General features: G+C 39.7%; 2 protein-coding genes and 1 pseudogene across 12 annotated transcripts in view; 2 read left to right on the top strand and 1 right to left on the bottom strand.

Annotated features, from left to right (window-relative positions):
- Positions 1–27,946, top strand: part of rhea (Talin_middle and talin-RS domain-containing protein rhea) — a 639,718-nt gene extending 611,772 nt beyond the window's left edge. For all 10 annotated transcript variants that reach the window (XM_071689886.1, XM_071689881.1, XM_071689879.1 and 7 more), the window contains 3 exons: positions 3,927–4,054; positions 20,403–21,049; positions 26,466–27,946. In XM_071689886.1, coding sequence (XP_071545987.1) covers positions 3,927–4,054; positions 20,403–21,049; positions 26,466–26,919 — 1,229 coding nt within the window. In that variant the 3' untranslated portion in view covers positions 26,920–27,946. The remainder of the gene's footprint in view (positions 1–3,926; positions 4,055–20,402; positions 21,050–26,465) is intronic.
- A 7,502-nt stretch (positions 27,947–35,448) lies between these two features.
- On the bottom strand, positions 35,449–125,916 carry Tbce (Tubulin-binding cofactor E). 2 transcript variants are annotated; one of them, XM_071689875.1, is made up of 13 exons: positions 125,777–125,916; positions 123,654–123,865; positions 121,957–122,065; positions 117,285–117,364; positions 112,601–112,786; positions 102,630–102,777; positions 95,635–95,765; positions 81,259–81,388; positions 79,170–79,289; positions 72,703–72,871; positions 66,291–66,517; positions 61,608–61,732; positions 35,449–36,957 (listed from the first exon to the last, which is right to left on the bottom strand). In XM_071689875.1, the coding sequence occupies exons 2-12, from the start codon at positions 123,830–123,832 to the stop codon at positions 61,637–61,639; spliced, it is 1,575 nt and encodes a 524-aa protein (XP_071545976.1). In that variant the 5' UTR covers positions 123,833–123,865; positions 125,777–125,916; the 3' UTR covers positions 35,449–36,957; positions 61,608–61,636. The 2 variants fall into 2 exon arrangements, with proteins under 2 accessions (XP_071545976.1, XP_071545975.1); XM_071689874.1 differs by lacking the exon at positions 35,449–36,957 and adding an exon at positions 50,782–53,512.
- Positions 125,917–132,620: 6,704 nt separating this feature from the next.
- On the top strand, positions 132,621–133,408 carry LOC139763631 (nudC domain-containing protein 2 pseudogene; annotated as a pseudogene).
- The last annotated feature ends 10,771 nt before the right edge of the window (positions 133,409–144,179 follow it).

Raw genomic sequence — 144,179 nt, 5'->3', positions numbered from 1 at the left:
GGTAGTGATGAAGTGAGAAGGAGGTGGAGTGAGTATTTTGAAGGCTTGATGAATGTGTTTGATGATAGAGTGGTAGATGTCGGATGTTTGGGTCAGGGTGGTGTGCGAAGTGAGAGGGTTAGGGAGAATGGTTTGGTTAAGAGAGAAGAGGTAGCGAAAGATTTGCGGAAGATGAAACCCAGCAGGTTTGGATGTCATTGCAGTAGGATTTATTAAAAAAAGAGGATGACTGTTTTGTTGATTGGTTGGCAAGAATATTCAATGTATGTATGGATCATGATGAAGTGCCTAAGGATTGGTGGGATGCATGCATAGTGCCATTGTACAAAGGCAAAGGGAATGGAGGTGAGTGTTCAAACTACAGAGGCATAAGTTTGTTGAGTATTCCTGGGAAATTATATGGGAGGGTATTGATTGAGAGGGTGAAGGCATGTACAGAGCATCAGATTGGGGAAGAGCAGTGTGGTTTCAGAAGTGGTAGAGGATGTGTGGATCAGATGTTTGCTTTGAAGAATGTGTGTGAGAAATACTTAGAAAAGTAGATGGATTTTGTATGTAGTATTTATGGATTTGGAGAAGGCATATGGTAGGGTTGATAGAGATATTTTGTGAAAGGTCTTAATAGTATATAATATATTTATACACATGTATACATATTATTTTTTTTATGTTAGCTGAGATGGCACAGGCAGCTGAGACCCTGATCAAGGCCGTCCCGTTAATGCTATGTATATATATATTTACTTATTTATATTTTTTATACTTGATTGCTGTTTTCCACCTCAGTGAGATAGTGCTAGGAAACAAATGAAGAATGACCTGTCCACACACACACACACTGATGATACAGCACTAGTGGCTGATTCGGATGAGCAACTGCAGATGTTGGTGACTGAGTTTGGTGAAGTGCGTGAAAGAAGAAAGCTGAGAGTAAATGTGAATGAGAGTAAGGTTATTAGGTTCAGTATGGTTGAGAGACAATTCATTTGGGAGGTAAGTTTGAGTGTAGAAAAACTGGAGGAAGTGAAGTGTTTTAGATATCTGGGAGTGGATTTAGCAGCAGATGGAACCATGGAAGAGGAAGCGAGTGACAGGGTGGGGGAGGGGGAGAAGGTTCTGGGAGCGTTGAAGAATGTGTGGAAGGTGAGAACATTATCTTGGAGAGCAGAAATGGGTATGTTTGAAGGAATAGTGGTTCCAACAATGTTATGTGGTGGCGAGACGTGGGCTATAGATAGTGTTGTGTGGAGGAGGGTGGATGTTTTGAAAATGAGATGTTTGAGGACAATATGTGGTGTGAGGTGGTTTGATCAAGTAAGTAATGAAAGGGTAAGAGAGATGTGTGGTAATAAAAAGAGTGTGGTTGAGAGAGCAGAAGAGGGTGTATTGAAATGGTTTGGTCACATGGAGAGAATGAATGAGTAAAAACTGATGAAGAGGATATATGTGTCAGAGGTGGAGGGAACGAGAAGTGGGAAACCAGATTGGAGGTGGAAGGATGGAGTGAAAAAGCTTTTGAGCGATTGGAGTCATACAGGAGGGTCAAAGGCATGCAAGGAATAGAGTGAATTGAAACGATGTGGTATACTGGGGTCGAGGTGCTGTCAGTGGATTGAACCAGGGTATGTGAAGCATCTGGGATAAGCCATTGAAAGTTTTGTGGGGCCTAGATGTGGAAAGGGATCTGTGGTTTTCGTGCATTACACATGACAGCTAGAGGCTGAGTGTGAACGAATGTGGCCTTTGTTGTCCTTTCTTAGCGCTACCTCGCGAGCGCGTGGGGGAGGGGGTGCCATTTCATGTGTAGCGGGGTGGCAACGGGAATGGATGAAGATAGCAAGTATGAATATGTACATGTGTATATATGTATATGTATGTATACATTGAAATTTTTAGATATATATATGTGTGTGTGGGCTTGTATGTATATATATATATATATTTATTTATTGTTTATCATACATAATTGCAGTTTCCTACATCAGTGAGATAGCGCCAGGAAACAGATGGAGAATGGCCCATCCACTCATATACACATATATATATATATATACATAACAGCCCATATACGCACATATATGTACATATGAATATCTTCGTATACATACATATACATACACATACGCAGACATATTCATATTTACACATGTACATATTCATACTTGCTTGCCTTCATCCATTCCTGGCATCACCCTGCCCCACAGGAAACAGCATCGTCATCCCTTGTGTCAACGAGGTAGCACCAGGAAAAAAGACAGAAAAGACCACTTGCGTTCACGCTCATTCTATAGCTGTCATGTGTAATGCACCGAAACCACAGTTCCCTATCCACATCCAGGCCCCACTAACCTTTCCATGGTTTACCCTGATGCTTCACGTGCCCTGATTCAGTCCATTGGCAGCACGTTGGCCCCGGTATACCACATCGTTCCATTTCACTGTATTCCTTGCATGCCTTTCATCCTCTTTTATGTTCAGGCCCCAATCATTCAAAATCTTTTTCACTCCATCCCTCCACCTCCAGTTTGGTCTCCCATTTCTCCTTGCTCCTTCAAACTCTGACACTTATATCCTCTTTGTCAGCCTTTCCTCACTCCTTCTCTCCATATGTCCAAATTATCACCCTCTTCTGCTCTCTCAACCACACTCTTTGTGTTTCCTCACATCTCTTTTACCCTTTCATTGCTCAATCGATCAAACCACCTCACACCATACATTGTCCTCAAACATATTTTCAACACATCCACCCTCCATATAATATTGTTGGAACTTCTGTTCCTTCAAACATAACCATTTTTGCTCTCCCAGATAACATTCTCTCCTTCCATACATTCTTCATCGCTCCCAGAACTGTCATCTCCTTCCCCAACCTATGATTCATTTCCACTTCCCTGGTTTCATTCACTGATAAGTCCACTTCCAGATATCTAAAACACTTCACTTCTTCCAATTTTTCTTTATTCAAACACATCCCAACTAACTTGTCACTAAACCCTGCTGAACCTAATAACCTAGCTCTTATTCACATTTACTCTCAACTTTCTCCTTCCTCACACTTCCAAACTCAGTCATGAGAAAATGAAACATGATAAGTTCCCAAGTACACTTTCGTGTAATGATCACATTGTCAGGAGAGATACAAGAATGAGATAAGAAGACGTAGAACAGTCAGTTGATATATAAGGAAAATGAATTAATGGGTGATGCAAACTCAGTTGATGCTGCAGCATGCAAGCTAATGGGACTTTATTCATGTCGAACAGAGGCAAAAGTATTCCTTTGAAGAGCAATAGATTTTTTTAATCTACATGAGGTTTTGTATGCTCATTTCACCTTGCCTTTTCAATTTCAGTTCATTAACAATAGCAAAGAAAAAGTGTATAATGAAGCTAAATGTCTCTTGAGAGTGTTGGTGAAAAAAAATGTCTTTAACCAATTCTTATCTCATTCTTGTATCTCCCATGATGATGTGATCATTACATGAAAGTGCACTTGGGCATTTATCATGTTTCACTTTCCTCATGATTATCAGCATATGCTGGATCATGCACACCAGATGCTCCCTTGCTAAGGCAGGAAATGGCAAACAGGTATGAAAGAAAGAATATATTTTTCATATCTGTTCATCACTCATTTTTATAGTGGTCTTAGTGAAGAAAATCTCCTATGACTGTAACAAACATTGATAACAAAAATTGAAATGATCAGGGATCTGCACGAATGTTTTCAACTTATTTTCACCCTGTTAGTTATTTTCACTTCTTTCTGCTCTGTGTTTAGTATATATGTATTTTGAATTGATAAAACCCTGAAATATAGAAATGGATTCCAAGTTTCACTGTAATATTCTCAGTTGATTTTAAAATCTGATAATGTGTAAGTATGAAATCTTAACTGCAGTGTACTTTTTGTTTTACATATCTTAGGTCATGATTGGGAAGACCCTGATGACCCAACAGTTATTGCTGAGAATGAATTGATGGGTGCTGCAAACTCAATAGATGCTGCAGCACGCAAGCTAATGGCACTTCGTCCACGTCGAACAGAGACAAAGGTAATCCTTTTAAGAGTGATTTGTTTTATGAGCTATATCTGATTTTGTATGCTCCTTTCACCTTGCCTATCCAATTTCAGTTCATCAACAATGGTGAAGAAAAAGTGTATCATGAAGCCAAATGTCCCTTAAGAGTGTTTATGAAAAAAATCTTCAAGCTATTCTTTAACTGGGTCTGTGTTGATGATCTTGGGTAATTTTCTTACTTCCCTTCCATTCTTCTGTACTGTCTTACTAAAGAAACCCATGTATTTATGATTTTGCCCTTTTTTTTCTTTATAAATCTTGTGACATTACAATCACCAAGCGATACACTTATATGCTGCATTTCATTGCCTTGTCACCAGAAGTTTTCATACACTTTCTAATTATGACACTTGTGGTGGAAAGATAGTTGTTTCGTGGTTGTCAGCTCATTTCGGTGTGTATATGTTTTGTTTTGAGTAGTTTTGGGACTTCAAGGATGTGTGAGTATAGGTTTTGTGAAGTATAAGGCAGAGGTCTTTTTTTATTCCTGTTTCGCATTGGTGGGTCATTATGGATTACTGTTGCGAAGAACCAGGTGCTGAGCATGTTGAGATGAGTTGGTGTTGGAAGTATTTTGTTGCATTTTACAGAAGTTGAGTGTTTATGGTTGCTAGGCAGCCATTGATTGTTCTAAGCATGTTGTTTAGTGTGGTTTGCAGTCTTGTTATATTTGCATTTGATAGGCTGGTGACCAGGAAAGTGAAGTGTAGTTTAAGAAGGAGCAGGTGAAATGCTTGTAAAGGATATCAAGTAATTGTTTTTCTTGTCCAGATGTGGAACCAGTAAGTGTTCTGAGGGTATTTAGTTTGTCTATGGACTTGTGGTCATGTTTGTTGTATGGGGAGTGAAGTGCATGTGCATATCATATTTGATGCTGAGTATGATTAGAGTTTAGTTGAGTGCAATTTCATAACACATTGACCCCTTTCATATTGGATTTTCTGGTCTTTTATGTGGACTGAGGACTACAATATTGCATTTCATTCTGAGAGAATACATTTTTAATCAAAGAAAGAAAAAATAGGAAGAGAGAGAAAGTATCTTCTTAGAAAATAATAAAACATTAATAAAGATTGAAATGGTCAAGAATCTGCACGAATGTTTTCAACATATTTTCACCCTGTTAGTGCAGGTTGCATTCATGTCTGTCAAAGGTGAAGGGAGTGATGGTCAGTTCCTTTAGTGATGCAGACATTCTGTTTTAGGTTAGCCGGTGATCTAGTTGAGTGATGTAATGTTGCAAGTTTGTTGTTACTTGGATAGTGTTTGGATGCTGTTATGTGATTGCGAGTTTATCTTTGTGTGAGAGAAATTTCTTGCTATGTTCAAAGAGTCTTGTTGGAAGAGATTATAGAGAGTTGGAAAAAGTATGCATCTCAGGGCTCTCTGTTGTAAATTTCAAGGGTTATCTAGGTGAAGCCCTTGTGATTGACTCAGGTTTGGTGTCCAGCTATGAAGCTGGCTGACCATTTTTTGGCCCTTGTAATAGATGATTGTATGAAGGATTTTTTTGCCTAGAATTATGTCAACAACAGTGTTAAAGTTCCATGTATACTCATTTGCATACTTCCTGTCCCAGGAGTCCTTTCTATCTCTGTAAGGCTCCTTCAGCACACATCCTCTATTTGGGACAATTTGTTGTAAAGGGTTGTGATGCGTGTGTTCTATGTACAGAGAGTGGAGGACAGTTGAGTCGTAAGTGCTCAATGTCTTTATTGTGATAGTTGCATTATGGGCATGAAGGGCCTTGGGTTATGTTCAAACTGTTATGTGTAGCATTGTAAAGATGTAACTTGCATTTGTCTTGGGAGTGCAGTTTCTGATTATGTATGGTGTGTTGGGGTTAAAGAATAAGTTGGGAGATCTGTTGCTCATTGTTTATTGGGTTATTTTGGTGTTTATATGTTTTTTCTCATTGTTTTATTTGTTAAGGGTTGAGGGAATCTGCATTTACAGGTTACCAAAGTATAGAGGCAGGGGTAAACTTTTTAGGGGGTTTGTGTTTAGTCGTAGAGTGGTTAGATGGGAGGGGTCTAGTAGTCAAGTTTCTAATGAGTGCCACCCATGCTGAGGCAGGCCTGTATTAGGAGGATCTATGTGTCATTGTGTAGGTGTTGAGTGTTTGTGGTGGTTACCAAGCCAGTGATTGTTTTGAGTGCACTGTTTTCTGTGGTTTGCAGCTTTTTGATATTTGCTTTTGAGAGGGTGAAAGACCAGGCTTGTGAGGTATAATTCAAAGTGCTAGTGTTAGTGTTCTGAGGATATTTAGTTTGTGTGTTGCTGTGATGTTAATGTTATTGATGTGAGAAGTGAATCTTGTGTGACATGTATGATGCGTAGAATGGTTGGTGTTTTGCTCAGTAGGAGAGAGTGTCCATTCAAGGTGACTGAAGCATGTGAGCTATATTCATGTCTATGTGGGGTTAAAATAGCATTTGAAGACTTATGTGGAGATGCAGACATTCTTGTTTGGGTGAGCCAATTTTCCATTTGTGTAATATCGTACTGTATGTTTGGTGTTACTTGTATCGTGGTGTTAGGGTGTGATTTGATTACAAGGTAATTCATATGAAAGACCCTTCATGGTGAGATTTGCCTGAGGTAATGGCAGGTTGTGTTGGAAGAGATTGAAGAGAGTTGGAGAAAGAACTGCTGCTTGGGGAACTCCATTTTAGGGTTTAAGTGTTTTGAAGGTGAAGCCATTGTGAATGACTCTGCCATGGTGGCTGGCTGCAAAATTGGCCAGCCTCTCCCTGCCATTGATGTGGAGGATGATGTCATGTATTGTTTGAATAAGGATGTATTAGAGATGGGATAGTGTTGAATGCTTTACTGATGTCATGTATTGTTTGAATATGGATGTGTTAGAGATGGGATAGTGTTGAATGCTTTGCTGCATCAGTTGCCTGTTGCCATTGGTACTGTGCAGGAGGGGTTGTGGTTAATTGAATCCTTCTAGGATATATGTGTATGTGTGAACTCATCATCTGGTGTGGTGGTAGAGTATTTGGGCCTGAAGCCATGCTTTGTGGGTGATTCTGTTGTGGTTCAGTTTTTCACAGTTTCGATACATAGGAAAGAAGTGATATATGGCAATAGGAGGAGGGGGAATTGGAAGGGGGGGGGGAGGTTTAGTATTATAATGGCAAGTCTCCAGATATTAGGGATGTTGTTGTGTAACCAGTCATAGTTGAAGATATACCTTCCCCCATACTAAGACCCTTATATTTACCTCCCTTACTCCTGCATTCACAAATACGGTGTCATTACATACCTCGATGCAGACCAACTTTACTCTTCCTTCCTACTTGCACGTCTTACTCTCTTGGTAAAAATTTGTTACTACGTTTAGGAACACTGCTTTTCATAGATATTATAGAATAATAATAATATTGATAATATTAACAGTAAGAAGGAGGATGATACAAAACCCTAAACAGCCCACCTTGGAAATTTGTGAGTCCTTAGGACCTGAGTTGATCAGAAAATTTAGAAAATATTTTAGTCTTATTAGTTGATATGAAATATCAAGAACACTAAAAGAAAAAAGAACAACCTGTTAAATTATTTATAGTTATTGCTGTAAAGATATTTAAATTTGGTGTGCTGTCAAGCTCAGCATATAACTTGTTTGATGACTCATGGTGACTCCTACATCTTCGCCTCTTCTATGCCACCACCATTGGATTACTGATACATTAAGAAAATTTCCCATTGGTAATAGATGAACATCCAGCAAATCATTGTAACAATAATTAGTGTTCCCAAAGGCTATTGGTAATTTGCCACACATGGATGTAGGGTAGTGCCAGAGCTGTACTTTTCTCCTTCATACTATATAGGTAAATGAGACACTGGGAATCTTTCTCTATTTTTTTTTTTTCCTCTTTTGTAACATAATGCATCTCTGCTTACCAGTAAAGCATATCTATCATTTTGAATGTGTGGAAATGCATCCCATATAAATACAGCAAGGATCCCCACAGGGTAAGACATTGTGCTTATATGGGTAACTATAACTCTTAGATTTTTTTCCCAGTGATAATAATAGTTGCTTAAAACATTAGGAACCTCTCTATATTAGATTTTTTTCCAGTGCTAATAACAGTTGCTGGAGACATTAGGAACCTCAACATATCAGTAAAGCTTACCTTCAGCTTTGAATAGAGCAGAAAGAGGCAATCCATACAAGTACAGATAGGGTGTCCATACCATGAAATGTACAAGGCTGGGGTCTTTTAGGGAATAATGATAAGGATGGAGTGAAAGAGGCTCTAAGTTATTGGGACTTGAACATGCAGAATGGTTAGAGTTTTACATGGGATAGAGAGAATTGGAACAATATGTATGCAGGGGCTGATGTTCTGTCAGTGGGCTGAACGAGGGTACATGAAGTGAAGTGAAGTCTCTGGGATTTGGCTGTGGATAGTCGCTTTGCTTTTGATATATTTAACATGACAGCTAGAGTGGATGTAATCAAATGAGCCCATTCTTCATTTCTTCCCGGTGAACAATTATAAAAATTATATTGATAATAATAATTATGATACTGATAATATACAGATTATGTTTATCAGACTTTCATGAAAGTGTGAAGTCACCTTTGCTCCAGAGGAGTTCATTATGTTCCTCCTGTTATGCAAGGTGCAGCATCAAAGCTGCAGTAGCTTCATAAAAGGGATCCTAGGAGTGTATTTTAATAATACTCATGATAATGATAATAATAATAATAATAATAATGATAATAATTAGCGAGGTAGCACTATGATAGAGTTGCTAGAGATGCTCTGTGGAAGGTATTAAGAATATATGGTGTCGGAGGCAAGTTGTTAGAAGCAGTGAAAAGTTTTTATCGAGGATGTAAGGCATGTGTACGTGTAGGAAGAGAGGAAAGTGATTGGTTCTCAGTGAATGTAGGTTTGCGGCAGGGGTGTGTGATGTCTCCATGGTTGTTTAATTTGTTTATGGATGGGGTTGTTAGGGAGGTAAATGCAAGAGTTTTGGAAAGAGGGGCAAGTATGAAGTCTGTTGGGGATGAGAGAGCTTGGGAAGTGAGTCAGTTGTTGTTCGCTGATGATACAGCGCTGGTGGCTGATTCATGTGAGAAACTGCAGAAGCTGGTGACTGAGTTTGGTAAAGTGTGTGAAAGAAGAAAGTTAAGAGTAAATGTGAATAAGAGCAAGGTTATTAGGTACTGTAGGGTTGAGGGTCAAGTCAATTGGGAGGTAAGTTTGAATGGAGCAAAACTGGAGGAAGTAAGGTGTTTTAGATATCTGGGAGTGGATCTGGCAGTGGATGGAACCATGGAAGCGGAAGTGGATCATAGGGTGGGGGAGGGGGCGAAAATCCTGGGAGCCTTGAAGAATGTGTGGAAGTCGAGAACATTATCTCGGAAAGCAAAAATGGGTATGTTTATAAGGAATAGTGGTTCCAACAATATTGTATGGTTGCGAGGCGTGGGCTATGGATAGAGTAGTGCGCAGGAGGATGGATGTGCTGGAAATGAGATGTTTGAGGACAATGTGTGGTGTGAGGTGGTTTGATCGAGTAAGTAACGTAAGGGTGAGAGATGTGTGGAAATAAAAAGAGCGTGGTTGAGAGAGCAGAAGAGGGTGTTTTGAAATGGTTTGGGCACATGGAGAGAATGAGTGAGGAAAGATTGACCAAGAGGATATATGTGTCAGAGGTGGAGGGAACGAGGAGAAGTGGGAGACCAAATTGGAGGTGGAAAGATGGAGTGAAAAAGATTTTGTGTGATCGGAGCCTGAACATGCAGGAGGGTGAAAGGAGGGCAAGGAATAGAGTGAATTGGATCGATGTGGTATACCGCGGTTGACGTGCTGTCAGTGGATTGAATCAGGGCATGTGAAGCGTCTGGGGTAAACCATGGAAAGCTGTGTAGGTATGTATATTTGCGTGTGTGGACGTATGTATATACATGTGTATGGTGGTGGATTGGGCCATTTCTTTCGTCTGTTTCCTTGCGCTACCTCACAAACGCGGGAGACAGCGGCAAAAAAAAAAAAAATAATAATAATAATAATAATAATAATAATAGTAATAATAATAATGAAAGCTTTGTGGAAGATGAAATCTAGCAAGGCAGTGGGTTTGGATGTTAGTGCAGTGGAATTTATTAAGAAGGGGGTTACTGTGTTGTTGATTGGTTGGTAAGGATATTCAGTGCATGTATGGATCGTGGTGAGGTGGCTGAGGATTGGTGAAATGCGTGCATAGTGCCATTGTACAAAGGCAAAGGGGATAAAAGTGAGTGCTCAAACTACAGAGGTGTAAGTTTATATGAGAGGGTATTGACTGAGAAGCTGAAGGCATGTACAGAGCATCAGACTGGGGAAGAGCAGTGTGGTTTCAGAAGTGGTAGAGGATGTGTGGATCAGGTGATTTCTTTTAAGAATGTTTAGGAGAAATACTTAGAGAAACAGATGTATTTGTATGTAGCATTTATGGATATGGAGAAGGCATATGATAGGGTTAATAGAGATGCTCTGTAGAAGGTCTTAAAAGTATATGGTGTTGGAGGTAAGCTGCTTGAAGCAGTGAAAGTTTTTATCAAGGATGTAAGGCATGTGTGCAAGTAGGAGGAGAGGAGAGTGATTGGTTCCCAATGAAGGTCAGTCTGAAGCAGAGATGTGTGATGTCCCCATGGTTATTTGATTTGTTGATAGATGGGGCAGTTAGGGAGGTAAATGGAAGAGTTTTAGGTAGAGGTGCAAGTATGCAGTCTGTTAGGGATGAGAGGGCCTTTGAAATGAGTCAGTTGTTTTTTGCTGATGATACAGCTCTGTTGGCTGATTCTAGGAAGAAACTGCAGAAGTTGGTGGATGAGTTTGGAAAAGTGTGCTAAGTCCACTCCCAGATATCTAAAACACTTCACTTCCTCCAGTCTTTCTCCATTCAAATTTACCTCCCAGTTAACTTGTCCCTCAACCTTACTGAACCTGATAAACTTGCTCGTATTCAGATTTACTCACAACTTTCTCCTTTCACACACTTCACCAAACTCAGTCACCAAACTCTGCAGTTTCTCACCCGAATCAGCCACCAGCGCTTTATCATCAGTGAACAACAACCAACTCACTTCCCAGGCCCTCTCATCCACAACAGACTGCATACTTGCCCCTCTCTCCAAAACTCTTGAATGCATTCACCTCACTAACCACCCCATGCATAAACAAATTGAACAACCACTGGGACATCATGCACCCCTGCTGCAAACCGACATTCACTGGGATCCAATCACTCTCCTCTCTTCCTACTCGTACACATGCCTTATATCCTTGGTAAACACTTTTCACTGCTTCTAGCAACTTACCTCCCACACCATATACTCTTAAAACCTTCCACAAAGCATCTCTATCAACCCTATCATATGCTTTTTGCAGATCCATAAATGCTACATATAAATCCATCTGTTTTTCCAAGTATATTTCATGTATATTTTTTGATGCAAACACCTGATCCACACATCCTCAACCATTTCTTAGTATTATACTTGATCGCTGTTTCCCGCATCAGTGAAGTAGCACCAGGAAACAGATGAAGAATGACCCATCCACTCATACACATACATATTTGCATAAATGCACATACACACACATATACATACTTATACATTTCAACATATTCAGATGTACATACAAACATATATACACAGACATATACATATGTACATATTCACACTTTCTTGCCTTCATCACAGGAAACAGTATTGCCACCCCCGCATCAGTGAGGTAGCACCAGGAAGGCAGACAAAAAAAGGCCACATTTGTTCACACTCATTCTAGCTGTCATGTGTAATGCACTGAAACCTTAGTTCCCTATCCACATCCAGGCCCCACGACCTTTCCATGGTTTATCTCAGAAGTTTCACATGCCCTGGTAGTCCATTGACAGGTTGTTGACCCCGATGTACCACATCATTTCAATTCACTCTATTCCTTGCATGCCTCTCACCCTCCTGCATGTTCAGGCCCCGATTGCTCAAAATCTTTTTCACTCCATACATCTACCTCCAATTTGGTCTTTCGCTTCTTGTTCCGTCTACCTTTGACACATATATCCTCTTTGTCAGCCTTTCTTCACTCATTCTCTCCATATGTCCAAACTGTTTCAACAAGCCCTCTTCTGCTCACTCACCCACACTCTTTTTATTACCACACATCTCTTTCACCTTTTCATTACTTACCCGATCAAACACCTCACACCACATATTGTCCTCCAACATTTCATTTTCAACACATCCACCCTTCTCCATACAACCCTATCTATAGCCCATGCTTAGAAACCATATAATATTGTTAGACCTACTGTTCCTTCAAACATACCTATTTTTGCTCCGAGATAATGTTCTCTCTTTCTACACATTCTTCATTGCTCCCAGATCCTTCGCCCCCTTCCCCGCCCTATGACTCACTTACATATCCATGGTTCCATCCGCTATCTAAAACACTTCACTTCCACTCATTTTTCTCCATTCAAATTTACATCCCATTTGACTTGTCCATACATGTTCACATTTCCCACATTAGCATGTTAGCAAGAGGATCAGATGAAGAAATGACCTCATTCACACAAATTCGTACTTTAGTTGTTATATATGATGAACTGAAACAAGAGTCCCTTTTCCCCAACCAGGTCCTACAGACCTTTCTGTGGTTCCACAAAAGCTTCATAGGCCCTGGTTTAACCCACTGATAGCATGTCATCCCCTTTATACCACATTTCTCAAGCACCCTTTCTATGCTTTATGGGGGCACCTGCAGCTTTGAGGCTGCACTTTGCGTGACAGATTGATGGATATCTTTGGGATGAGAAGACCTTCAACTGGATTGTACCTCTTTCCATCCTTTGATGATACAGCCTTGCCAAAGGTGTACCATATATACATTAGTCACTTATGCAATGTTAGGAGACACACATAATGTGTTATGCATGCATGCATCTATGTGTATTGGGTTTTTATATTCATATTATCTATAATGAAATTTTATGTGCAAAATAAGGTTTTCTGAATGTTGTCCACTTAAACTATTTGAAAACAGTGTGTGATTCAGTGATCTTTACTGTAGAAATGTTTGTCTTTGTTTACAAAACTAAAAATCATTCTTGGTCTATGTTTCATAATTACTTCTTTTTTTAATTCAGTCATAGTCATGAACAGGATCAGTCAAGAAATGTTTCATCTCTGAGAAGAGACACCTGGGTCATCAGCTTTGAGTTTCTAATGGTGACGACAAATTTATTCAAAGAGCAAGACTGTCATTGCTGCTGTGAGATATGTTTGATATTCTTGGTTGTTGATTGACTTCGACTAAGAATCAAACATATTATCATAGCACAGTGAAACAACAACACTGGAAGAATTTTTTGTAGCCTGAAGGAAGAACTCTAAGGGAAGAAAGAAGTGAAGAAAGTTTCATAATATTGACTTTTTTCATTTGAAATTATTACATGAGGGTTCTTGCATAAATATGGTGTATATGTACTGTATAGGTTGATACCAGCCTACTTCATAAGGAAGTTTTATACTAAGATTGAAACAGCATAGGGAAGTCAGAAAACAGTTCAAGAAAAGTCCATTTCATTTACACTATGTTTTTTGTCTTTCTCAGATCCTGTCTTCCAGTCAAAGCATATTCCCCTTTAGATCAGATCTCAATTTCCTTTTCAGTACATGATAAGAATTTCCATTTTTGGAATCATCTTATGTCTAAAGCTACTTTTCACCCTTACACATCTTAATGTGAGTATTGCCTTTTCATCTTTGCTTTACCATGTGGATATATGATTTTCTTTCTGTTTCATTTACAGTTTACTATCTCTATTTTGATTTTCTGAAAATCAGACTTCCTTCATTTTCTTATGCATATCACAGTGCCTCACCTTTCTGTACTAGCCGAGAATCCACAATTCCAAAATCTTCGTGTGTACTTTCTCTCTATAGTCTGTTAACTCATTCCCCCCCCCTAGAATCTACTTTGTTCACGTGAAAAGGCTTGCCCATAAAGGGTAAAACTAGTCATCTTCAGTTTCAGTTTACTATTATGGATTCCTGTGGTTTAGTGGTTAGTGTTCCTGTGACGCATTCATGGGCCACCTGTGGTCAAGCGCATCAGTTTGAATCCTGGTTGTGGCAGTCGGTTCACAGTCACCCCAGCTGTTCATACACCCCTAGGTGTACATATATATATCTTTTTTTCTTTTATACTATTTGCCATTTCCTGCATTAGTGAGGTAGCTTTAAGAACAGAGGACTGGGCCTTTGAGGGAATATCCTCACCTGACCCCCTTCTCTGTTCCTTCTTTTGGAAAATAAAAAAAAAAAAAGAGAGGGGAGGAATTCCAGCCCCCCCCCCCCCCCCCCGCTCCCTCCCCTTTTAGTCGCCTTCTATGACACACAGGGAATACGTGGGAAGTATTCTTTCTCCCGTGTCCCTAGGGATAACACATATATATATATTTTATTTATTTATTATACTTTCTCGCTGTCTCCTGCATTTAGCGAGGTAGCAAAAGGAAACATACACATCCACACACGCACATACACATACCTATACATCTCACGTATACATATATATACACACACACAGATATATACATATATACACATGTACATAGTTCATTCTGTCAGCATTTATTCATTCCCATCGCCACCCCACCACACATGAAATGACAGCCCCCTCCCCCCGCATGTGTGCAAGGTCACACTAGGAAAAGACAACAAAGGCCACATTCGTTCACACTCAGTCTCTAGCTGTCATGTATAATGCACCAAAACCACAGCTCGCTTGCACATCTAGGCCCCACAAAACTTTCCATGGTCTACCCCAGACGCTTCACATGCCCTGGTTCAATCCATTGGCAGCACGTCGACCCCGGTATACCACATCGTTCCAATTCACTCTATTCCTTGCATGCCTTTCACCCTCCTGCATGTTCAGGCCCCGATCAATCAAAATCTTTTTCACTCCATCTTTCCACCTCCAATTTGGTCTCCCACTTCTCCTTGTTCCCTCCACCTCTGAGACATATATCCTCTTTGTTAATTTTTCCTCACTCTTTCTCTCCATGTGACCAAACCATTTCAAACACCCTCTTCTGCTCTCTCAACCACACTCTTTTTATTACCACACATCTCTCCTACCCTTTCAATGCTTACTCAATCAAACCACCTCACACCACGTATTGTCCTCAAACATCTCATTTCCAGCACATCCACCCTCCTCGCACTAATCTATCTATAGCCCACGCCTACCAACCATATAACATTGTTCGAACCACTATTCCTCCAAACATACCCATTTTTGCTTTCTAAGATAACGTTCTCAACTTCCACACATTTTTCAACGCACCCAGAACTTTCGCCCCCTCCCCACCCTGTGATTTACTTCCACTTCCATGGTTCCATCCGCTGCCAAATCCACTCCTAGATATCTAAAACACTTCACTTCCTCCAGTTTTTCTCCAATCAAACTTACCTCCCAAGACTTGTCCCTCAACCCTACTGTACCTAATAACCTTGCTCTTATTCACATTTACTCTCAGCTTTCTTCTTTCACTCACTTTACCAAACTCAGTCACCAGCTTCTGCAGTTTCTCACCCGAATCAGCCACCAGCGCTGTATCATCAGCGAACAACAACTGACACTTCCCAAGCTCTCTCATCCACAACAGACTGCATACTTGCTCCTCTCTCCAAAACTCTTGCATTCACCTCCCAGAGGATAGGGGAGAAGGAATACTTCCCACATATTCCCAGCGTATCGTAGAAGGCAACTAAAAGGGGAGGGAGCGGGGGGGCTGGAAATCCTCCCCTTCCGTTATTTATTTTCCAAAAGAAGGAACAGAGAAGGGGGCTAAGTGAGGATTTCCTTCAAAGGCTCAGTCGTCTGTTCTTAACTTTACATTGCTAACGTGGGAAATGGCAAATAGCATGAAAAAAAATTATTTTCATTATACTTAATTGTCATCTGTGGCCGCCCAGTAAACCAGTCTGGTGGCCGTGGTATTTTCAAGTTCCCTCACGTAATTTTGTCCAGACTAAAGGAGGTGCCGAACCATCAGTTGCCGGAAATTCGGTGGTGTACCTTTATATGTATATATATATATATATATATATATATATATATATATATATATATATATATATATTTTTTTGCTTTGTCGCTGGCTCCCGCGTTTGCGAGGTAGCGCAAGGAAACAGACGAAAGAAATGGCCCAACCCACCCCCATACACATGTATATACATACGTCCACACACGCAAATATACATACCTACACAGCTTTCCATGGTTTACCCCAGACGCTTCACATGCCCCGATTCAATCTACTGACAGCACGTCAACCCCAGTATACCACATCGCTCCAATTCACTCTATTCCTTGCCCTCCTTTCACCCTCCTGCATGTTCAGGCCCCGATCACACAAAATCTTTTTCACTCCATCTTTCCACCTCCAATTTGGTCTCCCTCTTCTCCTCGTTCCCTCCACCTCCGACACATATATCCTCTTGGTCAATCTTTCCTCACTCATTCTCTCCATGTGCCCAAACCATTTCAAAACACCCTCTTCTGCTCTCTCAACCACTCTCTTTTTATTTCCACACATCTCTCTTACCCTTACGTTACTTACTCGATCAAACCACCTCACACCACACATTGTCCTCAAACATCTCATTTCCAGCACATCCATCCTCCTGTGCACAACTCTATCCATAGCCCACGCCTCGCAACCATACAACATTGTTGGAACCACTATTCCTTCAAACATACCCATTTTTGCTTTCCGAGATAATGTTCTCGACTTCCACACATTCTTCAAGGCTCCCAGAATTTTCGCCCCCTCCCCCACCCTATGATCCACTTCCGCTTCCATGGTTCCATCCGCTGCCAGATCCACTCCCAGATATCTAAAACACTTCACTTCCTCCAGTTTTTCTCCATTCAAACTCACCTCCCAATTGACTTGACCCTCAACCCTACTGTACCTAATAACCTTGCTCTTATTCACATTTACTCTCAACTTTCTTCTTTCACACACTTTACCAAACTCAGTCACCAGCTTCTGCAGTTTCTCACATGAATCAGCCACCAGCGCTGTATCATCAGCGAACAACAACTGACTCACTTCCCAAGCTCTCTCATCCCCAACAGACTTCATACTTGCCCCTCTTTCCAAAACTCTTGCATTCACCTCCCTAACAACCCCATCCATAAACAAATTAAACAACCACGGAGACATCACACAGCCCTGCTGCAAACCTACATTCACTGAGAACCAATCACTTTCCTCTCTTCCTACACGTACACATGCCTTACATCCTCGATAAAAACTTTTCACTGCTTCTAACAACTTTCCTCCCACACCATATATTCTTAATACCTTCTACAGAGCATCTCTATCAACTCTATCATATGCCTTCTCCAGATCCATAAATGCTACATACAAATCCATTTGCTTTTCTAAGTATTTCTCACATACATTCTTCAAAGCAAACACCTGATCCACACATCCTCTACCACTTCTGAAACCACACTGCTCTTCCCCAATCTGATGCTCTGTACATGCCTTCACCCTCTCAATCAATACCCTCCCATATAATTTACCAGGAATACTCAACAAACTTATACCTCTGTAATATGAGCACTCACTCTTATCCCCTTTGCCTTTGTACAATGGCACTATGTACGCATTCCGCCAATCCTCAGGCACCTCACCGTGAGTCATACATACATTAAATAACCTTACCAACCAATCAACAATACAGTCACCCCCTTTTTTAATAAATTCCACTGCAATACCATCCAAACCTGCTGCCTTGCCGGCTTTCATCTTCCGCAAAGCTTTTACTACCTCTTTGTTTACCAAATCATTTTCCCTAACCCTCTCACTTTGCACACCACCTCGACCAAAACACCCTATATCTGCCACTCTATCATCAAACACATTCAACAAACCTTCAAAATACTCACTCCATCTCCTTCTCACATCACCACTACTTGTTATCACCTCCCCATTTGCGCCCTTCACTGAAGTTCCCATTTGCTCCCTTGTCTTACGCACTTTATTTACCTCCTTCCAGAACATCTTTTTATTCTCCCTAAAATTTAATGATACTCTCTCACCCCAACTCTCATTTGCCCCTTTTTTCACCTCTTGCACCTTTCTCTTGACCTCCTGTCTCTTTCTTTTATACGTCTCCCACTCAACTGCATTTTTTCCCTGCAAAAATCGTCCAAATGCCTCTCTCTTCTCTTTCACTAATACTCTTACTTCTTCATCCCACCACTCACTACCCTTTCTAATCAACCCACCTCCCACTCTTCTCATGCCACAAGCATCTTTTGTGCAATCCATCACTGATTCCCTAAATACATCCCATACATCCCTTGATTAGAGTCTCAGCTGCCCATGCTATTTCAGCTAACATAAAAAAAATTACTTATTGCAATAGTTTTGATTGTATGTGTATTTTTTCCATACTTGTTCACCAGTTCCTCTATAGGAAGGTAGCATCAGGAATGCATGAAAAATGGCTCTGTTTGCTCACATCCACTCTCTAGCACTGAAACCAGAGCCTGTTATCCAAAGCTAAGCCTTACAGACTATTGTGGCTTCCCCAAACCACTTCATGGACAAAGTAATGCCCACTCTGTACAAATTTGCTCTGACCCTTGCACACTCCTCACCTTCCTGCATGTTCAGGTCCCAGTATCACAAAGCATTTTTCACTCTGTCCTCTCATCTCCTTTCTGGTTTTCCCTTCCTTCTTGCTTCCTTCACTTCTGACACATATAACCACTTCAGCACACCTAGCACACTCAGCTTCCTTACACAATAGGCCGCCCTCTTCATGCCACACATTGTCTTCAAGCATTTCACTTGCAACTCATCCACCCTCTTCTGTTCTTTTCTGTTTAGGGTCCTTGACTCAAACCCTTACAACACTGGTGGCAAGACTGCTATAGCATCAAACATACCATATTTCTCCCTCACAGTGACCTCACTTTCCACATACCCCTCAGTAGATCCAGGGCTTTTACTGTCTCATCCAACCTATGATTATACATCATTGGTTATATAATAAAGTTAGTTTTTCTTCTTTTTCAGTGCGTTACCTCACAGCTTGTTCCTTCCATTTACTTTCTTTATTCAGATCATTTCATCTTGTATGGTTTACTATTGTACCAAATTGTTGTAAAGAGTTTGTGCTTTAAACTTCACAAACTTTTATGTGAAGCATCTTTGAATTATATATAAAAAGGTCTGTTTTGAAATTAGGAAAGAAAAGGTAATATTCAACAGATATTGTTAAAATCTGTAAGTAAAAATAGACATATGTTACTCTTAGTTCCCCTTTAACTAGACAGTACCATTGGTAATGTGTTCACATTCACCAAGACTTTATCCATGTAGCCTTGTCTGGTGAAAGGAGATTAACTTGTACTATTAGGCGTTTTAACAACATTAGAAGCTTGGTAGTCTCACTTGGTTCATCAAAGTACTTGAAGCAACTAGTTACACACTGTATTACTGTTAAAAGCCTTTGTTTAGTAGAGCAAACCAAACATCAGCAGAGGTTTTGTGAGTGAGCCAAAATGCTGTAGGTATTTGTTGGACCTAAGTTGAATAGAATTGAAAGATATGGATTAACATATAAGCCAGTGAATAGTAGCTGATTTTTTTTATACTGCTTTATTTTGACTTGTTGGGTAAAAGGCTTGAGATTCAGTGGATATCTTATTAGTTTAAGAACTGCCTTTGTTCGTGTATTGACTGATAGATTTATTTATAGCAATCTTAGTTGGTAATAAAAGCATTTGAACCCCAAATGGTGTGCATCTCTTAGGATTCACTGTTCCTTGAGATCCCTTTTAGAATTAATTCCCTTTCAGTTATGCTTCCCCTTTGTCCCTCACATTATGCAAAAGAATATTGTAATGTTACAATTATTCCTTTTAGAGTAATTGTAATTTTAAAACCAATAAATGAAATTTTTAGCATATAATGTTATTGGTTTGTCAGGCATGGATATTACAGAATATCATGTTTAAGTTTTCTTGGTTGGTTATGTAAGGAATGACTTTTTTTTCAAAAATATTACGCAAAAGATATAATGACAGATGTCTTTGCATTCAAGCTAGATATTTGTAATTCTGCTGCTTATAAGATATTGCCCTTTTATATTATTTATATATTTTCTTTTCAGCATGTATTCACTTTAACCATTCTTTAATCTTTGTCATCCACATGCTCTCATGTACAATGCATCATCTAATTTTTGTCAACCTTGGTATTGCAGGAAGTTGATGAATCAATGAACTTCGATGAGATCATCTTAGAAGCCTGTAAGTCTATTGCTGCTGCAACTGGAGCATTAGTGAAGGCTGCATCTACAGCACAGAGGGAACTTGTTGATTCTGGACGTGTAAGAAGACGGCCAACTGCTGCCTCAGATGATGGCCAGTGGTCTGAAGGTCTTGTGTCTGCTGCTCGTCTTGTGGCAGCAGCAACTCATTCTCTTTGTGAGGCTGCAAATGCCTTGGTTCAAGGGCAAGCCAGTGAGGAAAAGTTAATCTCAGCCGCTAAACAGGTTGCTGGCTCAACTGCACAGCTGCTTGTAGCATGCAAGGTTAAGGCTGATCCTGATTCAAATGCAACAAAACGCTTGCAGGCAGCTGGCAATGCCGTGAAGCGTGCCACTGATAATTTGGTACGGGCTGCCCAGCAAGCTATCGAAAATGATGATGAGGTCACTGTGGTTGTACCAAGCCGTAAAGTCCCGAACATGTCACAAATCATTGATGCCCGTGCAAGATTTTATGAACTGCAAAGACAAGCGGATCTAGCTCGGGAAACACTGAAAATACTTCAAATTAGTCAATATAAGGATGGCAATGAGTCAGGGCTCTCAGATACAGATCTTTCTGGCTATGACTCCTCCTCTAAGTAAGTAATTTTTTCTAAGAAATTCTATTTTGAATTAGGAAACAAAGTGTGATAGTGTTATGGTGGTTAGTATTCCTGAAAGTGACACTTTCATGGGTGGCTCAGGGTCAAGCACATAGGTTCGAATCCTGGTTGCGGCAGGCAGTTCACAATCAACCCAGCTGCATCTGGGGTATGTTATGTCCCCATTGTTGTATAATTTGTTTATAGATGGGGTGGTTAGGGAGGTAAATGCAAGAGCTTTGGAGAGAGGGGTGAGTATGCTGTCTGTTAGGGATAAGAGGACCCGGGAAGTGAGTCAGTTTTTTGTTTGCTGATGATACGGCACTGGTGGCTGATTCAAGTGAGAAACTGCAGAGGTTGGTGACTGAGTTTGGAAAAGTGTGTGAAAGGAGAAAGTTGAGTAAATGTGAATAAGAGCAAGGTTATTAGGTTCAGCAGAGTTGAGGGATAAGTTAGCTAGGATTTAAGTTTGAATGGAGAAAAATTGGAGGACGTGAAGTGTTTTAGATATCTTGGAGTGGACTTGGCAGCGAAATGAACCATAGAAGCTGAAGTGAATCATAGAGGGAGGGAGGTGGCAAAGGTTTTGGGAGTGATGAAGAATGTGTGGAAAGAGAGAACTTTATCATGGAGAACAAAAATGGGTTTGTTTGAAGGAGTAGTAGTTCCAACAGTGTATGTTTGCATGGCATGGACTATAGATAAGCTTGTACAGAAGAGGGTGGATGTGCTGGAAATGTAATATTTGAGGACAACATGTGGTGTGAGATGGTTTGATCAAGTAAGTAATGAAAGGGTGAGAGAGATGTGTGGTAATGAAAAGTGTGTGGTTGAGAGAGCAGAAGAGGGTGTGTTGAAATGTTTGGACATATGGAATGAATGAGTGAGGAAAGGTTGACAAAGAGGATATATATGTGTCACAGGTGGAGGGAACAGAGAGAAGCAGGAGATGAAATTGAAGGTGGAAGGATGGAGTGAAAAAGACTTTGAGCAATAAGAGCCTGAACATGCAGGAGAGTGAGAGGTGTGCAAGGAATAGAGTGAATTGGAATGATGTGGGATACCAAGGTCAACATGTTGTCGATGAACTGAGCCAGGGTGTGTGAAACGTCTGGAGTAGACCATGGAATGGGCTGTGGGGCCCTATGTGTTATAGAAGGCAACTAAAGGGGGTGGGAGTGGGGGACTAGAAACCTTCCCCTTCTTGTATCTAAATTTCTAAAAGAGGAAACAGAAGATGAGAAGAAAGGAGAGATGGGTTGTGTGCTTTAGGAAAGAAACCAGGATGTTCTGGCTCTGAGTGAAACAAAGCTCAAGGGTAAAGGGGAAAAATGGTTGGGAAATGGCATAGGAGTAAAGTTGGGGATTGGTGAGAGGACAAGAGCTAAGAAAGGAATAGCAGTACTCCTAAAGCAGGAGTTGTAGGAATGTGTGACAGTGTAAGTTCTAGATTGATGTAGGTAAAAATTGAAAGTGGATAGCAAGAGATGGGTGGATTTTGGTGCTTATGGGCCTGGCCATGAGAAGATCACGAGGCAAACATTTTGGAAGCAGCTAAGTGAGTGTGTCATGCTAGTCTTGATGTACAGGACTGGGTATTACTGATCTGTGATTTATGCGAAGGTAAGTAAAGTGGAAGAGCTTGTGGAGTTGTGCTGAAAAAAGACTGGTGATTGGGAATCCTGGTTTAAAAAGTGATGTACACAAGTGTCTGTATGTGAGTTGGAGAGACGGTCAACAAGCATTATTAGATTACATGTTTATTTATAGGTATGTACAAAAGAGACTTTTGTAAGTAAATGTGCTGAGAGGGGCAACTGGTGGGATGTCTGTTCGCTATCTTGTTGAGGTAAGGGTAAAGATTTGTAGATTTTTTTTTTTCAAAAAAAGGAAAAACTGTCAGGGAGAAGAGAGTGATGAGAGTATGTGAGCTGGGAAAGGAGACTTTTGTAAAGAAATACCAGCCAAGTGGCAAAAGGTGACAGTAAATGAAGTGAGGGGGAGTGGGTTAGAATGGGAGGTATTCAGGAAAGCAGCGATGGCATGTGGCATGCGAGAGGTGGGAGGTGAGCAAATCAGAGAAGGTAGTGAGTGGTGAGATGAAGTAAAGTAGTTAGTTAAAGAGAAAAGAGAGTTGTTTGGGCATTACTTACTTGGAAGGAGTGGAAATGATTGGGAGATGTATTAGAATAAAACAGCAGAAGGTCAAGAGGAAGGAAGGGGTTGAAAAAGAGGGCAAATGAGAGTTGGAGTGAGATAGAATCACTTAACTGTAGGGTGAATAAAAAGATGTTTTGGAAGGAGGTAAATAATGTGTGGAAGACGAGAACAAATGGGAACATTCGTGAAGGGGGCAAAAAGGGAAGTGATAACAGGTAGTGATGAAGTGAGGAGGAGATGGAGTGAGTATTTTGAAGGATTGTTCAATGTGTTTGATGATAGAGTGGCAGATGAAGGGTGTTTTGGTTAGGGTGGTATGCTAAATGAGAGTCATGGAGAGTGGTTTGAAGAGGAAATAACTATGTAAAGCCTTGCATATGATGAAATGCGGCAAGATGGTGGAAGTAGATGGTATTGCAGTTGAATTTATTTAGAAAGGGGATGACTGTTGTTGATTGGTTGGTAAGGATATTCAGTGTATGTATGGATCATGGTGAAGTGCCTGATATTTGGTGGAATGCATGTATAGTGCCATTGTATAAAGACAAAGGGGAGAGAGGTAAGTGTTCAAACTACAGAGGTATAGGTTTGTCGAGTATTCCTGGTAACTTTTATGGGAGGGTATGGATGAGAGGGTGAAGGTATGTACTGAGCATCAGATTGGGGAGAAGCATTGTGGTTTAAGGAGTGGTAGAGGATGTGTGGATCAGGTGTTTGCTGTAAAGAATGAGAAATTCTTAGAAAAATAGATGGATTTGTATGTGGCATGTATGGATCTGGAGAGGCATATGACAGGGTTGATAGAGATGCTTTGTGGAAGGTCTTAAGAGTATACGGTGTGGGAGTTAAGCTGCTGGAGCCAGTGAGAGGTTTTATCAAGGATTTAAGGCATGTGTGTGAGTAGGAAGAGAGGAAAGTGATTGGTTCCCAGTGAAGGTTGGTCTGCAGCAGGGGTGTTTGATGTCATCATGGTTGTTTAATTTGTTTATGGATGGGGTGGTTAGGGAGGAAAATGCAAGGGTCTTGGAGATAGGGGCAAGTATCCGGTCTGTTGGGGATGAAAGGGCCTGAGAAATAAGGCAGTTGTTGTTTGTTGATGATACAACACTGGTGGCTGATTTACATGAGAAACTGTAGAACCTGGTGACCGAGTTTGGAAATGTGCGGGAAAGGAGAAAGTTGAGAGCGAGTGTGAATAAAAGCAAGGTCATTAGTTTCAGCAGGGTTGAGGGACAAGTTAGTTTGGATGTAAGTTTGAATGGAGAAAAATAAGAACTGAAGTGTTTTAGATATCTGGGAATGGACATGGCAGCAAATGGAACCATGAAACCAAAAGTGAGTCATAAGTGGTGCAGAAGAATATGTGCAAAGAGAGAACATTATCTGGGAGGGCAAAAATGGGAATGTTTGAAGGAATAGTAATCCCACAATATTATAAGGTTGTGAGGAATGGACTTATAGATAGGGTAGTGCGGAGGAGGATGGATGTTTTGAAAATGAAATGTTTGAGGACAATATGTGGTGTGAGGTGGTTTGATTAAGTAATGAAAGGGTAAGAGAGTTGTGTGGTAATAAAAAGAGTGTGGTTGAAAGAGCAGAAGAGGGTTTGGGCATATGGAGAGAATGAGAGAGGAAAGGTTGACAAAAAGGATATATGTGTCAGAAGTGGAGGGAACAAGGAAAACAGGGAGACCAAATTGTAGATGAAAGGATGGAGTGAAAGAGATTTTGAACTCTTGGGGCCTGAACATGCTGGAGGGTGAAAGATGTCCATGGAATATAGGGAACTGGAGCGACATGGTTTACAGCTGGTGACATGCTGTCCGTGAAGAGAACCAGGGTATAAGAAGCAATTGGGTGAACCATGGAAAGGTCAGTTGGGCCGGGTTGTGTATAAGGGGCTGTGGTTTCAATGCATTATACGTGACAGCTAGAGAAAGACTGTGAGTGAATGAGACCTCTTCTTTCATTATTCCTGGCATTACCTTGCTAACACCAGAAAAAGCAAACTTATGAAAGAAAGAAAGAAGTAAGGTTTGTTTGTGTGTCTGTGTAGATGGAGAGGAGGTTGAGTTATTCTAGAAGATAGTGAGTTTCCGTCAGAGGTGTGTGATGTCACCATGGCTCTTTCTTTTGTTTTTGGATGGGATAGTGAAAAAAATGAGGTGAATGCTAGAGTCTTGGAGAGAGGAACTATTCAACAGTCGGTTGGGTTGAAGGGCCCCGGGGAGGTGAGTGTCATTTGCCAATGACATGGAATTATTAATAGATTCAAGTGAGCAATTGCAAAAGTTGGTGTCTGAGTTAGGGAAGGTGTGTGAATGGAGAAAGTTAAGAGTAAGTATGAATTAAAGCAACATTATTAGGTTTACCAGTAGTGACAGGTTAGATGGAGTATTAGTTGGAAAGGAGAAAAGCTGGAGGAGTTGGGCTGTTTTCGATGTCTGGGAGTGAATATGACAGTGAAGGTAACTATGGAAGCTCAAGTGAGGCATGGGTAAGATCCTAGGTGCACTGAGTAGTGTGAAAAAAGAGGCTCATGTCAAATAGGGAAAAGATGAGTATGTTTGATGGTAAAATAGTTCTGATAGTGTTGTATGGATGTGAGGTGTGGGCTCTAGATAAATATGTATGGAAGAGGGTGGATGTGTTAGAAATGAAATGTTGTAAGACAATACAGTATGTGGTGTGAGGAGTGTTGATTGAATAAGAAATAATAGGACAAGAGAGGCGAGGCAGTATGAGAGAGTTAAAGGTGTGCTGAAATGGTTTAGACATGTGGAGAGGATGAGTAAGGACTAAGAGGGTATACATGTTAAAAGAGTAGGGAATAAGGAAATGGGAAAACCAAGATGGAGTTGGAAGGATGGAGCAAAAGATGCTTTGTGTGTCTGGGGCCTGAACATGCAAGTGGGTGTGAGGTCTAAGAAGGGAGAGAGTGAATTGAAGCTCTGTGGTATACAGGGGCCATATGCTACCAAGGGGCTGAACAAGGGCATATGAAGCAGTCAGTGGAAGCCATGGACAACTCTGTGGGGGATGGTTTTGGGTAGGGGCTCTAGTTTCCGTGCATTATACTTGACAGCTAGGGAGTGGATGTGTGCAAATGAGACCCTTCCTCTTATGTTCTTAATGCTACCTCACTGATGTGGGAAACAGCAAACATGTATGCATTGATGTACTTAAGAAATGAAGTCTGCATTTTTATATTGAGCAAAATATGACTGAATATTGATACAAACCCTTTTTACAGGTATGACTCTTCATATGAAACTTCAGGAGTAATCACTTCAACCCGTGCTATTAAGGTCAACTACAAGAGTGAACCATCAAACGTTCAGTCACACATGACAACATTCAATGCCAGCCCTCTTCGTTCCCATCTTACCACTCAGACTTCCAGTTTAGTCAAACAGTCACCAAATTATGCAAATGGTGGACCAACATCAAGCGACACTTCCTTCAATCAGTCTAGAATAAGTGATGGAGGTGCTGAGTTTGATGATGGGCCAACTTTCAAGGAAGCACTGCGAGCATTCCAGAAGGATGAAAACTATTCTGTTACATCCTCACCCAACACCACCTTCAATAGATCTAGTAGATCAGTCACAGAATCTAAACAGATTATCACAAACTCAACACAACAAATTGAACGCACAATGCACATGACCAGCTCCAACAAAAGCTACCATGTAGAAGAGAGTTGAGATGTGAAATGCATTTATAATTTAAGGTGTTATTTAGTCCTAGCCAAATAGTTAAAATAATTATATAATCACTGTTGTCTCAGAAGAATCTATTTTGTGTAGACATTTATCTCGCATAATTCATTTATATATCAGCTTGTATACTGGTGCCGTAATATAAGAGTTCTATGTCAGGCTTTATGTCGCTTTCACCCAAGAGCTTTTGTGCCTGCATTTAAGTTAGTAAGCAAATTAGAAATGGTCTTGGGACTCAAGGTGCCTTGAAATGTCCATCCATAAACACTCAGTCCAGGGATTAATGAAGGAAATTGAGATTTTGCCTTAATAATGGGAAATTATCCCAAATAGCCAACAGGTTTTATTAAATATTTCATACCATTTGTCTGGGCCATAATACTTTCAATCAGATATCACTAAAAACAATGTTAAAATCCATCTTTTATGGTTGAATTAAGATATACATTATTCTATAAATTCGTATTTTTTTTTTAGAAATTGGAATGTTTTTTATAAATCGTACTATTCAGGCCATATTGTTTTTAAGTTTTTTTCCATTTATGTAAATGAGTAACAATTCATATGCTTGCATTTTTATTTGATTAACTTCTGGTGCTGTTATGATTTTCTATAATAGTCATATTAAACATATCATGATGTACAGTTGTAATGTATGCCATTTTAATGTAGCTTAGTACAAAGAAGGGTAAATTGGAGAAAGTGAGAATTGCATTGTTTTACATAATCCACTTAGGAATCCATTACTTATGTGTTCCTGATAAGAATTACATAAAATGATAAAAAGGATATTTTTTACCTGAAATAGTGAATAATCATATATTTTAATGATATTTAACGTGCACTTTTTATTGAATTTTTACAATTCATTCTCCCTTTCTCTCTGCACTGCCCACACCTTGCGAGCCCACTCCAGTAAATCCGTCGCAAATGAAACAGTGCCTAGGGTCACAAGACCCTCATGTCTTACCATCTGATATGTAACATATATTAAAAGTGTGTTGGAAAAATCTTTTTGGTTCTGAGTTTTCCTATTAGAAAGGCATTAGTAAAGGTTTCCATTTAATTAATTACATAAGTCATGGTTTGAGAAGAAGTTTTTGGTGTAATCATGAGGAATGAATACTAAAAGGGGAAGATGTTTCATTTACAGATGTTAGTTACAACTATGTAAGTACCATAAAAGTTACAGGCTTCCATGGTCAAATATGAAGGTCTCTATATATAAAGTGAATTGGAACAATGTGATATACCAGGGTTGACGTGCTGTCAATGGATTGAACCAGGGGATGTGAAGCATCTGGGGTAAACCATGGAAAGTTTTGTGGGGCCTGGATGTCGAAAGGGAGCTATGGTTTCGGTGCATTATACATGACAGGTAGAGACCGAGTGTGAACGAATGTGGCCTTTGTTGTCTTTTCCTAGTGCTACCTCCTACACGCGCGGGGGTTGTCATTTCATGTGTGGCGGGGTGGCGACGGGAATGAATAGGGGCAGACAGTATGAATTATATACATGTGTGTGTATATATATATATTTTTTTTTTTTTTTTCATACTATTCGCCATTTCCCGCGATAGCGAGGTAGCGTTAAGAACAGAAGACTGGGCCTTTGAGGGAATATCCTCACCTGGCCCTCTTCTCTGTTCCTTCTTTTGGAAAATTAAAAAAAAAACGAGAGGGGAGGATTTCCAGCCCCCCGCTCCCTTCCCTTTCAGTCGCCTTCTACGGCACGCAGGGAATACGTGGGAAGTATTCTTTCTCCCCTATCCCCAGGGAAAGTATATATATATATATATATATTTTTTTTTTTTTTTTTTTTTTTATACTTTGTCGCTGTCTCCCGCGTTTGCGAGGTAGCGCAAGGAAACAGACGAAAGAAATGGCCCAACCCCCCCCCCATACACATGTACATACACACGTCCACACACGCAAATATACATACCTACACAGCTTTCCATGGTTTACCCCAGACGCTTCACATGCCTTGCTTCAATCCACTGACAGCACGTCAAGCCCTGTATACCACATGACTCCAATTCACTCTATTTCTTGCCCTCCTTTCACCCTCCTGCATGTTCAGGCCCCGATCACACAAAATCTTTTTCACTCCATCTTTCCACCTCCAATTTGGTCTCCCTCTTCTCCTCGTTCCCTCCACCTCCGACACATATATCCTCTTGGTCAATCTCTCCTCACTCATTCTCTCCATGTGCCCAAACCATTTCAAAACACCCTCTTCTGCTCTCTCAACCACGCTCTTTTTATTTCCACACATCTCTCTTACCCTTACGTTACTTACTCGATCAAACCACCTCACACCACACATTGTCCTCAAACATCTCATTTCCAGCACATCCATCCTCCTGCGCACATCTCTATCCATAGCCCACGCCTCGCAACCATACAGCATTGTTGGAACCACTATTCCCTCAAACATACCCATTTTTGCTTTCCGAGATAATGTTCTCGACTTCCACACATTTTTCAAGGCTCCCAAAATTTTCGCCCCCTCCCCCACCCTATGATCCACTTCCGCTTCCATGGTTCCATCCGCTGACAGATCCACTCCCAGATATCTAAAACACTTCACTTCCTCCAGTTTTTCTCCATTCAAACTCACCTCCCAATTGACTTGACCCTCACCCCTACTGTACCTAATAACCTTGCTCTTATTCACATTTACTCTCAACTTTCTTCTTCCACACACTTTACCAAACTCAGTCACCAGCTTCTGCAGTTTCTCACATGAATCAGCCACCAGCGCTGTATCATCAGCGAACAACAATTGACTCACTTCCCAAGCTCTCTCATCCCCAACAGACTTCATACTTGCCCCTCTTTCCAGGACTCTAGCATTTACCTCCCTTACAACCCCATCCATAAACAAATTAAACAACCATGGAGACATCACACACCCCTGCCGCAAACCTACATTCACTGAGAACCAATCACTTTCCTCTCTTCCTACACGTACACATGCCTTACATCCTCGATAAAAACTTTTCACTGCTTCTAACAACTTGCCTCCCACACCATATATTCTTAATACCTTCCACAGAGCATCTCTATCAACTCTATCATATGCCTTCTCCAGATCCATAAATGCTACATACAAATCCATTTGCTTTTCTAAGTATTTCTCACATACATTCTTCAAAGCAAACACCTGATCCACACATCCTCTACCACTTCTGAAACCGCACTGCTCTTCCCCAATCTGATGCTCTGTACATGCCTTCACCCTCTCAATCAATACCCTCCCATATAATTTACCAGGAATACTCAACAAACTTATACCTCTGTAATTTGAGCACTCACTCTTATCCCCTTTGCCTTTGTACAATGGCACTATGCACGCATTCCGCCAATCCTCAGGCACCTCACCATGAGTCATACATACATTAAATAACCTTACCAACCAGTCAACAATACAGTCACCCCCTTTCTTAATAAATTCCACTGCAATACCATCCAAACCTGCTGCCTTGCCGGCTTTCATCTTCCGCAAAGCTTTTACTACCTCTTCTCTGTTTACCAAATCATTTTCCCTAACCCTCTCACTTTGCACACCACCTCGACCAAAACACCCTATATCTGCCACTCTGTCATCAGACACATTCAACAAACCTTCAAAATACTCATTCCATCTCCTTCTCACATCACCGCTACTTGTTATCACCTCCCCATTTACGCCCTTCACTGAAGTTCCCATTTGCTCCCTTGTCTTACGCACCCTATTTACCTCCTTCCAGAACATCTTTTTATTCTCCCTAAAATTTACTGATAGTCTCTCACCCCAACTCTCATTTGCCCTTTTTTTCACCTCTTGCACCTTTCTCTTGACCTCCTGTCTCTTTCTTTTATACTTCTCCCACTCAATTGCATTTTTTCCCTGCAAAAATCGTCCAAATGCCTCTCTCTTCTCTTTCACTAATACTCTTACTTCTTCATCCCACCACTCACTACCCTTTCTAAACAGCCCACCTCCCACTCTTCTCATGCCACAAGCATCTTTTGCGCAATCCATCACTGATTCCCTAAATACATCCCATTCCTCCCCGACTCCCCTTACTTCCATTGTTCTCACCTTTTTCCATTCTGTACACAGTCTCTCCTGGTACTTCCCCACACAGGTCTCCTTCCCAAGCTCACTTACTCTCACCACCTTCTTCACCCCAACATTCACTCCTCTTTTCTGAAAACCCATACTAATCTTCACCTTAGCCTCCACAAGATAATGATCAGACATCCCTCTAGTTGCACCTCTCAGCACATTAACATCCAAAAGTCTCTCTTTCGCACGCCTGTCAATTAACACGTAATCCAATAACGCTCTCTGGCCATCTCTCCTACTTACATAAGTATACTTATGTATATCTCGCTTTTTAAACCAGGTATTCCCAATCATCAGTCCTTTTTCAGCACATAAATCTACAAGCTCTTCACCATTTCCATTTACAACACTGAACACCCCATGCATACCAATTATTCCCTCAACTGCCACATTACTCACCTTTGCATTCAAATCACCCATCACTATAACCCGGTCTCGTGCATCAAAACCGCTAACACACTCATTTAGCTGCTCCCAAAACACTTGCCTCTCATGATCTTTCTTCTCATGCCCAGGTGCATATGCACCAATAATCACCCACCTCTCTCCATCAACTTTCAATTTTACCCATATTAATCGAGAATTTACTTTCTTACATTCTATCACATACTCCCACAACTCCTGTTTCAGGAGTATTGCTACTCCTTCCCTTGCTCTTGTCCTCTCACTAACCCCTGACTTCACTCCCCAGACATTTCCAAACCACTCTTCCCCTTTACCCTTGAGCTTCGTTTCACTCAGAGCCAAAACATCCAGGTTCCTTTCCTCAAACATACTACCTATCTCTCCTTTTTTCACATCTTGGTTACATCCACACACATTTAGGCACCCCACTCTGAGCCTTCGAGGAGGATGATCACTCCCCGCGTGACTCCTTCTTCTGTTTCCCATTTTAGAAAGTTAATACAAGGAGGGGAGGATTTCCGGCCCCCCGCTCCCGTCCCCTCTAGTCGCTTTCTACGACACGCGAGGAATACGTGGGAAGTATTCTTTCACCCCTATCCCCATATATATATATATATATACGTTGAGATGTATAGGTATGTATATGTGCGTGGGTGGACGTGTATTTATATACATGTGTATGTGAATGGGTTGGGCCATTCTTTTGTCTATTTCCTTGCACTACCTCGCTGATGCGGGAGACAGTGACAAAGTATAATAAATAATAAATAAAATATATATATTATTTTTATTATTACACTTTGTCGCTGTCTCCCACGTTAGCGAGGTAGTGCAAGGAAACAGATGAAAGAATTGCACAACCCACCCGCATACAAATGTGCAAGCAGGAAAGGAGGGGGCATGGTTCATGTTATAGGGAGGTCTACGTCAAGGTTAGATGATGTCACTATGTCTCTTTATGGACAGGGTGAAGAGGATTAGGATTCCAAGGGTCTTAGGACAAGGGGTAGGTCTACAGTATCTTGGGGTTTGGGGCATGGAAGGTGAATGAGTAGCTGTTTACAAATGCCACAGGTTCTGGTGGCAGACTTACAAGAGAAACTTCAGAAGCTGTTGAGAGAGTCTGGGAAAGTGTGTGAATGGAAAAAGTTGAGAGTAGATGTGAACAAAAGTTAGGTAGTGAGGTGTAAGAAGATGAGACAGGATGGTTGGAGTATAAATTTGATTGGGGAGAACCTGCAGGAAGTGGAGTTGAGTGTAGGTTTGACTAGGGAAGAATGTGGAAGAAGTGGAGTGCTCTAAATATCTAGTGCTGGACATGTCTGTGGAATGAACCACAGGGGCTAAAATAAGTCAGAAAGGGGGGGGGGGGGGGAAGGTCCAGAGTGTATTACAGAGTATATGGAAGGAGAGGCCAATGTCTTTCATGGTAAAGAAAAATATGTCTAACTGTGTTGTACAGATATGCATTTTAGGCCTTGAATGGGGAAGAGAGGGGGATGTTCTGGAAATTAAGTGCTTAACAATGTGTGGTGTGAGATGGGCTTAATAACATAAGGAAAGGCAATGACAGGAAAAATTGTGGTAGTGCAGTATGATTGAGAGAAGAAACCAGGTTGTACTGAAATAGTGAGGATGAGTGATAAAAGAAAGACCAGTGAAGAGGATCTGCATTAGAAGTGACAGGAGGAAGGCGAGACCAAGGATGAGGAGGAAGATGGAGTGAAGTAGGCTTTGGGATATTGGTGGCCTGAGCATTCAACAGGGTGAGAGGCACGCATGAAATAGAATGAACCAGAATGGCTATGTGCAGTCAGTGGGCTGAACCAGGGTACATGAAGCAGTCAAAGCAAACCATGGAATATCATCTGGTACTTGGCTAGTTTTAACAGTAGGTAAGAAGGTTAGACAGGAGCATTGAGTAGATACATTAAGTAATAGTATGTAAAGCATTACGTAAAAGCAGTGGGTTGAAACATTAATTAGCTCTAAAGTTCCCCTCAGCCAATGGTCTGTTAAGGGTGAGGCACTAATAAAGGCTAAGAAGTGGCAATAGAGTTCACTGGTTACGGAAACACTTGCCACGGCCACACCTTTGAGAAACACCCCAAAGGGAATGCGTGTCAGACAGAGATAGATAGACAGACTTGACTGTTGCTGTTTGGCTCTGATTTCAGTACATACACAGGACAGCTAGAGAACGGATGTTTCATGATGCTGCCTAGCTAATGTATGGAAAACAATTAGGTAAATAGAAAAATGAGAAGGAAGTATGCAATCAGATTAATATTCGCAGAGGATCAGATCAAAAGGCAAATGGCACTCTCAGCTGTATGGAGAATACCTTTGCATGTAGAGTTTGCCTATGTCTGAGAGTAATTATTTGTTTTTTTAGTTAAAATCAGTTTGAATTTATTCACCTAAAAACTGCGAAATACTTAGAAATACTGAGAAATACTTAGAAAAACAAATGGATTTGTATGTAGCATTTATGGATCTGGAGAAGGCATATGATAGAGTTGACAGAGATGCTCTGTGGAAGGTATTAAGAATATATGGTGTGGGAGGCAAGTTGTTAGAAGCAGTGAAAAGTTTTTATCAAGGATGTACGGCATGTGTACGTGTAGGAAGAGAGGAAAGTGATTGGTTCTCAGTGAATGTAGGATTGCGGCAGGGGTGTGTGATGTCTCCATGGTTGTTTAATTTGTTTATGGATGGGGTTGTTAGGGAGGTGAATGCAAGAGTTTTGGAAAGAGGGGCAAGTATGCAGTCTGTTGTGGATGAGAGAGCTTGGGAAGTGAGTCATTTGTTGTTTGCTGATGATACAGCGCTGGTGGCTGATTCATGTGAGAAACTGCAGAAGCTGGTGACTGAGTTTGGTAAAGTGTGTGAAAGAAGAAAGTTGAGAGTAAATGTGAATAATAGCAAGGAATATTAGGTACAGTAGGGTTGAGGGTCAAGTGAACTGGGAGGTAAGTTTGAATGGAGAAAAACTGGAGGAAGTGAAGTGTTTTGGATATCTGGGAGTGGATTTGGCAGCGGATGGAACCATGGAAGCAGAAGTGAATCATAGGGTGGGGGAGGGGGCAAAAATTCTGGGAGCCTTGAAGAATGTGTGGAAGTCGAAAACATTATTTCCGAAAGCAAAAATGGGTGTGTTTGAAGGAATAGTGGTTCCAACAATGTTGTATGGTTGCGAGGTGTGGGCTATGGATAGAGTTGTGCACAGGAGGGTGGATGTGCTGGAAATGAGATGTTTGAGGACAATATGTGGTGTGAGGTGGTTTGATCAAGTAAGTAATGTAAGGGTAAGAGAGATGTGTGGTAATAAAAAGAGTGTGGTTGAGAGAGCAGAAGAGGGTGTTTTGAAATGTTTTGGTCACATGGAGAGAATGAGTGAGGAAAGACTGACCTAGAGGATATATGTGTCAGAGGTGGAGGGAACGAGAAGTGGGAGACCAAATTGGAGGTGGAGGGATGGAGTGAAAAAGATTTTGAGTGATCAGGGCCTGAACATGCAGGAGGGTAAAAGGCGTGCAAGGAATAGAGTGAACTGGAACGATGTAGTATACCAGGGTCGACGTGCTGTCAATGGATTGAACCAGGGCATGTGAAGCGTCTGGGGTAAACCATGGAAAGTTCTGTGGGGCCTGGATGTGGAAAGGGAGCTGTGGTTTCGGTGCATTATTACATGACAGCTAGAGACTGAGTGTGAACGAATGAGGCCTTTGTTGTCTTTTCCTAGCGCTACCTCGCTCACATGAGGGAGAAGGGAGTTGTTATTCCATGTGTGGCAAGGTGGCGATGGGAATGAATAAAGGCAGACTATGAATTATGTACATGTGTATATATGTATATGTCTGTGTGTGTATATATATGTATACATTGAGTTGTATAGGTATGTATATTTGCGTGTGTGGACGTGTATGTACATACATGTGTATGTGGGTGGGTTGGGCCATTCTTTCGTCTGTTTCCTTGTGCTACCTCGCTAACAAAGCAAAATAATAAAAAATAAATAAAAAACTGCAAACATAGTTAATGGTAGTGTGCTGTGTTTACCCATCTTTTACTGTTTAATGTGTGAAGCACCATGGAAATTGGCCTCATATGGGACCCTACACCTAAAACAATATCAAGCCACACACCACCCTTCGGCTTTTTTAGTTTTTGTTAGTTTAAACATGTTTTGAAGTAACTCCTACATTTTTAGAGAAAATATACTGCAAATATAAAATAACTGTGTAAACATTAATATTGGGTTAAATACACAGATCATTCAAAATTACAAACTGGGAATACAATACAGGTATTAGAAACATAAAGTCTGGAGCTGTGGTGGAGGAAAGCCTTGGATTCTACAACCTTTCAATCATAAAATTCCTTTTATATTGATCACAAAACATTCTTAAATAATGATACCAAAGACAATCAACATTTACTTAAAATCCAATGATATACATTTTCTACAACAATGCTGCTTAGTTTTGTAATGAATTTAATGATTTAAATATTTGTGATTTGTGGAAAAGAAGTACAAGATCACTAAATAATTAACCTGGACTGGCTTTCTTCAAGCAGTACTCTGGCACAATGGAAATCCTCAAACAATATTACCAGAAAGCCCCTTTAATGTTCTGTGAAAATCTACTCAATATTTAACAAATACATGGCTCCAGCCCATCCAAGTGTTAAACAAAAAGACACTTGGTTCATGACAAACTTTTTGGCAACCATTGCTAGCACCCAGGGTTTGAAACAGGCAATTTTCAAGTGAATCTCTTACATGTAGAATTAAACTAGAATGGGAGATCTTTGTTCGTCCTTGGCGACCTATGCTCTGTGTATGAACACAACAGAAGCACACTAGTGATATTTGGAGGTAAATTAATTATGAATTTAAATAAATTAATGTGATCTGTAATTTTTTTTTAAATCATGTTTTGTAGTGGTAAATGAATTAAGAAATCAAGTAACCTATGGCACTGTAAGTTTCACAGCGCTAGTATACAACGTAAAAAACATCAATGTGCAAGAATTACATAAACGATTACAATTTGAGTCAAATACAATAGGAGAGTATCTAAGTATATGTATGTGCATTCCTGCCCTTCAAAAATTATGGGGGAAATCTTTTGACATTCTCCACAAGGGAGAGAAAGCATGAAACTATATTTGAGGTATACCTTTTTATCAGCCTGAACCTCTAGACACTCACCTCATAATGAGTTCTTTCATTTCAATCAGTAATGAGCACAGTATGTTTGCAGTTATGGTTGTAGGAAAACGATCTCAAATGTAAAAAATTTCTGGCCCTGCACAAAGTGTGGGTCAGCTGGTAACCTAACTAAAAGGTCCTCCTAGTATCATCAACAAATCTATGTTGAGGTCACTGTGATCCTATATAAAACTTGGGCCTCACTATTAATCCTGAGAACAGCAGTTTCATGAGTAATATCTTGAAGGTATATGAAGGCTGAGTTGCCATTACGTATGAGCATTCTGTTGGCATAAAATGAGCATATTTAAGTTTTGAAATTATGTGGGAACAAGTGTAGCTTATACTTTCTGGATCATTTCAATTTCTGTGACATCAAGCAATATTATTACATACAACACCAATGTCAAAAACAATGGAAATTATGTAAAACTTTCTCATCTGGTCATTACGATGAATGATTTTAAAAATGTTACACACAGTTACACGACACAACAGTATCATCACAAAGATTAAAACCAAAGAAACCAAAGTAATATAAAGTTGGAAAAGCAAATACTTCCATCCACCATAAGTTTGCATTTCATGTCACATTAAACTATAAATGATTTCAAGTTGTACCAGTACTCAACAAAAAAGCTCAACTTCACATTTATGGTTCCAAGCGATACTCAGCAACCTTTCAAATGCAATTCCTCTTTTCCTAAATTTTTTATCATCAAATCAAAAACACAGAGTTACAGTGTGCACCATATTCAATAACTTAATTCTACACCCACTTAAAAATAATCAATCCTTGAATAACTGAATACATAGAGGGAGAAACACCTGTAAATTTGAGGTTTGTTACTTATTTCCTAAACTATATATCGATGACTTTTAACTCCATTCTCATTTACATGGTGGATCAGGTGTATGACAATACTGCCATGCACCTTCTGGAGTCACTATAAGGACAAGAACTTTCTAGGGTCACCATACAAACATAAAGTCACCATAAAGGCATTCTCCCGCAAAGGTAAGTACATTCTGAAATCACCATAAAGAAAAGCATCTCCAGGGATCACCATATAGGCAGGACTCTTCTGGGGTTACCATGTAGGCATGCATCTTTTGGAGTCATCATACAAAGAAGTACCTTCTAAAGTTACCCTACATGCAAGGACCTTGGGGGTCACCCAAACAATCAACCACATTATGGGAGTCACAAAAAGGCAAGCACGTTCTTGGGTCACCATACAGGCAAGCTCTTAGAGTCATCATATAGGCAAGCACCCTCGGAGGTCACCATACAGGCAAACACAGCCAAGCATCTTCTGAAATCACAATTCAGCAAAACACCTTTTGAGGCCATCATTCATGCAAACACTTGTTTTCATTTGGGGTCATCAAACAAGAAAGCACATCCTTGGGTTACCACACGAGCAAGCATATTCTCGAGAAATAATACAGGCAAGAAAGTGTCTCTTGGGGTCATCATACAGAAAAGCATCTTCTTTGGTCACTAAAGTGGTATGGACCTTCTAAGGCCACTACCCTTAATCCTGTACACAGTCATGCTATCCTGCTATCAAAATCATTTTAAAGTAGATTACTAAGATAATTATCTGAAATAAAAGTAAATTTTTCCTGCTATCTACTTACATGAAGTTTATAATCCACTTCTTCATTATTCACTCCTTTAGAAAAGTCACAAAGGATTCATATAAGTTTTTGAGGAGTGCAAGAAATATGAAATTTTTCCCTAAGTGTTTCAAAGCTGTCCAGGCACAGTACTGTTACATTCATCATAACAATAATTTCCCATATCTATATATGTAAATATTTTCTTTTAACATGAAATCCAGTAACGTCTAAATTCTGAAACTCTGCTTTCTGCACTCTCACCATTAAAGTTCAGCTATTCTGTATTTCATTATTACAGAGTCAAGCTAATTTCTGGGTGATACCTGCTCCTGTCTTGCATGATGAACGCTGACAAAGGCCCAATTAAATCATTCATTGAAGTAATAAGTAAACTGTATTGAAAGTATTTCACGCGTGTCCTCTGGCTGTAGTGCACACAAACTTGTGAAATAATATACGACTTCAAAAGTATTTTCTAAAATTACATAAAGATTACAGTATATATTTCTGTAGCAAGATGACACAAAATATTTCTAAGTATCATACCAGATTACACTTGATTAACTTTTTTTGTAAGTTATCTTCCACTGTTAATATATACAAAGTGCACAATCAATGAAGTAAAATATATGTATATTATTCATTATTTGATAAAAATTTCAAAACAAATCACAACAAACAAAACACCTTAAACAACAATTCCAAGGTTTCAATACGAACACCATCCAATATACCATTTCTCACAAATAAGGTGACCCAAGAGAAGACATTTTGTCTTTCTAATCATATCCATCCCATCGTCAACTATTCTCATTCATGAGTTGAACTTCACCATTCTTTTCTTAAAAGTTTATCTAACTTCATTTCATATCATCCAATTATCATAATATCTAAAAGATGAAAAAAAAATATTCAAACACCATGCACTTCAACAGTTATGCGAGTGTTACAGATCCACATTCCATGCTCATGTATCACATTAGCCAGAGCAAAGCGTCCACATGAATCAATTGGCGCTACATTTTCTATCTTAATTTTCCTATCAGCACTGGCAAAACTTTAACAAATATCCATTATCATACCTTCTTGTAAATGTATGCACTCACATATCAAATAAGTAATCAAACATATACTTACAATCATTGTTAAATATAACCTTCAGACCCTTTTAATGGATCTCCTGCAGCTTTAAGGCTGAACTATATTCAAAAGCAAGGAAAAATCTGACTCCCTTGGACCAAGCAATTCCTCAACAAGACTGTACTTCCTTTCATCAACTGATAGTGATAAAGCCTCAGCTCAGGTGACTTTTCACTGAGAGTGACCTCAAGCAGTTGGAGTCTGATATATACAGGGTGTAGCATTTACCTGACATTTTTTATTTATTTACATTTTCAAGAAATATCTGTATAATTTTAGTTACCTATCTTCATGTGTTACAGGTGAGGCCCTTGTAATTTATATTATGGAACATAACCGTGACAACCTAGACAAAAACTGTAGAACTCTTAATTAGACTCTGCTATTGTACCTCAGCAAGCATTCAGGAGGTAATTTCTATGAAGATAACACCATTCTCTCTTTTGTCAGAGAATCTTATGATGATGGTGGTGTTCAACCATCTAAGCATATGAGATGTTGTAAGGTGAAGACATTGAGACAACTGTTCTCACAGCTTCAGCAATTACCTGAAGTCCAACAAAAGTGGAGTTAGCCTAAAATGTCTCAGATGTACATACACTCTAAAAAAGATCTTTGTCTATGGCTATACAGAATCCCAGTTGTTTGGAAGCTTGACACCAAGAGCTGTAATGCAGCACTGGTTCGATGCAAGTAAAGCATCAATCTAATGGAATCATTTAACAGATGCCCTTTTTTAAATAGCAGTCCTGTATTGTGTATACTGCAATGCTGTCATGCAATCTGTTATACCTGTCAGATATTAATGCCACACCCAGTTTACCTTGATACTAATTCTTAATTCGGAATTTGGCATATTTCAGCAACTATCTGTTATTGCTTGCACCAGAATGCCCAACATAATTTTTTGGGCAATGGGAGAAAATATAACGGATTGCGATCAAAATCCATCATACCACACAGTGACCAGATCTTGCACATTAATACATTGGTTGTGGTGTGAATTAACAAATTCTGTGAGATTCAGAAAAAAATACAAGGTGATCCAAATTTGTCAACCTATTCATGACACCATGCAGCATCATACTCCTGTGGTATCATGATGAGAACGTCACCTACCCCACCTGCCTAACATGAGCTGCAGGAGCATCAAAATCATTAGCTGTTGCATGTAATTCGCTGTGTACACATCTCTCATTGTGTGTGTCATACAAAGCAGGTAAAACTTATTCAACATCATCCTGTTCAATGTTCTCTTTTTCTTAGTATCATTAATCAAACAGAAAATCCAAAATGCAATTACAGCATCTAAATATAAACAAATGCTAAAATGTTTATAGCATTTATAGCATGGATTATCAATGCCAATAAAAATGTTTGCACTATCATATATAGCCTTTGGAAAAAAGTAGTTATGAGAATAATAAGAACAATAAAGATAATGAAAGAATAATAATAATTCTTTCGTTTCATACATATTCACCATTTCCTGCGTTAGCGAGGTAGCGTTAAGAACAGAGGACTGAGCCCCATTCTCTGTTCCTTCTTTTGGAAAATCAAAAACTGGAGGGGAGGATTTTCAGCCCTCACTCCCTCCCCTTTTAGTCACCTTTTACAGCCACAGGGAATACATGGGAAGCTTTCTTTCTCCCCTATCCCAAGAATGAATAATAATAATTATAAAAATAAGAAGAAGAAGAAGAAGAATAAGGATAATGAAAGCACTAGTGCTGAGTCAAGATGGCTGGAACATATACAGCTACACATCATTCATCTAAACATTGTTAATCACTCTTAATGCTTTTTTCTTTAAATAATATGTTTGTCCACAGTTAAATTTCAAGGTAGCCCAAACAACACCTCCACATGGAAACTGTTTTCAATCATCTATACTTTTTACATTTTACAGAAAAAAATTCCATAACTTCAGAAATATTTCATTAATAAACAGAGCCATTATGTGCTCTTACTTACCTCTACTACCTCTTGTTTATGCTTTGCACTATTATGTATAGAAAGGTTTTCTACATATCAATTTCATGTTAACGTGCTCAGTAAGACTACAGTTAACATTCCTAAGGCCATCATATCAAATGCTTTGGTACCCGCCACCCCGTCCCCAACTACTGACAACTCCTGTAACTAAGAACACATTTCAGCAGGGAATAGAAGATATAGCAGTGATCATATCTGTTTATTACATCACTTTATCAAGATTTTTTTTTATGGTAAAAACCTAGTGCAAGACTTGAATAAAATTAATGTTAAGTCTTTTGTCACCTACCCAAATGATATCAAAATTTTTAAGGTAGTGGCCTTACTGATGTCAACTGAAGTGTTGCTAAGAAAACTATTACATAAAAAATAAATTATGCAATATCTCCTTTCTATATGAAACTAAGCAAAATATCAGCAAGAAGTGCTGCAGGCAGGTAACAATACTTACGGCCAAACTTAAATGGAATTGTACTCCCTGTAAAGACAGAGCCCACAGCTAGACAATGAGTTACCATAGCTGCCAAAGACCAATTGCACATACTAACTAATAAAGTTAATAAATTATTATTACAATATAGTTCCTTATTATCAATAGTTTTTGACCCAAATGTACATGTTATGCAGTGGATAGTGACTGAGGAAGACAAAGTTGTTCAGTTGCGCTCAGCCTAAGGTGGGCATACCAGGTTAACTATGGTTTATATATGTTAAGAACAGCTAAGTTAAACACTGTGTATGTATAAATGGTACAGTACATAGTTTAAAATATTACATTTGTGTTTCTGGTGGTGCATTTAAGAAGCGTAAATAAAATTAGTTAGTCTTGAAAGGGGTTCCTGCAGAACCAAGAGCATAACCCCTATTTTTGCGTGAAGTTTAACTTTAATTAACTTCATTTTATCTAAAGTTTCAGTCTTCAGGATCAGAACCAGGATGTTAATCAAGTATATGTACCCGTGTATAAAATACATCATGTACATACCTGTACAGCAGCATTATGTAAATTACATTAGTAGATTTAGGGATTGTAGATTTTAGCAGTTATGAGACCTAAGAAATTTGAAATTGATAAGTGCAGTGACATTTGGTTCTCGGTCTGGTCTGAGCCAGGTCATCCTCACACCTTAAGTCATCACCTCAGTAGTCATATGTTTCCTTCATGAATTGTAAAAGCACTTTGTGAAGTTTGTGATGATTACAAATTCTTCATGAATTAAGAAACATAAATCATCGGAAAAATCTAGAATTCTGAAGAATATTCACTATGTTCAGGAAATCAGATTTTTCAGTACTTCAGTTACAGTAGCCCTCTAGTATAATGAACTAGTGTGGTTATCAGCAAATACAGGTTGAGTATCCCTTATCCGAAATGCCTGAGTCCAGAAGTGTTTTGGATTTTGGAATAATTGCATATACATAATGAGATATCTTGGGGATGGGACCCAAGTCTAAACACAAAATCAATTTAAGTTTCATATACACCTTATACACAGAGCCTGAAGGAAATTCATGCAATATCTTTAATAATTTTGCAAATGAAACAAAGTTTGAGTAACAGTGAATCATCAGAAAGCTAAGGTGCCACAACCTCAGCTGCAGATGTGGACAATCTGTGGTTGTTTGGCATCACCTTCATTCCCGACTCTGAATTCATATGCTACTGATAAGCAATCATTTTCTTACACTTATTCATACAAAAGTACATAACAGTAAAAAAAAAAATAGGAAATACCATTAATACAATGAAAAAAATGCTTAGTCGCCACTCAAAAAGTTTCAGATTTTGAGAGCAATTGGGATTCTGGATTTTTTGATTAGGGATGTTCAACCTGTATATGTATATATCATTTATTCATTTACTATACTTTGTCGCTGTCTCCCGTGTAAGTGAGGTAGCGCAAGGAAACAGACAAAAGAACGGCCCAACCCACAGAAATACACATGTATATACATAGACACCCACACATGCACATATACATACCTATACATTTCAACGTATACATATACATACATACACAGACATAAACATACATACACATGCACATAATTCATACATGTTGCCTTTATTCATTCCTGTCGCCACCCCGCCATACATGAAGTAGCATCCCCAATCCCCCTGCGAGGTAGCACTAGGAAAGGACAACATAGGCCACATTTGTTAACACTCAGTCTCAAGCTGTCATGTGTAGGGCACCAAAACCACAGCTCCCTTTCCACATCCAGGCCCCACAAAACTTTCCATGGTTTACCACAAACGCTTCACATTCCCTAGTGGGGATAGGGAAGAAAGAATACTTCCCGCGCATTCCTCACGTGTCGAAGAAGGCGACTAAAGGGGATGGGAGCAGGGGGTGGAAACCCTCCCCTCCTTGTATTATAACTTTCTAAAAGGGGAAACAGAAGAAGGAGTCATGCAGGGAGTGCCTCCTCGAAGGCTCAGACTGGGGTGTCTAAATGTGTGTGGATGCAACCAAGGTGAGAAAAAAGGAGAGATAGGTTGTATGTTTGAGGAAAGGAACCTGGATGTTTTGGCTCTGAGTGAAACAAAGCTCAAGGGTAAAGGGGAAGAGTGGTTTGGGAATGTCTTGGCAGTAAAGTCAGGGGTTAGTGAGAGGAAAAGAGCAAGGGAAGGAGTAGCACTACTCCTGAAACAGGAGTGGTGGGAGTATGTGATAGAGTGTAAGAAAGTAAACACTAGACTGATATGGGTAAAACTGAAAGTGGATGGAGAGATGGGTGATTATGCACCTGGGCATGAGAAAAAAGATCATGAAAGGCAAGTGTTTTGGGAGCAGCTGAGTGAGTGTGTTGGTAGTTTTGATACACGAGGCCGGGTTATAGTGATGGGTGATTTGAATGCAAAGGTGAGTAATGTGGCAGTTGAGGGAATAACTGGTGTACATCGGATGTTCAGCATTGTAAATGGGAATAGTGAAGAGCTTGTAGATTTATGTGCAGAAAAAGGACTGGTGATTGGGAATACCTGGTTTAAAAAGAGAGATATACATAAGTATACGTATGTAAGTAGGAGAGATGGCCAGAGAACGTTGTTGGATTACGTGTTAATTGATAGGCGCGCAAAAGAGAGACTCCTGGATGTTAATGTGCTGAGAGGTGCAACTGGAGGGATGGCTGATCATTATCTTGTGGAGGCAAAGGTGAAGATTTGTAGAGGTTTTCAGAAAAGAAGAGAGAATGTTGAGATGAAAAGACTGGTGAGAGTGAGTGAGCTTGGGAAGGAGACTTGTGTGAGGAAGTACTAGGAGAGACTGAGTACAGAATGGAAAAAGGTGAGAACAAAGGACATAAGGGGAGTGGGGGAGGAATGGGATGTATTTAGGGAAGCAGTGATGGCTTGCGCAAAAGATGCTTGTGGCATGAGAAGCGTGGGAGGTGGGCAGATTAGAAAGGGTAGTGAGTGGTGGGATGAAGAAGTAAGAGTATTAGTGAAAGAGAAGAGAGAGGCATTTGGACAATTTTTGCGGGGGAAAAACTGCACATGAGTGGGAGACGTATAAAAGAAAGAGGCAGGAGGTCAAGAGAAAGGTGCAAGAGGTGAAAAAGAGGGCAAATGAGAGTTGGGGTGAGAGAGTATCATTAAATTTTATGGAGAATAAAAAGATTTTTTTTATTACATGACATTATTACATGACAGCTAGAGACTGAGTGTGAACGAATGTGGCCTTTATTGTCTTTTCCTAGCGCTACCTCGTGCACACGAGGGGGGAGGGGGTTGTTATGTGTGGCGGGGTGGCGATGGGAATAAATAAAGGCAGACTATGAATTATGTGCATGTGTATATATGTATATGTCTGTGTGTGTATATATATGTATATGTTGAGATGTATAGGTATGTATGTGTGCGTGTATGGACGTGTATGTGTATTCATGTGTATGTGGATGGGTTGGGCCATTCTTTCATCTGTTTCTGTGCGCTACCTTGCTAACACGGGAAACAGCGACAAAGCAAAATAAGATAAAATAATAAAAAAGAAAGATGTTTTGGAAGGAGGTAAATAAAGTACGTAAGACAAAGGAACAAATGGGAACTTCAGTGAAGGGGGTTAATGGGGAGGTGATAACAAGTAGTGGTGATGTGAGAAGGAGATGGTTTGTTGAATGTGTTTGAAAATAGTGTGGCAGATATAGGGTGTTTTGGTTGAGGTGGTGTGCAAAGTGAGAGGGTTAGGGAAAATGCTTTGGTAAACAGAGAAGAGGCAGTAAATGCTTTGCAGAAGATGAAAGCCGGCAAGGCAGCGGGTTTGGATAGTATTGCAGTGGAATTTATTAAAAAATGGGGTGACTGTATTATAGACTGGTTGGTAAGGTTATTTAATGTATGTATGACTCATGGTGAGGTGCCTGAGGATTGGCAGAATGCTTGCACAGTGCCATTGTACAGAGGCAAAGGGGATAAAAGTGAGTGCTCAAATTACAGAGGTATAACTTTGTTTAGTATTCCTGGGAAATTATATGGGAGGGTATTGATTGAGAGGGTGAAGGCATGCACAGAGCATCAGACTGGCGAAGAGCAGTGTGGTTTCAGAAGTGGTAGAAGGTTTGTGGATCAGGTGTTTGCTTTGAAGAATGTATGTGAGAAATACTTAGAAAAGCAAATGGATTTGTATGTGGCATTTATGGATCTGGAGAAGGCATATGATAGAGTTGATAGAGATCCTCTGTGGAAGGTATTAAGAATATATGGTGTGGGAGGAAAGTTGTTAGAAGCAGTGAAAAGTTTTTATCGAGGATGCAAGGCATGTGTACCTGTAGGAAGAGAGGAAAGTGATTGGTTATCAGCGTATGTAGGTTTGCGGCAGGGGTGTGTGATGTCTCCATGGTTGTTTAATTTGTTTATGGATGGGGTTGTTAGGGAGGTGAATGCAAGAGTTTTGGGAAGAGGGGCATGTATGCAGTCAGTTGTGAATGAAAGAACTTGGGAAGTGAGTCAGTTGTTGTTTGCTGATGATACAGCGCTGGTGTCTGATTCATGTGAGAAACTGCAGAAGCTGGTGACTGAGTTTGGTAAAGGGTGTGAAAGAAGAAAGCTGAGAGTAAATGTGAATAAGAGCAAGGTTATTAGGTACAGTAGGGTTGAGGGACAAGTCAACTGGGAGGTAAGTTTGAATGGAGAAAAACTGTAGGAAGTGGTGTTTTAGATATCTGGGAGTGGATTTGGCAGCGGATGGAATCATGGAAGCGGAAGTGAATAATAGGGTGGGGGAGGGGGCGAAAGTTCTCGGAGCGTTGAAGAATGTGTGGAAGTCGAGAACATTATCTCGGAAAGCAAAAATGGGTATGTTTGAAGGAATAGTGGTTCCAACAATGTTATATGGTTGTGAAGCATGGGCTATGGATAGAGTTGAGTGGAGGAGGGTGGATGTGCTGGAAATGAGATGTTTGAGGACAATATGTGGTGTGAGGGGGTTTGATTGAGTAAGTAATAATAGGGTAACAGAGAAGTGTGGTAATAAAAAGAGTGTGGTCGAGAGAGCAGAAGAGGGTGTTTTGAAATGGTTTGGTCACATGAAGAGAATGAAAAAGGAAAGATTGACCAAGAGGATATGTGTCAAAGGTGGGGGTAACGAGAAGTGGGAGACCAAATTGGACATGGAAAGATGGAGTGAAAATGATTTTGAGTGATCGGGGCCTGAACATGCAGGAGGGTGAAAGGCGTAAAACGAATAGAGTGAAATGTCGACCCAGGTATATCACATCGTTCCAATTCACTCTATTCCTTGCATGCCTTTCACACTCCTGCATGTTCAGGCCCCAATCACTCAAAATCTTTTTAGCTCCATCTTTCCACCTCCAATTTGGTCTCCCACTTCTCCTCGTTCCCTCCACCTCTGACACATATCCTCTTGGTCAATCTTTCCTCACTCATTCTCTCCATGTGACCAAACCTTTTCAAAACACCCTCTTCTGCTCTCTCAACCACACTCTTTTTATTACCACATGTCTCTCTTACCCTTTCATTACTTACTCGATCAAACCACCTCATACCACATATTGTCCTCAAACATCTCATTTCCAGCACATCCACCCTCCTCCACACAACTCTATCTACAGCCCATGCCTCGCAACCATATAACTTTGTTGGAACCACCATTCCTTCAAAATACCCATTTTTGCTTTCTGAGATAACGTTCTCGCCTTCCACACATCTTTCAATGCTTCCAGAACTTTCACCCCCTCTCCCACCCTATGTATATATATATATATATATATATATATATATATATATATATATATATATATAGGAGGACATAGGGGAGAAAGAATACTTCCCACGTATTCCCTGCGTGTCGTAGAAGGCGACTAAAAGGGGAGGGAGCGTGGGGCTGGAAATCCTCCCCTCTCTTTTTTTTTTTTTGATTTTACAAAAGAAGGAACAGAGAAGGGGGCCAGGTGAGGATATTCCCTCAAAGGCCCAGTCCTCTGTTCTTAATGCTACCTCGCTAATGCGGGAAATGGCAAATAGTTTGAAAGAAAAAGAAAGATATATATATATATATATATATATATATATATATATATATATATATTTTTTTTTTAATACCTTGTCGCTGTCTCCCGCGTTTGCGAGGTAGCGCAAGGAAACAGACGAAAGAAATGGCCCAACCCCCCCCCCCCATACACATGTACATACACACGTCCACACACGCAAATATACATACCTACACAGCTTTCCATAGTTTACCCCAGACGCTTCACATGCCTTGATTCACTCCACTGACAGCACGTCAACCCCTGTATACCACATCACTCCAATTCACTCTATTCCTTGCCCTCCTTTCACCCTCCTGCATGTTCAGGCCCCGATCACACAAAATCTTTTTCACTCCATCTTTCCACCTCCAATTTGGTCTCCCTCTTCTCCTCGTTCCCTCCACCTCCGACACATATATCCTCTTGGTCAATCTTTCCTCACTCATTCTCTCCATGTGCCCAAACCATTTCAAAACACCCTCTTCTGCTCTCTCAACCACGCTCTTTTTATTTCCACACATCTCTCTTACCCTTACGTTACTTACTCGATCAAACCACCTCACACCACACATTGTCCTCAAACATCTCATTTCCAGCACATCCATCCTCCTGCGCACAACTCTATCCATAGCCCACGCCTCGCAACCATACAACATTGTTGGAACCACTATTCCTTCAAACATACCCATTTTTGCTTTCCGAGATAATGTTCTCGACTTCCACACATTTTTCAAGGCTCCCAAAATTTTCGCCCCCTCCCCCACCCTATGATCCACTTCCGCTTCCATGGTTCCATCCGCTGACAGATCCACTCCCAGATATCTAAAACACTTCACTTCCTCCAGTTTTTCTCCATTCAAACTCACCTCCCAATTGACTTGACCCTCAACCCTACTGTACCTAATAACCTTGCTCTTATTCACATTTACTCTTAACTTTCTTCTTCCACACACTTTACCAAACTCAGTCACCAGCTTCTGCAGTTTCTCACATGAATCAGCCACCAGCGCTGTATCATCAGCGAACAACAACTGACTCACTTCCCAAGCTCTCTCATCCCCAACAGACTTCATACTTGCCCCTCTTTCCAGGACTCTTGCATTTACCTCCCTAACAACCCCATCCATAAACAAATTAAACAACCATGGAGACATCACACACCCCTGCCGCAAACCTACATTCACTGAGAACCAATCACTTTCCTCTCTTCCTACACGTACACATGCCTTACATCCTCGATAAAAACTTTTCACTGCTTCTAACAACTTGCCTCCCACACCATATATTCTTAATACCTTCCACAGAGCATCTCTATCAACTCTATCATATGCCTTCTCCAGATCCATAAATGCTACATACAAATCCATTTGCTTTTCTAAGTATTTCTCACATACATTCTTCAAAGCAAACACCTGATCCACACATCCTCTACCACTTCTGAAACCGCACTGCTCTTCCCCAATCTGATGCTCTGTACATGCCTTCACCCTCTCAATCAATACCCTCCCATATAATTTACCAGGAATACTCAACAAACTTATACCTCTGTAATTTGAGCACTCACTCTTATCCCCTTTGCCTTTGTACAATGGCACTATGCACGCATGCCGCCAATCCTCAGGCACCTCACCATGAGTCATACATACATTAAATAACCTTACCAACCAGTCAACAATACAGTCACCCCCTTTTTTAATAAATTCCACTGCAATACCATCCAAACCTGCTGCCTTGCCGGCTTTCATCTTCCGCAAAGCTTTTACTACCTCTTCTCTGTTTACCAAATCATTTTCCCTAACCCTCTATATATATATATATATATTCCCTGGGGATAGGGGAGAAAGAATACTTCCCACGTATTCCCTGCGTGTCGTAGAAGGCGACTAAAAGGGAAGGGAGCGGGGGGCTGGAAATCCTCCCCTCTCATTTTTTTTTTTTTTTTTTTTTCCCAAAAGAAGGAACAGAGAAGAGGGCCAGGTGAGGATATTCCCTCAAAGGCCCAGTCCTCTGTTCTTAACGCTACCTCGCTATCGCGGGAAATAGCAAATAGTATGAAAAAAAAAAAAAAAATATATATATATATATATATATATATATATATATATATATATATATATATATATATATATATATATATATATATATATATATCCTCTTTATTCATTTATTCCCTGGGGATAGGGGAGAAAGAATACTTTCCACATATTCCCTGCGTGTCATAGAAGGCGACTGAAAGGGGAGGGAGCAGGGGGCTGGATATCCTCCCCTCTAATTTTCAATTTTCCAAAAGAAGGTACAGAGAAGGGGGCCAAGTGAGGATTTCCCTCAAAGGATTAGTCCTCTGTTCTTAACGCTACCTTGCTAATGTAGGAAATGGTGAATAGTGTGAAAAAAAAAATATATCATATATATTCACCATTTCCTGCATCAGCGAGGTAGAGTTAAGAAAATAGGACTGAACCTTAAGATGGAATATCTTCATTTGGCCCCCTACTCTGTTCCTTTTTTGAAAAGTAAAAAACGGGAGTGGAGGATTTCTAGCCACCCATTCCCTCCCCTTTTAGTCGCTTGGATGTGGATTAGAGAACTATAGTTTCAATCCATTACACATGACAGCTAGAGACTGAGTATGAACGAATGGGGCCTTTTTGTCTGTATTCCTGGCACTACCTCAATGAAGCAGGGGATAGCGATGCTGTTTTCGTATGGGGCAAGGTAGCGACAGGAAAGGACGAAGGCAAGCAAATATGAATATGTACAGGTGTCTGCATGTAATGTCTGTGTATGTGTATGTATATGTATGTATATGATGATATGCATATGTATGTATATGTGTGAAAGAATGGTATATGGTGTGGGAGGTAAGTTCCTAGAAGCGATGAAAAGTTTTTATCGAGGACATAAGGTATTTTTGTACGAATAAGAAGAGAGGAAAATGATTGGTTCCAAGTGAATGTCAGTCTGTGGCGGGGGTGCGTGATGTCTCCATGGTTGTTTAATTTGTTTATGGATGGGGTTGTTAGGGAGGTGAATGCGAGAGTTTTGGAGATAGGGGCAAGTATGCAGTCTTTTGTGGAGCAGAGGGCTTGGGAAGTGAGTCAGTTGTTCTTCGCTGATGATACAGTGCTGGCGGCTCATTCAGGTAAGAAACTGCAAAAGCTAATGACTGAGAATGGTAAAGTGTGTGAAAGAAGAAAGCTGAGGATAAATATGAATAAGAGCAAGGTTATTAGGTTCAGTAGGGTTGAGGGACAAGTAAATTGGGAGGTAAGTTTGAATGGAGAAAAACTGGAGGAAGTGAAGTATTTTAGATATCTGGGAGTGGATATGGCAGCGGATGGAACCATGAAAGCAGAAGTGAGTCACACGGTGGAGGAGGAGGTTCTGAGAGCATTAAAGAATGTGTGGAGAACATTATCTCGGAGAGCAAAATTGGGTATGTTTGAAGGAATAGTGGTTCCAATAATGTTATATGGTTGCGAGGCATAGGGTTGTGCGGATAAGGGTGGATATGTTGGATATGAGATGTTTGAGGACAATATGTGGTGTGAGGTGATTTGATTGAGTAAGTAATGAAAGGGGTAAGAGAGATGTGTGGTAATAAAAAGAGTGTGGTTGAGAGAGCAGAAGAGGGTGTCCTAAAATGGTTTGGGCCATAGAGAGAATGAAAGAAGAAGGATTGACAGAGGATACATGTGTCAGAGGTGGAGGGAACGAAGAGAAGTGGTAGACCAAATCGGAGGTGGAAGGATGGAGTGAAAAAGATTTTGAGTGATCGCGGCCTGAACATACAAGAGGGTGAAAGGTGTGCAAGAAATAGAGTGAATTGGAACAATGTGGTATACCGGGGTCAACGTGCTGTCAGTGGATTGAACCAAGACATGAGAAACGTCTGGGGTAAACCATGGAAAGTTTTGTGGGGCCTGGGTGTGGAAAGGGAGCTGTGGTTTCAGTGCATTACACATGACAGCTAGAGACTATGTAAACGAATGTGGCCTTTGTTGTCTTTTCCTAGTGCTACCTCGTACATATGCGGGGGGAAGGGGGTGCCATTTTCATGTGCGGCTAGGTGGCGGTGGGAATGGATGAAGGCAGCATGTATGAATTTGTACATGTATGTATACTTTGAAATGTATAGGTATGTATATGTGCGTGTGTGGGCATTTATGTTTATAAATGTGTATGTGGGTGGATTGGGCAATTCTTTTGTCTGTTTCCTTGTACTACCTCGCTAATGTGGGAGACAGTGACAAAGTGTAATAATTAATATATTAACATATTTTTTATTCTTTTTTATTTTGCTTTGTCACTGTCTCCCATGTTAGCGAGGTAGCGCAAGGAAACAGACGAAAGAATGGCCCAACCCACCCACATACACACGTATATACATACACGTCCACACACGCAAATATACATACCTATACATCTCAACATATACATATATATATACACACACAGACATATACATATATACACATGCACATAATTCATACTGTCTGCCTTTAATCATTCCCATCGCCAACCCACCACACATGAAATAACAACCCCCTCCCCCGCATATGCGTGAAGTAGCGCTAGGAAAAGACAACAAAGGCCACATTCGTTCACACTCAGTCTCTAGCTGTCATGTATAATGCACTGAAACCACAGCTCCCTTTCCACATCCAGGCCCCACAGATCTTTCCATGGTTTACCCCAGATGCTTCACACGCCCTGATTCAATCCATTGACAGCACGTCGACCCAGGTATACCACATTGTTCCAATTCACTCTATTCCTTGTGTGCCTTTTACCCTCCTGCATGTTTAGGCCCCGATCACTCAAAATCTTTTTCACTCCATCTTTCCACCTCCAATTTGGTCTCCCACTTCTCCTCGTTCCCTCCACCTCCGACACATATATCCTCTTGGTCAATCTTTCCTCACTCATTCTCTCCATGTGCCCAAACCATTTCAAAACACCCTCTTCTGCTCTCTCAACCACGCTCTTTTTATTTCCACAGATCTCTCTTACCCTTACGTTACTTACTCGATCAAACCACCTCACACCACACATTGTCCTCAAACATCTCATTTCCATTACATCCATCCTCCTGCGCACAACTCTATCCATAGCCCACGCCTCGCAACCATACAACATTGTTGGAACCACTATTCCTTCAAACATACCCATTTTTGCTTTCCGAGATAATGTTCTCGACTTCCACACATTCTTCAAGGCTCCCAGGATTTTCGCCCCCTCCCCCACCCTATGATCCACTTCCGCTTCCATGGTTCCATCCGCTGCCAGATCCACTCCCAGATATCTAAAATACTTTACTTCCTCCAGTTTTGCTCCATTCAAACTTACCTCCCAATTGACTTGATCCATATATATATATGTGTGTGTGTGTGTGTGTAACTGTGATGTTTCCAAATATAATTATTACTAGTAAACCATATGAGGGCATTAGAGGCTATTTTTATACTTCCTTGTTCCTGCTTTACAATCATACCCTACACTGACCACCTGCATTGATGCTTAATGAGGCAATCTCTCTTTATGTGCGACAGGAGTACACCTTAAAAGCTGCTTCACACCTATCTGAAATCAAAAGAGGGCTTTTAAACTTGACAAATATATGAGAAGTATTGGAATACATTATTAACTTCCCACATAATTTTCTGAAGTTAGATTCAAATCAAGAAACTTCTATTATGTAAATTAAATACACTATGAATCACCACAAGGTTTTTTTTTCCCAATTGTGGTGAATGAAAACATCTAAAGAATGCATGGAGAAGTTCTCCTTTCATAAGCATCTTAGGCTGTCCATTTTTTCTTCCTTAATAGAATCTTTCTGAATTCTTTTCTGCTATGCTGCCAAAGTGAAATAACACTTTTCTCTCACCTCCCCAGTGAAACCAATCATTCCCCTTATAAAGCAACTCTCAATTAACCTTTAGTTCTCACTTGCATCCTGCCCACCAAATGAAAGCATTATACTGAAGGATACATCCTCTTTTCTTAGCCTTGATATCAAAAGAAAATAGATGTTATCATGAAAAAAAAATACAATTTCAAAAAGCATTCGAGCTTTACCAGGAATCAGCTGATCTCTACTTAAAAAATTTCATTAGGTATACAAAGAAATCTCTATGACACCTATCCCTAAAGTTTTATGTGGTTAGGAATTCTAAGATTATGCTGCATAATCATGATTACATAGTTACTGAAATCTTTTGATCCCCATAAACTTTATTTCAGTTTTCCAGATGGGATGTTCTTTCACAGTTGCACTGGCATTTTGCCCCATGTGCAGTCCTAATATCAATATGTTTAACAGTTTGATATCTGACAACTCTGGTAATGCTCACTTAAATCAAAATTATGGCGTCAAGCATTTCAGATATATTTCAGTGGTCTCTGCTAGAATTCTACAGAACTCAAAAGTCATTCTATATACATACATAAATACATATAGAAAGGGTCCCATTATATGTTGCTCCACCATACATTATTTTGCATAAATGTCACTTTCATGTCTCCAGGGAGATAGTGCCAGGAAAACAGGCAAAAAAGGCCACATTAATTCACACTCTGTCTCTCGCTGTCATGTGTAATGCACAAAAACCACAGCTCCCTATCCACATCCAGTCCCCACACACCTTTCCATGGTTTACCCCAGACGTTTCACATGCCTTGGTTCAGTGCACTGACAGCACGTCAATCCCGGTATATCACATTGTTCCAATTTACTCTATTCCTTGCAAGCCTCTCACTCTCTTGTATAATCAGGCCCTGATCACTCAAAATCTTTTTCACTCCATCTTTCCACCTCCAATTTGGTATCCCGCTTCTCCTTGTTCCCTCCACCTCTGACACATATCCTCTGTCAATCTTTCCTCACTCAATCTCTCCATATGTCCAAACCATTTCAATACACCCTCTTCTGCTCTCTCAACCACACTCTTTTTATTTTCACACATCTCTCTTACCCTTTCATTACTTACTCAATCGAACCACTTCACACCACATATTGTCCTCAAACATGTCATTTCCAACACATCCAATCTCCTCTGTACAACCCAAGCTAGCCCATGCGTCACAACCATATAATATTATTGGAACTACTATTCCTTCAGACATACCCATTTTTTCTCTCTGAGATAACATTCTCTCCTTCCAAACATTCTTTACTGCTCCCAGAACCCTCGCCCAGTGACTCACTTCTGCTTCCATGGTTCCATTCGCTGCTAAGTCCACTCCCAGATATCTAAAACACTTTACTTCCTCCAATTTTTCTCCATTCAAACTTACATCCAAATTCACTTGTCCTTCAACCCTACAGAACCTAATATTATTACCTTGCTCTTATTCACATTTACTCTCAACTTTCTCCTTTCACACACTTTTCCAAACTTAGTCATCAACTTCTGAGTTTCTCACTCGAATCAGCCACCAAAGCTATATCATTGGCAAAAAACAACTGACTCACTTCCCAAGCCCTCTCATCCACAACAGACAGCATACTCACTCCTCTCTCCAAAACTCTTGCATTTAGCTCCCTAACCACCCCATCCATAAACAAATCAAAGAACCATGGGGACATCACACACCCCTGCTGCAAACCAACATTCAGTGGGAACCAATCACTCTCCTCTCTTCCTACTCGCACACATGCCTTACATCATTGGTAAAAACTTTTCACTGCTTCTAGCAGCTTACCTACCACACCATATACTCATAATACCTTCCACAAAGCATCTCCATGAACCTTATCATATGCCTTCTCCAGATCCATAAATGCTACAAACAAATCCATCTGCTTTTCTAAGAATGTCTCACAACATTCTTCAAAGCAATCACCCGATCCACACATCCTCTACCACTTCTGAAGCCACAATGCTCCTCCCCAATCTGATGTTCTGTACATGCCCTCACCCTCTCAATCAATACCCTCCCATATAATTTCCCAGGAATATTCAACAAACTTATACCTCTGTAATTTGAAAATTCACCTTTATCCCCTTTGCCTTTGTACATTGGCACTATGTATGCATTATGCCAATCCTCGGGCACTTCACCATGAACCATACATACACTGAATACACTTACCAACCAATCAAGAACACAGTCACCCCCTTTTGTAATAAATTCCTCTGCAATACCATCCAAACCTGCTGCCTTGCTGGCATTCATCTTCTGCAAAGCTTTCACTACCTCTTCTCTTTTTACCAAACCATTTTCCCTGACCCTCTCATTTCACACACCACCTTGACTAAAAGACCCTATATCTGCCACTCTATCATCAAACACATTCAACTAACCTTCAAAATACTCACTCCATCTCCTTCTCACTTCACCACTACTTGTTATTACCTCCCCATTAGCCCCCTTCACTGATGTTCCTATTTGTTCTCTTGTCTTACACACTATATTTACCTCCTTCCAAAACATCTTTTTTATTCTTCCTAGAATTTAATGATACTCTCTCACCCCAACTCTCATTAGCCCTTTTTTGCCTCTTGCACCTTTCTCTTGACCTCCTGCCTCTTTCTTTTATACATCTCCCACTCATTTGCACTACTTCACCGCTAAAATCATCCAAACACCTCTCTCTTCTCTTTCACTAACAATCTTACCTCTTCATCCCACCACTCACTATCCTTTCTAATCTGCCCACCTCCCACCTTTCTTATGCCACAGGCATCTTTTGCACAAGCCATCACTGCTTCCCTAAATACATCCCATGCCTCCCCCACTCCCCTTACCTCATTTGCTCTCACCTTTTGCCATTCTGCACTCAATCTCTCCTGGTACCTCCTCACACAAGTCTCCTTTCCAAGCTCACTTACTCTCACCACTCTCTTCACCCCAACATTCTCTCTTCTTTTCTGAAAACCTCTACAAATCTTCACCCTTGCCTCTGCGAGATAATGATCAGACATCCCTCCAGTTGCCCCTCTCAGCACATTAACATCCAAAAGTCTCTCTTTCACACACCTATCAATTTTCACCTAATCCAATAACGCTCTCTGGCCATCTCTCCTACTTACATACGTATACTTATGTATATCTCTCTTTTTAAACCAGGTATTCCCAATCACCAGTCCTTTTTCAGCACATAAATCTAAAAGCTCTTCACCATTTTCATTTACATCACTGAACACCCCATGTACACCAATAATACCCTCAACTGCCACATTACTCACCTTTGCATCTAAAGTACTCATCACTATAACCTGGTCTCGTGTATCAAAGCTGCTAACACACTCACTCAGCTGCTTCCAAAACACTTGCCTCTCATGATCTTTCCTCTCATGCCCAGGTGCATAGGCACCAATAACCACCCATCTCTCTCCATCCACTTTCAGTTTTACTAACATCAATCTGTAGTTTAATTTCTTACACTATCACATACTCCCACAACTTCTGCTGCAGGTGTAGTGCTACTCCTTCCTTTGCTCTTGTCCTCTCACCAACCCCTGACTTTACTTCCAAGACATTCCCAAACTACTCTTCCCCTTTACCCTTGAGCTTAGTTTCACTCAGAGCCAAAACATCCAGGTTCCTTTCCTCAAACATACTACCTATCTCTCCTTTTTCTCATCTTGGTTACATCTACACACATTTAGACACCCAATATGAGCCTTCTAGGAGGATGAGCACTCCCCGCATGACTCCTATTTCCCCTTTTAGAAAGTTAAAATACAAAATAACTTGTATACATTTCCATTTTCACTCTACACACCCTGCCAAATTCCCAATCCCTAGTAAATCCAAGCTACAACTTTTAAACCTCTCTACAATCTCCCTCTTTTTATTCTCCACAGTCATCCCATTCACATTCAGCACAATCACCCTAAATAAGTTGCTGGTCATGTTATAATCAATCGTGGCATTTTAGGTGGAGATGAAATTCAGATTTCACATGAAAATAATGTTTTGCACCTACCAAAAAAACTTGATCTCTGCTTACAAAAGAAGATAAATGCAGCAACAAATATTAGAATTACATAAGGCCTGAAAAACTTGATGGGGAGGGTACATCACAGTTGACATCATCATGAGAAGGGACATCAGAGGAAGATGAGGGATCAGAAGTGGGTCCTCTAGGGATGAGGAGGCATTCTGCTGGATGGCTTTTTTAAATGTTTCCTCCAGAGTCATCTGCTTCATTAACAATGGTTTTTGTCTTAGATGTCTCTCTCTGATTTTATAAACTGACATGATTTCTTGTTCTGTTATGAATGCATGCTGCTCTAGTCCTTCAATAAGTCCATCACACATTTTCACTATGTTGTCTATAAGAACTTTTTCTGCAGTGTTAACAAAGTCATCTTCATTATCTCTATTATCATGATCACCTTCATTCAAAACCATTTCAGCTATTTCAGATACCCATAGGGGTATCTGCTGGCATTTTTGACATTTTCAACATATCTTTGTACAAGAGAGCAGAGAATAAACAAAAAACAGTGAGTAATGCACGTAGGTCTGGCAGTGACAATGGTTTACAACAAACTGGCGCCAACAGAGCATCAGAGCCCAGCATGGGCAAGTGAGGTCAGGAGTGGAAATTTTCCACTTGTAATGTCATGTCGCCGCTCAAAAAGTTTCAGATTTTGGAGCATTTTGGATTAGTCCTGTATAAGAACAGGACAAGAATCAAATGCTTTGTTTAATCACGTTAAAATTATGACCATTGCATGGACTGGAGTAATTCTAATTCAGTTATGAACTGTAGCTCCTTCACCATGAGAAATATCATTGAATCTTCTATCATTAAATACACAAAAGAATTGTAACATTGATATCAGTGAAGGTCTATACAGACTGGATAGCTCTGTTGTACACAAAATTTATTAACAGTTTCCTTCCCTGTCCACATAATAACATTTTATGACAGGCATGATGCCAGACCCGAACACCACCATCCAATAACACTTGTTTCCCAATGGTGTCTTAGCTACGTCTCTTCCTTGTAAATCAATTGAGTGCTCTACGTCTTCTATCTCATTCTTGTATCTCCCCTGACAATGTGATCATTACATGAAGGTGCACATGAGAACATATGTTTCATTTTCCTTGTGGTTATCAGCAAATACTAGATCACACACACTACTCTGACCTCTTGCAACACATACATATTCATACTTACTCGCTTTTATCCATTTCCAGTGCCTCACCACCCCACAGGAAACAGCATCACCAACCCCCAAGTCAGTGAAGTAGCGCAGGACACAAATGAAGAAAGGCCACATCCACTCGCATCCATTCTCTCAATGTCATGAGTAATGAAACAAAACCACAGCTCCCTATCTACATCTAGGTCCCACAGACCTTTCTGTGGTTTACCCCAGACATTTCACATGCCCTGGTTCAGTGCAGGGATGAAAAAGAGGGCAAGTGAGAGTTGGAGGTGAGCGAGCATCAAAAAACTTTAGGGTGAATAAAACAGATGTTTTGGAGGGAAGTAAATTATGTGCAAAAACAAAAGAGCAAACAGGTACATCAGTGAATAAAAGCAAGGTCATTAAGTTCAGCAGGGTTAAGGGACACATTAGTAGGGGGTGTCTGAATGAAGCAGAGGTGGCTTTTCTTCTTTTGTTCCTTGCACTACCTTGCTAACTTGGGAAATGCTAATTATGAAAAAATTAAAAATATATAAATATCCACCCTTCTCTGCATATCCTCATCTAAAGCCAACAACTCACATTCATACAACACTGCTGGTACTACCATACCTTCAAACATAGCCATTTTCATCCTCCCAGATAATGTTCTCTGTTCCACACATTCTTCACTGCTTCTAGAACCTCCCCCTCACCCACCCTATGACTAACTTCTGCTTCCATGGTATTTAAAATGCTTCAAAACATTTTCCTCCCAGTTTTCTCCATTCAACCTGACACCCCCAGCTAACCTCTCCCTTTCAACTTCCTTCTTTCATACACTCTACCAACTAGTCACCAACTTCCGCAGTTTTTCATCCAAATCTCCCACCAGTGCTGAGTCACCAGCAAACAACAAATGACTAACTTTCCCCTCATCCCCTACAGATTGCATACACACCACTCTCTCCAAGACTCTTGCATTTTGCATTTACCACTCTCCCCACCTCATCCACGAATAAATCAATCAGCTATGGTGCCATCACACACACACCTGCAACAGACCAACTTTCATTTGGAGCCACTCATTCTCTTCTCTACCTACTCTTACACATGCCTTACACCCTTGATAAAACTTCACTGCTTCCAGGAGCTTTCTTCCCACACCATATATTCTTAAGACCTTCCATAAGGCATCTCTATCAACTCTATCATAAGATTTCTCAGGATGCATAAATGCCACATACATATCCTTCTGTTTCTCCAAATACTTCTCACATACATTGTGTACAAGAAGCACCTGATTCGCACATCTTGTGCCACCTCTAAAACCACATTGTTCCTCCCCAATATGATGCTCTGTTCATGCCTTCACCCTTCAATCACCACTCTTCCACACATCTTACGAGATATACTAAAAAAAATCTTGTGCTTCTATCGTCTGAACACCCATCTTTGCCCTCCTTGCCTCAATAAAGTGGCACTATACTTGCAATCCACCAATCCTCATGTACCTACCCATGATCCATGCATACAATGAAAGTCTTAATTAACCAATTAACAACACAGTCACCCTCTTTCTTAAGAAATTCAACATCATCATCATCCACTCCAGCCATCTTCTCACATTTCATCTCATGTAAGGCTTTCACCATCTCTTTCTCTAAACTAAACTCCTTCCCATGTTTATCTCACTTCACATTCCTCCATTTACCCAAACACCTTACATCTAACACCATATCATCAAACAACTTCTACAGTCCTTCCGAAAACTTACTTCATCTCACCTCATCACTACCTGCTAACACTTCCTCATTTGCCTCCTTCACCGATGCTCCAATTTGTTCTCTTGTTTTTATCACAATGTTAACCTCCTTCCATAACATCTTATTCTTCACATACTGCCCCAACCCAAGCCCCCTACATCAGTCACCCTATCATCAAACACATTCTACAATCCTTCATAATACTCCATCTCCTCTCATATCACTACATGTTACCACTTTCCCTTTTGCCCCCTTCACCAGTGTTCTTGTATGTTCTCTTGTTTTTTGCACATAATTAACCTCCAATCAAACATTTTCTCATTCTCAGTAAAGTTTACTGATACTCATCCCAACTTTCATTTGCTCTCTTTTTTAACCCCTGCACCTTCCTCTTGAGCTCCTGCCACTTTCTCAGTAACATTCCTAATTATCTGAACTCCTTCCCTTAAGTAACATCCAAATGCTTCACTATTCTCTTTCAGTAGCAACTTTACTTCTTTTTCCCCTACTACTCACTACCCTTAATAATAAGGAGTTCATTAAACCACCAGCAGCCATAGTCAACTGATTACTGATGTTCATAATGGTTGGGATGGGGCTGTAATTTGGCAGCCTGTATAAGCTCAGGCAGGCTTGATTAAAGATGGGAATAAGTGAAGCTATTGATCTTTTAATGTGCTTCCCTACTCTCTAAATCCAAATCCTGAAACTGGGCTAGGTGCCTTGAAAATTTTTAATATATTATAATCATATATATACAATTCATTTACTTCAAAAAAACAACAGAAATACCCATACTGATGAGTATATACTTACATAGCATTGCTGTTAAGTGGAAGCCCATTTTACCATCTAACAAGAAGTGTATCACCCGTGCCTATGGAATAGTATGACATTTCCTGCATGTCGTTGTCCATTGGAATTTCAAATTTCTCTCCATCCTGAAATTTGAAAGATACAATCATACTTCAAAATTTCCATACACTGTTTTTCATCTCACTCAGTGCTTGTTTTATGATGAAAGGCAAATTGGCCCCTTTACATTCTGAAACATGGTGCTGATTCGCCAACAAAGGAATGAATCTTTCTGTATCAACTTGCAAGTATGCCTTACTTGAAAGCAAGATGTAAGTGAGAAGGACCATGAACAGGTCACCTCTACCTATTTATCTATTTATACTTTTGATTCCTATTCCCAATTCAAATCCCCTCAAAGGGATGGCCACGGAAGTAGAGTCTCCATAATTAGTGAACTCCAGTGCTGCTTCTTAGACTTAAGTGCCTCATCCTTAACAGGCCACTGGCAGAGGGCAACTCTAGCATTTGCATTGGCTCCTAATGTTCCTAGTGGCTACTTCTGCCTAATGCTCCTGCCCAAGTGTTCCTACAAACGTCTGCCTACTGCTCTGACCATTTTGCCAAAATGCAGGGCTAGCACACAGTGCTCACTGGAGGAAAATACAGAATAACTAAGAATGAGTTGAGAGTTAAGTGTTGTCATCTTATGTATGACATGGAGAGATTGGATGTTTGTAGAAAGACAGCCAGTAGTCCATGTGTGGGTGAGACAGAAAGGAAAACAGCTACCTGGGTCAGAGAGGGCAACGTGACAACCACTGATGTGCTGAATTACTACGCAGCCATAATTAACCCTCCCGATACCTATGTGGGTAGTACTGGTAATACATCTCCCTGGTCACTGGCTGCCTACCAACTACTACTTACTAAACAGATCACAGATGCCGACAATGCACATTCTGCCAGCCAGTCTCTTTATAATTGAAATCCCTCATTACCATCTCTGAGAACTGCATGTTTTACTGTTTCATGTAACACCCAACTAGTTCCTTTAGTGCCATCATTGTACTGTATTAAGAATATGAGCTTCTTGATTTTTATGAAAGTGTACCTGTAGTATGAGTACTGACTACGATGAACTTTTAACATGTTGGGATTGTCTGCATGGCCCAGCATATGGATAGTGTTTCCAGTTCATTACCCACTATCACTGAATGAATCTGCATTTCTAGTACTGGTACACCACCAAATTTTCAGCAACTGATGGTTCGGCACCTTTAGTCTGGACAAAATTATGTAAGGGGACTTGAAATTACCGCAGCCACCAGAATAGTTTACTTGGAGGCCACAGATAGCGTTATGTGTGGGGCTCGCTTATTTACATTCTTTACACTGCACTTGTTGGTGATACCAAAATTCTGTGAGATTCTTAGCTTAATTTGCTTAAATTTGACCACAGATATGGCTTCTAAGACATATGTGATTGTAAGTCATGGTGTCAAACGTAAACACCAGTCCATATCAATCCAAGAATAAGCAGAACTGTTGAAAAAAAATGGACCATGCTGTTTTGGTGCGTAAGCTGTGTGACATCTACAGTATCAGTTCATTAACTGTTTATGATATAGAGAAGCAAAGGGAAAAAATATTGAAATTCTATGCAGACAGCAGTTCCAAGAAGCAAATGATGATTAGAAGAACTAAGAAAGATGGTAAGAGTACTGAGCACAATCAATGGTTTCAACAGCATTGGAGTGATGGAGTGGACTCATCAGGCAGCATGGTAATGGACCAGGCTAAGTTGTTCCATAAAGAAATTAAATTACAACAAAAGCGTGACTATAGTGAAGGATGGCTTTAAAAAGCGGTCTGCAAACCACGAAGGAGCTGCCAAGTATGTGGATGAATTTGTGAAACTCATAGCTGACGAGCACCTCAGTCCTGAATAGGTGTATAATGGAGACAAAACTGCATTATTCTGGAAATGCACACCTAGGAAAAAACTAACAAGATGAAGAAGACCCCATAGGATTCAAACAATCTAAGGACAGACTTACCATCTTAGGGTGCTCAAACATCTAATATTTGTTTAATTTAAATTTCTAGCAGTCCATGGTATACTTCAGACACACAGAAGATGTATAATTAGTGGATTAGAGGCGTGTTGATGAATTATCATTACGTGACCACTGTTGGTCCGGCAAATTGGTTAATCCGGCAATGCTATGGAACCAAAGTGCTGGAAAATCAGTGGTGTACCTGCACTGCATGCTAACCTAAAGGTTAATTATAACTAAATACTGTACTAATGTATGATCTAATACTTCCTAGTTTCTTGGCATACAGCACAGATGACCAACCCATGCACATAAATATTAAATGTTATGTAAATAGGACATGAGACTGACCTGACGTCTGGAGTCTATCCATAAGAACAGGTGATTAAGGCAAGGTTAAGGCTTTGCCACATGCAGTCAACTCACTCAAAAACTGCTAGCACTATTTACTATTTCTCAAAATGGAAGTAATTTGGTAAACTATAGCAATAAGAAAATAAAAAAGTATATCATAACACCAGGTTTTACACTATAAATGCAGGAACCACACATCTAATATCTGACTTCATTCTATAAATTCTGGAAATAACATCAAATTCATCACATTTCTGTGTCAGAATTATCAAACTTTTTTGAAATCAAACACAGCCTGGTTGAAAGAATTTTGTCAACTGTCAAGTAGAGAGCAGCTAGAATAGGGTGCTTCCATTTAAAGGTGGGACACTAGCCAATGTGGAATTTTGTTAAGCATGTTAAAGCTGAGCTACTAACACCTTACAGATTTCATAATAAGTGGACCCCTTATACTATGTTTTTTCAAATTTTGAAATTTGTCTAAAATGGGACCTGAAGGATTTCAAAGTTTAAAGCACTATCAGGCTCATAAAAACTCAGGGACATGACTAAAGTTCCTCATGCATGTCCTAATCTGATCTAACTCCACTTGAGATAGGCAAGAGGTTAGCCTTTACTTGGGAGGGTAGTTTTTAAAACTACTGACTCATCACTTCCTCAGTAGCTTGCCCATCTAGAAACCTTGTTTGATCTACAAACAACCAACATTGTCTAGCAACACCCATTCTCATAAACTGCCACATCCATATAACATTACTGGCTACTGACATTACACAGTTCTACTGGACATTCATGATTATATTAGACCACCATTTACCCTTAAACATGCTCTACTTTCATCTAAAATTTCCAAAGATACATATCTATTCATGTGGTTTCTTATAATCTAAATATAAAGCAATTCTGTATCGTCAATAGACTTCAGTTTCTGCCTCCAAAAACTGGTAGTTTGTGTGTCTCTCTCATCAATTATCTACCTGTCTATCTATATCTCTGATACCCGTTCCCAACAGGAAGTCCCTCAAGAGGGTGGCTATGGCAATGGAGTCTCCATAATTAGTGAACTCCAGTGCTGCTTCTTAGTCTTTAGTGCCTCATCCTTAACAGGCCACTGGCAGAGTGTAACTCTAGCACAGTGTTTGCAAAGGCCCTTCCTATTATTCCTAATGACCACTTCTACCTAATGCTCCTGCCTAATGTTCCTACTTACTACTTCTAATATTCCTGTTCTCATTAATTACATCATACAATACCTGGCAAACCACAGGGTCACATGTATACTCTTGGCCAGGGACAACTTGAGGTGGACCATTGCTAAGTCTGTCTCTTTACCTAGACTGCTAAGCTTTGGATCTCTTTATCTTCTCATACGATTCTTCTCATGACCTGCCTCTTTTTAAAAGGCACGTTTCCCCACCTCCTTGAAAATTCTTCAAAATATCTTCTCCTTTTCTTCATACTTCTCTTTTCCCTTTTCCTAATTTTACATTTCATTCAAGGCCTGGCCTCACTTAGGACTTTCACCAGTGAATGAAGTCTATACCATGGCTGGGGAAACTTTATATCCAAAATATCTTCCACAACCATCCAAAGTTAAAAAACAAACCTAACCTACACACAAACACACACACACTTACTTTTGTAATCTTCCTTATTCCTCAGCATCTATGGATTCTGTAATCCTTACCACAATTACAACCTTTCTATACGTCTGACTCACACTATAAGAAAACATTACAAAATCTCCATGCCTCACTCCAACTCCCTTTCCCTTTATATATCCGACTTCATAGTTTTCTGGCACACTTCCAGTCTCTTCCAACCAAGTGCTGTCTTAGCTCAACTTTTCAGCTCATTCCCTCTCCATCCATATCTCTCATTCTTCATTTTCTCATGCATTTCTTACGATATACTGCAGCTGTTATTCCTTTTTTCTTTTTATAACTATCTGTTCCTTTTTACAGAGCCTCTCTAAATTCTATCATTGATAAGCTAGACCATTACCTATCATCAAATCATTACTTTGCATGGCCTCCACAGTAAGCTGTTCTAGTTTATGCCAATAACTGGATAAGCAGAAAATATCTTACAATACTTAAATATCATTATTGCTGCAAACATATCTCCTTCTATTTGGATCTTTTATGTTTCACACATAGAGGTCTCCCTTTTAAAAATAAAGATCACAAATTTTTCGATGAGCACTTCCTACATATCTAAGCTTTACTACAGTAGACCAAAAGGTCCAGGACACAACTCAATGACTCTGACACAGCGTATATAAACTCACCCTACTGGCGTAATAACTAAGCTTTACATGGGCAGCAGGGTTGATTTTGAGATGTCGTTTTATCATCATTTTCACTTTGGCCAGTTTTGTTGATGGTAAAAATGACTTAAAGCAGGGTTCTCTCTCATCATCATCCGGAGTTATAATCTTTAATTCAATTTTGAGATACTTGAGCTTCTGACTTTTCTGGTTATTGTAGAGGGTTTCATCCACAGGTGTGCCATGAACTGTGAACACATACAGATTTGGGTAAGAGAGCACAGCCTGGTATCATTTAACACATGTCTGTACAGAGATAACATTTGTCTTCACAGAAAACATGTCTTTTGATTTGGAGCATGCTGATGAGGGTTAGACTTCTATCACTTGGTCATAACATACTTCCTAATGTTCTAATGTTCAAGAAACAGCAGCAACACAAAATTTTCTTTAAATAAATCTATAAGTTAATCTGACTGTTAAACAAAGCAGAGTTACAGGAACCAGTTAAAAGCCATACATCTGTCCATCATGGAGGAGAAAAGAGTAAAGGGTGACTTTATCACAACCTTTTAATTTTCAAAATAGTTTGATGACATCAACATTGAACTGCTCTTTAAAAGATGCAATCATAATTGTAAATTAAACAAGTCACATTAGAAAAGATGTAAAAACTTCAGTAACACTTTACAATGCTTCTTTTTCATAAATCTTTGAAGATCTAATGTCAAAAGTCACACAGATTATGCATACTCACCCTTGCCTAAAGTCTACAGCATTTCCTTTTTCTGAACAATCACAAGCCCAATGTTCTTCCTTTTCCTTACTACTAATGCCACTATACTTATTACTGAAATTTAATTCTTGTCGGACACCATTATATAGGTTGTACCTTTCTACTCCAGTACTCTGTGGTCTGCCATGTTTTGAATCTCGCACCATTAGTTTATGGATCAGCCACCAGGATGGCACTGTTAGCAAGTTAGCAGCACTAAGGCACCAAACTCTGTTTACACTACAGCCAAGGTAATCAAGAGAAGATGGTGCTAGTGCTAATAAGCCTAAGCATTAATCATTATCTATGCATGGAGAGGTACAGTTGCCGGAAAAAGGATTAAGGAACTTCTGTAAACACTTTGTGTAAGTACTATGAGATCAGATCGTCAACTGCGTATGAGAAACAAAAGGAGATTTTTAATTTTTTTGCTGAAATGAAAGAAAAGTTTAAGTTCCAGAAAACTTTGAAATTAGGCAGTATACTTATAAAGTGGTCTAAGCTCCAACATAGTGAAGGTGTAAGAATTTCTGGGTAGATGGTTACCGAGCAGGCCAAATTTTTCATGGAAAATCAAAGCTGACTATGACTGAATACTTGTAAGGATGTTTACACAAGATTAAGTGGAGACGGAATTTCAGCACATAGTGTGTGGATGAACTTGCACAGCTAGTGGCAGTGGAAAACTTAGCCCCAAAACAAGTGCATTATGCTGACGAATCTGCCCTGTATTGGCATCGTACGCCAAGAAAAACCCTTGCCCAAGGTATCAAGGAGTCTCCATCCGGGGATAAGAATTCCAAAGATAGTGTAACAATTCTTGGCTGCACCAATGCAGCAAAAACACATAAAAACAAGCTGATGGTAACTCTTTTTATGTTAGCTGATACGGCTCAGGCAGATGAGGCCGTAATCAAGGCTATCTCATCAATTATATGAAGATACAGCGCTGGTGGTTGATTCGGGTGAGAAACTGCAGAGGGCGGTGACAGTTTGGTAAAGTGTGTGAAAGAAGAAAGCTGAGAGTAAATGTGAATAAGAGCAAGGTTATTAGGTACAGTAGGGTTGAGGGAGGAGGTGAAAGTTCTGGGAGCGTTGAAAAATGTGTGGAAGTCGAGAATGTTATCTTGGAAAGGAAAGCAAAAATGGGTATATTTGAAGGAATAGTGGTTCCAACAATGTTATATGGTTGTAGGCGTGGGCTATAGATAGAGTTATGCAGAGGAGGATGGATGTGCTGGAAATGAGATGTTTGAGGACAATATGTGGTGTGAGGTGGTTTGATCTAGTAAGTAATGAAAGGGTAAGAGAGATGTGTGGTAATAAAAAGAGTGTGGTTGAGAGAGTAGAAGAGGGTGTTTTGAAATGGTTTGGTCACATGGAGAGAATGAGTGAGGAAAGATTGACAAAGAGGATATATGTGTCAGAGGTGGAGGGAATGAGAAGTAGTAGACCAAATTGGAGGTGGAAAGATGGAGTGAAAAAGATTTTGAGTGATCAGGGCCTGAACATGCAGGAGGGTAAAAGGCGTGCAAGGAATAGAGTGAATTGGAACGCTGTGGTATACTGGGTGTCGACGTGCTGTCAATGGATTGAACCAGGGCATGTGAAGCGTCTGGGGTAAACCATGGAAAGTTTTGTGAGGCCTGGATGTGGAAAGGGAGCTGTGGTTTTGGTGCATTATTACATTCATTCATTTATATCATTCATTATGTAAATGATTTATATTATTCATTTTATCACTGGTGGCTGATTAGGGTGAGAAACTGCAGAAGCTGGTGACAGAGTTTAGTAAACTGTGTGAAAGAAGAAAGCTGAGAGTAAATGTGAATAAGAGCATGGTTATTAGGTACAGTAGGGTTGAGGGACAAGTCAATTGGGAGGTAAGTTTGAATAGAGAAAAACTGGAGGAAGTGGAGTGTTTTAGGTATCTCGGAGTGGATATGGCAGCAGACGGAACCATGCATGGAAAAGGAAGTGTGTCACAGGGTAGGGGAGAGGGTGAAGGTTCTGGGAGCACTGAAGAATGTGTGGAAGGTGAAAACATTATCTCGGAAAGCAAAAATGGGAATGTTTGAAGGAAGAGTGGTTCTAAAAATGTTATATGGTTGCAAAGTGTGGGCTATAGATAGGGTTGTGCGGAAGAGGGTGGATGTGTTGGAAATGAGATGTTTGAGGACAATATGACTTGTGAGGTGGTTTGATCGAGTAAGTAATGAAAGGGTAAGAGAAATGAGTGGTAATAAAAAGAGTGTGGTTGACAGGGCAGAAGAGGGTGTATTGAAATGGGTTAGTCACATGGATAGAATGAGTGAGGAAAGATTGACAAAGAGGATATATGTGTCAGAGGTGGAGGGAACGAGAAGAAGTGGGATACCAAATTGGAGGTAGAAGGATGGAGTGAAAAAGATTTTGAAGAAGTGTGGTAATAAAAAGTGTGTGGTTGAGAGAGCAGAAGAAGGTGTATTGAAATGGTTTGGACATATGGAGAGAATGAGTGAAGAAAGATTGACAAAGGATATATGTGTCAGAGGTGAAGGGAACAAGAAGTGGGAGACCAACTTGGAGGTGGCAGGATGGAGTGAAAATGATTTTGAGCGATCAGGGCCTGAACATACATTAGAGTGAAAGGCGTGCAAGGAATAGAGTGAATTGGAACAAATGTGGTATACCAGGGTCGACATGCTGTCAATGGACTGAACCACAGCATGTGAAAAGTCTGGGGTAAACCATGGAAAGGTCTGAGGGGCCTAGACGTGGAAAGGGAGTTGTGGTTTCAGTGCATTACACATGACAGCTAGAGACTGAGTGTGAACGAATGTGGCCTTTTTTGTTTATTTTCCTGGTGCTACCACGTTGAAGCAGGGGGTAGCGATGCTGTTTCCTGTGGGGCATGGTTGCACCAGGAATGGATGAAGGCAAGCAAGTATGAATATGTACATGTGTAGCAACAAGAAGTGATGACAAAGTAAAAAACAGGGAATGGAAAGAAGGAGGGAAAAAAAAGAGTACCTTTCCACTAATACCCACAAGATTTTGCCAGAATGGAAGAGCTAGCATGTGAACTCACTGCAGATCTTACTTGTTTAATGATACTGTTCCTCCGCCACTACTCCTCAGTAATCATAAATTTGAGGTTCATCTAGGAATGCTCATGTTTCTAATGTAATCTCCCATGATTTTCTCCAAGACCCTTGCATATTTTCATTTCCTTTTAGCATATCCTCAGGAATTACTCCCAACTTGAAAATTCTGAATCTTCCTAGCTGAGACATTTTCAGATTTACAGTATTACACTCTATGCCTTCTATATGCTGTCAGGCATATATCATCATATATTTCTCCCTTTTTCTTGTTAGACTGTTGAGTTCAATTTTTTGTAGCCTCTTGTGGTAGTTCATATATATGCTCCAGACCACAAACTTTACTTGTGAAGGTTTCCTGTATTCTAAATTGTTTCTTTCCACCTGTTTAACTGAAAACCAAACAACAAAGCAGTGTTTTATTTTGATCTTTATATTTCCATTCAACACCTTCATCATCAGCTTTCCACGGCTTGTTGAGAAAGTTCAGATTAATCAATCAATTAATAATTACCAAAGAACAAATTTCTACGGAAGAGATCTGGTGTTACCCTGGACCTTTCCAATGGCTCCTACAGCCTATGGCTGCACTACTTCCAGTTGCAAGGAAATATAGACTCCTTTGTAGAGAGAAGCTCTTTGGCGAGACTGTATTCCCAAGGATACAGCCTCACCAAAGGTGATTTTTCACTTGTGATATAACCTCAAGCAGGTTTAGGCTAGTGACGTGAGAAAGTTCAAATTATCATGCCATTCATTATCTGGCTTGAGAGAACTATCATGAATGAAAGTTTTTCATTCATAATGACTCCCAGGTCTTTGACATATTCTTCCATCCCCATTCTTTCCCTTTACAACTTTTGCAGGAAGGTGTCACACTGAATTTATTTGTTCCATGATATATTTGCTCAAATTTCTCCTCATTACATTCAACTAGGTCCACATGTAGTTTTTCTTGGTCCTCTTTTGTACCAACTGTTTCACTTACTCTTGCCTCAGCTGCCAAATACATGACTATACTCTCGCTTACATCTATTTATAGAGTACTGGCTGATACCATCTCTTATGGTAAACCCAAAAATATAGTTTCCTTCATCAGACATGGCTCCACTTGCAAACCCTGAATTTTCTACTGTATTGTAAACTCTAATCCATTTCCTAATTTTCCCATAATGTTTTGTCTTGCCACTTTTTCCAATAAAACTCCAGAGGGAGAGGAATGAGGAAGAACAAAAGCATAAGAAAAGAAAAGACGATGAGAAAGGGCAGAAAGGAAATGAAAAGTAGGGATGGGCAAAAGGTCTCTTATGAATGAAAAGAAAGTGGGAGCAGTGAAGGAAAAGGAGGGTATGTACAGACAGGGGTTGGGAGATCAAACACTGAAGCAAAAGGAACAGAAGGAGTAAAAAAGATAGACAAATATCTAGATGAAAACCTGAGGAAAAATGAAAACCTGAGGAAAAAGAGAAAAAAAAAGGAAGAAAAGGAAAAAAAGAGCTATGTGAAGATAAAGAATAAAGGATGAGGCAGAAGGATGAAATGATGACAAAGGAAAGGAGAGAAAGGAAAGGAAGAGAAAAGGTAAAAAGGCAAACATGACAAGAAAAGGAAAAGGAAAAGGAAAAGGAGGAGATGGGAAGAGCAGAAGACAGGAATTGTGAGATTAATATACATAGCATAACATGCTGTTCAATAAAATGACAGTATTCCTTCAGTATCTAAAAGACAATACTGAATTTTGATATCAAGATTTAAGATATATCCATGAACAACTGTGGCAAACTTTCCAAGATATGATGAAGCAGCAGAAACTTAATGAAAAGAAACCAAGATCCTCCCTAAGCCTTAATTTCGTCACTGTTTCAAGGGATGTGACATAATGTGGGCAAGAAAGCATGTGGAAAAGAAAAGATCATTTGCTAGTGATGATATCTGCTAACAATCTGATATTGAAATTATATGGGAAGGTAAGGATGAAATGAGAATATACTATATTTCCTAGCAAAAAAAAGGCAGAATAAAAAAAATGTACTGTGTAGGTATGTATATTTGCGTGTGTGGACGTATGTATATACATGTGTATGGGGGGGGGGCCATTTCTTTCGTCTGTTTCCTTGCGCTACCTCGCAAACGCGGGAGACAGCGACAAAGTATAATAAAAAAAAAAATAATAAAAAAAAATGTAGGAGCTGTGTGGCACAGTGGTATATGTTTATTCATACTGACATTTGAGGTAAATGCCACCCATTGGCAACCAATATACCTACATGGATCCATATCAATCACATTTAACCCACTTCAATCAACCAAACAATTGCAGAAGGGAAGCCTTAGGAAGACATCTTCATTTGTATAAGTTAATGTTTTTCCTATCACTCTATTTCCATCAAATAACATCATATAATCTACCATCTATGATGATCCTATACATTAAGGTAAAAGGACAGTGATAGTACATGCAGCAGATAAACACATTAAGTAGGAAGAACTCTTAACGGGTACAGAATGACCAAAGAATAAACTCTTCTAACAAACTTATTTCATGTGCTCTATGAATTCATCACTATCACTTTACCTTTCACCAGCTGAAGATATGTGGGATGTTTAGAGATGAAGTCTTCTGTCAGTTCACTACAGTCATCCTCCTTGCCCCCACTACTGTAGTATTCACTGCTAAATGACTTGAGGTAAAACAATTCGCAGTCTTTCCTCTCCTTCTCCGTTAATCTGGTCCGATTTAGCACCTAAAAAGATATGTCCAAAAAATCTGGGCTGTTTTCTTTGATCTTTAAAAGTCAGCAATCATGTACACAAAAAAGTCACACACAAAAAAGCCGGTGAACATGGGAACAGAATGAAGATCAAAAATAGTATTGTAAGAGTAATTATAATGAAGCCTAAAAACATTCATGCGGTCTTCCTAAATTACCAAGAAAAACCTTTTTGCTAAGAAACAGAGCACATGAAAATGAAAGGGATCAAACAAATCATTCACAACTATACCTCATAACTTTCATATGATAACCACAGATTCATTTGCGATAAAAACATTGTAGATACAACAAAAGGACTACAGAAAATGTATCTTACACTTAGTAAAAATTACAGGAGATTTTGGAGTATACAACCATTTCTCTCACTATGGTAGAAATTCAAAAACAATTCAGATAGTGCTATACTTGAAGAGGGTTAAACCCTCTAACCTCTTACAAAAATGGGAAGAATTCACAAGAATTCTCATTCTTTTACAACCAAACACCCAGTGATGTCTCACTTTTAACAAAGAGATCCCTTGACCATTCAGTGACCATCTGGGAAATGACATTATCGAGGGCTCAAGTTGCTCGACTGCCTTCCTCGTCTGTCACTCTGTCCTAAATATAATCCTGTTGCAGAGATGGTTCCGCCCTTTGTTATTTTCTCCTGAACATAATCCTGTAACAGAGATATAGGTTCCTAACCTTTTGCAGAACACCATAATAACCTTTTCCTTTTCCACAATCGATTGAGACTTTTGACAACCATGCAAAATGCCCAAATGGACTGGTCATGGGAGTCTAAAAACCAATTAAATTTTCCCTTACTCTCATGACACTTACTGCAAGTGGATCTGAATAAAGCTCATCCTTTATACCCTTAAAACAAGTGTCCTCTGCCTCTATTTGTAAATCCTCAATGACATTCCTTGGGAGAATATCACCCCATCCATTATACCTTCTTGGATGATCTCTGACTGAAGTAAAACCAAAGCTAAACATATGGGATTTCTGAACTCACCAGTGAAAAGCTGGGGAAAATGACATTCTAATAAGAGTGCTTCCTGCCAGAGTATTATTGTGGTTAGGCTTTAATACACAATGCTGTTTAAGTCTAGAATACAGATATCCCCACATTTACATCCTTAGAAAATGAAACAAGTAAAACCTGAGTAGTGGAACCAATTTTACCATAAGACACAATGTGATGGAGTTTCTATGGTAGATTTCTCATGATAATTTTTGCATCAAAGTATTAAAAATATGGTAGAGTATAAAAACATTATGAATTTAAGCATATAAACAAGAAATAAAGTGCAAAAAATTGTATATACATATAATGTAAATAAAACCTACCGATAATGGATGTAGATTTTGCATGATGAGTCTGTATGGAGTAATAAGGGCATAGTGCAGTTATGCTTGAAAAGATCTAGCATTGCTTGGCCCTTTCTCTACTAATGGGAGTTTGAACAGTTTGTCCAGAAATGGAAAAACACTTTACCTTTCTGCTATATGACCATCATACTTACTGGAATGTTATGCTGAATCTGATCTTCAATCCAGATTGTGTTTACCTGCATCAAAGCAACTAAAAATATCTAACTTTACGTAAACGCTTTTCTTCTTGAGAGATGTACAAGACAATTGGGCACTTTCCTCATAATAGTTAAGGGTTTGAAGAACTTATGCAGCTTTAGGAGCTTTTTTAAATTTCCTTTTCTTCTCAGCATAATTTTAATTTGTATTTTCATGGCAGATGTAGGCACAAAATGCTGTATGCTGATATAACAAATAGCAGTGACTATATATAAGAGGATGATGGTGGCCTTTAACTAAAGGCCTGTTCTCTCCCATTAGTTTAGTAAGTGTGTCTTCCAGATAATGTCTCACTGAAAAGAGATAAGACTCCTCTATCCTGATGGGTATTCCCTAAAGGGGGTGACTGGAGCCTTAAAAGAAAATGAAGAAAAGAAAAAAAAAATCATAACTGGTGAAAATCAGAGCCATTTCTTAGCCTTTTGGTGCCTCACCCATAAAATGGCAATGGCAGAGAGAAACTAGCACAGTGTTTCCAAAGTCTCCTACCTAATGTTCCTTCTGACTACTTCTACCTAATGTTCCTAACATTTTGCCAAAAGGCAGAGCTAGCACACAGCACTTACTTCAGAAAAATCTTGAGCTACGAAGAATAAGTTGCAAGAGTTATTATGTGAAAGAACAGATTATATGTTTGTGGACAGAATATCTCTACTAAACAAATTTGCATATCATTCTGATGTAAAACCAACACTTTGTGTCTTAAGGATAATCTATCATCAGAGAAATCCAGAACAGAATCCATACTAATCAAGTCCGACAACAAAACAGCATCAAATTATCTCATACGCTTATCAAGAATTTTAGCTACTGTCATTTGCTTTAAGTTCTGAGCCACCTTCTCCACAGACAATACAAAGATCATTATAACTGACAATCTAGCCCTTGCTCATCTGTCATCTCTTTTAGCATCAAGGTTAGTTCAAACAAGTATCTCTAAATATCTCATAAATGCAAGAGCTAACATAACTTCCTGCACATCATCAAAAGCAACTTATGGAGCCAAAATTTTCATGAATAACAGACAGACTGAATCAATTTTTGAATGAAAACATCTGCCAAGGCTGTCTAGCACTGAATCCTTGGTTATTGGCCTCAAAACTTTCTGTATAAAATTTTTAGTAGTAATCCCTAATCGACCCATAATCTACCTTCTGAATAAAACAAAACCAGCTTGTGATGGATCCCATGAAAAAAGGGGAGGCCTCAAAACTAAATGCCTTAGGATTCCCAACATATCTAGATATACCCATGTCTAGATATACCCATATCTAAACATTTCAAAGCCGTCTATATCCTCATCAACCTTTACCTCTACCTTAAATCTTATATTGATAACCACTGGATGGAGTGTCATAAAACACAGAATCCAACCCATCAAAGACAACAGAGTGCCTTCAGTCTTGATCTCTCTCCTTGAAAGTTTGCAACTAACCCCTGCTTGATGGAATTTTCTTCCATACTTCCCTATTTTGTACTGCTCTAAGTGAGTAATCAGGATAATGCTTTCCATATTACTTAAACAGAATCAGAATGTTACAAAACACAGCCTCTACTTTAATCATACCCTCTCTTAATTCCTGTTGATTCCTGCTGAACACCATAGTAATAAATATGGGAGGGTTTGGTGGCAGAAAGACATACATACTACTATTCAGTAATCAAGATATGCAATGAGTGCTAAGCACTAGCCATAGCCTTTTAGCAAAATCTCTTTGTAGACAAACCAGACAGTGACTTTTTACTATCTGCCCACATACCAAAACTGCCACATAGTTATAAAATATCTAGTAACATTGCATAGTTGCCTGTTTCTGTATACAAAAATACGTTTAAGTCATTTATGTGAGCAGAGTTTAAAGGAAAACTTAAATAGAAAATATACATACAAAGGCAAAGGGGATAAGAGTGAGTGCTCAAATTACAGAGGTATAAGTTTGTTGAGTATTCCTGGTAAATTATATGGGAGGGTATTGATTGAGAGGGTGAAGGCATGTACAGAGCATCAGATTGGGGAAGAGCAGTGTGGTTTCAGAAGTGGTAGAGGATGTGTGGATCAGGTGTTTGCTTTGAAGAATGTATGTGAGAAATACTTAGAAAAGCAAATGGATTTGTATGTAGCATTTATGGATCTGGAGAAGGCATATGATAGAGTTGATAGAGATGCTCTGTGGAAGGTATTAAGAATATATGGTGTGGGAGGCAAGTTGTTAGAAGCAGTGAAAAGTTTTTATCGAGGATGTAAGGCATGTGTACGTGTAGGAAGAAAGGAAAGTGATTGGTTCTCAGTGAATGTAGGTTTGCGGCAGGGGTGTGTGATGTCTCCATGGTTGTTTAATTTGTTTATGGATGGGGTTGTTAGGGAGGTAAATGCAAGAGTTTTGGAAAGAGGGGCAAGTATGAAGTCTGTTGGGGATGAGAGAGCTTGGGAAGTGAGTCAGTTGTTGTTCGCTGATGATACAGCGCTGGTGGCTGATTCATGTGAGAAACTGCAGAAGCTGGTGACTGAGTTTGGAAAAGTGTGTGGAAGAAGAAAGTTAAGAGTAAATGTGAATAAAGCAAGTTATTAGTCACAATTTGACGTCAATCAATTGGATTATATTGATAACAAAGTGGAGAGGAAGTGTCTTAAAACACGGGATGAACCACGAGGGCAACAGAAGTGGGTGGTCAGGTTGACTCTCTCCTTGAAAGTTGAACTAACTACTCGAAGCAATGGATGATTTTTTCAAGATACTTTCCACAATTTTGTATGTTCGAAGGTGAGTATGGATAATGTTTGCGCATATTATTGACTGGAATAGAATGTTTGAGACAAGTGCCGTCGTATTTAATCATAGCACTTAATGTAAGAGATTGCTGAAATAGTAAGAAAAGAGGTGTTGAGGGTTTGGTTGGCAGAATAGAATTACATAGATATATTTCAGTAAACAAGATAGGCAATGGAGTGGAAAGCATGAGAAGATTTTTATGCAAACATCTGAGTGTAGAAAGACAGGAAACAGGTGACTTTACGATCTGCCCAATACCAAACGTGCCACATGTTGATAAAAATTAATCTAGTAACTTTGGAATAGTTAGTGTATTTCTGTGTACAAAAATACTGTAAGGTCATTTTTGTGAGCAGAGTTAAGGACAAACTTAAATACATACAACTGTACTGGTAATTAGTTTCTTTTGCTCTGCTCCTACTATTTTATTAGTTTCAGTTAAAATGAGATATTGCTTTCTTTACCCAACAAATAAAGATAAAGAATGTGTTTTCTTCAGTTATCTTACAAGAACTAGTTAATCCTTTACAATGGAAAATTAAGAAATTTTCTACTTTACAACCTACTGGCCTTTCATTGAAATAAAAAATAAGCAATTTCATTATTTGTTTCCAATTTTGTTAAAGAGGTTGAATCATTTCCTTGTCCAATGTGAGCAAAATCCATGGTATGGCTTTTGCTGTACTGCCTATTTTGATATTAGCAAGTTGGAGAATTTGAAGAAATAAACGGTTCACAATCACTTTAGCTATACCTTTGCATTTTCTCATCACCATGTATTTATTGGATCTTCCAAAAATGCTCTTCTCTCATTATGCAACATAAACAACTCTATAGGATACGTATGTCACTACTTTATCCATCACAATATTAATTATTTCTGAAAAATATGAAATTCCATGACATATTCCACCATTCAAGTTTCCTTTTCCAAATTTTTGGCTGCGTTCTTTGGTAAAATTCTTGCAGGAAAGGCCAGTCTCAACAATACCTTTTGTCTGGTATTCAAAATAAGTTTGTTATACTTTTTCAACCTAAATATAAACCTTAAGTCACACCTTTTACCATGCTACCTGCATTAAAAGGAAAATGACACTAATTTCAAAATGAAAATTGCTCACCATAACAAATGTTACGATACAACATAAATACAGCTGAAGAATTCCTGTTTCCACTTGAAATGTTCTTGCATTTGATTCCCCTAAAACCATAATGTGATCCTTTGCATCAATTTTATTGAAGCTCTCCCTCCACTCCCAAAAAGTACTTGTTTCTTCATTCTCTTCACTACCATATACAAAAGCAAGATCAATCATCCACTTTTCCACAGTCCCACATCTTTATGAAAAGAGCTTCCCTTTCCCTCATTCTAGCAAGATCAATCATCCACTTTTCCACAATCCCACATCTTTATGAAAAGAGCTTCCCTTTCCCTCATTCTTTCCCTCACACTTACCGTATACCTTATCACCTAAGCATTTTCAAACCATAAAGCAACTCCCCATCTTCAACTTAGTGTCATTCACAGCTGAACATTCAGGTACCTTTCATCAAACACGGCATGTCTCTTTTTTCTTCACACCTTGGTTACACCTACACACATGCAGATACCCCAACCCAAGCTTGCAATGAGATATCCTTGCTTCACTCCTTCTTCTGTTACTCTTTTTGATGAGTGATAATACCAAAAGGGTAGGGTTTCCAATCCTTGCTCCCATCACTGTTAGCTACCTCTTATGACCCACATGAGATCTTGGGAAGTTTACATTTTCCCCCAGGAGAATGGAAAAGAGTGGTTTAGAAAGAAGAATCATGGGAATCATATGAGAGATGGGAAAAAAGTTCCTGTTTCTGGAACAAGTTCCAGCAAAACATATGATTAAAAAGTGTAAACGGCTTAACCAAAATTATCTTACCAAGAGATTAGTAATGCGAGCGAAGGTAAACTCCTGGAAATAGGGGAAGGCTTTCACGTCATAGGTGATAACCAAATCTTCCAAAACTGGCAGTCTGTTGAGCTCTCCTACACACTCCCACTGAAAAGAAAAATGTCTACTTTCGATCAAGGTATTCCTATGGTGCAACTGAACTCCTGCGTAATAATTACAATTTCTACATCAATAATCAATTTCACAGGAGAAAATCTTGAAAGTAATTCAGAATCAATAAATAAACTTGATCCAACACTACCTATCCATCTATAATCATTAACATCATTCCCATCTACAAGGGGCAGATTAAAGCATAGAGAAATGTACTATTTGTGGAATTCAGTTCTGCATTAAAATCTATAATCCCATGGAATGGCAAAGAGGAGTGATATCCAATTCTGCAGGGGTAGAATTTCTATGCTGGTTTGGACATCTGGAGAGAATGAGTGAGAAAGACTGACAAAGAGAATATATGTGTCAGAGATGAAGGGAACAAGGAGAAGCAGGAGACCAAATTGGAGGTGGAAGGAAGGAGTGAAAAAGATTTTGAGCGACTAGTGCTTGAACATACAGGAGGGTGAGAGGCGTCCAAGGAATAGAGTGAATTTGGAACGATGCGGTATACCAGGGTCGGCATGCTGTCAATGGACTGAACCAGGGCATGTGAAGCATCTGGGGTAAACCATGGAAAGACCTGTGGAGCCTGGATGTGGATAAGGAGCTGTGGTTTCGGTGCATTACACATGACAGCTAGAGACTGAGTGTGAACAAATGTGGCCTTTTTTCTTTAACTGAAGAAAACACATTCTTGAGAGAGAGAGAGAGAGAGAGAGAGAGAGAGAGAGAGAGAGAGAGAGAGAGAGAGAGAGAGAGAGAGAGAGAGAGCTGCCTCAGCTGCCCATGCCATCTCAGATAACATAAAAAGAAAAAGAACAAGCTAAGTTAACTAATTTACTGTACTGTAATACACTACTTGGGACTTAAAAACTAGCAAGTTGGTTCCCTCCACAAAAACTTCAGTTTCAGTTAGCAGAAGAAAATTAGGTAGAACATTAGGTAGGACTATTAGTTAGAAGAAGTTGGTCAGAAAATTAGACAGGAAAACTAAGTAAACACATGAGGTAAAAGTAGTTAGGTAGGAGCATCTGAAAAAAATGTGCAAGAGTTGCTGTCTACCAGCGGTTTGTTAAGGGTGAGGCACTAAATGCTCAGCAAAGTGATACTGGAGTTCACCAATTATAGACTCTCTTGCCATGGCTTCCTCGAGGGAATTCCTGAAGGGAACATATGTCAGAGACAAATTATAGGTGCTTCAAAAAAAACAAAGCTCTTCCATATAAGTACTATGAACAGTTTTGGCCATGCAGGGGACCATCTGCACTTTCTCTGTCCTTGTATCTAAACCACTGTTTCACAATGTGGAAATGGTTGAGGTGTAGGACTGCCAGAGTACATGGGCTAAATGATTGCAAAATATCCATCATGAACAGGGAGTCATCACCCAGAAGTTGCTTCTAGTCCTGAGAAAAATGATATCTCTAAGGAAAAGAAAACTCCCATCCCCCAAGAACAAGCCACAGAATCCCCATGCCTAAAAATTATCAGTTGTGGTCAATGGACAGAACCAACAACACAGAAGATAGACAAACTGATGTCCAACCTCGGTGGCACAACCTCTCGGCCTAAATCAGAATTGTCATTCTGAGGCAACACCGTTCTAGTACCTATCTCTGTGTATTCCCCTTATAGGTGGCCTATATACTGAATGCTTCCAAAATGAAAAGAAAAATAACAAAGAATCAAGGAACAAAAAGAAATAGATGAGGAGTAAAGCAAATGGTAAGACTTCCAAATACACAATAAACAAAATTAATTGTAAGTCATATAAAAATGATTCATTAGTACATGAATACCAAACACCAACAAAATGATAAAGGATACTCATCCGTGACAGCAGGAAAGAACATTGTGGGGCAGTCTGATCCTGGAGAGAAATGGTTTCAAAAATATGGATGATCTTTAAACTGAAAAGAAAACTTAAGCTGACGAAATATTCAAGAAATGCAGAACTTACTATTTCTAGTGGGTTGTTAGCCAACATCAGGCACTTTAGGTTTGGGAACAGTGTGGTCTTCTCTGTTGCAGCCATAGATGGAAAGCTTATTACCTTCAACTTGAGGTTATTTGCATTTAAGCTTTCAAGCCTAAATTAAAAGAAATGAGTATTACAAAACTGAAAGAAATTTTTTTGCATCATATATATTCCATATAATCTACAGCCTGCAATGCAGTTCTTTTCCATGCAGAGAAAGATGAACAGTTTTCTTTTACATTTCTGCTTTGGTTACTTTTATACTCAAAAGTGGGCAGGACCGACTTCCAAAAGGACCAAATTCCTGAAACTCAATCCATTATGGGTACCATGACTGGAAAACTTGGTCCTTTACCTAGTTAGGACCAGAATGGGGACTGATGGTCTATTTTCAATCAAATCTGGATGGTCCTATCTTCTTCGGTCCATTTCATTCTCCTTTTTTTTTTGTCTCTTTAGGTTTTCACTATAATACACTAACTTTAATAACAAACTCAACTCAATACAGTATCCTTTCATACAGTATCTTTTTGAATGATTCAGGTGAGACTAAAGATTATTTGGAGAAAGATAATATCTCGTTTCATCAAGAAAATTCAAAAAGAGACCGAGACTAAAATCAAACATGTTTCAACACCTGAAGGCAAAGGAGAATCTAGTGTTGTCAGTGCCTCAACCTCACATCTAGTAACTGGAGCTCCTAGTAGAAAAACTGAACCTGGTTACCCTTGGCCGTATCCAGACAAATATTTGGGCCCCAAGGGTGAGAAGAACCTGGAATACAAGTGCTTGTCGTGTCTACCAAGCAATAACTTACTCTCAACATGCAACAAGAGCCAAAACAACCTCAAACTACACATCTCCAGATGCCACTCTCAAGTCCATAACCAGTTCAACCTGTGCATCAAGGATGGAGTAGTGACTCAGAAATGGGAGAAGCAGTCAAGCAACTCCACAAGAGGCAGAGGACCATGGTTCAGTCAACTTTACAGGAGACCTTGACTAAACCGCCTAGGGTCATCAAGGCTCTCTTTAAAGAGAAGATCAGTATACTGAATTAACACTCATTCAACTTTGTCTAAAAGTCTTCATGTCCATCAGTTATGATGAAATGTAACGAATTTGTATTTCTTTTTAATTACTTTATCACTTTCTTTGTGGACATGTTGCCACTTGATATCAACTCTAATTCATAGAAAGACTATTTCAACACCTGGGTCTAAGCGGACACTTATTAGGCATATCAAAGACAAATATGTTTGTTTTGGTTATTCAACCTTCACAGGGTCACACTGACCATACTGATATAAGCATTTGCAAATGCAGGTTTAAGTTATTGGAGTTAAATTTATGTTTCGAGTGAGAAATAAATATACATCAGAAAACATTAGTATTACTTTTTATGTTTCAAGTGACAAATAAACATACATCGGAAAACATCCATATTACTTAAATAAATATACATCGGAAAACATCAGTATTACTCATCATTGATCTATTCATTTTTTATTATACTTTGTGGCTGTCTACCGCGTTAGCAAGGTAGCGCAAAGGAAACAGACGAAAGAATGGCCCAACCCACCCACATACACGTATATACACACATGCCCACACACGCACATATACATACCTATACATTTCAACGTATACATATATATATACATACACACATATACATATATACACATGTACATAATTCATACTTGCTGCCTTTATTCATTCCAGTTGCCACCTCGCCACACATGAAATGACAACTCCTCCCCCCACGTGTGCAAGGTAGCACTAGGAAAAGACAACAAAGGCCACATGCGTTCACACTCAGTCTCTAGCTGTCACGTATAATGCATCGAAACCACATCTACCTTTCCACATCCAAGCCCCACAAAACTTTCCATGGTTTACCCCAGACGCTTCACATGCCCTGGTTCAATCCACTGACAGCACGTCGAACCCAGTATATCACATCGTTCCAATTCACTCTATTCCTTGCACGCCTTTTACCCTCCTGCATGTTCAATCCCTGATCACTCAAAATCTTTTTCACTCCATCCTTCCACCTCCAATGTGGTCTCCCACTTCTCATTCCCTCTACCTCTGACACATATATCCTTTTTGTCAATCTTTCCTCACTCTTTCTCTCCATGTAGCCAAACCATTTCAAAACACCCTCTTCTGCTCTCTCAACCACACTCTTTTTATTACCACACATCTCTCTTACCCTTACGTTACTTACTCGATCAAACCACCTCACACCACATATTGTCCTCAAACATCTCATTTCCAACACATCCACGCTCCTTCGCACAACCCTATCTATAGCCCACGCCTCGCAACCATATAACATTGTTCGAACCACTACTCCTTCAAACATACCCATTTTTGCTTTCCGAGATAATGTTCTCACCTTCCACACATTTTTCAATGCTCCCAGACCTTTCGCCCCCTCCCCCATCCTGTGACTCATTTCCGCTTCCATGGTTCCACCCGCTGCCAAATCCACTCCCAGATATTTAAAACACTTCACTTCCTCCATTTGTTCTCCCTTCAAACTTACCTCCCAATTAACTTGTTCCTCAACCCTACTGTACCTAATAACCTTGCTCTTATTTACATTTACTCTCAGCTTTCTTCTTTCACACACTTTACCAAACTCAGTCACCAGCTTCTGCAGTTTCTCACCCGAATCAGCCACCAGCGCTGTACCATCAGCGAACAACAGCTGACTCACTTGCCAAGCCCTCTCATCCGCAACAGACTGCATACTTCCCCCTCTCTCCAAAATTTTTGCATTTACCTCCCTAACAACACATCATATCTTTGAATAAACTTTTTAAGGTTTGACAAGACGAGGCAGCACCTGAGGAACATCCTCAACTCTGTACAGTGGGTCTCTTCTTCAGCAGACGTTTGGACATGTGCACACAGGTACACTTAAATTCGAAATGAATTACTTTTACTTCAATTAAAAAGAACACTAATAAACAGTGAGTTATTTCAATTAGCTCATTACAATGCTTTTAAAACACAAATGAAAATTATGTAGAGAGAATACATTTCAATTGAATCAAAGATATTCCATAATCCATTTCATTTCAGGTCGTTCATGGGGATGACTCTACACTGGATTGACCAGGAAACCCTCCTCAGGGAGACGTTAGTCTTAGCATGTAGATGACTCAACAGACAACACACCGATGTACTTGTGAAAGAGATGTACAAGGTCCACTTCTACTTCACAATCAAGTCGAAGGTTTGCACGACTACTACTGACAATGGCAGCAACTTCATCAAGGCATTTAAGTAAGCAAATTTATTCTTAAATTTCCTCATTTGCATTCCTTCACTTTTCTAATTATCTACATTTTTCATTTTTTTTTAGCTTTGAATAAAAAAGTATTTTAAGTGTGTTTCATTGTGCAGTGTCTTTGGCAAACAGATGAGGAGCTGCATAAGGAGGTCCAGGAAGAGGAAGGAGGTTTGGGGAAGACCAATGAAGCAGACATTGTTCAGGTCTGAGGATTTGGCACTGGTAATGGAAGGTACATAGGGGTTACTAATTATTTCTTGATTTCTTTCATTTCTTATAAGTCATGTAAAGTATTCTAGTTTACCTCAAACATACTAATTAAATAAATTTAACATATATTTGCAACTGGTTCCATGGAAGATTCTGAATATGTCCTGCCAAAGCACACAAGGTGCGCCACCCATGCCATGAACCTAGTGGCCACCTCCAATGCTGGCAAGGCCTTGAAGGACTCACCATCTTACAGGAAGTTGTACTGGACCGCTTTTGGCAAAGTTACGGAGCTGTGGAACAAGAAGGCAAGAGGTTCACAAGCCTCTGACAGCATCAAGCCCGAGATACAGAACTGTGTCCACAATGGGTGTCTCATCTAGTCAACATCTTCAGGCATGAAACATTCGTGGGGTATTTTTGTTCTAGTCTAGTGAGTAATCTTTTACTTTCTTTTAATCTAATTTACTTTTCTTTTTGAAAAGCTATGAACGTTAAAACTTAAAAGTAAAAACTACGATATGAAAATATAAATTTTTACTTTTCTTTTTGAAAAGCTATGAATGTTAAAACTTAAAAGTAAAAACTACGATATGAAAATATAAATCTAAGTTATTATTATTATTATTACTGTTATACTTAGTCACTGTCTCCCACATTAGTGGGGGAACACAAGGAAACAGATGAAAGAATGGCTCAACCCACATACACATGTATATACATAAACGCCCACACATGCACATATACATACCTATACATCTCAACGTATACACACATAGACGTATACATATATACACATGTACATATCCATACTCGCTGCCTTCATGCATTCCCATCACCACCCTGCCACACATGAAGAGGCACCCCCCTTCCCTGCACGTGTGAGGTAGCGCTAGGAAAAGACAACAAGGCCACATTCATTCACACTCAGTCTCTAGTTGTCATGTGTCATGCGCCAAAACCACAGCTCCCTTTCCACATCCAGACCCCACAAAACTTTCTATGGTTTACCCTAGATGCTTCACATGCCCTGGTTCAATCCACTGACAGCACGTCGACCCTGGTACACCACATCGTTCCAATTCACTCTATTCCTTGCACGCCTTTCACCCTCCTGTATGTTCAGGCCCCAATTGCTCAAAATCTTTTTTACTCCATCCTTCCCCCTCCAATTTGTTCTGCCACTTCTCCTCGTTCCCTCCACCTTTGACACATATATCCTCTTATAATAAATGAAAGGACCAAGGACCAAGTCAGTCCTAGTTCCTTTCTTTGGGAAGGACTGTGACCAGGACCATCGATCCATTTTGAGTCAAGGACCAGGATCATCAGTCATACTTCTTGGTCTGCTTCATTCTCAGATTACATAAGTCCTTCCTCTACAATTTCCAAACTTTTCTCCTCTTACTCCTACCATCCTAATTCCCATATCCTACATTCTCCTTAAAAGCACTTGCTAAAAGAATCATCATTCCTTTCATAATATGATACAAGAAGCTAGAAACAGTCTCACCTGTCACAATTCAAGCTAACAAGTACAATGCTATTCTCACTACTTTATCTAAAAATGCACCAATTAGCCTATATTCAAAATTCTCATTGATTTCCTAGAATTTTCAGTCTTAAAGTCTCTCTATCTTCTGTCCATTCAGTAATTTTTCAGTGTCAAACCATTAATATTCTTTTTTCCCTCCACACATTCCCGGATTCCCTCAATACTCCTGTATATTCTACTGATGCTACCAAACCAGTTCTCAGCCAAAGTTTTCATTATTATCCTTTATCTCTGAGAAGGAAAGCCTTATTCATCAAGCAGTACCTGCGGTGTGTGCTTCACACCAGCTCTGTCATCATGGCAAAATTTTATCATAGGTACTCATTCTCAAAATTTTATCATAGGTACTCATACTCATAGGTATTCATTCTGAGCAACTACTGCATTATACAGCACAGCCATCTTATTCTAACATTTGATGAATTTGTCATTCAGTCCTGTTATTTTTAGCATATGTTCTACTCTTTGTAGAATAACCTTACAGACTCTTATAGCTCTCCTCCCTGACCAACTTTAAAGATAGGTAAAGTCTTTCCTCAGCAAAACAATCATGTCTTTTATTAACCTGATAAGGAAACTGAGGGAGCAGTGATATCAATGTGTTCTCTAAGTATTTCTAATGAAAGCAAACTGCATTGCAAGCAAAAAGATGATTGTGCAGTAGCTCCCACAGTCATAAAAATTAATTGTCATACACATCATCAACATCCTCAGTAAACAAATATCTACTCTGTTGGCCAATCCAACAACTATATAACAATGATATATCTTTAGTCATTCTTCCAGGCAGAAATTAAAATATTCCTCTCCAGCAAAATCTTCACATTTGAACAAAGGTCCCCCTAACAAAAATCTTAACCTGGAGATAGACACAGCTATGATCTGGACCATAAATTCTACCCTATTCTTTGGGTATACTGAACAGACAATCCACTAATACTATAAAGAAGACAACTGTAGGGAACACTCCCATAACCATTAGAGAGAATTTTACGCAATCATTACACTCTTTCTAGAAAATATAAATACAGAAAGTTGACATCACAGACCAACCAAGCCTCTATACCACATTGCATGATAGAGAATACAAGAAGGAACATCACTACCCACGACAAGACAGTAGAAGAGTATAGAGTACATGAAAATGGCAAGGTTTAAAGAGGCAAATAAAAAGGAATAAAGAGGTTAAATTAGGAGACAAACATAAACCATCACAGAAGGCTCAAACAATTTCATCACAACCATAACTAGATACATAAAAAGAAATTTGATGAGGAAAAAAGCAGCAAACACAGAGAATTATCACAACTATGACCAGATACATAAAAAGAAATATGATGGGAAAAAAGCAGAAGACACAGAGAAAGAAAACAAAGATAGTTTGGGAAAGGAAGAGAAAAGTGAAAACAGCATCCATCAACATGCATCACTATATAAGGTTACATGAACATATGTCAAACTGTAGCTGACAACTGATCTTAGAATTAAAACTTAACTAGAGTCAATGAAGAATCAAAAGCACATCTAGGTGACTAGGCACTCATCAATATGCATTTGCATAAGAAATAATATAACTACATCAAACAGTGGCTGACAAAGACTTGGACATAAATAAGATGAGGCTTAACTCAGACCTTAAATATAACTAGCATCACTGATGCATGAAAAGTAACATTGAAACATTCATCAATATGCATCTACATATGAAGGGATGTGAAACTATACCAAACTGTAGCTAACCCAAACTTAGACATGGAAGCATGTCATGGGTCCTCCAACTGTTCATCCTCTACTTCATCCAGCCAACATACAGTTAAACCTCTCATTAATGATACTCCTGAATAGTGAACCCCTCTAACTAACAACAGATTTAATAACAAACATTACTGTTAATCTCAGGGAAAATCATTGATAATACTAAGCAGATGCAAAGAAAATAATGACCACCAATGTTAATGAGACTTAAGGTTCAATGAATCAAGACAATGTTTAATGTACCAATACATATCTGTGGCACTCATTGGTTGTTACCAGTGGTTTACTCTGTAAGTGACTGGTAATATTGCCTATCCATGTGGTGCTGCAGCATCTCAGTTCAGCTGTGCATGTTACTGTCTGGATATCTTTCACTAGTGCTAGCGCTTTTCATTGATTTCCTGATGGTCCTACGTACAACTTGTACTGTACTGTGACAAACATCTCACTGTTGTACAGAACATTGTGTAACTGCACTGCATTGTGAAAAGAGCTTACTGTCTTTGCCATGAACTGTACTATAATGTGAACGGTGATTAAGTTCTCCTGTCAAATGTCAGCGTATAACATATAAAGTGCCATACACCTAACCCGCACTAGTTTTGTTCTGCATTGTAAAGTACCATTCTGAAAGTGCTCAAGGCAGCGACAGAGAAGCATTCTGGAAAGAAGCCACCTAGTTGATGAGTAACCATCCACTGTCCTGCCATAGGTGTGGAGAAACCCATGGCAGGACTCTCATTCATCCTCAACCATTATCAGTTCAACTTAATCATCTGAAAGAGCAACTCACTGTAAAAATAGTTTTCATATTTTCTATGTATGTAAAGTACTTTACTGTAAAGTATACTACCACGTATCCTTTGTACCATTTCCTGTTACGTACCTGATTCTATGTTTATATATACTGTGTAAAATCAAGATGTTCATGCTTCTGAACTAATGTAGATTAGGTCTTATTTATGTCCTACATATTTTACTTGATTGAAAGTGTCATACCATATGCCCAGTATTCAGAGGGAAATGGCATTTGATATTCTAGGGAAATCATTTAAGATGTTCAGTAATCAAAGGTTGTATATGATAATGTAGGCCCTTTCCATAACAATAATGCTGTGGCTGAATTCCTTATTTCTGGTGCTTGTTCCCTCAAGGTGGTGGCCACGGCAAAAGTCTCCATAACTGGTGAACTCCGGTACTGTTTTTTAGCCTTTTAATGCCTCACCTTTACTAAGACACTAGTAAAGGGCAACTGTAGCCAGTGTTTTCAGAGATTCCTACCTAATGTTCCTACCAACTACTTCTACCTAATGTTCCAAACTATTACCTTTACTTAAAGCTCCTGTCTAATGTTCCTACCAACTACTTCTAGCTATCTCTCCGAACATTTTCAAGGCTAGCACATCCTCCTAACATTTTCAGGTCTAGCACATTGCACTCACTGCAAGGAAAATCTAGAGTAACAAAGAATGAGCACACTGCACTCACTGCAGGGAGAATCTAGAGTAACAAAGAATGAGCACATTGCACTCACTGCAGGGAAAATCTAGAGTTACAAAGAATGAGTTGTGAGTCAAGTGTTGTCAAGAGTTATGTATAACAAGAAGAGGTTGCATGCTTGCACACAGAATGCCAGCAGTCCACTTGCGGATGATCAGAAAGAAAATAATAATACTCCATGGTTGCGAGGCATGGGCTATAGACAGGGTTATATGGAGGAGGGTGGATGTGTTGGAAATGAAATGTTTGAGGACAATATGTGGTATGAGGTGGTTTGATCTAGTAAGTAATGAAAGGGTAAAAGAGATGTGTAGTAATAAAAAGAGTGCAGTTGAGAGACCAGAAGATTTGATGAAATGGCTTGGACATATGGAGAAAAAGAGTGAAGAAAGGTTGACAAAGAGGATATATGCGTCAAAGGTGGAGGGAACAAGGAGAAGTGGGAGATCAAACTGGAGGTGGAAAGATGGAGTGAATAAGATTTTGATTGATCGAAGCCTGACCAAAGAGGAGGGTGAAGGGCATGCACAGAATAGAATGAATTGGAACAACATGGTATACTGGGGTCACCATGCTGTTAATGGGCTCAACAAGGGAATGTGAAGCTTCCAGGGAAAACCATGGAAAGGTCTGTGGGGCCTAGATGTAGATAGGGAGCTGTGGTTTTGGTGCATTACACATGACAGATAGAGATGAAGTGTGAGCAGATGTGGCCTTCTTTCATGTTTCCTGGCACTATCTTGCTGACACAGGGGGTGGTGCCAAAATTGGATGAAGGCAAGCAAGTATGAATACGTACATGTGTAATATGCATGAATGTGTATCTATGTGTATGTGTAAGTATATATGTATATATATGTAAATGTACATGCATGTGTGTGCATGTATAAATGTTTGTATGTAAGTGGATGGGTCTTTCTTCATTTGTTTCCTGGTGCTACCTCGCTAATGCATGAAATAGCTCAGACTGGGGTGTCTAAATGTGTGTGGACATAAACAAAATGAGAAGAAAGGAGAGATAGGTAGTATGTTTGAGGAAAGAAACATGCATGTTCTGGCTCTGAGTGAAACGAAGCTCAATGGTTTGGAAACGTCTTGAGAGTAAAGTCCAGGGTTGTGGAGAGGACAAGAGCTAAGGAAGGAGTAGCAATACTCCTGAAGCAGCAGTTGTGGAAGTGTGTGATAGAGTGTAAGGAATTAAATTCTAGACTGATGTGAATGAAACTGAAAGCAGTCGGTGAGAGATGAGAGATTATTACTTATGCACCTGGTCATATGACTGAGTTGATAGGGATGTTTTGTGGAAGGTCTTACGAATATATGGTGTGGGAGGTAAGCTGCTAAAAGCAGAGAAGTTATTACCAAGGGTGTAAGGCATGTGTGCAAGAAGGAAGAGAGGAGAGTGAGTGGTTCCCAGTGAAGGTTAATCCACGGTAGGGGTGTGTGATGTCAACACGTTTGTTTAATTCATTCATGGATAGGGGGGTCAGCAAGGTATATACACAAGTTTTGGAGAGAAGGGAGAGTATGCAGTCTGTTGGGAATGAGAGGGCTGGGAAGTGAGTCAGTTGTTGTTTGTCAATGATACAGCACTGGTGGCTGATTCAGGTGAGAAACTACAGAAGCTGACAACAGAGTTTGGAAGAGTGTGTGAAAGGAGCAAGTTGAGAGTAAATATGAATAAAAGTAAGGTTATTAGGTTCAGCAGGCTCAAGGGACAAGCTAGTTGGAATGCAAGTTAGAACGAAGAAAAATTGGAGGAAGGGAAGTGTTTTAGATATCTGCGAGTAGAATTGGCAGTCAATGGAACCATGCAAGCAGAAGTGAGTCATAGGGTAGGGGAAGGGGTAAAGGTTCTGGGAATGATGAAGAATGTGTGGAAAGGGTGAACATTACCTTAGAGGGCAAAAACGGGTATGTCTAAAGGAACAGTATTTCCAACAATATTATATGGTTGTGAGGCTTGGGTTATAGAACGAGTTGTGCAGAATAAGGTGGATGTGTTGGAAATGAAATGTATAAGGACAATATGTGTTATGAGGTTGGTTTAAACAAGTAAGGAATGAAAGGGTAAGAGAGATGTGTGGAGATAGAGTGTGGCTGAGAAAGCAGATGAGGGTGTGCTGAAATGGTTTGGACATATGGAGAGAATGAGTCAGGAAAGGTTGACAAACAAGATACATGTGTCAGAAGTGCAGGGAACAAGGAGAATCAGAAGACTAAATTGGAAATGGAAGGATGGAGTGAAAATGACTTTGAGTGATCTGGCCAAAACATGCTAGAAGGTGAAAGGCAGGCACAGAGTAGAGTGAATTGGAACGATGTGGTATACTGGGGTCGGTGCTGTTAATGGACTGAACCAGGGAATGTGAAACATCCAGGGTAAACCATGGAAACCATACATATATATTATCCCAGGGGATAAGGGAGAAAGATTACTTCCCACATACTCCTCTGTGACGTAGAAGGTGATTAGAAGGGGTGGGAGCAGAGGGCTGGAAATCCTTCCCTCCTATTTTACTTTTCCAAAAGAAGGAACAGAGATGCGGACCAAGTGAGGATGTTTTCCCTCTGAGGCTCAGTTATCTGTTCTTGAAGCTAAAGCAGGACATGGCCAATGTGCATAGAGAAAATACATATATACCCTATCCTGAGCCTGGTATCCATTTTATCAACCAACCCTTAGGGGTGAATGAATAGATGGGTTGGGTTGGACTGACTGCCACAATGCATCATGGTCAGGAACACTAACCACTGCACCACAAAGGTTCATAATTTAATCACACTAGCTAAATATTAACAACTCACAAGCATACTCCAATTAAAGAGCAACAGTGAAGGTTCACTATCATACCTTCAATACACTCATTCTCCAGCAATTTGTTGTCCATCAAAAATCATCTCTAAGACTGAGACCTCAGCTTCCACTTTTACTACCCCTACAAACTATACTACTAAAGAAAATTCACTTACAGGGAGCTGAAATTAAAGGATTCTTGCAACACCAATAAAAATTATTCTCTTACAAATCATAATGCCTTTTTTGTATGCAATAAGGCTGACATGATACTATTTGGCTGAGTACTGTGATTAATACAGAATGATATGAAGGTCTACTTGCTCATGAATATTCTGATATTCTGTTTGTTTATTCAAATGCAGAGCAGTCAGCGGAGATAAGGGAATGTTATATACCATACTACATTTACAGAAATCAAAAATGATGATAATAAAGACTAGTTTCAGACCTTGAAATAAAAAATAATGCTCATTAATAAGGACTAGTTTGAGGCCTTTTCTGTCTACCTATGTTAATATCACAAGGTCTACCTATGTTAATATTACAAGAGAGCTTGGGAAGGAGACTTGTGTGAGGAAGTACCAGAAGATGCTGAGAGCAGAATGGAAAAAGGTGAGAGCAATTGACGTAAGGGGAGTGGGGGAGGAAGGGGATGTACTTAGGGAAGCAGTGATGGCTTGTGCAAAAGATGCCTGTGGCATGAAAAAGATGGGAGGTGGGCAGATTAGGAAGGGTAGTGAATGGTGGGATAAAGAAGTAAGATTGTTAGTGAAAGAGAAAAGAGGCATTTGGACGATTTTTGCAGGGAAATAGTGCAAATGACTGGGAGATGTATAAAAGAAAAAAGCAGGAGGTCAAGAGAAAGGTGCAAGAGGTGAAAAAGAAGGCAAATGAGAGCTGGGTTCAGAGAGTATCATTAAGTTTTAGGGAGACTAAAAAGATGTTTTGGAAGGAGGTAAATAAAGTGCGGAAGACAACAGAACAAATGGGAACATCAGTGAAAGGAGCTAATGGGGAGGTAATAACAAGTAGTGGTGAAGTGAGAAGGAAATGGAGTGAGTATTTTGAAGGTTTGTTGAATGTGTTTGATGATAGAGTGGCAGATATAGGGTGTTTTGGTTGACGTGGTGTGCAAAGTGAGAGGGTCAGGGAGAATGGTTTGGTAAACATGGAAGAGGTAGTGAAAGCTCGCGGAAGATGAAAGCCAGCAAGGCGGCGGGTTTGGATGGGATTGCAGTGGAATTTACTAAAAATGGGGGTGACTGTGTTGTTGACTGGTTGGTGAGAATATTCAATGTATGTATGTTTCACGGTAAAGTGCCTGAGGATTGGCGGAATGCATGCATAGTGCCACTGTATAAAGGCTAAGGGGGATAAAGGTGAGTGTTCAAATTACAGAGGTATAGGTTTGTTGAGTATTCCAGAGAAATCATACAGGAGGGTATTGAATGAGAGGGTGAAGGCATGTACAGAGCACCAGATTAGGGAAGAGCAGTGTGGTTTCAGAAGTGGTAGAGGATGTGTGGATCAGGTGTTTGCTTTGAAGAATGTATGTGAGAAATACTTAGAAACACAGATGCATTTGTATGGAGCATTTATGGTTCTGAAGAAGGCATATGATAAGAGTTGATTGAGATGCTCTGTGGAAGGTATTAAGAGTATATAGTGTGGAAGGTAAGGGAAGGTAAGTCGCTAGAAGCAGTGAAAAGTCTTCATCGAGAATGTAAGGCATGTGCACGAGTAGGAAGAGAGGAAAGTGATTGGTTCTCAGTGACTGTTGGTTTGTGGCAGGGGTGCGTGATGTCTCTGTGGTTGTTTAATCTGTTTATGGATGGGGTGGTTAGGGTGGTGAATGCAAGAGTTTTGGAGAGAGGGGCAAGTATGCAGTCTGTTGTGGATGAGAGGGCTTGGGAAGTGAGTCACTTGTTGTTCGCTGATGATACAGTGCTGGTGGCTGATTCCAGTGAGAAACTGCAGAAGCTGGTGACTGAGTTTGGTAAAGTGTGTGAAAGAAGAAAGCTGAGAATAAATGTGAATAACAGCAAGGCTATTAGGTTCAGCAGGATTGAGTGACAAGTAAATTGGGAGGTAAGTTTGAATGGAGAAAAACTGAAGGAACTGAAGTGTTTTAGATATCTGGGAGTGGATTTAGCAGCGGATGGAACCATAGAAGCAGAAATGAGTCACAGGGTGGGGAAGGGGGCAAAGGTTCTGGGAGCACTGAAGAACATGTAGAAGGTGAGAACAATATCTCGAAGAGCAAAAATAGGTATGTTTGAAGGAATAGTGGTTCCGACAATGTTATATGGTAGCGAGGCATGGGCTATAGATAGGGTTGTGTGGAGGGTGGATGTGTTGGAAATGAGATGGTTTGATCGAGTAAGTAATGAAAGGGTAAAAGAGATGTGTGGTAATAAAGAGTGTGGTTGAGAGAACAGAAGAGGGTGTATTGAAATGGTTTGGTCACATGGAGAAAATGAGCGAGGAAAGACTGACAAAGAGGATATATGTGTCAAAGGTGGAGGGAGCGAGGAGAAGTGGGAGACTAAATTGGAGGTGGAATGATGGAGTTAAAAAGATTTTCAGCGGTCGGGGCCTGAACATACAGGAGGGTGAAAGGCGTGCAAGGAATAGAGCAAATTGGAATGATGTACCATACTGGGGTTGACATGCTGTCAATGCCTCCAGGGCATGTGAAGTGTCTGGGATAAACCATGGAAAGTTTTGTGGGGCCTGAATGTCAAAAGGGAGCTTTGGGAGCTTTGGTTCGGTGCATTACACATGACAGCTAGAGACTGAGTGTGAACAAATGTGGCCTTTGTTGTTTTTTCCTAGCGCTACCTCACACGCGTGGGGGGGGGAGTGGGGGTGCCATTTCATGTGTGGCGTGGTGGTGGTGATGAGAATGGATGAAGGTAGCAAGTATGAATATGTACATGTGTATATATGTATATGTCTGTGTATGTATATGTATGTATACGTTGAAATGTATAGGTATGTATATGTGCGTATGTGGGCGTTTATGTACATACACATGTGTGTGTGGGTGGGTCAGGCTATTCTTTCGTCTGTTTCCTTGCACTATCTTACTAACACGGGAGCAAGCGACAAAGTATAATAGAATATGATAATAAAATATAAATGACAATGTAAGAGAAATTGGCAACCTTTATCAACAAGCTTACAAATGTCACTTGACTGACAATTAATAAATAAGAACTTGATACAGACCTGGGAATGGAACCTAAATGGCAGACCTCTTCCCAGGAGGAGATTGGGTTGACCCCAATGTCTAATTCTTCTAAAGAAGCAAAATGATCAGGAGGAACTGGTCCTAACACCTCCAGTTTGTTGAAAGCCACCTATAAAATAGAAACAAGAAAAAACCTATACATCAGATGTGGAGAAACTTCAAATCTGAAAAAATTATAATCAACTAAAAATTTGTTGTTTCAATAAATATAAAATATCAAAGCAGAGCTACACTTCTTAAACTAATACATATGTAGGTCTTTGAAAATGAAAATCATTCCTATACCAAACACAGAGCCCTGTGAGCATATGTGAAAGAACTTGCTTAGAAGGGTATTAAATCACTGTTTCAAGTATCCGTGGGGATTCAACTCCTTTAACCACCATAAAGCATATGAGATCAGCTTATGTTGTTCACAGACACTCACTGGCCATACAGGAAGCCACTCAGGTCTATTAAGTCATTGGGTGATGTGCTCTGAAGAAATTTGTGGAATTTGCAAAACACTACATCTATCTATCTATCTACATCTCTGATGCCCGTTCCCTCCGGGAACTCCCATCAAGGGGTGAACATGGAAAGAGAGTCTCTACTTATCCCTGTCCTTACATGCCTCCCTTGTATACACCATTCCATGCATTCTTCCTCTGTTTCTCTCACTCCAGTATTCCCCCAACCCTATTTACCCATATCACAGGTGGTCTTCCACTCACACCAATCCCTTTAACTGTACTTTCATACACCCTTCACTTGTACTTTCATACACTCTCCTTGTAAACTCCCAAACCTGCACTCTTTCCACATGCCCAAACCACCTCAAAGTATTACATTTCACCTAGTCTAACACTCCACCATTCATTCCCCTTGCATTCCATGCCATACCACATCTCATACACCCTTTCATTTCTTTCTTCATTCCATCTATTCACACCACATGCTCTTGTCAAATAGCTAATTTCCAAAGCCTGCATTCTTGACCTCTCTGCCTCATTCCATGTCCATGTTTTGGTTGTATAGGTCACAGCTGGGAGGACTATGCTGTCCCTTAATCCTCTCTTCACCTCCAAATTCACACCTCTACCCTTCATTATTCTATTAAGAGACCCAATGACTCTTCTAACCTGTACTGCTATCTCCCTATCTCTCCTTCCATATCACCACACTTACCCAAGACAGCTCCCATATACTTAAATTCCCTTACTTCTTCCAGTCTTTTTCTCCCTATATTCACAGCACAATCAAGTACACTTTCTTCTTTCATTCTATATTGTTTTGCAAATCTATACTTTCACTCCATTACCTTTCAAACCCCTTTACTTTACTTTTACTTGCATCCATCTTCAATCTCCTCTGCTTACATACATCATAAAACACACTTACAACCTTTTGCAACTCCTCTTCACTCTCTACAAAAAGCACAGTATCATCCACATACAAGCTTGCCACTAGCCACCAAATCTCACAGCCACACTCCATCTCTGCACCCCTTTTCCCAAATTTTGCTTTCATCTCTCTTATCACTTCATCCATATACATATCAAAATGCCATGGTGACAGCACACAGCCCTGCCTCACACCTATGTGTATCCCAAAAACTTTTGATCAGCTCTCCATCCATTCTTACATATGCATTTGCTCCTCTATAGAAGGCTTTTACACCGTCCAGCAGTTTTCCCCCTATACCATATATCCTTAACATCTCACAGAGCATTCTACTCAACTTTGTCATTCACTTCTCCAGATCCATAAAAGCTGCATACAGCTTCTTACCTTTTGCTAAATACATTTCCACAGTCATCATTACTACAAAAATCTGATCCATACATCCCCTAACTTTCCTAAAACCCAATTGCTCTTCACTTATTCTGCATTCAGTCACTTCCATCACTCTGTCAATTAATACACTTTGCCTGGTATACTTAACAGATTTATTCCCCTATAATTGCCAAATACATCCTTCACATCTTTTCCTCTGAATAAACAAGAAAATAATAACTTTCACCCAATTCTCTAGCACAACCTTCTCTTTCCATGCTAAATTACACATAAGATGCATCCACTCTATCACACTTTCTCCTCCTTACCTCAGCATTTCAGCCATAATCCCATCTACTCCAGATGTCTTTCCTACCTCCAGCCTCATTATTGCCCTTCTTACCTCCCTCTTTGTTACAGGCCCCTGCACTTGTATCCTCTTCCTTCCCTCCTCCATACCCATGCATGTAACAACTGCTGCCTCCCCTTTTCTCAGTCATCAGGTCTTCAAAATACTCTTTCCATCTTCCTTTCACTTTCTCCTTTTCATTTGGCAATTCCCCTTCCTTACATCTCACATCAGCATTTTCATTCTGACTTCCGCCTCTTTCCTTTTTCATCTCCTTCCAGTATAGTTTCTTATGATACCGAAACTTTTCACTTAACATTCTTCATAAATCTTAATCTATTCTTTTTTTTGCTTTTCTCTATCAGCATCTTAACATTCCACTTACATATTTTGTAGTCTTCCCTCCTCCTTTGCAGAACTTCCAGTTACTTTCCTATTGAGCAATGTACCATATGCCTTTTTCTTCTCTTCCACAGTATCTTTAATCTTGTGTCCACCTTGCAATGCCCTTTTTATTCCTATATCTCACTATCTTGTATCCAACTACTGATTCTACAACGTTTACAAGGATTTCTCTAAACATTCTAACCACCTCATTCACACATGACTGCATTCCTACATTCACTGCACTTCCATCCAACTTTTCAATTACTTTCCTTTCATACTCCTCCCTATCCTTTTCCCGATTCACCTTCTCGCTTGCCAACACTTTTACCTCTCCATTCTCCCTCACACCATACCTACCACTTCTCCCTTATCCTCATCCCCACAAGAATCATGAAGAGGTCATAGTACCAAAGAATCCTCTCATGACTCTAGAATCAAGCACAGCCTTTCTCAACATTTCATTCATTGCTGCAAAGTCAAAGTCTATTGATCTTCTCTTCCATCATTCCTCATCCATGTATATCCATAGATCATCTTGTGCTGAAAAGAAAGGCATTTGCAAGGAATAAATCCCTCTCAGCACAAATATCCACAACACAGCTTCCATTCTCATTTACTCCGGCCACTCCCTATGTACCAATTATCTCACTAATTCCATCACATCCCACCTTCACACTCATGTCACCCAATACAACCGCATTTCTCTCATTCAAGTTTCTCCAGAAAAGCTTCATTTCATCCTTACCTTGTACAGTCTTCATATTCACAGGCGCACATACACATCCCCATGTATATTTCACAATCCCAGTCTTTCCTTTCACTCACACTATTACTGATCCATTCCATCCATGCTCTGTAACACTCTCCCATACTCTTGGTGATAGCAGATTTGCATATCCTTCTTTCCTCTTCCCCAATAATTTTCACTCATTCGTGTCCATACAACCCTTTTCAACATGAAATAGATATATAAAAACCTAAAACTGTTTACAATGAATCAAAAATCTTGGCTTCCTTTAAAAAATATCAAAAAACTTAAGGCTTTCTGAAAAGAATATCATATATTTTGGCTTCCTTTAAAAAACTCATCTGTCAAGGTACTTTCACATTAAAGACTAAAATTATTCCAGCACAATGACACATTTTCATCAAATAATTCATATCTAACTCTGAGACTCCTATATTGTTGGAATGGTAATAACGCAATTGCAAGTGTCACATATCGGAGCAGGTCTCCACTAAGTTCTCAGTCAACAAAGATTTTCTCATAATGGCTACTCCTTTTGAATGAACAATGCCATATTTCAACATCTTTCTTCATCCTCTGCAGTTTGTTATATTCTGGGGCTTCCAAGTTCTGTTTATCTTGCCAACTACATCGAATATAATTCTAAAATTGCCCACAAAATCACTGTGATACATAATCCTCATATAAAGATCATTGGATATAGCTACTATAGCCTTGGTATCTGCTATTTTATTACTGCTAATTTCTTGCCCTCTATATAAAATATGATTTTAAACCTGCCTACAAAATTACTGAGGTACAACTCTCATACAAAGACCACTGGATACAGCTACTATAGCCTTGGAATCTGCTATTTCATTACTGCTGATAACAACATGTGTAAGTTCTTATGCTGGAGTGGATTCTTACAACCCAATCTCAGACTTTTGCAATCTAAAGCTAGCTAACTACATTGCCTTGGGCTTGTCACTGTTTGGATTATATATGCTTTTCTCCATAAAAGGGAAAAATTAAAAAGGAGGGCAAATCAAATTAATGCAACAATCTTATGATTTTGACATGATTCCTGAAAAGCCCATTTTTCAGCTCAGAGAAAAGCTTTCAAAGCTCCTTGATCTCTTACAACAGCAGGTTTTCTGGAAATATTACTCAATAGGTTTGGGACTAGAAGGGAGCATTTGTGAAATTCTCCCTTTGTACAGACTTATGCTCTTTAGAAGTATAATGGATGAAGTTCTCCACACCCAAAGCTGGCTGCTGAATGAGGACTTCTTTGTTTCATAATTTACATATCAAAATGCTTATAAGGTCATCCAAGTTCCTCTTAATCTTTGTCAATGAGATGCATTCATATTGGAGCCAGATTCTTGTTCCTTCACAACCTAGGATATCAACTGGAACCCATGATGTTAGGTAAGTGGCTTCCGCTGTGACTTGTTTCTTAAGATATCTTCTTATTGTTGCACTTTTAATGAGATTAACCAGATCTTAAAATAGGTATTATTACAAAAAGGTTTTGTCACAAGCCAAACACTCTTAAAAACATCAAGATATTATAGGAAATAAGTCACAGCAGAACCACTTCCAATTCACCAGCTGAAAGCTCTAACTGTGAGAGGAGCAAAAACCTTTGGCCCCTACATGAATACTTCTAGCTGACATACCAATCTTCACCCTTAGACACTGACTGTTCCTTGCAAACATTCCCTAAAGTCCCCATGACTTAACCCCACTTCCATACCATGACTTCCTTCACACCCCATGGTTCTCTCTGCTGCCAAGTATACCATCAGGTACCTTAAGTATTCAACTTCCTTTAAGTTCTCCTCACTTAAACTCATGCTAAAAGTCTCCTGTCACACATCCTACTGCACCTCATTAACTTACTTCTGTTCAGTTTCAACTTTCTTCATTTACACTCTAACCTAAACTCTGTCATCAGTTTCAGGAGTTTCACTCTAAAAATGCTACCACAGCCATGTCATCTACAAATAGCAAATGATTTACCTCACATTACCTCCAGCATAATGAAGACCTACCTTTTACTCTAGGGCCCTGGCATTTATCTCTCTCACAATCCATTCAAAACATATAATACAGCCATAATGACATCATACATTGTTACTGAAGATTCACTTTCACTGGAAACTACTAAACCTTCCCACTTTCTATTCAGGGACAGGCCTTACTCTCCTAGTAATAACTCCTCACTGCACTTAATAACCAAACATCTACCCCACATTTCTATAGCATTTTCCATAAGGTATCTCTGTCAACCATATCATATGCTTTCTCAAGATCCATAAATGGTACATACAAGCCACTCTCTTTTTCTGAGTAATTTCTCATATAGTTTCTTTTGAGCAAACACATGGTCCATACACCCTCTACCTGTCTTAAATCCGCACTGCTCCTTCCTAGTCATCTGTGCATAACTTTACCCTCTCATCCATTATTCTACCATACACCATAATAGGTGTAACCAAAAGAACATCCTCACTATATTCATGATAACCCCTGTTGTTATCTCATGATGCTTTACCACATTTCATTTTGAACAAAGCATTTATTAATTTCTCTTCACAATTTCTTTTGCCATGACTCTCGATCAGCATCTCATCTTGTCCCAGAAAGATTATCTGCCTCCCTATCAAATAACATATTCAACAATCCTCATGAAAATCATCACTTCATATCCCTTTTAGACTACTGTTTTATTATTACTTCCTAACCACTCTCATTACTGTTGCCCCTCCACCCCTGTCCTTTCTTTTCACACTATTCACCTCCTTCAAAAACATTTTTTCATTATCCATGAAGCACATAGAAACTCTCTCCCATCTCAAATTTGCTTTCTTCTTTAGCTCTCACATCTTCCTCTTGACCTCTCACAGCTTTCTCCTATACTTTCAATCAACTAGCATATCTTCTATGCAGATACTCACAACTTCTGCAATGCACCACTCAGTAACCTTTTCCATACATCCACATCTAATCATCACCCACTCACTTAAGGACTGTTTCCCCAATTTCCTTTCACTCCTCTTCCACCCCCTGGTTTCATTTATTCTCACCTTATCCCATTCTTCTCTTGATCTCTCATGGTTTCTCTGCCCACAAGCCACTTTTCCAAGCTTACCTTCTTTAACCTCTTCTTTCACACCTGGCTTAGGCTGGGGTGTGTTTGTGTGTGCATACATGTATTGGAGACAAGACATGGACCATTCATACATGGTTAAGAGGTAAGACGACATGAGTGTAAAACTCTCTCCCCAAAAAACACAAACAAATAATAATCACATGTTATTGCCTCTTCCCTAAACTCACCACCAACTTTTACTCTTTCCTCCACCAATAAGTGAACCATTCCACCTGTTACTCCTCTCAGAATGTTCACAGTTAACACACTCTCCTGTACAATCCTTTCAGTAAACATAGTCATGATTCATTAACATTCACTGAGCCTCATTCCCACTCATACAAATACATAAGTACCTTCTAAACCAAATATTACTGATCACCAATCCCAGCTCAAACTCAAGAGGCTTTCCTCAGTTTCCAGTCTCTCCAAGCATCCCACTTCCTTTCAAGTATACCAGTATACCCTCACTTGCTACATCACCCAACCCTGTACTCAGGTCCTCTGGGACTCATATATGGGATATCTATTCTATGAAGGATAAAATTTCCTCGTGCTCTCCCTTAGAATTTATCAATGAGTTTTATCATCTTACCTGTAACTTCCTGAGTGTTGGGAACATACTGCAGCAAGTAAGTATATCCTGCCATGTATACTCCATGTTATTCAGAACCAGATGTGTAATGTGACACAAACTTCCTTGTAGCTCATCTGGATGCTCAGGAAGGATCAACATATTACCACTGAAATGAGATAATATTTCCTATGAACACATCCAATTCTTACAAAACTACAGAAGCAACAAAAATATACCTTTCAATGTATGATATCTGTTACTGTAAAATAATTCTTGCTTTTCTGAATCACTTACACAAAGATAGCCTTTATTTCCTGTTTTTCAATAAGCTAATTCAACCTCTTAAAAAGCAATCTTCGTAAGGTAAAACTTCTGTCATCCATAACCTGAGACAACAAAATGTTTTTAACAAATGTTTTTCAATTTTGGTTGGAACCCATCAATTTAAAAAACAAACAAATAAATGAAAATATAATAAAAAGACATGTAATAATATTTCAAATAGCACTAATACCATGCTGCAGTGATTAGTATACTCATCAACCAGTGTTTTGTGCTGCTAGTAGTTACCTACTGTCTCCTATGCAGTTTTCTGGTGTAGTACTGTGTGCTGGTCTTGCACATTTGTGTATTTTGTGTACCATGGGTTACTATTATGGATAATGGCCCCTTTCAAGTGTCATCAGCAATTGCCTGACATCCTTGAACCCATCTACATCATACAAAAAGCGTAAGAGGAACGTTCTAGGCCTTGAAAAGAAAATGGAGTTGCGCAAGAGGCTGGCTAAGGGCAAGTCCAAGGGAGCACTTATAAAGGACTTCAATATCAACATGCTAACTATTAATGACATCACCAAGCAGCAGAAGATTGAGGCATTTAGAAGTGTTTATTCACTTACATGCATGAATATTTCTTCTATGTAAAATATTTATAAATAGGTAAAACATTTTTAAATATTACCATTTCTACATTACTTACTATTTATCTATTTATCTATCATACTTAGTTACTGTCTCCCACACTAGCGAGGTTGTGCAAGGAAACAGACAAAAGAATGGACTAACCCACCCCCATACACATGTATATACATAAATGCCCACACACGCACATATACATACCCATACATTTCAACGTATACATACGGAAGGAATGGATGAAGGCAGGAAGTATGAATATGTACATGTGTATAGGTGTATATGTCTGTATGTATATGTATGTATACACTGAAATGTATAGGTATGTATATGTACGTATGTGGGCGTTTATGTATATACATGTGTATGGGGGTGGGTTGGGCCATTTTTTCATCTGTTTCCTTGCCCTACCTCACTAACGTGGGAGACAGCAACTAAGTGTAATACTAATAAGAATAATACATACATATACTGGATTACATGTTAATTGACAGGCGTGCGAAAGAGAGACTTTTGGATGTTAATGTGCTGAGAGGTGCAACTGGAGGGATGTCTGATCATTATCTTGTGAAGGCTAAGGTGAAGATTTGTATGGGTTTTCAGAAAAGAAGAGTGAATGTTGGGGTGAAGAGGGTGGTGAGAGTAAGTGAGCTTGAGAAGGAGACCTGTGTGAGGAAGTACCAGGAGAGACTGAGTACAGAATGGAAAAAGGTGAGAACAAGGAAGTAAGGGGAGTGGGGGAGGAATGGGATGTATTTAGGGAATCAGTGATGGATTGCGCAAAAGATGCTTGTGGCATGAGAAGAGTGGGAGGTGGGTTGATTAGAAAGGGTAGTGAGTGGTGGGATGAAGAAGTAAGAGTATTAGTGAAAGAGAAGAGAGAGGCATTTGGACAATTTTTGCAGGGAAAAATGCAATTGAGTGGGAGATGTATAAAAGAAAGAGACAGGAGGTCAAGAGAAAGGTACAAGAGGTGAAAAAAAGGGCAAATGAGAGTTGGGGTGAGAGAGTATCATTAAATTTTAGGGAGAATAAAAAGATGTTCTGGAAGGAGGTAAATAAAGTGCGTAAGACAAGGGAGCAAATGGGAACTTCGGTGAAGGGCGCAAGTGGGGTGATAACAAGTAGTGGTGATGTGAGAAGGAGATGGAGTGAGTATTTTGAAGGTTTGTTGAATGTGTTTGATGATAGAGTGGCAGATATAGGGTGTTTTGGTTGAGGTGGTGTGCAAAGTGAGAGGGTTAGGGAAAATGATTTGGTAAACAGAGAAGAGGTAGTGAAAGCTTTGCGGAAGATGAAAGCTGGCAAGGCAGCAGGTTTGGATGGTATTGCAGTGGAATTTATTAAAAAAGGGGGTGACTGTATTGTTGACTGGTTGGTAAGGTTATTTAATGTATGTATGACTCATGGTGAGGTGCCTGAGGATTGGCGGAATGCGTGCATAGTGCCATTGTACAAAGGCAAAGGGGATAAGAGTGAGTGCTCAAATTACAGAGGTATAAGTTTGTTGAGTATTCCTGGTAAATTATATGGGAGGGTATTGATTGAGAGGGTGAAGGCATGTACAGAGCATCAGATTGGGGAAGAGCAGTGTGGTTTCAGAAGTGGTAGAGGATGTGTGGATCAGGTGTTTGCTTTGAAGAATGTATGTGAGAAATACTTAGAAAAGCAAATGGATTTGTATGTAGCATTTATGGATCTGGAGAAGGCATATGATAGAGTTGATAGAGATGCTCTGTGAAAGGTATTAAGAATATATGGTGTGGGAGGAAAGTTGTTAGAAGCAGTGGAAAGTTTTTATCGAGGATGTAAGGCATGTGTACGTGTAGGAAGAGAGGAAAGTGATTGGTTCTCAGTGAATGTAGGTTTGCGGCAGGGGTGTGTGATGTCTCCATGGTTGTTTAATTTGTTTATGGATGGGGTTGTTAGGGAGGTAAATGCAAGAGTTTTGGAAAGAGGGGCAAGTATGAAGTCTGTTGGGGATGAGAGAGCTTGGGAAGTGAGTCAGTTGTTGTTCACTGATGATACAGCGCTGGTGGCTGATTCATGTGAGAAACTGCAGAAGCTGGTGACTGAGTTTGGAAAAGTGTGTGGAAGAAGAAAGTTAAGAGTAAATGTGAATAAGAGCAAGGTTATTAGGTACAGTAGGGTTGAGGGTCAAGTCAATTGGGAGGTGAGTTTGAATGGAGAAAAACTGGAGGAAGTGAAGTGTTTTAGATATCTGGGAGTGGATCTGGCAGCGGATGGAACCATGGAAGCGGAAGTGGATCATAGGGTGGGGGAGGGGGCGAAAATCCTGGGGGCCTTGAAGAATGTGTGGAAGTCGAGAACATTATCTCGGAAAGCAAAAATGGGTATGTTTGAAGGAATAGTGGTTCCAACAATGTTGTATGGTTGCGAGGCGTGGGCTATGGATAGAGTTGTGCGCAGGAGGATGGATGTGCTGGAAATGAGATGTTTGAGGACAATGTGTGGTGTGAGGTGGTTTGATCGAGTGAGTAACGTAAGGGTAAGAGAGATGTGTGGAAATAAAAAGAGCGTGGTTGAGAGAGCAGAAGAGGGTGTTTTGAAGTGGTTTGGGCACATGGAGAGGATGAGTGAGGAAAGATTGACCAAGAGGATATATGTGTCGGAGGTGAAGGGAACAAGGAGAAGAGGGAGACCAAATTGGAGGTGGAAAGATGGAGTGAAAAAGATTTTGTGTGATTGGGGCCTGAACATGCAGGAGGGTGAAAGGAGGGCAAGGAATAGAGTGAATTGGAGTGATGTGGTATACCGGGGTTGACGTGCTGTCAGTGGATTGAAGCAGGGCATGAGAAGCGTCTGGGGTAAACCATGGAAAGCTGTGTAGGTATGTATATTTGCGTGTGTGGACGTATGTATATACATGTGTATGGGGGGGGGGTTGGGCCATTTCTTTCGTCTGTTTCCTTGCGCTACCTCGCAAACGCGGGAGACAGCGACAAAGTATAATAAATAAAATAAAACATACATATACATACAGAGACATTTACATATATACACATGTACATATCCATACTTGCTGCCTTCATCCATTCCCAACGCCACCCCACCACACATGAAAATGGCACCCCCCTCCCCCAAGCACGCAAGAGGTAGTGCTAGGAAAAGACAACAAAGGCCACATTCGTTCACGCTCAGTCTCTAGCTGTCATGTCACTTTCTTCTTTCACAAACTTTACCAAACTCAGTCACCAGCTTCTGCAGTTACTCACCCGAATTAGCCACCAGCACTGTATCACCAGCGAACAACAACTAACTCACTTCCCAAGCCCTCTCATCCACAACAAACTGCATACTTGCCCCTCTCTCCAAAACTCTTACATTCACCTCCCTAACAACCCCATCCATAAACAAATTAAACAGCCATGGAGACATCATGCACCCCTGCCGCAAACCGACATTCACTGAGAACCAATCACTTTCCTCTCTTTCCACATCCAGGTCCCACAAATCTTTCCATGGTTTACCCCAGACGCTTCACATGCCCTGGTTCAATCCATTCACAGCACATCGACCCCAGTATACCATACCGTTACAATTCACTCTATTCCTTGCACGCCTATCACCCTCCTATATGTTCAGGCCCCGATCGCTCAAAATCTTTTTCACTCCATCCTTCCATCTGTAATTTGGTCTCCCACTTCTCCTTATTACCTTCACCTTTAACACATATATCCTCTTTGTCAACCTTTCCTCACTCATTGTCTCCATGTGACCAAACTATTTCAATAAACCCTCTTCAAGTCTCTCAAACATACTCTTTTTATTACCACGCATCTCTCTTACCATTTCATTACTTAACTGATCAAACCACCTCACACCACATATTGTCCTCAAAACACCTCATTTCCAACACATATACCCTCCTCCACACAACCTTAACTATAGCCCATGCCTCGTAACCATATAACATTGTTGGAACCACTATTCCTTCAATCATACCCATTCTTGCTCTCTGAGATAATGTTCTCGCCTTCCACACATTCTTCAATGCTCCTAGAACCTTCGCCCCCTCCCCACCTTGTGACTCAATTCCATGGTTCCATCTGCTGCCAAAACCACTCCCAGATATCTAAAACACTTCACTCCCTCTAGTTTTTCTCCATTCAAACTTACCTTCCAATCAACTTGTCCCTCAACCTTACTGAACCTAACAACCTTGCTCTTATTTACATTTACTCTCAACTTTCTTCTTTCACGCACTTTACCAAATTCAGTCACCAACTTCTGCAGTTTCTCACCCAAATTAGCCACCAGCACTGTATCATCAGCGAACAACAACTGACTCACTTCCCAAGCCCTCTCATCCACAACAGACTACATACTTGCCCCTCTCTCCAAAACTCTTGCATTCACCTCCCTAACAACCCCATCCATAAACAAATCAAACAGCCTAGGAGCCATCACGCACCCCTGCCACAAACCGACATTCACTGAAAACCAATCACTTTCCTCTCTTTCCACATCCAGGCCCCACAAAACTTTCCATAGTTTACCCCAGATGTTTCACATGCCCTGGTTCAATCCTTCACAGCACATCGACCCCAGTATACCATATCATTACAATTCACTCTATTCCTTGCATGCCTTTCACCCTCCTGTATGTTCAGGCCTCGATTGCTCAAAATCTTTTTCACTCCAACCTTCCACCTCCAATTTGGTCTCCCACTTCTCGCTGCCTTCACCTATGACACATATATCCTCTTTGTCAATCTTTCCTCACTCATTCTCTCCATGTGACCAAACCATTTCAATACATGCTCTTCAGCTCTCTCAAACATACTCTTTTTATTACCACACATCTCTCTTACCCTTTCATTACTTAACTGATCAAACCATCTCACATCAAATATTGTTCTCAAACATTTCATTTCCAACACATCCACCCTCCTCCGCACAACCCTATCTATAGCCCATGCCTCACAACCATATAACATTGTTGGAATCTCTATTCCCTCTAAGATACCAATTTTTGCTCTCCAAGACAATGCTGTCGCCTTCCACCATTCTTCAACGCTCCCAGAACCTCACCCCCTTCCCTACCCTGTGACTCACTTCCGCTTCCATGGTTCCATCCGCTGCTAAATCCACTCCCACATATCTAAAACACTTTACTTCCTCCAGTTCTCCATTCAAATTTGCCTTCCAAGTAACTTGTCCCTCAACCCTACTGAACCTCATAACTTTGTTCGTATTCACATTTACTCTCAACTTTCTTCTTTCACACACTTTACCAAACTCAGTCATGAGCTTCTGCAGTTTCTCACCGGAATCAGCCACCAGCACTGTACCATCAGCGAACAACAACTGACTCACTTCCCAAGCACTTTCATCCACAAATGACTGCATACTTGCCCCTCTCTCCAAAACTCTTGCATTCACCTCCCATCCATAAACAAATTAAACAACCATGGAGACATCACACAACCCTGACACAAACTGACATTCACTGGGAACCAATCACTTTCCTCTCTACCTACTCGTACACGTCTTACATCCTCGATAAAAACTTTTCACTGCTTCCAGTAACTTACCTCCCACACCATATACTCTTAATACCTTCCACAGAGCATCTCTATCAACCCTATCATATGCCTTCTCCAGATCCATAAATGCTCCATACAAATCCATTTGTTTTTCTAAGTATCTATCACATACATTTTTCAAAGCAAACACCTGATCCACACATCCTCTACCACTTCTGAAACCACACTGCTCTTCCCCAATCTGATGCTCTGTATATGCCTTGACCCTCTCAATCAATGCCCTCCCATATAATTTCCCAGGAACACCCAATAAACTTATACCTCTGTAATTTGAACACTCACCTTTATCCCCTTTGCCTTTGTACAATGGCACTATGCACGCATTTTGCCAATCCTCAGGTACTTCACCATCAACCATACATATATTAAATATCCTTACTAACCAATCAACAACAAAGTCACACCATTTTTAATAAATTCCACTGCAATACCATCCAAACCCACCACCTTGCCAGCTTTCATCTTCCACAAATCTTTCACTACCTCGCACTTCGCACACCCCCTCGACCAAAGCACCTTATATCTGCCTCTCTATCATCAAACACATTGACAAACCTTCAAAATACTCACTCCAACTCCTCACTTCACCACTATTTGTTATTACCTGACCATGAGCCCCCTTCACCGATGTTCCCATTTGTTCTGTTTTACACACTTTATTTACCTCTTTCAAAAACAACTTTTTTTACTATATATCATTATACTTTGTTGCTGTCTCCCGCTTTAGTGAGGTAGCATAAGGAAACAGATGAAAGAATGGCCCAACCCACCCACATACACATGTATATACATACACGCCCACACATGCACATATACATACCAATACATTTCAACGTATACATACCAATACATTTCAACGTATACATACATATACATACACACATATACATATATACACATGTACATATTCATATTTGCTGCCTTCATCCATTCCCATCACCATCCTGCCACACATGAAATGGCATCCCCCTCCCCCTGCGCACGTGCCAGGTGGCACTAAGAAAAGACAACAAAGGCCACATTCGTTCACACTCAGTCTCTAGCTGTCATGTGTAATGCACCAAAACCACAGCTCCTTTTCCACATCCAGGCCCCACAAAACTTTCCATGGTTTACCCCAGATGCTTCACATGCCCTGGTTCAATCCACTGACAGCATGTCGACCCCAGTAGAGCACGTCGACATCTTTTTATTCTCCCTAAAATTTAATGATAGTCTCTCACCCCAACTCTCATTTGCCCTCTTTTTCACCTCTTGCACCTTTCTCTTGACCTCCTGCCGCTTTCTTTTATACATCTCTGAGTCATTTGCACTATTTCCCTGCAAAAATCATCTAAACACTTCTCTCTTCTCATTTACTAACATATACAAATATACATATGTACAGATTCATACTTGCTCACCTTCATCCATTTCTGGTGTCACTCCACCCCACAGGAAACAGCACTGCCACTCGCTACATCAGCAAGGTAGTGCCAGGAAACAGACAAAAAAAAAGGCAACATCCACTCATACTCATTCTCTAGCTGTCTTGAGTAATGCAGCAAAACCACATCTCCCTATCCACATCCCAGCCCACAGACCTTGCCAGGGTTTACAAGGACATTTCACATGCCCTGGTTCAGTCCACTAACAATACCTTGACCCCAGTATACCACATCATTCCAATTCACTCTATTCTGTGCACATCTTTCAGCCTCCTGTATGTTCAGGCCCTGATCGCTCAAAATCTTTTTCTCTCCATCCTTCCACCTCCAATTTGGTCTCCCGCTTCTCCTTGTTCCCTCCACCTCTGACACATATATCTTCTCTGTCAACCTTTCCTTACTCATTCTCTCCAAATGTCCAAACCATTTCAACACACTCTTTTCTACTCTCCCAGCCACACTATTTTTATTACCACACATCCCCCTTACCCTTTCATTACTCACTCGATCAAAGCACCTCACACCAACTACATATTGTCCCGAAACATTTCCAACACATCCACACCCTTTTTATCAACCACACCTCTCTCTTACCATCTCATTACTTACTTGATCGAACCATATTTCATTTCCAATGAATCCACTGTCCTCCTCACGGACATATATAGCCCAAGCTTTGCATCCATATAGTTGTTGAAACTATCACATCTTCAAACATACCCATTTTTCCCTCCCACAAAACAATCTCTCTCACCACACATTCTTCAGCACTTCCAACACCTTTGCCCCCAACCCAACCCCATGACTGACTTCTGCTTCCATGGTTCCATGTGCTGCCATGTCCAATACCATATACCTAAAAACACTTCCTTCCTCCGAGTTTTCTTCATTCACACTCACTACCCAACTAACCTGTCCCTCAACACTGCTAAACCTATCAACCTTGCTTTTATTCTCATTTATCCTCAATTTTCTCCTTGCACACACTCTTCCAAACTCCGTCACCAACTTTTGCAGTTTGTCACTTGAATCTGCCATCAGCACTGTATCATCAGCAAACAACAACAGACTCGCTTCCAAGACCCTCTCATCCCCCACCAATGGCATACATTGACTCATGACTCATACATTTACCTCCCTCAAACCCTCATTCATAAACAAGATGAACAACCATGGTGACATTACACACCCATGCTGCAACTCAACCTTCATTTGGAACTACTTCCAACACATACACATACCTTACAACCTTGTTAAAAACTTCTCACCGCTTCTAGCAGCTTTCCTCCTACACCATATATTCTTGAGACCCTCTACAAGGCATTTATATAACCTCTGCCATATGCTTTCTCCAGATCCATAAATGCCACATACAAATCTATCTATCTACTAGCCCTTCTCATACACATTTTTTACAGCAAACACTTGATCCATACATCCTCTACCACTTCTAAAACCACACTGCTTCTCCCCAATCTGATGCTCTATACATGCCTTCACCCTCTCAGTCATTACTCTCCAATTCAACTTATCAGGTACACTAAACAAACTTACACCTCTATAGTTTAAACACTCACCTTTATGCAATGGCACTATATATATGCAATCCAACATATGTAAATATTAATGCTTTAACTAAATGCAGACTCCGGAGTTTTAAGCATTAAATTTTCTCTATTCAACGCAGTGCTCCCTTATTTGGGCTATGAACTTGTACCACAAACATAAGGATACGCAATGTAGAAGATATTGCCAGCAGACTACCAACCAGAAAGCAGAGTGATAAAAACAGGTGCACTTTAATGGGATGAGTTAAAACAGATGCAGAAAAACAGTTGTAGAAAAGAGATACGGTTATGGATTTTGGGGGAAAAAATAAGAAAGCACAGATATCAATGGTAACTACAAATGACTGAAGGACACTGAACGGAAATACATGAAATGGTATAATGGATAACATGTATGAAGTGAATTGCACTTTACCTCTCTTTCCTTCAATTTCATACGAAATAGTATCATTATCAAAGGCATCTCAAACCAATAGTATCACCACAAATGAAACCTTACAAATACTTACCTTATGTTTAAGAATCGAAGACAGGGTAGTTGACATGTAATCTGTGCAACACTATCCCATGATGACAGAAGTGAATTGGAAATATCAAGATCCTGAAGTCTGGGTAAAAGTGCGGCCAAGTCACTCTGGTCTGTTCCCCAAACCATCCAACCACATAGTACTACAGTCTCCAATTCTTCTAACCTGCTACAAATAAATATCATGAATCAGTAAAACAAAACATCAAACAAATGATACACACAAATCAGTAATCAATATTCCACAAAGAACAAGCAGAGAAGGTACAAAGGAGGACAACAGAGATGGCACCAAAATTAAGAGACCAACGTTACAAGGAAAGACTGGAGTTTTTAAATCTGCCCACCTTGGAAGAGATAATGGCAATGGGTGACCTGGTTACAACACTTAAGTTCAAAAACAGATCAATGGCATACAGAGTGAGCAGTTCTTTGAGAGATGTAGGGATAGAACAAACAGAGGACATGACATTAGTCAAGAAACTTGCTCAAAAAGATGTAAAGAAGTACTTTTACAGTATAAGAGTGGTATATGAATGGAATATGATGACTGACGACATGGTTAATGTAGTCAGTGAGCATAAATCTTAAAAGTTGTACAGTTGATGAAAATGTTCAAGAGATGGGGCCCCCACAAGTGTAAAATTACATCTTTGTACAGTACATTTTGGTAAAAAATATTGTTAATAACACACAAACACACACACACACACACACACACACACACACACACACACACACACATACACACACACACACACACACACATACACACACACACACACACACACACACACACACACACACACACACACACACACACACAAATGGTACCAAAATTATAAGAAAAGAGTAACTGGGAAAGGCTAAAGGCCTTAAACCTGCCCAACTTAAAGAGAGAAGAGTGCAGGATAACATGATCATGACCTTTATAAGTTTAAATCAGATCAATGATGCAGGCAGTAAACAGTTCTTCAGGAAATGTATGGACAGAACAACCAAACATATAACATGAAATTAAGCAAGAAACTTGTTAAAATCAATGTGAGAAAGTACTCTTATAGTATAAGAGTGGAAGACGGCTGGTGAATGGAATAAAATGACTGAAAATGAGGTTAATACAGAGATCATAAAGATATGTTCATGAGATGGGGCCCCATGAGAATAATCTCCCTCCCCATATAGTACATATAGGTAATGACAATTAAATTATCAAACACACACTAGCTGAGTGGATTATTTGTATCTGGACTAAAAAAGAGCATTTGATATTTGACCTAAGCAAATGTATTGTAATGAGAATGGAACAGAGTAAAAAAAGCCTCACCATGAATATTATCTCGCAGCAAATAAGCTTCAGGATTGTGTGTGTAGAAGGCTTGGGATTCAACAATAACCCTAACCTGTCATTACAGCCCAAAATTAGGAAAACAGTAAAGGAGACATACCATCTGTTGGCAAATACTATAGTATTTTTCTATAATAGTTTTCACTTATTTGGAAAAAAATATCTAGTAAACAGTTCAAATCCTATGCATGGCCAAAATTAGAATAGTGCTCAATTTTGGTCACCACACCCAAAGAAACACAAAGAGCTAATAAAGAAGGTCCAGAGTTGGGCAACAAAGATGGTACGAGAATCACACAAGTTGAGAGAAGGGAAAAGCTACAAGCCTTCACCCTTAACCAATAGCCAAGGCATGAAATGATGTTTATTATATGTGGAAAAAAAGATCCCTTATAGAAAACATCATATGTCACTGACAAGAATCCTCCAAATGTAGTAATACTTTCTCTGTACTAATATGTGTGTGTGTGTGTGTGTGTGTGTGTGTGTGTGTGTGTGGTGAGGCTGCTGAGTTGACAAGGTCAGGTCCCCAGCTGGTGATAAGACTGCTTCTTATAAAAGTGCATGTGTTTGTGTGTGTGTGTTTTTCCTGACTTGACAAGGATGGGCTCCAGTTAGTGACAAGGCTGCTCCCTATTTAAGTACGGGGTGATTATGGATACTTTTAAGGTGTGATTTCATTCTGCATACACCTAAAAATATCACACACTTTGCATTTTCCCATCCATGATTTTACACATCCACATCATTTAAATACTTTATTTACAGTTATCATACTTATCTTTATATTCTACTCTCAATATATAAGCACTTATATATCATTTACACATGTAAAACATATTCACATGAATGAATGAAAAAATTAAATTTTCATGAAATATATAAACATTGACAAGAACAACAATTATTTCCTTCATCATAAAATAACTAAAAGGGTCCTGACATAAACCTGGCTAGCAGCCCTGATGACACAATTACGCTCTCATTCTGGATAAATGGGTGACTGTGATGCACAATAGTTTTTCCAGCAGTGTTGCTTGGTTCCTAGTTACATCAATGGATATCAGATGGAAAATATATCATTTGCGAATTCAAATAAGGGTGAGAATCATCAATCCTCATACGCATACAATTCAAAACAATGAATGGCTTCCAAAAGGCACATCACAGCTTGTCAAGCAGTCCTACTTGAGAGCATGTCACAGTTTAAGGGTCAAACTTGCCTACTCTAGAAGAGTTTTTCAAAAAAAGAATAATGATGTAGACAGAGAACAATTTTTCAAAAGATGCACAGAGAACAACCATAGGATATAATTTGGAATCAAGCAAGAGACATTCAAAAAGATGTAGAAAAGTACTTTAAAAGTACAACAGAGGTGAATGAATGAAATAAACTTAAAGAAGATGAGGTTAAAGTGGACAGCATACAAAAGTTTAAGAGGCTGTACAATAGTGAAGACTATTCAAGTGATAGCACCTCATAAGTGTAAAAGTCCCTCCCCATACAGTATAAATAGGCAATCGCAAATGCAATGGATACCATAAATGTGGACAGTATATAAAAATATAAAAGTTGTACATCAATATAGGATGTTCAAGAGATGGGAACCTAGACGAATGTCAATCTCGCTCCTTATACAAAACAAATATGTAATTACACACACAATGCAAGCGAATGTAATGAGAATGGGTCATGGTGAAAGAAATCCTCAATTATGAATATCACCAAGCAGGAAATACACTGCAGGAATCTGTGAGTGGAAGAGCCTTGGGTGTACACATTGTCCCTAACCTGCCACTAAAATCACATCTTAGGAGAACTGTTTAGGAGATAAATTGTCTGCCACTACATACTAGAAATGCAGTTAGATACAAGGATGAGAAAATATTCAAAAAGCTTTTCACATCCTTAAAACGTCCAAAGAAATAATAAAGACAGTCCAGAGGAGAACAACAAAGATGGTACCAGAACTAAAAGACATGAGTTAATAGTAAAGGCTAGAGCCTTGAATGGGAGAGAGAAGAGTGAGGGGAGTGTCCTGATCACAACCTCAAAATTTTTCATCAGACCAATGACACAGGCACAGAGCAGTTCTTCGACAGATGTTGCAATAGAACAACTGAAGGACATTACATGAAATTATGCAGGGAACATGCTTGAAAAAAAAAAAAACTGAAAAAGTACTTTTATAGTATGATAGGAATAGATTTCTTTCCTCATAACTTTGCTGTTTCTTGCATAAGCAATGTAGTCATATGTAATGCAAGAACAGTTAGAGAATTAATGTGAGCTAATGCACCCTTTCTAAAGAGTGGTGGATAAATGGAATAAAGAAAATAAAGATATGGTCATTGACAACATACAGAGAGTCAAAAAGCTGGATCACAGTAAAGAATGACCAAGAGATGGGCTCCACATGCATAAAACTACCTCCCCATAAGCAATTACTGGAAAAAAGAGAAAGCTGTGTATACTGTTGGCACCTGGACTTCAACAAAGTATCGGAACCTATATCTCATGAGAGGATGATTTAAAATCTGGATCACCGGGCAGGAAAAAGAAGAGATTGACACAATGGACAGAAGATTATCTTCTTGGAAAATGATGCATGTTAGGAGAGCCTTTTCGAAATGGGTGGAGGTCACCAACTGGGTGCCACATGATTCTATTCTGAGACAATTACTTTTCTTAATCTATGTGAAAGAATTGCCTGAATGTATGGACTTATACTTGAATATGTTTGCAGATCAAGTAAAGGTCAAGAAGGAAATGAAAAGTGATGGGGAGTGCATTGACTTACAAGAGGACATAGGCAGACTCTACAGATGGTTAAAGACATGGTTCATGAAATTCCATCCAAGTAAATGTAAGTAAGAAGGATGGCACTGAGTAATAAAAAAAAAAAAGCCTTAATATGAATATCCTCTAGCAGGATATAAGCAGTACAAATCTCTGGATGAGAGGGACTTGGAAGTTGACATCATCCCTAATCCATTACTAGAGGCACACATAAGGAGAATAGTAGAGGACATAAACCATCTACTGGCAAATATTAGAATAGCACTCAAATATATCGAAAAGGAAATAATCAGCAAGTTGTACAAATCCTACATAAGGCCAAAATTAGAATATGCTTGCCTGGTCTTGTCACCACACCTAAAGCATTACCTTTAATTTAATATGAATTTCAAAAATGGCTAAATGAACACAAACAAACAGCATGTTAATTACAGGTGGGCATAAAGAGTGCATCTTAAGGTGCACTTATCAAAATGGCTTTAATGACTCTACCAACTTGTCTTAGGACAAAGAACTTACCTTTGTTTCTGTCCAACCTTATCCATCCCCACGACTTCTACAAATCTTGCCTTGATTGTTCTCTGCAGCTGCTCGGTTACCTAAAAGAACATTATATATTTTCATGCTTCCATGCTACAATAACTCTACTCCCATTCTATACATCTATTTTCAAACTGCATTCTTTTCACTTTCATCTTATGTATCACCATTAAAATTCTCATGTTAAAGGGGAAATGGAAGATAACAACAGTAAAAACATGAGACAAAATAGCAGTCACCAACATACTTTTCAATCATATAGCACTCTTAAAAAATAACTTCTGACATCTATCTATCTATATCTCTGATGCCTGTTCCAGAAACTCCCATCAAGGGGTGACCACAGAAAAAGAGCCTCCACTTATCCCTGTCCTGACATGCCTCCCTCACATACACCATTCCATGCATTCTTCCTCTGTTTTTCTCCCTCCAGTATTCCTCCACCTTATTTGCCCATGTCACAGGTGGTTTTCCACTTGCACCAGCCCCTTTAATCGTACTATCATACACTCTCCTTGTAAACTCCCAGTCTTGCATTCCTTCCACATGCCTAAACCACCTCAAAGTATTATGTTTCACCTATTCTACCACTCAACAATTCATTCCCTTTGTATTCCTTGCCATACCACATATCTCATATACCCTTTCATTTCTTCATTCCATCTAGTCATACCACATGCTCTTCTCAAACAGCTCATTAACAAAGTCTGCATTCCTGACCTCTGTGCCTCATTCCACGTTCATATTTTGACTGCATAGGTCAGGAGTGGGAGGACTATGCTGTCCCTTAATCCTCTCCTCACTTCCAAACTTACGCCTCTATCCTTCATCATTCTATTAAGGGACCCAATGACTCTTCTACTCTGTACTGCTGTCTCCCTTATCTCTCCTTCCATATCACCACACTTACCCAAGACAGCCTCAAGATACTTAAATTCTCTAACCTCTTCAATTCTTCTTCCCCTCATATCCAAAGCACAATTCATTACACTTTCTTCTTGGACTCTATAAGGTTTTACAAAAAATCTATACTTTCATTCTGTTTCCTCTCAAACACCATTACTTTACTTTTACTTGCATTTACCTTCAATCTCCTCTGCTTACACACATCATAAAACACTCTTACAGCCTTCTGAAACGCCTCTTGTCTCTCTGAAAACAACACAGTATCATCCACAAACTGGCTTGCTACTAGCCACCATATCTCACCACCACACTCCAAGTCTGCACCCCTTTTCCCAAGTTCTGCTTTCATCTGTCTTATCACTCCATCCACATATATATCAATAAGCCATGGAGACATCACACAGCCCTGCCTCAGCTCTCCATCCACTCTTACATATGCATTTGCTCCTCTAAAGAAGGCTTTTACACCAATCAACAGTTCTCACCCATACCATATATCCCACAAAGCATTCCACGTGACTCTGTCATACACTTTCTCCAGATCCATAAAAGCTGCATACAACTTCTTACCTTTTGCTAAATACTTTTCCACGGTTATCTTTACTATAATATGTGATGCACACATCCCCTACCTTTCCTGATACCCCCGTGCTCTTCACTTATTCTGCATTCAGTCACTTCCGTCACTCTGTCAATTAATATTCTTGCATACACTTTTCCTGGTATATTCAACAGATTTATTTCCATATAATTATAATTTGCTACATACATCCTTTGGATCCTTTCCTTTGATTTAAGGAACAATAATAGCTTTCATCCAATCCTCAGGGACAACCTTCTCTTTCCATACTAAATTACGTATAAGATGCATGCACTCTACCACACTTTCTCCTCCATACTTCAACACTTCAGCCATAATCCCATCCATCCCAGGTGCCTTTCCTATCTTCAGCCTCATTATTGCCTTTCTTACCTCCCTCTTTACAATAGACCTCTGCACTTGTATCCTCTTCCTTTCCTCCTCCATACCCATGTATGTAACAACTGTTGCCTCCCCCTCTCCCACATTCATCAGTTCTTCAAAATACTCTTTCTATCTACCTTTCACTTCCTCCTTTTGATTCAGCGATTCCCCTCAATCACTCATTCCTCTTAACCCTTGGCATAACTGTTAGACTCCAGTGCCACTTCATAGTCCTTTGTGCCACACTTTTGAGAGGCCATTGGTAGAGGGCAACTCCAGCAGTGTTTCCAGAGGCAGCAAGGCTCAAAAATCATCAAAACTAAAAGTAACAGTACACCTCTGACATATTGGATAACATGTATCATCTATATTTATGCATCAGACAGCTATGCAGACGTGTAAATATACAGGTTCAGTACCGCATAGTGTAAGGAATACATACACAAAAAGTGGGATAATAAGGATGGTACATGTGTACATGGACATAAAGAATAACTTTTCAGCGACAAAGTAAAACACCAACAGCTGAATTCCTAATTGTCAAAGTTAAGACAGAAGTCCATTTGCATCAGACAGCTATGAAGACATGCAAATATACAGGTTCAGTACAGCATAGTGTAAGGAATACATACACAAAAAGTGGGATAATAAGGATGGTACATGTGTACATGGACACATAGAATAACTCTTCTGCGACAAAATAAAACACCAACAGCTGAATTCCTCATTGTCATAGCTAAGACAGAAGTGCATTTGCTTTATCTATCGGCCAGAGTGGCAATGTAAGCATAGAGAAATACATGAAGCATTGTTGGTTTTGGGAAAAAAGCAGACACATATCATTTACATGCTTTCATACTGTACAATGCAACCACAGTGGTTAGAGGAACAGGTAGGGAAATCCCTCCTGAAAAGAGATCTTTCACTATAAGTTTCTTTGCATGAGAAAAAAGAGTTCCAAGAATTGTTTATAACTACCAATTCCTACCTGAGTCTACTGTCAATGAGAGGGAGGGTTCAGGCAGTAAAAGTAATGGCCACCCCTAAAGCCTATCCCTCTCTAATAGACCTACCTCTTTTTCCATTTACTTTACCAACATTCTTGATCTTTCAAATAAGCTCTCTTCTGCTCAACATCATCAGTCTAGTGCCTCTCCTAACATCTTACTTCTCTCCAAAACCTAACTGTCTAATGATATTCTCACTAATCCCTTCCTCATATCCTACCACAATCTTCACTTCTGCTAAATGATAAATCATACTGAGGTCCTTTTTCACTGTGACACATCCTAATTACTTTATATCTACTGGACTGAACAACATCAACCCTGTATCAGACCAATTTTGGAGTCTGTCAAGATTTCCTTGTCAGACGATGCAATCCTCTGCTCTTTTCACTTCCCTTTTGACCTTCACATCATCTACAAACATATTCAGGTATAAGTCCATACCTTCAGTTAAGTCATTTATATAGATCAAAAAGAGTAATGATCCTACAAAAGAAACCTGTGCCCTCTGCTGGTCACCTCAATCTATCTTGAGAAGGCTCCTCTGACACGTTCTTTGTTCCCTTCCACTTAAATGATCTATCCATCAAAGGTGTTTCCTCTTTATTCAAGCCTTGTAATTCAATTTCTTAATTAGCCTTCCACTGTCAAATAATTCAGGCAATCCAGAAACGAACAAGCTACCTAATCTTCTGACTAAGACAAAGCTCACTCTCTTGTAGAAATCTAAGAGGTTTGTTACACATGACCTTTCCTAAAATCCATGTTGTCTCTAATTCACAATTTTTTCCTCAGTAGGAAGTCATCCATTTGCTATCTGATTAGCTCTCCCAAAACCTTACACACCACACTTATCAGTGAGACTGGTCTGCAGTTAAGTGTCAGTTCCAGGTCTTCTTTCTTAAATAAAGCTTTGACTTTTGCCCTTTAGCATTTTGCCTCTCTCCAGTGACATCTTGAACAGTATTTCAGCAGGTATGTCTAATGTATCTACATACATCCTCAGCACACATGATGAAATTTCATCATCACAATGAGCATTGTATGGGTCAAGACCTTTTTGTATTCTGTCAATGTCTTTTCAAGATAACTCAATACTTTCTAAAACCTCCTCTCCCCTACAACTCACGGGTGATGAGGCATAATACGTTGTTTTACACTGAGCAAACACTTTTGAACTTGCTTTCTGGTTCTGCATATATCCTTACATCACCTTCTACAGTTTTTACATCTGAATCCCTTGGCTTGAAAACCTGCCCTTTAGCTGACAATTCACTCCACATGAATTTATGAAGAAGATCTGAATAATTTCCTGCCTTGTCTAAAATATTATCTTCGATGTTTCTTTGTTCCTCCTTTCTTATCCTGCTCTACTTTTTCCTTGCTCTCTTATACCTAGCAACAGCTGGTTAACCAGAATGTTCCTTATATTTTTGTCACTGCATATCTCAAAGCTCCATTGCATTTTTAACTGTTCTTCTAAAACTTTTCTTCCCTCTCTGTAACCATTCCCTCTATATTTGAGGTTAGAGGTACCCATATTCTTATTCCATCATTGCAACTTACACAGAACCTCTCACCACAATGCCCTGGTTCTTGGCTATTGAACTCCATTTCCCAATCTGTTACCACAAAAATTGAGGTCTGTGTAATTTCCCCAACTATATGTCCTCTTTGGGTCTTTCCCTTACTTCCACTCCTTTAACTTGTATGTGTGTGTACATGTACCTTCTGCCTACATATGCTAGTTTACTGAAACACAAATAATACTTACCTGTGATTCAATGGTCGGGTCATCTTGATACCTCCCACGAACTGCCGCCTCAAGTGTCATTCCAGTATTGACTTTAGTTGGTCGGACAAAAGACCCAGATGTGGGAAACCTAAAAAAGACAAAATTGAACAGAGTCAACGACAGCTAAATGAAAATGAGTTTGAATAAGACAGGCCTCTTACATTGCTGATATTCATTTGTCTGTCACAAGCTGAATTAACCCTTTCACTGCAGCAGCCCTAGTATCCATGCATGATATTCTCAAATATTCTACAAAATATTGCCACATGTTTGTTCTAATGATTATCTAGAACACAGTTTCTACATAAAATGATATACAATTTAACTAGGAGACACTGTTTGTCTTTAAAGCAGACAAATACTTAAGTGTACAGAAATTTTAGTTTTTTGAAAAATCTGAGAGCCCCACTGGAGCTGCCCTGTGCCTATCAAGGGCAAGGCACTATAGGCTAGGAAGCAGCACTGGAATCCACCAGTTACACCAAGGAGTAAAAGTGATGAACAATTGAGGGTGATGGCTCTGAATGTTAATGGGATGACTGCTGAGAGTAAATGATGGGAGCTTGTGGAGATTTTAAAAGTTATAGTTTGGATGTGCTGAGAAATGGGGAAACCTGCATCCTTTGGCAGGGTGTATGGAATGAAAATGAAAATGACAAATGTAAGTTGTGGAAGAGCATGCAAGGAATAGTATGGACAGGAATAAAAGAAAATCATAAGGGAAAGTGAAAAAGGATGTATAATTGTGTTATTGCCAAGAGTATGGAAGGGTGTTACAGAGCATGGATGGGATGGATCAAGAATAGTGTGGGTGAAAGGAAAGCCTGGCATTGTAATATATGCATGGATATGTATGTACGTGCCTGGGAACATGATGACTGTTCGATGTAAAGATAAAATGAAGTATTTCTGGAGAAAATTGAATGACTGTATAAATGGGTTTGAGAAGGAGAGAAAGGGGTTGTAATGGGTGATATGAATATGATAGCATGATTTGATGCAATTGGCAAGATAGTTGGTAAAAGGGGAGTCTATTTCTTTGAAACCCATTCCCATCAGGAACCCCCTCAAGGGGGTGGTCACTGCAAAAATGGAGAAGATATATAACATAATTGTAAATAGAAAGATAAATGAGGAATGAAGATGGAAAAAAGATGATTTTGGGTAATTGAAAGTGAAATTCAGGTAAGGTTGGTATTGGATAGTTGATGTTGAGAACAGAGTATTGCAAGGAAGAAAAACTGGGGATACAATTAAAGCCCAAGTAAATGAAAAGAATTTAAAAGTGCAGCATGGGAGAAGTTTGTATGAAAAGGTGCATGTCCCAGAGCTGACTTATGAGTGAGGTATCCAAGTTTATTTAGGTTGGGAAAAAATGCACCAGCAGCAGAGATGGGCAAACTATGGTGCAAAGCTGAACAGTACATATGAAAGACTATATAGAAATGACTTGAGATCAGGTGCATAAAAACTGTTCTGTGAATAAATATAGCATAAATACAGACATACTGTAGAGCTCACTTGAAAAATCATTCTGTGTGAAAACTTAAAACGTAATGTGTTTACATTAACACAGAAATAAGCATTTCACTTCAAAACTCTGAATATGAGTAAAGGATACTGAAGATGAGAAAAAAAGTAAAAAATTATAGATTAACAATTAAGCAAAATCTTACCTTGTTTCAAAATATTTGACCCCTTTATGGGATCCATCATGCCTGCCTCGGGTAACATCATCCCAGTCTACACCATACCAAGTTCCCTGTGTGGAAGGAACCTCACCAATCCATTTCACAGTTCCCCTTGATCTTTCACATTCTATCCGACTCCCAATGCTCACTGGTTTGTCTGCCATCTCTGGATGGTACAGATCTGTTACCTAATTACACTGCAAGAAGGAGTTGAAAGCTATGAAATATCTGCTGCTACATTATAAGTATCAATGAATCAATACTGTATAAATGAGAGCATAATAATTAAACCTGCTGAACACAGTATGATGAGCACATCATTACCATAATTTCAAAATCAAGTCTAGCAGTCACTTCACTGCTGAAGTGACTGCTACTGCTAATATGCACTTCACTCTCTTTAGTGAATGCTTACCGGTTAAATAATTTTTTCTACACCAACACCAAACCATCCTTACCTACAACCTCAGTTACTTGCCCTTGCCCTTTAAAGAAAAATTCTAAATCACCACCAAGATATAACCAAGCATTTCACCTACCATTCCCATCAGCATGTCATTACTACCATACATGATAATTCAATGTCCAGTGACCTCTTGCCTCATTCGTCCACAAATACCTGTGTGTTCATCTTTTTCTATCCCTTGTACAGTACTCCCATTTATAATTACTCTTTCAGCACACAAGCCAACAAGCTTTGTCATATTTTCATTTGCATCAGGAGTCCCATGCCACCAATCAAACACTCAACTGCCACATCACCCATTCTTACATTCATATCCCCTACAATCATGATTCATTCCCTTGCATTACATCTGCTACAAGCACTCATCTGGCTCCTCCTAAAAATGCATTCTTTTCTTCATTTCCATTCCTCTCACTTCTTCAGAGCATAAGCACAAAAAATACCCATCCTTCACAGTCTACTTTCATTTTACTCACATCAACCTTGAAATCAATTTCTTGCACTCGAACCCAGTCCTAAAGTTCATTACATGTATGAGCTGCCCTTCCTTTCACTCATGTTTTCTCACTAACCCTGAACTTCATCATCTGAACATTTCTAAACCACTCTAACCCCTTAACCTTCAACTCTGTTTTGTTCAAGGCTTGAAGAAATAGGTGTTTCTTATCATAACATCTATCTCCCATTCTTTTCATCGTGGTTACAACATGCACAATGAGACACCCCTGCTAAATCTAAAGCCTCTGATGAAAAACCTTCACCTGGCTGCTTCCTCTTCCTACTTTTACAAGATGATGTAAAAGGATAAAAGAACTTCCAGCCACCTGCTCATACCCTTCTTTGTTGCCTTCTACAGCATCTAAAAAAAATGCATAGGTCATATTCTTTCTCCTACCTCTCCAAGGGTATCCATAAGTATTGCTGTAATAAGAATTAACTCAAATTTTTGAAAACCCTTTCACTGTTCCACATGTCATAAGATGTGTTATGAAACTACCACTCAATAAGTCACATGACCGGTTATGAAGCTACTGCTTCATGCACATATGGTATTTTATATGACCCTTCCATAATTCAAAATCCCAGATGATGTTTATATCCACCAATACATATCACTGGCAACTACCAACATATATCATGAGCAACCTGTCAGCACAGCTGGAAAAAATATCAGTCATTCACAAAGCATAATCAAATTTCCGTTGTTTAAAATCTCCAGTTTAATTTTCCCTTACTGTAACCAAATCCCTGACACATGAGTTTGAATGCAATGCAGTTATCATCAACTTAAAGACTTTCAATGTGCTCTATTTCATTTAGTAGAACCTTTTTACTCAAACTGTTTAGTTAAATCATCTGAAACTTTCAATACTCCCAAGGAAGAATGCATATTGCTATATTAATGGAACAGCTGATTTGCATTACCATATTGACACTTTTTATTTATCTTTGTGTCACTAGGGCACTTTTTGCCATCCTCCTTAAAATCATGAAATTTAAAGTGGCAGATTTCAGTTTCTTTTGGAAGGCAATAAAATCATTCCAGTGGCAACTTTTTTTACACACATTCTTTCTTCTCCATGGTTTTAAAGTGGAAAAGATGATCAGATAAAAGTGGCATTTTGCATTACATCATTCTTACCTTATTCAGCTAGCCCAAACCTAACTGGACCCCGAGCAGTTGACAGATCCACAATAGTTCCTCTCTGAGTCACAAGAATAAGCCCTTCCTTTACTAGCTGTGCCCCAATCTTGCGAACAGCTGGCATTAAATCCCTCCAAGCCTTGGGTGAAAGTGCTCTTGCAACCTGTTAATTCCCAACAGCAAATCAAATTCCAATTCCCTTTAAAATTACCAGCTTCATACAATATTCTGAAAACATCATTGTTATCATTTACCACTCACAAAATACTATTCTTTTTAATCAGAGTGAAACAATTCTAACCATACAGAAGGGCTCCTGCAACACCTAGGAAGCCAGCCTCATTCATTAAGAAGGGCCACAAGTTGAGAGGTGAGGTAATAATGTTTAGTTTTGTGAGGTGGATGTATGACAATTGAGGGAAGATATTCTGTGCTTCATAGGTGTCTACTGTCTTCTGTGTTAAAGTTACATCTTGGACATATAGATTCTACTGAAAAGCTGAATAAGTATTTGAAATGTTATACAAATGGGTGGTACCCAGAATATATACAAGAAAGTGTACTCATACATGACAGGGGAAAGTAGGCTCAGATGGGTATATGTCTGGGGGAGTGAAGTTTAAGACTGAGTTTGGAGGGTGGCTGTTTAGTCCTTTTGAATTCAATATGGTGTGACAATGTTTTGTCAATGTTGTTTATTGGGGGAGGGAGGGATCTATGAGTACAGGTTCCTAAAATACTAAAGCTGCAGTGAACTCTTTCTTCCTGGGGGTTGGTTGTTGGTTATAAAGTCGTTTGGAGGAGTAATAGTCTTGAGAGTAATGAACAGATTTGAATCTCAGGCCTTGGATGCAAACTAAAGGAAAAGAGTTTGTGAGCTGGAAATAAAATGCCTGAAGATACATAATGTGAAGCAGGAAAATTATGAGAAAAAATTATATGGTTAGAGAAACGTGTAATAGTAAGCGTGGTCTATTTGAAAGAGCGAACAGGGTGTATCAAACCAGTTCAGGTATATGGTCAGAATAAGTAAAGGGAGACTGAAAAAGAGGATCTGTGTGCTGAAAGTAGTGGAAAAGATGAGAACCAGTAGACCATAAGGTGGACTGAAGGTAAAGAGGCTCTAGGGTATTGGCACCTGAGCACTCAGGAGGATGAGATGTGTGTGTTAAAAGAGAAATAAGTGTTCTATAGGGGAATAACACATAGTCTGTGGGCTGAACCATGAACGGCTCAAGATGAAGTAGTCTGTCAGGCCTGGGTGAGGATGGCTGACTCTGGTTTTGGTAGATTAAACATGACAGAAGAAAATTGGGCAACTGCTGATGGGGCCAATGATTATCTGTTCTTGCACTTATCTCACTAAAGCAGTAGAGGCAGTTAGGTATAAAAAGATACTTGTGAAAGATGCCTGAGATTACAGCTAACAGTGGATTATCTAAAACTGCTAAAGAGGACTACAACTGAGAAGTGCTGCAGAAGTAAATAAAGTGATCAGTAAAAGTTATATATAAAACAGTAAAAGGAATCAGTAACCATACTTAAAAAAAAAGATACTAAAAAAACACAAAACAGCAAGATGATTTGTCAAGCAGAGCATCAGGAGTGCTGCTAAAGTAAATAAAAAGATAATAGGGAAAATCAACAAAAATCAAGGAGAGAAAGAATACTTCCCGCATATTCCCTGCATATCATAGAAGGCAACTAAAGGGTACGGAAGTGGGGGGCTAGACACTCTCCCCTCCTTGTATTTTAACTTTCTAAAAGGGGAAACAGAAGAAGGAGTCATGCGGGGAGTGCTCATCCTCCTCGAAGGCTCAGATTGGGGTGTCTAAATGTGTGTGGATGAAACCAAGATGAGAAAAAAGGAGAGATAGATAGTATGTTTGAGGAAAGGAACCTGGATGTTTTGGCTCTGAGTGAAACGAAGCTCAAGGGTAAAGGGGAAGAATGGTTTGGGAATGTCTTGGGAGTAAAGTCAGGGGTTGATGGGAGGACAAGAGCATAGGAAGGAGTAGCACTACTCCTGAAACAGGAGTGGTGGGAGTATGTGATAAGAGTGTAAGAAAGTAAACTCTAGATTGATATGGGTAAAACTGAAAGTGGATGGAGAGAGATGGGATAATAATTGATGCCTATGCACCTGGTCATGAGAAGAAAGATCATGAGAGGCAAGTGTTTTGGGAGCAGCTGAGTGAGTGTGTTAGCAGTTTTGATGCACGAGATCGGGTTATAGTGATGGGTGATTTGAATACAAAGGTGAGTAATGTGGCAGTTGAGGGTATAATTGGTGTACATGGGATGATCAGTGTTGCAAATGGAAATGGTGAAGAGCTTGTAGATTTGTGTGCTGAAAAAGGACTGGTGATTGGGAATACCTGGTTTAAAAAGAGTACATAAAGTATACATAAGTATACATATGTAAGTAAGAGAGATGGCCAGAGAGCATTATTGGATTACATATTAATTGAAAGGAGCATGAAAGAGACTTTTGAATGTTAATGTGCTGAGAGGGGCTACAGGAGGGATGTCTGATCATTATCTTGTGGAGGCAAAGGTGAAGATTTGTAGAGGTTTTCAGAAAAGAAGAGAAAATGTTGGGGTGAAGAGAGTGGTGAGAGTAAGTGAGCCTGGAAAGGAGACTTGTGTGAGGAAGTACCAGGAGAGATTGAGTGCAGAATGGCAAAAAGGTGAAAGCAAAGGATGTAAGGGGAAAGGGGGAGGAATGGGATGTATTTAGGGAAGAAGTGATGGCTTGCGCAAAATATGTCTGTGGCATGAAAAACGTGGGAGGTGGATATATTAGAAAGGGTAGTGAGTGGTGGGATGAAGAAGTAAGATTGTTAGTGAATGAGAAGAGAGAAGAGTTTGGATGATTTTTGCAGGGAAGTAGTGCAAACGACTGGGAGATGTATAAAAGAAAGAGGCAGATCAAGAGAAAGGTGCAAGAAGTGAAAAAGAGGGCAAATGAGAGTTGGGGTGAGAGAACATCATTAAGTTTTAGGAAGAATAAAAAGATGTTTTGGAAGAGGTAAATAAAGTTCGTAAGACAAGAGAACAAATGGGAACATCAGTGAAGGGGGCTAATGGGGAGGTAATAACAAGCAGAAGTGATGTGAGAGGGAGATGGAGTGTTTTGAAGGTTTGTTGAATGTGTTCAATGATAGAGTGGCAGATATAGGGTGTTTTGGTCAAGGTGGTGCCCTAAGTGAGAGGGTCAGGGAGAATGGTTTGGTAAACAGCAAAGAGGTAGTGAAAGCTTTGCGGAAGTTGAAAGCCGACAAGGTGGCGGGTTTGAATGGTATTGCAGTAGAATTTACCAAAAAAAGGGGGTGACTGTGTTATTGACTGGTTGGTAAGGATATTCAGCGTATGTATGGTTCATGGTGAAGTGCCTGAGGATCAGCGGAATGCATGCATAGTGCCACTGTACAAAGGCAAAGGGGCTAAAGGTGAGTGCTCAATTACAGAGGTATACATTTATTGAGTATTCCTGGGAAATTATATGGGAGGGCATTGATTGAGAAGGTGAAGACATGTACAGAACATCAGATTGGGGAGGAGCAGTGTGGTTTCAGAAGTGCTAGAGGATGAGTGGATCAGGCGTTTGCTTTGAAGAATGTATGTGAGAAATACTTAGAGAAACAGATGGATTTGTATGTAGCATTTATGGATCTGGAGAAGGCATATGATAGAGTTGATAGAGATGCTCTGTGGAAGGTATTAAGAGTAATATAGTGTGGGAGGTAAGTTGCTAGAAGCAGTGAAAAGTTTTTATCAAGGATGTATGGCATGTGTACGAGTAGAAAGAGAGGAAAGTGATTGGTTTCCAGTGAATGTTGGTTGCGGCAGGGGCACGTGATGTCTCCATGGTTGTTTAATTTGTTTATGGATGGGGTTGTTAGGGAGGTGAATGCAAGTGTTTTGGAGAGAGGGGCAAGTATGCAGTCTGTTGTGGATGAGAGGGCTTGGGAAGGAGTTAGTTGTTGTTCTCTGATGATACAGCACTGGTGGTTGATTCAGGTGAGAAACTGCAGAGGTTGGTGACTTAGTTTGGTAAAGTGTGTGAAAAAGAAAGTTGAGAGTAAATGTGAATAAGAGCAAGGTTATTAGGTACAGTAGGGTTGATGGACAAGTTACTTGGGAGGTAAGTTTGAATGGAGAAAAACTGGAGGAAAAGAAGTGTTTTAGATATCTGGGAGTGGATTTAGCAGTGGATGGAACCATGGAAGTGGAGGTGAGTCACAGAATGGGGGAGGGGGCAATGGTTCTAAGAGCATGGAAGAATGTGTGGAAGGCGAGAACATTATAAACATTATCTCGGAGAGCAAAAATGGGGGGCATTTCATGTGTGGTGGGGTAGCAACGGAATGGATGAAGGCAGCAAGCATGAATATGGACATGAGTATATACGTATATGTCTGTGTATGTATATGTATGTATACGTTGAAATGTATAGGTATGTGTGTGTACGTGTGTGGGCATTTATGTATATACATATGTATGTGGGTTGGCTGGGCCATTCTTTCGTCTGTTTCCTTGCGCTACGTTGCTAACATGGGAGACAGTGACTAAGTATAAAAAAAAAAAATGATAAAATATAAAACAAAAGGAATCACTAAATATCCTTAAAAATGACAGTAAAAACACACAACAGCAAGATGATTTGTCTAGCTGAGCAATCAAGTTTGTTTGAAATATAGTTGGGTGATGAAAAGATAAAAAGTTAACAGGGTTTTAGTATTTGGATAATCCTTTCTACAATATATGTAACAAACAAGTAAAATGATAGAATATGAATATCTTTCTTCCTGGAGCAGTATCCTGCGAGGTATGAGAGATATCTCAGACCTCCAGGGTTTAGAACCCTCTCAAACCCCTACCTATTAGGTGACAATAGTCCCACTTCAGCCCCAGCTTCCCCTTCAGTCAATTATGAACCTCAATAACATCTTAAGAACCACAATAACATCTTTTTCCCCAGGTTGTTGGTACCAATCTACCTTAAAATTCTTGAAACACAGACATCAACTTAATGATGATCATCATTGGTTTAGAGAAAAGTTTTCCAAAAGAGAGGGAAAGGATGGGTGAAAAAAACAAGCTGGGGAAAAATGCTTTTGGATCACTACCTAGGAGAGAAACACTTTATCTTACCTCATAATCTGTATCTTTCTCCAAGGTCTGTTCATCTCACAAGCATGAAAGCACAGCAACATGAAGGATAAAGGTTAAAGAAGACTTTGCTAAGAGTGAAGAGGAGTTGCAGATGTTTGTAAGTGCATTTTAAGATATATGTTAACGTAGGCAACTTATGGTAAATGTGAGTAAAAGCATAGTAATGGTGTTTGAAAGGAAATATAGTGAGAGTATAGCTCTGCAGAGCCCTAAAAGAGTGAAAGAAGACAGTGTAATAAACAGTTATATTTATACCCCAACTTTTTTTCATTACTTGCATTCCTACCCTTGAGGCAGCACTAGTGTCCCAATGCTTTATACAGCGACAATAGTCAAACTATGGGACTGCCAGACGACATGGGCCATGTGCCTCCAACTCACTCAAGGGAACTTAGGAGGAGGATGATCTTCATCACAAAATACTCCCAACACTCCTGACCATATGAGAGACTATAGTCTTTAGGAAAACTCCCTTCCCTCAGGATCAAGGTAAGAGAGCTTCTTGTCTACCACAATGCCAGTCAAGGTCACCCTATCAAAACCATAACAGAAAGGGCTTGACTAGCATGTCCAAGCACATGTGTGAAAATGCCATGGTTTGAATTAGTATCATCATTCTAGAACAACACCACTGTAGTCATCATCTCTATGTTTTCCCCCTGCTCCAAGAGGCCTATACATTGAAAGCCTCCAAGGGAAGGAAAAGACAACCCAGAACAAGGACACAAAATGAAAAGAAGGGATGGGAAGCTGAAAAATTTATACACATAGAGAGGTAGTACAATGATTACATATAGAGATGCAACGAATGTGAAAGCATACCACACAGCAGCCTGGATCATATAACAAACAGAATATACAGATTAGCAACTGTAAAAAGAACTAAGTACTAAGTAAGAACATGTAGCTCAGTGGCATCCCTGAATGCCATACAAACCCTACAAGTCAAATCAATTAAAACACATTACCTGTAGAGCACACCCTAGGTATTTCAGATGATTTCTATCTGTGGCATATGATAGGGTGGATAGAGATACTTTGTGGAAGGCTTTAAGAGTATATGGTGTGGAAGGTAAGTTGCTGGAAGCAGTAAAAAGTTTTTACCAAGGATGTAAGGCATGTGCACAAGGAGGAAGAGAGGAATTGTTTGGTTCCCAGTGAATGTCGATTTGTGGTAGGGGTGAGTGATGTCTCCATGGTTCTTTAATTTGCTTATGGAAAAGGTGGTTTGGAAGGTGAATGCAAGAGTTTTGGAGAGAGGGGCAAGTATGAGTAAATGTGAATAAGAGCAAGGTTATTAGGTTCAGTAGGGTTGAGGGACAAGTTAATTGGGAGGTAAGTTTGAATGGAGAAAAACTGGAAGAAGTAAAGTGCTTTAGATATCTGGGAGTAGACTTAGCAGTGGATGGAACCATGGAAGCGGAAGTGAGTCAAAGGGTGGGGGAGGGAACGAAGGTTCTGGGAGCATTGAAGAATCTGTTTTCTGGCATTACTTTGATGATGCAAGAAACAGCAATTATGTATAATAACAATAAAAAAGTACTTAGCAAACCCTAAGTCATCTTTAGTATATTTCCTACAAGAAAATGAAGCAAAAATACATGCTCCAAGAAAAACTATGCAATCCTCTCTTCACTGTTGTCTAAGCTGAGAATAGAAGCTTGGCAACAAATTACTTGCAGTTTTCTGTGGCGCCTCCACCAAGAAGCCATTTAAATCAACAAAAGTGTTGCATTTTGCTTCTGAGGAGACGGCAGGTGTATAGTAAAGTACCCATAAAAAGACATGCCTGATTATGTAGAGACCAATTTTGATGAAAGGAGTGGAATTGTGCCATGTACAACACCATGGGGCAGGTGGTGGCAGACTGTATCTGAGGTCCATGCAGAGGTGAATGTTCCTGAGGGTACTAGATCCAAATTTATTCAAGTCACAGTCAAACCATCTCACATTAAGGTGATAGTTTTGGATGAAGTGATTATTGTGGGACCTCTGTATGCTGTCGTAAGAGCAGATGAGACAGTATGGACTTTAGAGGACAAGAAAATACTGCATATTGCCATGACAAAGGCTGATGCCTGCAGCAAGGAGACAGTATGGGAGGGGTTGCTTGCAGATAACTTCTCAGCTGATCCATGGACTGTCCATGAGATGAGAAAGAAGTTGGATCTTGAGCAATTCCAGATCGAGAATCCTGGCTTTGACTTCAGTGGTGCCACACTCAAGAAATGTTATGACAATGTACCAGGATCTGTTCAAGAGAAATGGGAGGAAAAACAGAAGTCCCTTGCACCTCAGAATCAGACACAAGCATGCCAGGAGCAATGTAAAGAACACCATTCAGCTAGAAATGAAGGAAGCTGAAGAAAAAAAAGTAATTGCAGATATTATGAAGTTACTTAAGACTTCTCTTAACCATATTTAGTTGCTATCAAGTATCATTTCCCTGGGGATAGGGGAGAAAGAATACTTCCCACGTATTCCCTGCGTGTCGTAGAAGGCGACTAAAAGGGGAGGGAGCGGGGGGGCTGGAAATCCTCCCCTCTCGTTTTTTTTTAATTTTCCAAGAGAAGGAACAGAGAATTGGGCCAGGTGAGGGTATTCCCTCAAAGGCCCAGTCCTCTGTTCTGAACGCTACCTCGCTATGCGGGAAATGGCGAATAGTTTGAAAGAAAGAAAAGATAAGTAATTAAAGGAGAAGGGGGTTAATTTCATTTCAATCAAAATATGGAAAAAGACAAACTCCTCACATTGTGTGATCTATACTGACTTTTAGTTTATCTGGCAAATAAACTTTCAGAATTTTAGTATACAAACTGAGAGTACAGAGCAATGATACTTAACTTTGCAAGATTTCAGATAACCTTCAAAACATTATATTGTTCACACTTTTCACAACTAAACTATTTCCAGTAACATTATATGATGCAAGTGACTCACCTCAGAGGGACAAACTGTTTTCTTGATGCCTCTAGCTCTAACCAGTTCAATGATTTTAGCACGGATCAAAGCATCAAATCTTTCAGACAGTCGTTGCTGCCTCTCCGTCAGTGATTCTTGACTTCTCTTTGATGCATAAGCAGTGGCAGATGCAGGCAACGATGAAGACACAGTTGGACCAGGAAGAGCAGTATCAGATATAAATGAGGTACTGTATGAGCTTACTGTGTTTATAGAAGGAGAAGCAGAGAAAGATGTACAGCTATTGCTGCTGTCTGAGCTATTGTTATTATATGAGGATAGAGCACTCCCCGCTGCACTATTTGTGTAAGATATAATATTACTGTCAGCCACAGAAAGTACAGCTCCAGTAGCAATGGTGTTGGACACACCACCTGATGAATTGGGTGTAGTATTACCACTTGGAATGTTGGCAGGATCTGTCACAGGTAAAGATGTTGGAACAAAAGGCTGGGGAGTGGCAAGGACAATATCACATGAAGAGGAGTGTGATGCAGGCTGAGTATAAGTAATGGTTTCTCCAAGTAAGCATGGGTCATCTCCTACTGGTCCATGCTCAGTCTGTACTGCCACTGCCACTGCAGTAGGGACTGTGAGAGCCCCAACTGTTGATACACCTGAGGGTGCTCCTAGCAGGGATCCAGTTGGTGCTTGAGTCAACAGTTGGACTGTAGTCAGTGGCTGAGGTTGAACCAGATACTGTGGAAAATGTATTACCATATATCAAAAGTAAGCTTGAATGAATGCACACAGGAAAGAGGCAAGAATAGAATATTGCTACAATATATATAATCATTATTATTTCTTTCATTCATGATCGCTGCTTCCCACGTTAGCGAGATAGCACAAGGAACAGATGAAGAAAGGCCACATATCCTCAAATTCATTCCCTAGTTGTCATGTGTAATGTATCAAAACCACAGCTCCCTATCCACAACCAGGTCCCACAGAACTTTCCATGGTTTACCCTGGACCCTTGACATGCTCTGGTTCAGTCCACTGACAGCATGGGTGAGGCAAGAGGACACTGTCTTCCATTCTATTATATATTTACAGTAGCCAGGTAATGACGGAGTCCTTTGGAGTGGGAAGTTTCTCTATGAGAATATATTCCCTTTTGTCAACAGGTAATGATATAGCCACAAAGGTAACTCTCCAATCACAGTGCAACCTCATGCAGAAGCAACATCTATCCTCTTTGATCACTGAACCAAACATCCTGCCTTATGTATCACTGGTTCACTCATCTGATCCAACTTTTCAGCAAGACATCTCACTTGCAACGCAAATTCAGGCTCTCAAAAAGAGAATGGATGTGCTGGAGACCAGAATTACCAGGATTCTCACAGGCCCTTAACCCAAATGACTTTGCCAATCCAACACCATAATCGATTTTTACTTCTACTTCTAATGTGCTTGATAAAGTCAGTATTTAAACCTTACTGCCCAACAATGCCAACTTCTAGAAAAATCTTGCATCTCAGTTCCAAAATGGCTCTTCATCTCAGCCCAAAATCCTCTGCACCTCAGATCTGGAACAACCTTGCTTCATAGCTCAAAACACTCCTCTGCCCCAGCTCCAGAATAACCTTAAATCCTGAATAAATCAACACAACCATAAATGTTTACAAAAACCCAGTCCTAATACAGTTCCTTCAACAACTCTGGACAGAAAAAGAGACATTAAATCGGTCAAGCAAACATCAGGATTCCAGTCAACAAAACTGAGACATCATGATGGTTGAAATGAATGCTCAATCTCAACCATCTTTGATCCATCAAAAACATATCATTACAAAACCACTGGCAAGCCAGACATCAAAGACTATCCATAATAGACACAAAGGTGAGACAGTACAGCCTACAAATAATCTCTTGAAATACACATGGCACATGGAACAGAATAAACAACCACACCTAGTGTGCCATCCGTTATCGTTTAGATGTCATTCTACTTCAGGAGTGTTTCTTTTTGTATAATTTGGAGAAGTGAAGTCCTTCCTATTTTCTGCATACTGGAAATGAATGACTGTCACCACATACATCAGGTAGTCCATCCCTCACTGTCTACTTAGGACACAGATAGACAACACACAACTCATGATGCATTTCTCCCTTCAACTAGGAGGCATTATACAATTCTGCAACAATATTCCAAATCCTGACACCAAGTAACTGACCAATTACCATTCCATGTAAATAAGAGCATCATGTACAATGCAGTCTTCAATGCCTGGCATCCTAGGATGGGCACCACCATCAGCCCTAACACCAATGGCTACCAACTTCACAATATTGTGTAGTCCTATTTGCTGAAGGATGTCTGCACCCCACCTGGCCCTACTCAGTGGCAAGGAAGGACACTAGACCATGCATTCATAGTAGCCTCATTAACACCAACTCTAATTCATCCACTGTTCTCCCTTCTCTCTAAACACCTGGCCATTATACCTGAGTACTCCCATTCAACACACTACCCACCAATAAACAATAGTCCTCGCTACAATATATCACAAATAAACATGTCAGCATACATACTCCATGTCATCAAAAGGATCATGGCAAACCCTGGCTCAGATGCAGAAACATTGTACACCTGCCTAGTTACAGCTACTAGAACCAATGAGTATTACATTGGCCATGTATCTAACATCAGAACAGGTCAGCCACAGAAAAGGATGTTTCAAAACAGAATTATCAACCACCAACAACAGGTTGTTAAAACTTGTGAAGCCTACAAACGAGATCCCATAGATGAAAATTTCAGGGCTTATCATATAACAGTTGACAAACTAATCAATGTGTAATCTAAGTCTGCCAGGACTTGCAGGATGGTCCTAAATTTCATCCTCTGGACGTCAAAAAATAACCATTTGATGGGAACTGAGGTGTCAGGCACTCAAAGACCCTGGCTGGTATATTCCTCCTTGAGGGAGAAACCATTTAAAAGATAGCGTTAAACCAAAACTAATGCTTCACAGGGCATTCTTTCTGGAAGCAGGGCTGGCACAATCAGGAAAAAACAAATTATGGGGCTCTGCATAAATCAAAAGGCATCACTGAACTGCCAGGTCTGTGCACCAAATGAATGGCAAGAACTTCCTCAAACTTAAGTTGTTGAGAGTGCCAGTATGCATCCTCTAAGTGTTACGATGACTAGCTACTGTCTAAGGCTGCAGTGTAAAGTGGTTATCTTGAGCCTCAACTCATATCCTGAACAACCAGGTCTGTGCACCAATTTCAATGCCAAAAACTTCCTTATACTAGGAATCACTGGTGGGTGACAACAAGCATTCTTACAGTCTAGACTGAAAGTCCAAATGTTTAACTGTAAGGTATGAGACATTTTGTGAGTTAGTTTCCTAGAACATATGTTCTGTTATATAAGCATTTATAAATCAGATGCAAATTCATCCTTTTTTCTTTGATGATAAAACTAAAGTCTTTCAGACATCCTCATGTATCATATCTACAGTGAATGTCTGTAACAGCCGAGTCAAGGGTGCCAGATTTCTAAATCCACCCCTAACCCTATCACACACTAGAAACATCCAAATCCAAGCACTGGTATTCTAAAAAAAGCTTGGAAGTTTCAGAGACAACCCTTAACTGGCAAAGAGGCAATATCAAGGAAAAATTCCCTTTAAACCCAGCTCAGTGGCTTCTAAAAGACTGACTTGTAAGGGCACCTCTTCCTCTGGCAGATACAAACTTTGATGCAATAACGGTCTTCCTTCTGAGAGCACAACAAAAGGAGTTGCAAAGCCCTCATACCATTCCTTTAAAGTACAAGAAGAAAAGAACCTGCTACTTTCTCTTTCCTCTAAGTATTTCTCAACAAAAAGACAGGAATAATAATAACAGCTTTTATCAATGACAAGAGTAGACATATAGCTCTGAAAATCTTCTGAACAACATTATGGGGAAAATAGAAGCTACAGACTACTGTCTGCACAGAAGCTGATATAAGAGACTGCTAAGAGTTTCTTGCATGGAAATTAGTGTTGTTTTAAGGCATGCCTCAAGATCCTTTAATGAGCTCTACTTAAATGAATGTTTTGTCAGAGGGAATGGGTTCCAAAGGGCAGGGTGTTAGAAAGCAATCATAATGATATGACTGCCAAGGCTTGAGGAAATGTTGTTCAGTCTTAAAAAGGAGATCATCCTCTCTTATGTACAGAGCCACTCTGGTTAAGGTCCAAGACAGACTCAGCTCATTCACAAACAAAAAAACATAACTCTTAAAGGGCTAAAGGTAATGCATAATTTCAGACTGATGAGATTCTACGTCCTCAGAACTCTGGCACATACAGATCGGACAGAAAAAGCCTCCAATGGGAAGGGCAGTCTGGAAAGCCTAGGAAAAAAACCTTTGTATTTCCCCAGGTACTGTACAACATGATTAAAGAATTTCTAACCAACTTTAATATACTTTTAGAGCCAAAGAAATATGTGAACTCATATATCAGGCAACTAGGATTTATTTTTCAGAGAAGAAAAACCCCAGACACCCCTAAAACTCTCTGCTCACTATGTGTAACTTAACTTCACCCATCCATGAAAAGTGACTACCCAGTTAAAACAGTCTTATGAGCAAAACACCGTATATACAAAATGCCAAAATCTAGTAATCAACTTCCATGGATATACATACAAATTTCAAAGTAATATCATGAAAATACAATTTTCTTTTTCTTTCTTCCATTGCTCTAGCCAAGGTAACTGGTAATCAACATGAACTGGAAATTGCCATACCTGGTCAGGTACAAGGGATGTTGGTGAGGAAAGTCTCTTCACAGTCTCTTCACCATCACACCCTTCCTGTTTCCTCTTCATTTAGGTATGTTCTGGAATTTAACAGTTGAATTAGCTACTTTCAATGGAAAGTCATTTCAGTTTGATAACAGTGATCAAGGAATGCTAACTTGTTTCAGTCCCTCTTGTGCCTCATACTCTTATCATACATATTTCTGAATCTTTGAAGACTGCAAATTCAACTCAACTTTCATAAAATTCTTCAACATGCCCCCCCACTCTGTAACTTAAAATTGCTTTTTCATATCCTCAATAAAACTTCTCTTACTAAAAAGAGATATGGTTTAATGTTGGCCCCCTAAGATTTCAAAAATCATTAGCAAAATGAACACATTTATATTTCTCTCTTTCACACCTCCATCCCTTACTCTGAAAAGTGATAATAAAAGAGACGTGGATTTCTAAGCCCTCACTGCAGCTGCTCTTAGCCACTTTCTATGAAGTGTAGGAGAGAATGAATATGGGCAGTCTTTCTCTCCTATCCCCATAAGGAACATATAACATATAACATAAGGAACATATAACTCTATGATCCTTTTAATGGGGCTCTTGCAGCTTCAAGGCAGCACTACAATCAGTAACAAGGAAGAAATGGACTCCTCTGAAGTAAGAAGTTCCATAACAAGACTACAGTTTATTCCTTTTTGTCCCATGGCAGCAATATCACCTCATCGAAAGTGACTTTTCACTCACAGCGTAACCTCATGCAGGAAGAGTCTGGCAACATTGTATGTCATGTTTTTCTTTTTTCTTAATCATATAACCCCAGGATCCCTTGTGCAGGGGTCCTGCAGCTTCACAGATATGCAACAAACAGTAGCAGAAAAATGATTGACTCCTTTGGAGTGGAAAGTTTCTTGATGAGATTATATTCCTTTTTCATCCACTGATAATGATACACCCTTGCCAAAACAGACTTCATTTGCAGTGTAATGATGTGTAGGTAGAATCAATTATGGCAATAACCAAGAAAGTATAAACATATACTTTTTATACACATATTTCTGTATCCCGTGTTATTGAGGTTATGCCTGGAACAGAGGAAGAAAGGCCGCTTCCGCTCCCATCCACTCTTTAGCTGTAGTGTGTAATGCACCAAAACCACAGCTCCTTACCCACAACCAGGGCCCACAGATCTTTCCATGGTTTACCCTGAACCCTTCACATGCCCTGGTTCAGTCCAATTAGAGCATGTCAATTCATATGTTCATCATTTCCCATGTTAGTCAGGTAATGCCAGGAGCAAAAGTACAGCCACATTTGTTCATATCCACCCTCTATCTGTCATGTACAATGAACCAAAACAAGGCTCCCATATTCACTACCAAGCCTCAAAGACCTTTCTGTGGTTTCATGTAACCACTTCATGAGCTCTTATTCATCCAACTACCAGCACATCACCCCATGTGTAACACATCACCCATACAAACCTCAAAGCCTTGCATTTTAAGGTCTCCAAAAACTCAGCCTCTTTCACTCTATCCTTCCATATCATCCTTGGTCACCCTCCTCACCTCCTTGTTCTCTCCACCTTTGATATGTATACAGTATCCTCTTATTCATTCTTTCCTCTACCCACTCCATACATCCACACCATTTCAGCACACCCTATTCAACTCTTTTAAACACTCTGCTTACTACCACTTCTCTCTCTCTCATCCTGTCATTCCTGATATGATCAACCCTCCTCAAACCACTTACTGTACTCAAACACTTAATTTGCAACACATCCACACTCTTCCATAATTCTACATTAAGGAACCAAGACTCACACCTATACAACACTGTCAGGACAACTATACCATGAAACTTATCCACCTTTCCACTTAAAGATCACTCTTTTTACACACTTGTGAATGTGGTCAGGACCTCCAGCATACCACAATATGAGGGTCCTCTCATACAAAGATGATCTTGCAACCACATCACATCAACCTGACACCTCAGTAATAACAACAAGCATGCAGCACTAAATCCAACACCACAGAAGTAACAAGCATGCAGCACTACATTTCACAACTAGAACAATGGCTCACCCAGAACAGTATGTCTGCATCCTAACAGAAGTCTTCAATCACTCTTTTAATACCAGGCAGACATGAATCCAACTCATACCCTCCAGTCACCTTGAATGGTTAATCTGTCATTAACAACAACAACCATATCAAGTATCACATATGATACACATGATATTCACTCCCCAGAGCAAAAACATCAGCACAAGAGAAGACCCTTCATACCCACAGCGTAACCACCAAAAAGAAGAAAATGTATAATTATTACTCAGTCTCCCTGCATTCTCCCAACATAAAAGAATAAACAACGTAACTACGCTTTGACTTATAGTCCCCACTTGGTGGATGTGGCCAGCTTCCTGAGCACTGCAGGAGCCTCAGAAAGATCAAGAGGGACTCCTGGGGTAGGATGTATGCATATATAGATGGCTAGAGACAACAAAATACCCAGCATCTGAAAACTTTCTAACAAAATATCAATCCTAAAACCCCCGACACCATCCACCTCCCCTCCTCCTATTGCCCTGTATCATTCTGTCTTTAGTATTCAAACTCTGTGGAAGACTGATCCACAACAGAATCAAGCCAAATATCCAGTCTCATCTCCACTGCATGACTTCAGAACTAACCATTCCACCACCACTCTACACATTATCCTCATACAACATATCCTTAATCACTGTAACCAACCATAAACCCCATCCCATACATTACTAACAACAAAAGACATCTACAATATGTTCAGCAAAGTCTTGACATAATCTCACTTAAAAGATAATTGACACCCTCTGTAAGAAAGATAAAAAGTGGTAAGCCAATTTCATAGCCAGCCACCATGTCACTTACATCTGCTTCACCTCTAAAACCTTTAAATTCAATGATAGAATTCCCAAAGAAGCAGTTCTCCAATCCTCCTCAACCTCTTCCTAAACAACCTCCCATTACCCCCTACACACCACAACACGAAGGTATTCTCCTGTGCAAATGACCTCACAATCACATCACAACATTCTGAAACCACGAGAGCAACAACAAAGACAGCACTATATTACACATTCAAAATAATGACTCATCCAGAACAGAATGTTCAATCACTCTTTTAACCCCAGCAAGAGACGAATCCAATTCACAGCCTCCAGCCACCTTGAATGGACACTCACTGTCACTAAAAATAAGACCAACCTTTTTGGGCATTACATATGACACACATATGACATTCTTTCCGCATACCAATAATATCAACACAAAAGGAAAACACAAGCTCAGTGCCCTCAAAACAGTTAACTGGCACCTAGTTTGAACAAGAAAAGGATCCCTTAGCATCCTCTACAAACAATTCATCAGCACTACTCCAAAATTAAGCAAAACATTTACACATTGAAACAAAGTTCTTCCCTGCATCCCATCTCAAAATGCTCAGCACTAAATTCTTTGCAACAGCACTTGGCTCTTCTCACCTAAACCACTCCATATCTAACCACCAACCCGAAGCCGAAATAAAAAGCTTATCCCTGCTTCACTATTCTGCAACTGCTAGTCACAGATTCCCCTATCCCCAACAAACAACTCTGACACACTGAAAAGACTTGAAAACTGCTTTCCTACTTTAGTCTTGAACAACACCTCATTAAACATAAATCCATTTGAAATCGCACTCCCTAGACATTACTACAAACACTGATGCAACATATCCCAGGACCCTTCATGTTTATGATGCAGCAACTACAATGATAAAACAGTTCATCACTTATTATTCAGATATCCTGAACTCTCCCCACAAACATACGCACAACATCACAACACTTTATGACCCATGGTCCTGTCCAGTGGATGTGGCTGGCTTCTCTTCATTCATTTATTCACAATGCCGTGACTACATAAAGTTTACAATTTAAGCAAAAATTTCTGTATTAAACTCACCACTACTAGAGACACCAGTGACTGTAATTGGGTGAGTCACACTATATATAAATCTAATGAATTCAACTGAACGGATAACATGCTCACATATAATCTTTTGCTGAATATCCAGTCATCAGTGATGCAGAGGATGTGTTGATCTGGACAGCCTGAAAGAAATAATTGATCATCAAAGGAAAAAATCTACATGAAGTGACTTATGAGAGACTTATGGTAATTCTAATTTCATTATACATCAGCCATCAAAAGGATGCACTAGCCCCATTTCTTATGATTCTTGTAACAAGTTGAGACTGAGTATGAAATAACTGAAATTTTACAATGATTCTTTTACCATTGCATATAACCAATACTTACATACAACTGTCTTGAGCAAGGAAACATCAGCTATGGTATACCACTTGGGTAACTGACCTCTCAGTGCTCTGCATATGAAGTGTGCAATGATAGTAAAGAACTGAAGAGAAAATGTGATCCCCGAGAAGAGAAAAAAGGAAGGGAAATTCAAAGAGCTCAAAAAATCTTGAAGACTTAACAAGGACCTTGGAATTCTAGTCTGAACAGGGAAAAATATTATATTCTAATTCCATGATATGGGAATTAGTAGATGACCTCAATTCCATAAAAGGGGAATTAATGGATAAGTGTCAGTGTACAGACATGAAGATGGGTTCAGAGAAGAGAGATTTCTTCTATATGTTGGAGAGTCAAGTCACAGAAAAAATCAATATCAAGGCCAGACCTGAATTGAAATATAGAGAGGTAAGTGAAAAGGAGAAAAAAAGAGATGACGAAAAGTATGCAAAAATTTTGGAAAATGTGGAAAAAAAACTCTTTAAAAAGGGGCCCAGTCACAGTTAATGCAAGAAGCATGAGGAGATTAGAATTCCAAAGCTTCATGGTGTAGGGCAAGAAACAGTTATCAAAACAGCCTACCCTTGAGTTGCCAACAATACATTAATCATGAGATGCAGTAGCTAGCTAATGGCGAGAGCACACAAGCAGCTATGTCCTCATTATAAAAACAAAGTAATGCTTATAGAAAAGGGAAAGTGAATCAATATTGCAGCATAAGGCGAGTAGGTCAAAAGCAGAGGCAAACAAAGGAAATTAGTTAAACGTAAATCACGTCTTTAGCACTCTGAAATGGAATTTGTTTTTTTTTTTTAATATTTCATCAAACTTTAACCCCAAATCTTCTCTCTCCCTCATAACCCTCCTTGACACTGGTATATTCATTAGCTATCGAGAGTGCTAATGAAAACCCATACTCCTGATTTCTTATCTTTTCATGATAAATTTCTACAAGTCAAAAAAGATTCCAAAGTTTCTTCTTTCTGATGACTAACCCTTTGCAACTGCTTTTGCATAATGTAAACACCACACAAGCACTGCATAACAAAAATCACTCAAACTTCAATGAGAAAATTACCTATACTCCTACCCAAGATGCACATATCATAGGCTGAATAAAATATAAAGCGATAAAAGTCTACTTTAGCTCCGCATAA

Source organism: Panulirus ornatus, chromosome 47 (genome assembly GCF_036320965.1).
Source record: "Panulirus ornatus isolate Po-2019 chromosome 47, ASM3632096v1, whole genome shotgun sequence".
Taxonomy (NCBI): domain Eukaryota; kingdom Metazoa; phylum Arthropoda; class Malacostraca; order Decapoda; family Palinuridae; genus Panulirus; species Panulirus ornatus.
Note: the sequence above shows the minus strand (reverse complement) of the source record. Positions and strands in the feature narration are given on the sequence as shown.

Excerpts from the sequence above, each read along its gene's own strand:
- Tbce (XM_071689875.1), bottom strand. The coding sequence starts at position 123,832 with ATGGCAGACAAACCAGTGAGCATTGGGAGTCGGATAGAATGTGAAAGA. Across the intron at positions 81,389-95,634 it reads CATTTAGGTTCCATTCCCAG|GCTTGAAAGCTTAAATGCAA; the intron begins GTCTGTATCAAG and ends CTTTTAATTTAG. Across the intron at positions 66,518-72,702 it reads ATATCTTCAGCTGGTGAAAG|TTCATGGCACACCTGTGGAT; the intron begins GTAAAGTGATAG and ends ATGTGTTCACAG.